Here is a 134,253-nt window from a genome sequence, read left to right as displayed (position 1 = left end):
CAGCGAACTTATTGCAATTTTATGATAAATTTGAAATAACTGCACAGTTTTGATAAAGCTCGTTTAAAAGCAAAGTGTACTCGAAGGTTGCCTCCTTTTGGTCGGCAGCTCAAATAATTTTACGCACAAGAGCGCAATAAGCAGTCCACTCTACAAGCCACTGCCCCCCTCACCCCCTCCAACCGCCAACCCCCTCAGCCCCTCCGACCACTCGCCAAGTACCATTCAGATATCGAGCAATGTTTGGACCAAACAGCAACGTCATGAATCAAGAGAGCTCCGCTTCCCGTGGTGGAAAGGAATCTAAAGACGAGGGCACAACACAGACCCAAAACATCACATTGCCACTAAGAAAAACATCGTGAGAAAAGCAAAAGGCAACGGAGTGGCATAGGAAAAAAAAGAAAAAGAAAAAGAAAAACAGAGTGCAGAAGCTGCGTTGGTAAGAAAATGTAGACGTAATGCTGGTAAAAAATTACTTATCTGCGCCCAAAATGATTTATTGGCCCAAATGGCAAGCAAATAGCATTAAAAGTGTGGTCGGGGCCTGGCCGAAGGGTTGCTGCATAAATAACCCAAAAACGAGGCGCGCTCCAAAAATGCGAAAATAAAAAGCTACAGGCGAACAAGGCGTGTGGGCGTGCCCAACTGCTGGGGCAGATCTCCGCAAGGTAAACTATGCAAACACGCAGCCAACTGGCTCTGGGCAGGCGATAAACTGAAATGCACAGAACAGCTGCAGGCTGAAGCGGCAACAGGCCAAGTGACGTGCCAAAAAAAAAATATATATATATACATATATATATATATATATATATATATATAAAAGAGTCTTGAGTAAAAATCATAATTATATTATTAGAACAATATTAGATTTATGCTATTTTTCGAATACACTTGTTTAAGCCACAATCATTTGTTCTTATGCAAAGCATCTTGGCCACATTTTTTGCCTTTGCATTATTGATTTGGGCAAACAATTTGTCAGAAACATGTTTGCACTATTAACTTATGATAAGTCAAATATATTTAAAGTATTCTCTGATATATTGCCCAGGGGTCTGTCTGCTGTCTGCTAGGCTAAACGAAATTTAATAAAAATAAAATTCGACTGCTTTGGCTCTAAAAAGTTGGACAGCTGTCGCTCAAAACTTGAAGAAAGTTGTTAAAAAGTTAGACTTAAAGTTCACATCAACAGAGAATGAGATTAGAGACGCCATCAAAAAGGACCGCAAATTTATTGCACGTACTGTATATACATATACATACATATATACACATATATATAATATAACGAAATTTAAATCGATTTCTGCAGAGTAATAAGCTCACTGCTTCTATGCAAATTATCTTTTATATAAATAATTTTATAATTAAACGAAAGCGTATTTTAAAGCACTGACAGGAATGTTTGTCTATTAGTTGAAAATTTCAACTTTCGCCAGGGTTTTCTGAGCTTTGGCCGAGAGCATGCCAACAGCCTGAATATATACCGAATGTATTTTCACCAGCAATTTATATACGTCTCAGCCAATCGGGCTTTAAGTATTTTTGAAACACTTATAAATTTGTACAAATTAAAATTTGACCGAAAACTTATGAATTTAAATGCAAATGCACTTATGCAAAAGATTGTAAAATACTGATTAAGTCGGAGTTGTAAAACTTAATCGACCCGGGCTAAGATCTAATGCTGGAAGGGCACAGAAGTGAGGTTAGTTCGCTGTAGTAATTGCGGGCGGGAATGTCTCAGATCTATCTCGTGATAGTCAGCGATACTCCTTGCTTCTCCTGTTATCAATAACATTTGACCTACATGTGGCATACTTCATATTATTAAGTTACAGCTGTTAATTCTCACGTTGCTGACTACTTAATGTTAGGTTTACATAGCACAAACATGTTAATGTTATGTTTACATAACACAATATTTTGTTTACTTATCATATCCATAGTCTCATTGTGAGCCCGAGACACAGGGTAGTTTCGTTATACAGCCACTAATTGGCTGAGAGTGTATCTGCAACAGTAACTTAATAATTTAAACTCAATTCTTAAAAGCATAAAATATTTACACATATCCATTTATGCTCCATAGAGACCCCAAAAAGTTGCTACTGCACTTCGTACCATTTGCGATTTGTCTGAAATCAAATTAATGTACTTTTTTCTTAAAAAATAAATGAATAAATATTTGAAGTTATCCGCAATGTCCACGTAACGTCGTTTGGATGGTCCCATAATCCATTTATATAGTAAATAAAAATATATATTTTTTACTTGTTGCGCATGTCATCGGCCAGTTTTACGCTTTGCTGGTGTCCAATCAACCGAATTCGTTAGTTCGTTAAAAAATAATAGTTTTCAGTTCAATAGCAAACGAAAACAGGTCCGAGTGCTGCAGCAGAATGATTCACTATGAAATACCTGCACCACAGATCAGCGGCATGTAATAGAAATAGTTGAAACGAATGTTTTTTTTTACATTGAGTAAAAGTCAGAAGTTTTGCTATCTCTAAGCCTTACCAAAACCTTGTACATAATATATAAAAATAAACATTTAAATATAGTTTCACAAACCTTTTCAGAAACTCTTCATACCGCATATACTTTGGCATATTGAACACTGCACAGAATAAAAGATAACCTCCCCTTAAATAAATACAACTATATTCTGCCAATCAATACACATTTTAAAAGCTACCAACCGTACAAGAAAATAAGAACAAAATATAAAATTCTAAATTGTCACGACTATTCGTAAACGAATAACAAAACGTAAGCTAAAAATAACTTTCTATAGCTGCATATGATATTTAAATAAGTACAAATAAACGCGATTGACTCTAAACAAGTGTCGACCCGTAAGATATCCCTTTTTTAATGTATACAAATGCAAAGTTTTTATTTAATAATGTTTAAGTTCTTGGGAATATTTTTGGTTGGCAATGGGTAAGCCGCAAAATGAATCTTTTTGCTCGATATTTCAATCGATTTGTATCTTTGGCCATAAAATTGTTCCCTTCATTTAGTCGTGTCCACGTATATTTCCCCAGAGTTGGCAAACTGAACTCTTTGAACAGAAATTTGTTAAATAAATTATATGATCTATCAAATAAAATTAGTTTTGACATGAAATGAGGATAATGACATTACTTGAAAATTCCATATGTGCTGAACATATACATATGAAATATTTTACTTATGCATTTTTATTACAAGCATAGCCCCATAAAAATGTTCACGCAAATATTCAGTATAAAAAATTAATTAAACGAAAGTTATATATGCTACGTTTTCAAAAAAAAAAAAAAGTGATGAAAATGCCAATTTAAAAACAAAAAAATACAAAGATCAAACCAACAACTGCGAGCAAAATGAACTAAACCAAAATTTTGGTTGCAAGCACGGCTCGACTAGCAGATACCCTCCTTTCAAATTTGTCAAAAAGTTCGTATTTAACTATTTGCTAATGTTAAAAAATGCGCGCCTATTGGAAAATGGTTTTATGCTATAAGTCAAGGCCTCATCATGAATAAGAAACTTGGCACAAGTCATTCTTATGCCCTTTGGCCAGTTTACAATGTGTGCAGGGTATACAAAAAAAATGTAACCAGCTTCACTTAAAATGTATTTTTGCAATTTTAATGAAATGAAATGCATGTGGGCTCAGGCTCAGCGGTGTAAATGTAAATGCGCCAACAGACACGCACGTCCAGCACCCGCTCTCTATCCCAACAGCCCGGCATGCCTTTAAGGGTTTTTTTTTTGCTGCCTTCTGTATGTGTGTGTGGGTGTGTGTGTGTGTGTCAGAGTGTGGGTGTGTGTTTAAATGCAAATTACATTTCATTTCATTATAGCATGCGGCATTTTCACGTTGGGCATGAAATAAGAATGCAAAAAGTGCTGCATGCGAAACGAGTTTAAAATGGCGGCCGTTACCGTTAGCAAGCGCTGTGAACGAAGCCTTGAGGCACGCATTAGACTCTGGCACAGTTAGAGCCGGAGTCAAAGCCGGTGTCGGAATCGGAGTCGGAGTCGGAGTCATAGTCCGAGTCGCCGTCGTAGTGGCTGCCAGTTGAATTCACCTACCCACACACACCAACACACACACACACACACACATTCTTGCACAGGACGACAGTTATGAACATTCACGCTAATGCGTTCTGAATGCTTGAGCATTTAATATGCCCTGTAAATGCCTTATATAAATGTGTATATAAGGATTTTGTTTAAAAAAACTACGTTATAATATAAACTGAAAAAGGTTTATATTGATATATTATATTTTATAATCTTAACGAGTTTGTTCCAAAACAATTTCTATTCGGTAAAAAAAAAACACCTGATTTGTTTGCTCCAGCAGATAGTTAATCGCGCGCAGGGTATTTAATAGTCTATACGCGTCCGTTGCAGCATGCCTGCTTGTTTGTATATATAAATAACTCTAAGCAAGTGTTGCACATTGGAATGGATAGAAAGAAGCTGTCCCTACTGCTAATATGCAGCCTCGTGTTTGCGTCTCCCTTCTATTTCCTGGAACCGCGCCCGTCTCCTCGAGGCATGTGTCCCCCCCCCCGCATTGCACAGGTGCGTTGTATTTTTCTGTATTCCCCCGACGTTGCTTTGCATTGGAAATTAAATTACGTTTAAGATTTAAAGTGCAGTGCACAAATTTCATTTATAGTGTGCTACTAAATATAATGAATCATAATCAAATTTGTTCCGAAGAAGAAGAAATTGCACCCAGTTGCTTAAGGAAGTGGCTATGGGCTCAAATTTAACTAGGCAAGAACTGTGCCTCAGTTTCCGTAAATGTGTTAGACATTTATTGAATTCATTTCAATTGCGAAATCAATGATTTACTTGAGACCAAATAAAAAAGATGTTTGCTGACCAAAGGCTGCTTTTCAGCCAATTGCAATTTAATGGTCTGCTTGAAAACTTGTTTTTGACTTGAATCATTTATGGCTGTACCCTGACCTAAATTGTCCGAAAATAAACCATGGATAGCTTTCAGTTAAATTACGTATACGCACTGTGTCGTACGGAGTGCAAGGGTAAATGTTGCTAATTTAGTAGCACACGCATCCCGCTCCAGCCCCGTCACCCACAGTTGTGCCATTCCGGTGGCAATCCCTCTTAAAAGTATGGGCCATAAAGTTTTGCAGCAACTGCTAACCCAACAGCACGCAGTGCATATTTCGTTAGGAAATCCTTGTAAGCCACAAAAGACTTGAAAATTTGTGCGGAGCCACAAATTTCATGGGAATAAAATTGCAACGAAACAAACTTGCACACACACACACACACTCAGACACACAAACACTGGCGAAATAATAATAAAAATAAAAATAAAACAACAACAAGTTCAGGAACAAGAAAACAACATCAAAAGAACACCGAAAATGCAATCGAAGTAGAAAGCACTCGAAAAAACAGCGGCAAATACCAAAAACGAACGGGCTCTCAATAGACTGGAGGCATGGTTTGGATGAATGGAACTGAATGCTGGAAGTGCATCAGCAGCACCAGCAGCAGCAGCAGCAGCAGCAGCAGCAGCAAACCAATCGATTTAGCATTGCGTACTAGTTTCCAATTAAAAGTTTACTAATTATTTCTAAACTTTTGTGCAGCGATCAATGAGCATTGAGCATGCAAGCCACAAACTACCAGCCAGAACTTAGTCGAGGACAGCCGGAAAATCCGGCCGCAAATTGGTTACGATTGCAAGAGTGTGCGTGTGTGTGCGTGGGTACGTCCTTTACGATAAGTGGGCCTGACCAGCCGATGCCCAGGCAGAGTCAGCCATTTGGTTGATGAGACACCATGTCCTCGGCATGGTCAACATCGCCTGCCAGTAATTGACTATGCGTTGACTTTTGTTAATTTCGCTGCGTTATGGTCCGAGTCATGTGTTTGCCAGTGCCGCCATTTTGTTGCCATACCACACACACACACACACCCATACACTCCCATACACACAGACACGCACTCATTAGAACGCTTGCATTGAGGAGTCAATCAAAGCGCAAATCGATTTCCGTGTCATCCATTTGGGACAATGACTCGCTGCAGCGGGTTTCTGGTATTAACAGCAATTGCATTTCGCCCGTGGCCATGTTGATTGTAATCATTGGCTTTGCCTCATGCCGTCTGCCCGACATGCCCATTATTTTTACAACCTAACGAGTTTGCCAGGAATCTGGAATCTGAAGTGCCAAGGAAGTTGAGCAACGGACAGGTAAAGCCTAATCCAGTCTACTTAAAAGCGCACTCTGCATATATAACTAGCTGTAAACAGTTTAGTAGATCGATCATATTTTGCCTGATAAGAGCGGACAAATCATTTTCAATTACTTTGTCAAGTAATGATCAAGCACTTCGGAATGCATTTCACTGGCTAAATAAACAGCAGGAAAGTCACATGACAAATAGTTCGAGTACAAATAATACAAGCACTGCTGCGAGTATCTGATAGATATCAACAAAAACCCCATATCGCAGCCCAATTGAAAATGCGCTAGCACTTTGCCAGCGACCAATATTTGTTATTGCAGTCCGCCCGTTGGCCCGGGGGCGAAACGGGCGGAGAATTGTGTAACTGCCAGCACATTTGTCGTCGATTTGTTGGTGTCATTATGCCACGGTTTGGTGTGAAGTATGGGGTTGGATAATGTTCGTGGCCGATGTTGACGCACTTAACATTGCAATTTGCAAGCCCTGCTTTATTTTCTGACGCAACACGCATCGTATACGTAATGTGCACCAAACAAACGTCCACCTAGCACATTTACACAACAATTCAGCCCAGCCACGCCCTCCACTCGATTTGTTCATTGTTTGCCAATGTTTGCTTATGTGCTGGTCGCTTAATTATATTTGTGAGCGGCGTTTTGTACACATTTTCTGGTCAGTTGCCGAGCCCGGCCTCAGACAGACATTTTTGTAAATTGTTGGGCAACATTTAATTGTGATTCATTAAAAAAGATTATTTAAATGTTGTGCAATCAATTTTCATATTTGCAGTTATTTGAATGTAATTAAACAAAACTTAACAAAATTGTTTGGCATCCATAAATTAAATAATTTGCAGAATTCTCAAATATTTTAATTAATCAATGTCAAATTGGCGCAAATATTGTATAAGCTTTTAATGCTGCCAAAGTCATCCAAATAAAGACAACAATCAGAGCTGCAAATCCAGAAATAATTTCCAGTAGTTCGAATCATGAACTTCCTTTATTAAAGCTTCATAAAGCTCGCCTTACACATCCTTTTACCAAGGTTTTGGATGAAGTGGTTAAGTATCTCGTGCATCATTGAAAATTTAAATGAAATTTAGGTTTTATATACAATATATTTGTAAATACAAAATGCGGGCTAAATTTGATATCAAGCCCAAATTGGCATCTACCCAATATGGTTAGATAGATCCAATGCCTGCGGCCAAAGTTATTTATACCTTTGGACTAGGTCAACCCAAAAATTTTTTATTTAGAACGCTATATTTGTTTTTAAATATATATATTTTGTATTGAATTGCGTTTCAGTTGTTTTTGAGTACCAGGTTTGGTTTGAAGTTCGGTTCACAGTACAAAATAAATTGAACAAACCGAGGTCCAATTCAGCCTTGATAAAAACACAGCACATATGAATATCATAGTCTGTTTGATATCAGTTTCACAGCACCTGTTCAAAGAGGGACTTGAAAGCAATTTCGTATGAGAGCTGAATGTATTTGCCAATAAAACTTACATCTGTTTTGTTTGAGGCCAATTGGTGTGCAAGTATTGTTAGCAAACATGATTGCAAATACTCTATATAAGTGAAAAATATATCTCTGGTAATTCTATATATCGAACCTTATAGTACATGCTCTATTTAACAAATGACTTGTATAAACTGCTTTGAAATGCATTTAACTCCAAAAAAAAGGGTGGTTGCTTCATGGTTGCTTCCATTGTTATTTTGTGCAGAGATATATAAATATATAGCTTTATATATATATGTATGTATGTATGTATGACTTGCACATTTATTGGCCCGTTCCTGTTGCTGTTGCTGTTGCCTTGCTCTGATTCTATTTGGTTTGTTTAGACATTTTTACAGTTGGAGCGCACTGCGTGTGCCGCATAAAGGGATTGGGTACTGTCGGCCCGACAAACTTTACAGCACGTGATCGCAACAACCATAAACAACAACACGCACACAGACACACACACACACACGCTCAGACAGACACACTGACTCACAAATGTAAACACACACGTTCCCGCGTTATGACATTTTATTGGCAGCATTTTATTTGAAACGCGTGAGTCGCAGGCAACGTTTTGCTTTTGTTTTAGTTTATTATGCATGGTATGAAGGAAGCCACCATAAAGTGGATTGATGAGTCGGTCAGAGAATAATAAAGTATAGAGCATACGTGAATTAGTTTATAGAGAAAACCTGTTTAGTTTGCCTTCAATGAGACAATATATATTCAACTGATGTGCGGATCATATTTAAAGTACAGCGCACATTTAGTTCACTGCAGGCTTGGGAGAAAATGTTCGCCAATCTTTAAAGCAAGGATTTAAATGCGAGTGCAGCTTTTTTCAAGCATGTCGAAAAGTTTTGTTGCCTGCTCTTGACGCTGTGTGGTTGTGTAAACAAACGACAATGCAACACGTCAACACGGCTGGCAGTTGCAGTTTTGCGCCTGTGCACTAAACATATTTTATTTGCTCACACATTGAGGAAAAGTTTTGCCATTGCCAGTGGCTATGGCCGCCATTGGGGTTAAGGAAAGGCAGCATGTTTGCGATTTTCATCTTGTACGAGTTTATTTAGTGCCTGCCCCGTGGCTCAGCACAGCTCTCAGCTCTCGCTTGGCAGCCCGTTTGCAACGTCATTTTGTATGGAAGTTGAACCGAATTGCGGAAATACCAAGCTTCTTCTTCTACTACTAGCTGCTGCTGTCTGCCGGCATCCGAGTTCGCTCAAGTCAAATAGTCAAACTGTCAAACTGCATGTCGATATATTCTTTAGCGTCTATTTTACTCTGCCTTACTATAATGATTTCAGTTGTCAGATGTTGTTGCCCGTTTGACGGGGCGTATGCGCAATTTTCCAGCCTGATTGAAATAAATCGTCTCAGTGCCTGCTAGCGTGTGAGTGCTTCTGTTTATGCTCGTATTTGTGTGTGTTTGTGGGTGTGTATGTGTGTGTGATTCGGTCACATTTGGCATGACCTGCTTTTTATTTATTTATGAAATTTTCCTGCTCTTTCGCAGGCGAGCCAATTGACATTTTTGTGCATTTATTGCAAAATTGTTCTGTTCACAAAAAAATATATATATATGTGTATTTGTTATATGCGAGAGCTAGTCAACCTCTGGTCCGATTGATTTACATAAAATCCCCACCTATCCCACTTTCTAGCTTTAATCGGTCAAACTGTCACTCAGAATAAGCGTGCAGTTGTCCTTGTTGTTGAATCCTTGTTCCTTACGCTGCTTGACTTTTAGTAACTTAATTCAACTTTGCTTGTTCCTTCGGCTTAATCCTTGACCATTACGCACAAGTGTAAGTCGGCCGGAAGGCGGTTTAAATGTCTTTAAGCTGCAACTTTATCTGCTCTTCTGTGGAAATCTCAGTGCTGATTAATTGGCGCCTCTTAACGCCGTGGCTTACCACTCAAGTGCCGTCGGCTCAGAGATTTTATTCACTTTACTCACAACAACAACAAGTAGAACGGCAACAACAGCTACATCTGTCGACTTACAGTTTTCCTATCCCCCTTGCACAAAGGTCAAATTAATAACGCGTTTTACTTTTTGCATCCCTCGACACAGTTCTTCAACCAGGGTCAACGCTGCTCTGGGCTTGGCAATTCTCAGGGCATACAACATGAATTGAGTTGCATTTTTAATTAATTGAAGCAAAACAGACGCACTTCGCCACGGGCTTCCCCTTTGAAGGCCATCGGTCCATCTTTTTGAATTGAGGTTAAAGAATTTATGAGCCAATTTGATTATGTTTACTTTCTTTAATAAAAAAAATATTACCTTTCTTTACAATTTAAGGCAAATTGTTTATTTCACAGCACTCGACCCACTCACCTTATACTCCCAAGTAAAACGAATCTCAAAAATAAAATTCCATATTATTTTTTCAGTCTGCTTTTGCCTTGCTCAACGCTTTCTAAATGCTTTTAAATTGCTTGATTGCGTTTAAATTTCGAACGACCTTAAAGTTCACAAGAATTTCTGATTTAATTTGACAAATGGTAATTTCTTACCAAATATTTTCCTCAAAAATTTCAATTTCAACACCCACAAATAAAATCTCCAATAAACATCATTTGGTTGTAAGCAAAATCTCAAAATTCATTTGTATCTTCCTTGTGGCTCCTGAACATATCTTGAATATTTGAAATAGCCACAAATGTTGATACGAAATAGTTGTGAAAATGCGATCGAGCCAACAAAATCTGTGGAAAATTGGCTAATGAGCTGAATTTAGAAGCAATGCTTACGATATTTTCTAGTTGCCAAAGGTTTTACGGTCTTTAGCACATTTACTTCAATTAGTAGAAAGGCTTTAAATGGCAACAAGGCTAAAATGCTACAAAGTACATGATATAGATACAATTGTGTTTGTTGTGTAATTACACAAATGCATTTATGTTGCACAGAGACCGAAACACATTCACACACGCACACACACACACACACACACACAGACATACACAAAGTTGCAGACGTTTTGTATTTGTGCAGCCATTCAGAACAGAACAAAACACAACAAAACACAAACACAAGCACACACAAAAGTAAGAGTACATAAAGCAAAGTGTAAACAAAATATGTATGCACATACATGTGTGCCAACATTTTAGATACACTCGGGCGCACACACACACACACACACACACACACACATGCACATAATCAGTGGCATTTTCATTTGGCTGCATCAGCACAAAAGCGAACCGACTCAGACTTAATTAAAATTTCATTGTATGTGGCTCACCTTTTACTCCTCTTTTGTTATTTGTGTTTTTTTTTTTTGCATTTACATTCTGATTTAACCCTTCGTCAGTTTAACAATTGTTTTTGTGTTAATGCGTTTGGCCCTTGTGTCATATATTGTTTGCCTGGACCCTTGAGACATAGACAATGGCCACTTGTTAGCCTTGTATTGTGGCCCGATTCTCTTTGCCAGTTTTAACTTTTGCAATTACTTTTTTCCCATTCGTAATTAGCGCCAACTGCAAAAAAGTGTGCTACGAAAATTTACACACACACACGCTCCCGTTTAGAGGAGATGGAGACACACCCTTGCTTGATAATTGGTCGCTTTTTGGGCAACTGAAATTGTCCGGGCCACTAATTTGCAAAATTGCTGAAATAATTGGCCAGTATGATGTATTTCATTTTAAATTAAACGCCGCTTCACTCCCGCTAACCGAAAGCCGCACTGCCGCAGCACCACAGCTCGACTGCAATTGGCAGCACTTTTAGCCACGGGCTTTACCCGCTTTTTTTCCACCAGAACGTCCACCAATATCTTTCCGCAAAGGGGTATTTAATATTTACAGCCAAGCCCTTAATATATTTTTGACTAACACTCAAAAAACAATAACTTCAAAATAAATATTTACAATTAAAATATTTATATTAAAATGTTTACAAACTCTTTTTAGAGAATAATTTTATTTGATTTTATATTGCGGTGTTCGCTTGCTTAGGGCATCTGCAATTCGTATATGTTGTGCATTCACTTTCTAGACACTTTTTGGCTGACTTTCTGCTGCATGCACAGTTTTTTGCCTGCACATAATTTAGCCAATTAAGCGCATTTATATATGTGCAAATATTAACAACGTTTGCAAAACCATTTTCGTGCATATTACGTATACGCCGCATGGAAAGTTGCTTTAAAGCCGCGCCGCCATTTTATCAAAGGAAACCAAATCTGAAGGCACGCACAATTTCCGTCGTAAAATCAATAATAAATTTCATAATGCATATAAGAAAATTAATGATGTTCAGGCCAACGCCTGCGTTGAATTTAATACGACCATGTTCTGGGTCCTTTGCCTGGGGGTCAGCACGCGCTCTGGCGACAACATAGGCGTATAGACATACATATTAAGCGAAAGCATATTTATCGGTCAGCTGATTTTTTCGAATTTGTTGTACTCTCTTTTGCATTAACGGCATCTCTGTCATCATTTATCATCGTTTGCCTGCATATGTTGGCCTTCAAGTGGATCTGGGCCATACCATTTACAGAGACGTGTCTGTGCTTAACGATGAAGTAGATAACTTCATGATGGAGCGTTGGGGCGTGCATCAATGTCGATTCATCTTACGCTCGCACGGCAATTAAATAAATATAATTCCTTAAGAACAAGTGATTGGTTTTATTGATTATCCGACAGAATATGTCAGAGACAACTTCTCCCCATCTCTCGCTCTAATGATAATCTTTGCCCAACAGTCTAACAAACTTAAAATGCTTTCTTCTTTTTAGCTTTTATTTTTGCATTTATTTCTTTAAAAACTAACTACAACGGAATATAGGTATGTGTGCATTGAACCTTTATTCCGCTTAATACCCTTTGATAGACTTACATGAAGTTTTGCCATTTTGGTGGCACACAAAATAGAAACTAATAACCACTGTACATCATTATCAAATCGTACGTTTGGGTATTTGTAACATTTTATGAGTGCTTTCATATGTGAGCTCGATTGCAGCTCATTTGCATCCATTCAACGAATTTTACAAACCATTGCACGATGTTGTGTCCCAAAGTGGATTTTCAAAATCAACTTCAAATTGGCAACCGACATGAGTCTGGTTTGTATGCCAACAACTTTAGTTCGTAGAGCCGCATCTATTAACAAATTAAGTGGAGTCTGAGTGTCTGTTTGTGTTCATGTTTGTGTTTGTGTTTGTGTGTATAAGCAATGTTTGTGTATTTGTATTTGTATTTGTATTTCCAGTTGTGCTCGCATTTGTGTTTGCGTTTGCGTTTGTGTTCACATGCAAATGAGAATATTTTACTGGCACTGCAGTTCATATAAAATGTCGACAAATTTACCGCGAAACTCGATGATTTGCTGGGTAATTGTGCATTGGTTCTTCAAACAGATCAAGCCCGTCATGCACTCTTTACTATTGCGTAATTTGCGCGAAATGCGCTTTTCCAATTCGCACTCAGCTGCTTGTCAGTGCCTGACGTTATTAGTTTGTTGCTCAAAATTGATATGTCAATCAATATTTTCGCTGATTGAACCCATTGTCAGTGACATGTAAAAGCTTCACTGTCGTACATAGCATTTTTATACCCTGAACCCATTAAAAATGGGTATAAGGGTATATTGTATTTGTGCAAAATCCAAATGTATGTAACAGGCAGAAGGAAGCTTCTCCGACCCCATAAGGTATATATATTCTTGATCAGCATCAATAGCCGAGTCGATCTAGCCATGTCCGTCTGTCTGTCTGTCCGTACGTATGAACACAAGGATCGCAGAGCCTATAAGAGCTAGAGAAATTAAATATGTGGGTGCTCCTAGTGCCTGCGCAGAATTTTGTTTCGGATAATCGATAACTTACTCCGTTTCCAAGCAATCGATAAAAATCGATATCGATATCTTGTATTTTGGGCAATTTTGGTAAATAATAAGAGCTAGAGTCACCAAACTTGACATATAGTTTCTAAAATAGAATATATATATGCATTTGATGTTGGAAGAAGAGGGTTCAGGGTATCCCCTAGTCGGGAGCTCCCGACTAGAACCTCTTACTTGTTTTGATTAATGTCCGCGTCAAGTATACTGCATGCATGCACATCAGGAATAATAACTAAACGTATCTGATTCAACACAAATTGGTCCAAAAATAGTCTAGATATTGACGTACTCAAATAAATGAAGTCAAACGTCAATTAGAGACCAATCATAATACTTATGTTTAGTTTATCTCAATCTCTTATTTTATTAGCATTGGTTTTCCTCAGATAAATTTGTCTAAAATATTTCAAGCTCGTTATTTTAAAAAGCCAACAAAGAAGGCAAATAATAATTTAATATATTTTGATCAAATAAAATGTATTAAAAACGGTCAACACAATACTTGTACAACTGTTTCCGTGTTATTGGGATTAATTTGTATGTTGCTGGCATTTCTTTATGCATTTTACTTTTGCTCAAAGTATTTGCCATCAATATGCAAATTGTCAGCTGAAAAATTCTTAAAATGCTTCACCTGCTATTTCGGCATACTTGACTTGTCTTAAATTGCCTTTTCAGCAATGGAATTTTTTCTCCTCTTTTTAGCCCGTATCCATTTCCGTTTCCATTTAAATTTTTTCCATGCGTGTGCATCCCAAAAGTGGGCAACTCTCAATTTTACGGCCGGCGCGTCGGAGCTGTCAAAGATAGAGAGGCAAGTCCCAAATTAGACATGCACCTTTTGAACTCACTTCAAAGTGTCGATAAAGTTAGTTGCGGCGCGCATGACACAAAAAAAAAACTATTGAGACTCGTGTAATTTGTGTGCTGGGGCAAAATTTTGCGAATTGAATTCTGTAGCGAACTTTTTGAGCTAAGCGAACTGAACCTGCTTTTAAAAAGGGAGCACACGACCTTTTTTGCAGCTCATGGCATTAGAGTGCCGGCTTTTGTGGTCAAATTGAGATGTAGGTGGCACGCACCCACATCAAAATTGGACATGTGCAGGCCAAGTGGGATACGGGCCACGCACACAATTCCCGCACAAGAAGTAATGCGATTACCAGACGCATTAGCAGCCACTTGCAGGCAAGCCAACATTATTTATTTATACCTTTATACACATTTCAGATACATACATACATTTTTTTTTTTGCGTTAGCTAATCAAAGGCGATTAGTGAAGCAATTAATTTACTTTTTTTTGGTAATGCGAGCTGGTCGCGCGACCCTTTTGATAGAACAGACCCAGACCCAAACAAAATGAGGCGCTCTAAGCCAAGGCCAAAGCTGGCTACAACAACAACAAGCGTAATAATTTGCTGTCATACTCGTCTAATTTAACGAACAATCTTTCTAGAATCTGTCCCAAAAAAACTTGCGGGCGGCCAAAAGTTTAAATTAAAGTGCTCAGCTTGGTGTCTGTTTGCGACTATGCGCAAACTTTTTGCATTACCCGCGCACCTCTCCAAATGGTTTTGAATGCCAAGCATTTTTGCTTTTTGTATTCACAGTCCAATCCAATTTTCATTTCATTCTTTCCAAAACTTGGCTGTTCAAAGTGAGAAAAATAAAATGTACAACAACAACTGACAAGGCGCCGAAAAGCGAACCGCTAAAAACAGAGGCCTCAACTTGCCAAAGATGACTTGCTTCACTTATTTAACAGTCTATTGGCTACAGATTTCTTCGGTTCAATTCAATTTGATTTCACCTTAAGAAATCTTGGCTAAAATATAAAAATAAATTCAAGAAATTGATTATATCGACTTGGAAAGTCTAGTAGACCACGCCCCATCCTTCAGATAATTTTCAGCACTTTTGAGCTATAACCAAAAAACGTTCAAAGTTCACATATTTGTATTTTTTTTTAAGGTATGATAATTAAATTAAATTCAAGCAGTCATCATGTCAAAAGATAAGAAAACGCAAAAGCAGATGCAAAAGGAAATTGAAATGAAAATGGAAAAGAAGTTGCAGGAAGCCAAAGACAACGAACAGAGAAATCTTGAACTGCAAGAAGCTGTACGACATCTGTCCCGGGTGCCCGGCAGCTGTCCCGTTGGCAGGTGCAACGAGATAGTATTCCCATCAAATATGATGATGCACATGCTGCACAAGCATGTATATACTCTGGGCACTACGAACTCTGAGATCTATGAGCACAAGCCGCTGGTCATGTGCTTTGATCCGACAGGCTACGAGCACGGCGTTAACAACTGCATGGCCACGCTCTTGTACGGAGGAGTGAAGGGCAAGCCGTCGACACAACCGGGCCTCAGCTATCTGAGCAATCCGAACTCAGCGCTTATTAACGATCATCACAGGTTTGACAATTATCTGCCCATAATGTTGATGGTCTGCCGTACCACCTGGTATGCCCAGCTCAAGGATAAGCAACTGGAGCGCCAGCTGGTCTCAATCAATGCCAACAAGGCCGGCATCTATGTCTTTTGGCTGGTCGCACCCAAGACAACTCGCAAGATCTACTACACATTGACTGTCTATGATCGTTACTATCTGAACTCGCGCAGTGTTATTCGCGTGGTGCGCGACTACACGCACTACCAGAATCCCAGCGAATTTCTGCCCAATGAGGACAACTATCTGTTGCTGCGCGACGCGGAAGTCAATGACTTTATGAGCATGAGCAAGACAGGCGCCAGCTCAGAGTCGAAGCTGTACAAGCTCGGCATACCCATAGAACTAATCATCTACGAAGATCCGAAAAATCCGCCTGTCCGACATAGCAGTCAAAGGGAGCTACAGAAAGCACTGGAGCAGGTACAAGAGCTATACATTAAAGACAGTATGCCACGCATTAAGGGATCTGTAAGACGCCACGCCGCGGGCACAGTGTCAAAAGCCAGAAAACCGCGATCAAATACAAGCTCCTCAACGGTATCTTCGATGAACCGCAGCTCGATGGTCTTCAAGTAAATCAAGTATATCTTAGTCTTTGTCCTACACTGCACATCTTCAAAATTTCAAGAGGCAGTAATTAGATGGTGTTTGAATATCCGTGTACATATCAGAAATGTTAAAATCCAATTGAAATTATGAAAACATAATAAATTCAAGGTCGATGAATCTGTGTCTGTATCTGTATCTATGTAGCTGTGTGTGTATATATATATATGCATTTATGTATCTGTTAATTTGTACAAGTATCTGTATCTGTGTTTCTAGGAATCTATGGATCTATTTATCTATGTATCTATATATCTATGTATCTATACATCTATGTTTCTATGTATTAACGTATCTTGGTATCTGTGTATCTATGTATCTGCATCTGTATCTGTGTAGCTGTGTGTCTGTATGTATCTGTATCTGTATGTGTAACTGTATCTAAATATCGTTGTATCTATGTAGCTCCGTATCTTTTACGTGTACCTGTACCTGTATCCGAATCTGTATTTTTATCTGTATCTGTATCTGTATTTATAACTGTATCTGTATGTATACCTGCATCTGTATATGTACCTGAACCTGTACCTGAACCTGTGTCTTTTACTGTAGTTGTATCCGTAACTGTATCTGTATCTGTGTATGTATCTGTATCTATGGTTGTATCTGTATGTCTGTGGTATGTGTCCACCTGCATCTGATGGGCTTTTCATTGTGTCGCTTATAATTAATTACAGTCATTAGCTGACTTCGCAGACTTATCACCTATTCCCCGTCGAACATCAATAATCGTACATTTAATGCTTGGGGCTAATTGTTATACAAGTTAATGAGCGGATCCACGAGGCATTCAACAGGCTGTCCACCAAACTAGCAACTAATGCCGCCATTTCAGTCATTTATCTGACTCTTATTTAATTTTCATTACAAATTTGAGGTCGCACGTGATGTGCATGCCAACCCATTTTCATTTTCATTTCCATTTCAGTAGTAGATGACCGCAGATAACGTCCTTCTATCCATCCTATCCGCTAACCTTTCGCATTTGTATGCGCCATTAGCACACGAAATACAATACAAAAATTAGTTGAAGGTCTGCCCACCACAGGCCGCAAGCGGGACCGAGAGAGAGAGAGGGAAGGGGATAGAGAGACTAAAATACAATCAGGATATTGTATTGCCTTCCACAGGCTGCTTCTGTTGTTGGCTATTTTCCTGGTCACCATTTAATTAAGCACTTAATTATTTAATGCGCTGATTGCGCAATATTTCAAACGTATCCTTCGCTCGTCTGCTTAATGACAACTCATCCAATTGCATTGGCTTATTGCCCTGTGTGTGTGTGTCGAGTGTGTGTCGAGTGTGGGTCAAGTGTGTTGAGGTGTCATAATTACCACTTGCAGCTAAAATTTAATCAAGCAACCGCAACGCTGGACTCTTGGCAAGTCAAACTAAGCTGCGCATTAGTAATTAATGAGGATTTTCCACAAGGCTGCATTAAGTCGTATTAACATAGCTTAAGGATTAGCATTGACTAATGATAACTTTAATTGTTTCTTATCAGTCAATCAATAAACTAAAATTCGGACACTGAATTTTATTTTATATAAATTAATATATCACTTTTCATTATTTTTTGCCCTATACCAGCTGCATATGCTCATGTCTATGTCGTTAACTGCACATGTTGCCACGCCTTCTTTATGCCACTTTCAACAAATTTAATTAAATTTTAATAGTGCTAGTCATTTTTCTAGACTGTTGCACTTCATTACCATATGCTGACATGCATTGAACCATATGCCAGCCTTTATTAACTAGCACGTCTCCTTTTCCTCTGCTCTGGATTTGCTGGTTGATTTTTATTAGTGGTCAGCTGCACGCCCTGCTCTGCATTTAATGGCTAATTTTCTAGTTCTCGTCAGAGGTAACTTTAATAGAAAACTGACTTACTGTATGCATTCCAATTGAGCTAGATACACTCTACTACTAGGTGCATTTTATTTGATCTTTAAGTCTAGAATTTCCTTGTCAGATATATGAAACTAATTTATCTTATCTGTATTAATTATATAAAATTTCAACTTTTCTCGCTATCAATTTTGATTATGTATTTGTATAATAATAAAGTAGTGTGTGGTACAAGTTGTGACTCATGATAACTTTCGGTCGAACTCCCTCGAATAGAGCACTTTAAAGCTTGTCATTTGTTAAATAAAATTGAACACCATTATAAATTAAAGGCAAGTAAATATTGATACGCTTAATATGCAAATACACGAATTAATAAAACAAAATATAAATGCATAGAGAATAAAATGTTGCACTCAAATTAAGAACACAAACAGTATGTGCCAAGTGTAAACACAGCGCACAACTCTATTAATTTGATTCGTATGCAACACAAAAAAAAAATAAATATGCACACAATTTTTACTTGCCGCTTATTGTGTTTGAATTTTACACACAAAGAAAAGCGATGGCAATGCGCGCGTGTCGTGCTTAATGACAATATTTTATACACATTCTGCAGCATTGTGTGTAAAGTCGGAAATCGATGCGATGCAACAAAACAACAAGCAAGAAACAAATCGAAGCGAAGAAATACTTGCTAGCTGTAATATATAGCTCAATAGGATTCATATCATACATTTCCAATAGAAAATGCCGCCGTGACGTGCCTGACTTTCGCATCTCTAGAAATCAGCAACAAATGACACACACTGCTATTTACTTGTATAGTCTGAATGCGCACACAACACGGGCACGGGCAGACGCATGTGGAACGTATCCGCATTATTCCTGTTTTGCAACAGAAAATTTGCGCTATTAATATTTGCATTGCAACTGCCATACTACCCGCTCTCGTTTCTGGTTCGTGCAACCAGCCAGCACTTGGAAATTTAAACACATTCGCCAGCGGCATTGTCAGTTGACAATGGCAACGAGCAGGAGGTGGTGGTGGGGGGACGAAGGACGAACCGTGAGCTGCCAAGCTGGTTGGCAATGATGCGTACGAGAATTTTTATGTGAGCTGCACTGAGCATCTATATTTAAAAAGGCTCAAGCGGCACTTAACTTCGACTCAGCCCATTTGACTCATTGCAGCACAGTGGGTAAAAACAATAAACTGACCTTAATTATTTTGAATATACCAAGTTGTGTAAGTTTATCTTTCTCGCAAAGTTTATCTTTCTCGCAATTATAATACCTCCGAATGCGTATTTATCAGCTTTTGATAACAAACGGTTTTTTCGAAAATCTCTGTTGACTGAAAATGTTCTGAAATTTCCTCTACTCAAGCCCACTGTTAAACTAGGTCAATATTCATAGCATACTTTTGCGCGTTGTTGCTGGTTGACAAAGTTTATACGCATTATCGCATAAATATAGCTTAAGGTTATTAAAAGCGACGCAGCAATGGATAAGCAACGCGTATAAAGAGTTGACGCCTTCTAATCAAGGCTTTTGAGTGCTCCATATAGAATCTCTGCCAGCCATCATAGTCACAATTTATGTTTTAATATATCTAAGTGCCGCAAAAATGTGTTTGCTGACTTAAATTTACAGCTGCAGCGAGCATTGCGTAATCCTTGTAACCTTTTAAGCGGCGTGAGCATAGGAATTAGCGGCCACCGTAAAAATAATAACAAGTTTTAAGCGCTTGATATAGTTTTGCCCTACAATGAGGGGCGAAAAGTTTAAAGTAGCGGACCTCAACCTAGAGCTCTCCGCGGGAACAACAAAAACAAACTAGAAAAGCACTTCAGTTGCCATTATAACTAAATATAGTTATCAAAAGTGCATAGCAACAATAACAATAGCAGCCCTTCAGGCATTAAATATGTACATTTATTTGCTAATTTTTACAATAAATATTCGCTCTGTCTGATAAAGTAGTCCGATGTTGATGAGACTTTGCACATATATAAGGAACACTATACTATACACTTGATCATGATATTTTAGTAAGAACTTTATTTTTGACTGATCAATTGAAGCTGTATTATCAAATGGTCCGATCCGGCATGAAAAGAGACAGACTATTAATTCTGGCTAAGAATTTATCTTCTATAGGGGCTCCGCAAGAAGAATAGCCATCAGTATTAATAAGGCTGCCCATGTGAAAAGAAGCCTGTAAAATTGTTAAAAATGTATGCGACAAAAAGGATTCCTACTTAAAATGAGTATATTCAAAGAATACAAATGAGTTTCAGTGAATTGGCCATTTTCGTATAGTCATTAAGTTCAGAGAGCTCGCGCAAGGATATAGCTGGAGCTTGGCGCAGCTGCTAAACTCGTTTGAGACAACAGACTCAAGTTTTGGGGCACGCTAAGTTGATTCAAGGCACATGTAGTTTATGATAAATGTGGTGGAAGGAGGCTGAAGGTCTGAAACGCGCTGTTCGGCGTTGAACTGATGTCAATTATCTCTGCATACATTGCTGCTCTGAAGCGTAGCGAAGTGGAAAACTGTGACGGTGCGTCATCGGCAAACAACAAGAAAATCCCTTTTGCCAACAAGCGCCGCACACTGTAATTAAAAGACACTCAACAGAGCTGCGTTCCATGGCAGGCCCACTCCAATGGTAGCGCCTGTGGCCAATGGGAATGCGCAAACAATGATGGACAAGCCCGGACCCAGACCTCAAAGCTGACCCAATTAGCAGACTCGCTGGGAAAAAAAGCCTGCGATGTTTCCATAGCTTTCGTTTTACTGTTGCTGCCATCGATGGTGTTGGCGATGAAGGTGATGATGATGATGATGATGCTTAGCACTAGCTCTGGCCACGTTTGGAGCCGCCGTTAATTAAATTATCACGTGTCAATTAATGCTGCTCCCAGGGCAACTGGCAACTGGCAACCGGCAACCGGCGACTGGCAACAAGAGCTGATGTTAGTCGCTTTTTCCCCAGCTCACGGTGCGTATGAGTGATTTTAATGCTGCACCACCACTGTCTGCCAACTATCAACTGCCATAATTTCTGGCTACCTTCCTGCCTTGCATCCCATGCTGCTAGCCATATTGTTGGCTCTCTTGATAACTTTGCTGGCAAGCGTCGCAAATTTATTTTCCAGCCAGCGACCAAAAACTGTCGCTCAAAAATTTCGTTTGACTTCGCGTCAAAGTTGCCGCTTGTGGCATTGTTAGATGCCAGTGAAATGCCTTTTACCGACCGCCAGCACCAAACACTTTCTGCTGGCATTTCAACTAAAAAGTGTCGTTTATATTCTGTTGGGACAACTCGCGTTTAAAGTTTTTCAATTAAGCGTTTAAATTTTGCGCTGCTCAGGTTTAATTAAACTCAGCCCGCGGCCCACGAAACACAAACTCTGCCACAGAGCCTAGAATTTTGTTTAGATTTATGCTCAATTTGATTGGCAAAATGCCAGCGGCACACACGAAATCATTTTGTGTGTTTAGGTTAATTACGGCCAGGCACGGCACCTGCTATAAAAGGTCTCACCGCTTACAAAATAAGCCAAAATGTAGGCCTGGAATCTAAGCAAATAATCGCAGAACTTATTTAGATTACACTTGCAGCTAGAAAAATGTAATACATTTGTAAGACTTAGCTTTACTTCGAAGTGCGTAACTCTTGTGCTTCAAGAGCTTTAGGTTCTCAAATAATCCGTCGTATAATTTTTAGCATATTTTTTAGATTTCAATAAATTGCAAATTTGATAAGCTTAACAGGAGCGCAATTCGCTTTATTTTCCTTTCATTTTCAATCAAATCTAATCATTTCTATAGCCTAGACCCAATTGTTATTTCGCTTATATGTAATTCAAATTTTGTTTTCCCTCCGCGCGCACACCCCCTCTTGTTTTATTTAGACCCGCAAAAGTAAAAAATCCCATTAATTCAAAGCCGTCAATTTGCCAGCCGCTTCGATGAGCAAAGCGCTGAATCGCATGTAAATTTATTTATTAAATACCCTCGGCGAATGGCATATTTCACGCCTAACAAGCTTAGCTGGCAACGCCCAGGTCCTGGTTGTTGTTGTTGGCACCTTAAAAGGATAACCACAAAACCCCAAAATTTGTGTTGCATTTGCCAGCTTGGCAACACTTCAACCTCTCAGCTTATGTCTGAACACATGCACATGTGTTTGTGTGTGTGTGTCTGTGGCGCAGTCGATTTTAATAGCACACTTTCGGGCGCTGCGCCAACCACCTGTTCAGTTTAGCTTGTGCGAGGGGCGTGGTGTGGTGTGGTGTGCTGGCAGGCGCACATTTCCCGAAAATGTGTCTCAGGTGTGAAACATCAACGGCACGTTATTGTCGCCATTGCAGTTGTCCATAATGGTCTGGCCGTAAGCTCCAAACAAAATGGCCGCGGCACCAGGCCCACCGCTGGGCAATTGTCCTGGGCAACGGGCGGCGCGGCATGCATACATACATTAACAGGCACTTTTTATCGCAGCGCAACATGCGGCGCCTGCAATATTTATTTATATTTATTTGGTTTTTTTAAATTTCGCTAGGCTCAGTTTTATTTTCACTTCAGGTTTTAGCTGCGGCCTCGTTATGCGCACAATTATGTGCAGCGGAAATTGTATAGCTCTCGGTAATTTTGCAGCCATAACTTTAATTGGCAGCCGAGCACTTAAAATATCGTGAACGCGCTGCCACGCCCACAAATGACGCAATGCCGCAATGCCACAAATCGGCAACAGGACACACACGCGCTGATCCTTTAAGCAACCAGTGCGTATACTCGATTTTTATTGTTTGTCATTTGTCTTGGTGTGTGTGTGTGCTTTTTTTTTTGTTTTTCATTTGTTTGTTTGTTTCTTTGGTTTCTGTTGGTTCTTTTGAAGTTACAAGCGGCTCCCCAGCTAGCAGTAAAATTCAGCCAACAAATATGAAAAAGAAAAGAAAAGCTGAGCATTGCGCACTGGCTGCTAGGGGGATTACTTCTCGAATTGGTCTGACACAATTTCTGCACAAAGTCTCAGCACTTCTTTTACCCACTTAGACGAAATTAGCTTCGCTCGCTGTAGCAACTACGCTTGCCTTTGCCTCTTCGTCTCTCTGTCTGTTTGTCTCTGTTATGTTTATGTTGCCTGAATCTTGCGTCCTTCGTTCGCGGTTCGGCAATTGTGCATTTTACGACTACCATAAGGTTTTTATAGCATTTGTATGTGTTGAAAGGTAAGCTCAATTAAATCTTTTTTACACGCTGAGATTGTGCTTGCGCTTGTCGGCAAACACACATATGTACTTGATCTGAATCGAAAATATACTTTCTTCAATGCTTTAATTTCAAACTCGAATAGCTTTTGAGCTGTCTTGGATATTAGCTAACTGTATAATCAAGTTAGCTCATTTAAGCATTGTTTTAGCTGCAATAGATACTTAAGAATTATTGTAGTTTTTCAGTTCTAATGCAAAGCTTTTGACTGCCCCATTCCTGGTGGCCATTTTGCGGCTTGCTGCAGAATTTCCGTAAATGGCAGCTTAAAAAATGCATAGCCCAACATATGCGTTTCAAATTTTGTACACATTTTGTGAGAGCTTGACAGGAATTTGGGCGAAGCTCAACAAAACTTGTGGGCTCGTACCGGGCCGGAATTTGATAAACGAAAACCATAAATGCCTGCAAAGTAGACTGCATACTAAAACACCAACACAAAGTGCACACACACATACACACACACACAGATACACACATACAGTCACTGGGGAATATTTGGCTGACTTTTCTATGCTGTTGAATGCTTGAAATGCTCAAATCATGAGATAGAAAAATTGAATCCAATTGCATAAGCATTTGCTACCCTCGAGTATATTTCAAATCATGACCGAGCAGGCCATCTAATCAAATGTTTGGCAGTGCAAACTTATGGCATTTCTGTCGGATCCTGCTTGTTTTGAGGGTAAGGTATGGGGATGGGGGAAGACTTTTAGCATTTTCTAAGCCGTTTAGCTCCCGAGGGCCATTGGTAGAGTCACTTTTGGGGCCAGCGGGCAGTGTTTCCATCAATGAACTTGAGCAATTGACTTTTGTTCATTGTTGGACAACTTAATATTTATAATTTATTTGCTTTTATGCTTTATATTGTTTGGAGGTCGTCAAGTGCTTGTCTCGGCACCATGCGCAACGCGCTGTTATACCATTTTAAATACATTAAATGCTCGTAAATATTCCACCTGCCTTCCGTGGCGCGTTGTTATTTTATTTGCTGTCAACGTTCCTTAAATAATTTATCATTAATCATTTTCGCGGCCAGGACATGACCAGGACACTGAACTCCACGCAGCGCTCTGTTTTTCGTTTTATTTTTTGTTTTCTTTCTTTGACATAATTCTTTCAATTTTTTAAGGCCACGCTCTGCTGTTGCTTTTTAATGCATTTTAAATCGTGAACATTGACCAATTGTCAAGATGTGAATTAATGAGCATCTTCTTGATTTATGAATTTTGCCTGCCGCTCTACAGATTTTCAACTTTCATTTGTTTTCCTTCCCATGCTGCCTAGTTTGGAAATCATTAATGGAACTGCGCTACATTCATCAACATTGCGTTGACAACCGAGCCATATGTGTAGACAAAAGTACAAAAAGTAATCACAATAAAAAGCAAAAATATACATTTGGTATGTTATTTGTTATTATTATTCGAATTATCCTTGTATAGTATATCTAACTCTATTTGTCCTCACTGATTGACTGACTAAATGATTGATTGATTGATCAATTCACATTCCAAGCTTTGTTAGTAGTTAGCTATTTCCGTGCTCTCTCATATGAAATGAATATAAGTTTTACTCTTCACTGCGCTGCATAATGAAAGAAATGTATTTTTCACTATTGCCCTTCTCTGCGATTCTAACGAATTCAAGGGCGACTTACACGTTTTCCTGTTTTTACAATAAATGTATTTTACTAGAAATGTATTTTTCACTATTGCCCTTCTCAGCGATTCTCATGAATTCAAGGGCGACTTACACGTTTTCATGCTTTTACTATAATTGTTATTTAGTCATTTTGTCTATTTTGTGTTAGCAAACTAATGAACTTAATCACTCTCTCTATGCATATATTAACTAATACATATATAAATTAGTTATTATTCACCTACATTTTATTATAAAACAAATAAAGTGTATATTAACTATTTTATGATAAAACAGTTGTTAGCTTTAGTTTACCTTGGAATTCGCATCTGCCCTGACACTCACCCAACTTATAATCAATCTTTTAATGCAAGTCATCAATCAAGCTGCAATCTGCTATTAAATATATTTAACCACAAGCCTTAAGGACACAAAACTAATTAACACAGCATTTGAATGCCCATAGCTATCATCAATTTTTGGAGCGACTACAGCTTCTTTTTGCGCCTGTAGCTCTGCTAATTCGTGTCTAATTTGCGATACACCTGTCACACATATAAATAGCCCCTAGCGTCTGGCGAATGTGGGCCAGTCTCCGTATAAGCAATTAAAAATCCTTTTGCTAACATAAAAATACCATTAAATCTTGGCCGATTATCCTTTTGGGCAACGCTTATGTGGATGTGTGTGCTCAAATATCCTGTCTGCGGTCGCCTAATGTGAGCACATAGATGTTTGGATAAACACTGGTGCTCGGGCCACTAATACACCCAAAGTGCTTGGCCAAGGATGTGAACATATTTCAGTTTTGTCCATTTTATGGCTGTTGTTTTTTGATAGCCCATTGCAGTTTTTACATAGCTTTGTGTCTGTTTACTCCACAGTCGACACGACCCCCTTATGGCCATAATGATTATTTTGAGGATTATTTCTCGGCACTTTTCGCAGTATGCCCTTTACTTATGTTTATTGGCATTGTTAATATTTGTTTTCTTGGCATTGTTTGTTTGCTGTGTTATTACACGCACACACACGCACACGCACACAAACAGACACGCACAACACACAAAACATGTACAATGCAAACGTTGCTTGTTCTATGCCTCTCACACACTCATTTAATTTTATTGAGAGGGGTTTTTCGGATTGTGGCCTTAAAGTTGTGGGCCAATAGTCTTAAAGCCATGTTTTGCGGCTACTCGTGTAGCAGATGTTTGGATTTTATTTAAGCCCCTGCATTTTCCTAAGGCGATGAAAAGTCTTTGCCAAATTGAAATATTGGCAATCGCTGCTTATTTGAGTTGTGCCTCCTCGTGTGCCTCCTCGTATGCCTCCTCGTGTGCCTCCTCGTATGCCTCCCCGTATGCCTTCTCGTTTGCCAATAAAGGTAGTGCAGACAATTTTCTTCTGACTGTTTTCAGATACAAATCAATGGCTTGTGTATTTTCCGGGAAAATTGTAAATAGAACACAATTTAATAAGAAAAACGCCCCGGGTTATAAATCAAACATTTGTATACTCTGTTAGCATAGAATTGTGTTAGAAAGGCTCTAATAAAGCAATTGTGCAATTGTATCCAGCAGGCAGAAATAAAAATTGCAAGCAAGTCGAGATTTTTACAGTTTCAGTAACCAGATTATTTAAAAGAATATCGAGAAATTTGAACAACCAGGCATATTAGGGTTTTCCATAGTTTGCTAAAATTCAGAGTTTTGTTTTTATTTCGTTCATCAAAGCTCACATATTTCAGATTTCATAAAATAATGAGGGAGAGATCATGCTGCCTGTTACGAAAAAAATAAAATTCAATAATATTACCGATGAGTTTTCATGCAATAAATTCTCGGAAAATCAAATTTTAATTCCATCAAAACACATAATGCCAAATACGAATGCAATTTTTGTTAATGCTTTTATAAAATATAATTTTTTAGCATTACAACAGATAAGTACATAATTTGTTATACGTTTGCAAATAGTTGAATGCATATGAGTGTGTGGCCCGTGCATATAAATTTGGAGTAAAAAAAAACTTGGCTAGAGTCATAAATATGCCTGGTATTGGAGCATGATATAATAAGTTTGAAACATTCCATTATTTATAGAAAGTGGGCTCTCGACTTTGGGTATACGCGGCGCGGCAATTATAAATCGGCTTGTGGCCATTTGAAATGCGGCTCTCGGTTGGCAGTCAGTGCGATTGCTGCATAATTACAATTTTAGTTCGTGTTGCAGCAATGCCATTTATGTAGCCGTGGCAACAGCCACAATTTTCTTTGCTATTTCATTAAACTGGTGCTCTTTGGCTAGCCCAACACACGCCACAATCGCACAACTCAACATGCGGCATCCCATGCATGCAGCATTCTATATGCCACACACTGCTACTGCTGCAGTTGCAGACAGCAAACTATTAAAGGCCACTTCAAAACGAAACCGCAGGCGGTCCAACCCACCAAAAACCCAACGTCTGTCCGGCTGTCTTCCTGTCGTCTGACTATCTGTCTGTCCCCGCTCTACCTGGCTGATTGCTTAAAATTTCAGCTACGTGCGCGGTCTACGTGTGCGCCACACCTGCCCAGTCGCTGTTGGAATCGCAGTCAGTCCCACAGACACAGACACACTCGCACTCGCACACACAGAGTCGGAGACACAGAAACAATGGCCAACTGGCGACCTACGTAATTTAATGTTTTATTTCTACACAGTTGGCCGCGCTGGCGTATACGTAATAACAGTCGGCACATGTCGAGCACGCGATGCCAACGTGCTGCGGCCTTCTAACCCGATGACGTTAACGGTAGTAACACTAGCCCCCAACAAGTTTTACGAACAGAGCTGAGCACGTGATTTGGCTAGTTCGTGATGCAGCGGCTCGTTTCACACATCCATTTAATATTGGCCAAGCACAGTCGAGTCAAGCAAACCAACAAGCGCTGTAAAACATAATTAGTTTATTTAAGTGATAAATGCTATTCAAAATTAATTGCGAATCAACTGTATTTGGTCTGAAATGTTGAATATTTTATCTAATACGAATTGTCTTTATATAGCGGATGCTGTCACGTGACCATCTCGGACATTGTTAGAAAACTTTGGCAGACAAAAGTCAAAGTCCAAATTGGAGTTTTGTCGTCATCGTTGCTCCAAGTGTTTCCACACCTCCCGTGCACAATTAGAGTAATTAGTGTAACGTGCTTTTTGCTCTTGTTGTTGTTGTTGTTGTTGTTGTTGCTCTCGGCACACATAACATGCAAAGCCATTTTCATGTTTCACATGCACAAGTATTAAACCACCAACACAATCAGTCGTTCATTTATTCTAGTACACCCTGTACCCATAAAATTAGTTAAACGGAGTGGAATAAAGTCAGTGTGTGCTGGCTAACAACAAGTAGAAGTGAGCACCTTTGAGTGGATTATTTAAGTATATATATATAAGTATATATATTTAGAATAAGTTCCAGTGGCAAGGTTAAACTCAAAGACCAATGCCAGGGTTACAAGGCAATATATTCTATTCAACTTCTTTTTTCTTCTTTCTTGCACATAATTAATCCAGCAATCGTCAGAATCGTATGCCAACGCTACAGGGTATCTCATGGTTGGATGCGCCCGTTCAAAGCATATTTGTTTTATATATTTTTGTTGTCATCGCGTGTTTATCATCATCACAGTTTTTGTTGTTGTTGTTGCTGTTGTTGCTGATGTTGCTTTTGCTCTGATGGTTGCTGTTGTCGCATGTTTTTGTTGATTTAACTTGTGACATCGAATCAGTGCCAAAGAGCTTGCCCTAATTTGACCCTAGCTAAGGCCTGGGCGATGTTATGCATTAAATTTGCAATAATCAAATACGTAGCTTGTCGCACAATCAGAATATTTAATTAGTTCATTTATTTCTAGAATTGCCAGACAGTTTGCGTTTTGCATTTACCCATGGGAAATTTCTGTCACATCCCCTAATATATGCATAAAGATTGGCATTAAATAGAATTTAAGAAGATGAAAAAAGCGAAACTTAAAGCAAGCCCCATTTTGAACTAATCAGTTCAGTGAATTGAAGTTGATATGAAAACTCCTAAAATAAATTGCCAGATAGATTTCCACTTCCATTTCAGCATTGCAATTTCAATTAAAATCATTTCATAGTCATTGCACACGCATACAAACCGACAATAAACTCCACTTATTTTCACACCTAATTTACTTAACAAACGCATTTAATGAAATTCGTCTATTGAAGGGCTCAATTTTCGAGGCCGAGCGTAACGAACAAACTGCAGCACTCAATGGTATCCGTTGGATCTAATTAGAAGCACAAAAGCGGCTTCTGTAATGCCAATGAGGCGATGCGATGAGCCTGGCCCGCATCTAAGCGCATTAAGTATGCGCCTCGTGCGCCAATTAAGTTGAGTCAGCGCCAACGTTGTCTGCCGCCGCGTGGTTAACTCCACATTTTTTCATCAAGCCGCTTACAATGCAATTAACCTTTTCGCTACGCAGCCGCTTAGCGTTTGTAAGTCTCTTAATCAGTGTGGATTTCAGGTATGGCTCGCAGAGTTGGACTTCAGGCACGTGAAAGAACAAAGTAGAAATTCAAAAAGATTGCAATATAACATCATTAGACATGATAATATAAATTACTTGCCTTGGGGCTAAATATAATAAAGCAAGAGTCTTTAAAACTAGCATATTATACTGTAAATCATAAAACTATGAATTCCCATTTTGTAAGGTCCACATCCCGATAATTACTTTTCATTTGTATGAATACCTACGAATACCTACGCAATAACCTTTTTTAAAATCCACTCCCATTTATATGTTAAATTACCTGTATGTGTATGAATTTATCTAACGAACTGCATTATTCTACTTTTTTCAGGTGTGTGCATATGTAAAAATTCAACTTTCTGCTATTTAATTGTATGTGGATTTATATTTTTGAGTAAGTACATATTAACTTTATTTTTTAACACATAAACATGATTATATAGTATGTCAATTCCGAACTGGACACTGTTTATGTCCTAGTCCTCAATTACTTGCTTTAAATTTGTCTTCTGTACATTTTAAAAATCCTAAAAAAATTATGCCTGCAAAGATTTAATATCCTTGTAGGCTTGCAGTTATCCAAGAATAGTAAAGCTCGCATATGCTGAGTTTGATTGAAATATCTAGGAAAACAGAATATTTTACCATATAAGAACCTGCTTTTGACCGGATCCGGCTGGTTCAGACATGCATATGACCAACAGAAAGACGAACCTATGCAGTTTCAAAACTGTAGGCAGACTGTAGACAGACTGTAGGCAGACTGTAGGCAGACTGTAGACAGACTGTAGGCAGACTGTAGACAGACTGTAGGCAGACTGTAGACAGACTGTAGATAGACTGTAGACAGACTGTAGATAGACTGTAAACCTACTGTAGACAGACTGAAACGCGGACATGGCTATGTATATAAACTTGGCTGTTAATGCTGACCAAGGATATATCTGTGGACCTAGAATATATTTGTGGAGTCAGAGATGTCTTTTTCTAAGCGTTACACATTTAATGACCAGATTATAACACCCTCTTTGACTATTAAATTGAAAAAAAGGAAACTGTTATCTATTTTACAACCAAATTTTAATTAGGTAACAATTAAGGTCGGCCTCTTAAATATTATTTGAAAAAAATGTTTTCTTTGACCATGGTCGTTTTGCTAGAAATGCCCATAAAAAGGTTACAACAAGCCGAATGTCTTGTCTTAAAAATCTTTTCAGTGTCTAAAATAAGATTAAAGAAAATAACATCTACAGATCATTTGACAATTTCACAATTGGCCATGGTTAAGGCCTAACGGGCAGCCGAATTAAATCCGCATCAGAAACCTAGCAACACTGGCAACAGCTGTCGTGTGGCTGTCCTCCGATTGCCGTCTGGCTGCCATGGCATTAAACTGCTAAGTATCATCCCAGATGATAGCTTGATGGACCAATTTGGGCGATGGCAAGGCTGGCTGTCGCTTTGCTGGTCGATGTAGTCGAAAGTCAATTGCAATTAGTAAATTCGAAAATTAAATCATATTGCAAAATCTATCTGAGTCCTCGACGAGATCGTCAATTGGCCGTATTGCAATGCCCGAAGCCATTGACCTGATTGAGAAAGTTTCCTTGCCTTAGCATCGATAGGCCATTTAACAAATTGGCTATTGGAAACTTGAGCTGCACATGTGTATGTATGTACATGAATGCACATGCGATAATGCTATGTTATACATATACATATGTACATCAAAATGAGATAAATATGTACTCGTATGTACATGAAGGCACATGCGATAATTCGATCATATATGTATATATGAACATCTACATAAGAATGACATACATATGTACATACATGCAACAATACACAAGTTTTTACCTATACGACACATGTACATACATATATGTATATGAACACATGTAAATGGTGTATGCTTATCGAAAATCGTTCTCACTGTGAACTTAACATAAGTTTGTTTTCTCATCACTAATTCTATATTCGCCAATTTCCCGTTTACCTTCTCATATGTTTTTAACTTTTTGTTTGTGTGTTTTACCGCTAATTTCACAAACACTATAAATGTGCGCAGGTTGCCAGTGTTTTGTATTGACTATGGTTCAGTTATTTTCCTTTGCATTTTGATTCGCAAAGCGATCACCCGCTAGCTGAAAAAGTGCTCAGGTTATTCGCGCAGCAATTATAACAGAGTTAAGTGTAAATTAAACACCAATTACTGTACTAGATACACGCATTTACCTTAATGTTGTCTGGCGTATTGTGTTTAAAAGAAAAACGTGTTTTCCTACAATATATTTGGAGATAAGCAGAACAAGAATTTTGTTCCTTACACCGGGATTTCTGGCAACGCTGAGCAGATTATTACAAAATTACATTAGTGTTTGTTTACAATTGAGCTGGTGATTATTATTGACGTGTTGCCACCATGTAAGGATTTTTGAAGTGTGTCATCTCTCTGCTGCTCGTATTGTAAATAAATCTTTGTTTTATTTATGCAGCTTTACTTAAAACGCAATAAAAAAAAAAAAAGAATAAGAAAATGAGCGATGACAATAGCAATTTTGAGGACATTGACAACAGCGACAATGACAGCGTAGAGTCTTTTGCTACAGCTGCTGCTTGGGAAAGAAAATCTATAAAAAGTGCGCCCCTTCTGCCACACGAACTGTTGTCCCTGCAGCAGAAACTGAAGCGCATTGTGGTTATTCAACAAACGGATCAGTCATACCATAGGGCGTTGAGCGACATACGCGACCAAGCCATCATCTCGGTGCTGGTGGAGCCAAGCTTTTATGGGCGGCATTGCATAACATCCGTCATGGTTATTGCCACCGCGAATAATACTTATGTGTTTGATCTGAAAGCACTGGGTGTCATTTTCCGGGAACTATCTGTGCTGCTGGAGGCGGAGTATCCTAGAAAGATAATGCACTACAGCCATCGAATATGTGATTTGCTGTTCCATCAGCACAAGCTAAGAATAAATGGAATTTGCGATACGTTCGTCGCGATGTGTGTGGCTCGACAGGATCGTTGTAATTGCACGTTGCAGGACGCCATTGCGCTAATTTTCGAGCTACCGCTGTCCGAGCTAACCTGCCACGAGATAACTAGTGTAAGAAAGACCATATTCTGTGTATAGCTCTGAAATGATATCTTACTATTACTGCAGGCCAGCGAATCGCTGCGTAACTTCACCGCACGCCCTTTATCCAGAGGTCAGATCCAGTACCTGGGAAAACTTGCCATATTACAACATAAGTTACACGATACGCTTATCTACGGAAATATTTGTAGCGACTTGCAACAAATGTCGGACAACTTCAGCTGCGAGTTTAACAAGCAAAAGAAATCGGACGAGGTGGCACTGAACATGAGACCTGGTAGCAAATCTGGCTTCGACTGCATAGATCCATACTACAAAATATCAACATCGATTGACTAACTACAATTCCTTAATATTAATGTTGAAATGAATTCAACACGCACATGCTGAACACATTCCTTACGTCTCCTTTTTGCAATTTCAATTCCCTTACAATCTTAAACATTGTACTCCATTTCTTTGTTGTATCGTTGCATTCTGGTGCATTCGACTTCGTAATACTCTGCTCTCAATGTAGATTTCTTCAATTATTGTTTTAATAGCTTTTCGACTGTAACCCAAAACAGTTGCTTTAAAGCTTTAGTTCACTAACCATACAACACATAGATATGACATCCACTACAATTGTATGTGGACATTCATATTTTTATAAATAAAAATAAAAATAATGGACAACTGGTCCAAAGTCGAATTTATTTATTTATTTTTCTGTGATTAGGGCGACAATAAATTCGGAATCCAAGCTTCATCTACGAATAACGTTCATGCGTATGAACAGTGCCAATATGCTTATCTTACTTTGTGACCAGTGTATAAATCCTATTCAACTCGTAAAAGTTTATTGCATTCCTCCTATGTGTCTAAATGTCAACGGGTTTCTTTCAAAACGTCGAGTAAATGCTTTTCCCGATAGTACGATACATCGTACATAGAGAATAGCATCGATACCAATTGTGCGGTGGTTGTGCATCACTATTACGAACAACTGCGACCGGCCCGCACGTGTAGTGAGACTTCACTTTCATTTATTAATTAAGATTTAGCTGTTCGAAGCGCTCCAGTTTGCATTTAATTACATAAAAATGGTAAGTACAGTGTTAAATTATTTAAAAATACTAAAATCGCATGTGGCGTTCAAAGAATTTCACTTGAGCTTCTCGAAGTTTCTGCATACGCTGATAACTCGCCGTGCCGGGCTGTTGTGTAACTCTGCCCCAGCACATAGGCGGGGGGAAATAATGTGTGAAATCAATTACAGTAAATTGCTTATTAAAATCGAATGATTTGCAATTGTATATAGGCTGCCGCTATTAAGAAGATCATCCCCATGCTTGACCGCATTTTGGTGCAACGCGCTGAAGCCCTTACCAAAACGAAAGGTGGCATTGTCTTGCCAGAAAAATCGGTGGGCAAAGTGCTGGAAGGCACTGTTGTGGCGGTGGGCCCCGGAACACGCAATGCTGTAAGTATTTTATAATTGCGCGCGACAATTACAACATATTCTTGAGCTTGTCACATAATACTGATCGGATCTATTTATTGTTTTAGACAACTGGCAGTCATATTCCAATTGGTGTGAAGGAGGGCGATCGCGTTCTGCTGCCTGAATTTGGCGGTACCAAGGTCCAATTGGATAGTGATGAAAAGAAAGAGCTGTTCCTTTTCCGCGAGTCGGATATCTTGGCCAAGTTAGAATAAATGGCTACCAATAATTCTATGAATTCTGTTTTCTATTAGTGCGTAACCCTCTACAATAAAAGTTTAGTGCAATGTTTTTGATTGCATTACCCAAAAATAAAACATGAATCTTCAGTTGATATATAAAACTATATTTAAACACTTAGCCTAATCTAGCTTTAGATTACTCAGTCCATACACCTGATTGAAGGCCGATCTAATCTTAATGTCCGGCAGACCCTCCACAGCAGCCCGTTCTCTAGAAATGTTTACCAAAGCCTCAAACGAGCGCGGCTCCCAAATAGCCAAATCTGAGAGCATTTTTCTATAAAGTAAATCTGTTAATATACAGTCAATAAGTGTACATGCCGCCAACTAACTTGTTCAGCAAAATATCCGAACGTGCAAGGCCCTCCTTGAATGTGTCCAAGGCGACTCCATACTGCTGGCAGCCGGCTTCAACGCGGGTTGTCCACAGCTGAGCCATGTCCAGTTTCTTGAGCTTGCGGCCCTTGGTGGCGTATGCGAGTGCACGATGAACGCTGCGTATGGCAAAAGAATAAACATTGCGCGTACGGCTGCGATAATGCTGAAAGAATTAATTAACCGGTCAAAATAATTTCATGAATTTCTGTTCTTGGTACATACCGCAGCGAGTTTGAAAATACGCCTTTTGCGCCAGAACTCGTCCGGGCCGCGGGCGCGCACCATCAGGGGGATACTTATAAACACCATAGCAAACTCTTTTTGTCAATATGTATAGCAATTGTTAAGGATTTAATTAACAATTTGTTAATTTACATAACCCTCACAGACCAACCTATCGAAGTTCATGCTGTGCACGCGCAGCTGACTATCGGTAAATTATACATCGTTCGACCAACTATCGATTACTTTGGAATAGCGAGGAGATTCATAAATCTGAGAAGGTAACGCCACACTTGCAAATGACTGACAACAATTTATGTCGAAGGTGACTAGTTTTCCTGTTTACACAAAATTCTGCGACTATAGGGCGGCTAACGTAAATGATAATAACAAATAATAAACTGCAAGCAACATATTACCCATTTACCGTCCATTGAATATATGGCGGCTCTGGTTTTATAATGTTGAACATTTTCTGACGTAGCTGCACAGAACAGTGCACTTTGAACTGTAACCTTATAAATTAAGAAACAATTGCTATTGACATACACAGCCGCTGCCGGTGTTGAGCTATTTATTTACATTTCTGCAAATGCTATACAAAATCCAAATTTTAATGTGTTTTATGCCAAGTACAACATAAAAAACCTTGTGATTTAGTTATAATGTGCGCAAATAATTCACGGCCCTCAGCATCGGCAGGCTCCCACGCCAAACTCTGCTCCGAGGGCCGGATCAGTTTGTATTGCTTTCTGGCCACGGCGGGTCTCGTGCTTGTGCCCTCAGTTCCTCAGATATACTATGGGATTGTGCCAAATGTCTGGGGCGCCATCCTGTGGGGACCGATGTTGTACTACGCCCTCATCAACATGATAATACGTTTTGTGCTCAGAAACATGGAATATCAGGTATGGGATGACTCATTCTATAAGTGCCCCAGTATCTCTAACTTTGTTATTGTTATCTATAAGGTTGCCATACGCGCCTCTTTTTTGGGCTTTACCATGGCGGCGAGCGTTCTAGTCATTTGTTTTGCGCCCACACCTTGGCAGCAGTTCGGCGTATATGGCTGCTTCATGTCCTTTTTTCATTACTCTGAGTTTCTGGTTATTGCGTTTGCAAATCCACGCACACTCTCACTGGACTCCTTCATGCTGAATCATTCGGTGCACTATGGCCTGGCGGCAGCAGCCAGTTGGATGGAGTTTGTCCTAGAGCTATATTTTTTGCCCGAATTCAAGCGTTGGTCCTACTTGTGGCTGCTAGGCGTGACGTTATGCACCTTTGGCGAAATTGTGCGAAAGGTGGCCATCATTACGGCAGGTCGCAGCTTTACGCATTTAGTAAATATATATTATCTTAATTGGTCGCAGTATATTTGTACATGACTATTAATTACAACAGGTGCAGGATGAAAAGCACACAGACCACAAGCTAATAACCCATGGACTGTACGCCTACAGTCGCCATCCGTCGTATGTGGGCTGGTTCTATTGGTCCATTGGCACCCAAGTCATACTGATGAATCCGCTGTGTATTTGCATTTATGCTCTAGTCAGCTGGCTATTCTTTCACGATCGCATTTACGTTGAGGAATACTCGCTGCTGTATTTCTTTCAATCGGACTATGCGCGCTATCAGAAGCAAGTGCCAACGGGCCTGCCCTTCATCAAAGGCTATCTGATTGAATAGCAGCCATATGGGGATCAAGTATGTCAGCCACACAAATGCAAATGTAAGCAAACAACAAATGTAGCCATAGTTTTCCCTCAGTCTCCTATACTTTTCTAAGGACGAACCATACAAAACTCAAGTTTGTGCACACAAGAACAATAGAAATAGTGAAGAACATTTTCTGTTATTATCTACACTATTCGTATTGTTTTCAGCTAGGTAATATACGATTTTTAAATGTTATATTATTAGTATTTCTCAACAACGAAATAAATTCAGAAGCGTCTCTATAAGTAAATGCAGTTTGTGAATCATTTCTCTGCTCCTTTGTCAGCTAAAAATAAGTCAACCGACAGCTTTAAAGTAATATTTGTAAATGAAATTTACTTTGTAGCTGGCATTTCGTAGCCTTATAATCCCTGCTATTATGATATGGTTAATCATTCATTGTTTCAATGCATCACAGATATGACACAAGCTTATCAACACAGATTGCAAAGATTGCTTAAGAGACATAAATCAACCTCAGATACGATGTGCTATATTACAGTAAAAATAAAAGAATGACGCCTGCGTGTAATCAAAGCACCTCAAGGGTCATTGCTGTAATATTTCCTAACTAATCAGATAGCTGACTCAAATATAAAGTAGCCCGAATCATAAAACGCACAAATGTGTTTGGAAGAAAGTTAGCGGAAGCAAATTCCTAAACTTTTATTGCAGCCGGATCTCAACACTTGGCTAAATGAATAAGTCATACACAATTGCTATCAATTAGTTTTCGAAGGGGCATTTCTAGGTCACATAAGAGTCAACAATAATAGCGCTTTTTAAAAATGTGATTGTTTTTGTGGGTTTTGTATTTTATTATCAATTTAAATTCGAATATTGCTCTAACATTGTATATAAACCACAAGGCCGTGCATAACACACATCTTCGTTGCCAACTGTGTGTGTATATATATGTGTGTGTGTGTGTGTGTGAGTGTAGATTATATGTACAAATAATTATTAGTGTTAACAAAATTGTCTTAGTCACTTTTCGAACTTATTTGCAGTAGTTGCAAAACTATTTGCGCAATGCTTATGCCTCTTACAGGTTTGTCGGTTCATTGTGTTGTGTGTGTAGTTTGTGTGTATGTGTGTGTATGGGTGGATATTTGCTCTGGATGATTATTCAACAAACTCCGGCGAACCGGAATACGTGCAGCCCGGATTCTTGATAATATGACCCGCCGCATAGTTGCCACAGCGTATGCACACATCCAAAGACTTGCCCTGCACAAACTGCGACAGAAAACCACCAACGAATGCATCCCCAGCGCCATTGGTATCTACAATTTCATCCACCGTCAAACGTGTCACTGGAAACTCCTGGACCGAATCGTGCTGTATGAGCAGCACGGGGTCACAGCCCTGCGTGAGTATGGCAATGCGTGGTCGCTCCGAATTCAGTTTATCTAGCGCGACCAGGCGCCTGCCAATCTCACGCAGGTCATTGTCGGCGGGCCAACCTTGCGCAGTGGCAAAGGCGTGCGCCTCCGCCTCGTTGCCAAAAATGATATCAACATAGGGCATAACTTCCAGCAGCGGTGTCATGAAATATTGCGATATGAATGGTGCGCTGAGGTTCATTAGGAACGGTCGCTGCTTGGCATGGGCGGTGGCGGCCACACGCATTATGCTGGGTGGATTAACGGTCAAAAAGAAGCCCTGCATGCAAAGATCACAAAATAGTTTAAAACCCCTTTATGCCAGCAGGAATGCAACAACATCCGCAATTCTTGTGTGTTCTACACTTACCGAAATATAATAGTATAAAGCATTCTCTATACGATGCCTGTTTTCCGGTACCTCCAGATGGTCGATGGTGAATTTGTTGGCTGCCGCCAGGTTAGCGCAGAGAGAGCGATGCGTGCCCGTGATGAGCACAGCACAGGTGCCCGTGGGCGTGTCTTCGCTCACCTGATAATGCGCATCAACACCGGCGGCGCGTGCCTTCTCCCTCAATATGTCCGCAAACTTATCCTTGCCCACACAGCCAAAGAAGACGGCGACATTGGGCTGTCCAATTATCCATTGGGCTATACGCAATGAATTTTGGACCGAGCCACCGGCCAGATATTCTGCCTGATAGTCCTCGGCCAGTTCACGATAGATGGGCATATGTCGTTCTTCGGCCAGTATGGCATCATCCTCTTTCATGCCATATCTTTCCAGGAAATGCATAGGCACGGTCGCCGATATATCCAGCAACGGATTACCGCATCCGACTAGGATGCCTTCTCTGCAAATGAAAAGAGAAGCGACAAGCGATTAGCCTCATGTTAATGAAGAAGTTCCCTTAAGCGGCTAAGCGATACGCAACCTCACGTTGCTTGAGTTGCTCTTAATGTCGCACATGCTTTCCAGTCGAGGGCTTGCCGCCTAATTAGCAATTGAAACCGAAATCCAACATCAACGAGTGCCGCGTCAAATTCTAATCAGTATTAGTTGTCGATGAACCTCAGCGATAGCCCCCAAAAAGGCGCTACAGTGCTGGCTAAAATGGTGTGCATACTGCTAGAGATGTTGAATAAATACCCAATAAAATTAGACTTTAAAAATTTTACATATATTTTTGTATAATATATACCGAAAACAATTCATTTCTTATTTATAAAAATACCAATTTATTAAACCCCTAAAGTACAGCCGGAATTTGATATTCCATGTATGAATACAAAGTATCGATATCGTCTTGAGCTCTACTAAATTTTTTGGTGGCCACTGTTGTTTACCGTGCGTTTTGTTGTATTTGTCAACAAGAATGTTTCTTATCAGCGCATCGCATTTTTATAGCAACAATTTTGGGAGCTCATTCATAGAACGACCCCCGCCAATTATATCCAAAGTGGAGACCCACAATTCAGCGTAGATAACGGAACAACACACAAATACACAAATACACAATAGCGTCGGTCAGAGCAGCAAGCACAGGCACACGATTTTCACATGTTGCTGTAAATTTCGGCAATTAGACGCACGAACCAATACGAGCACGTGGTGCCATTTGTAGACATTAATAAACTATAAGGTGTTGGCTAAGGGCAGTCGGGACTGTTTCACACAACTTACTGTAGCTTGCTTGTCATTTTTGATGGTGTTGTTGTTGTCTTGGATGTTGCCGATTGCTTATGTAAACATAAACACGTTATTGCACTGAGAAGCTGTAGCTTAAAATTGACTTTGTATCACTCTATGAACTATAACTTAGTTTAATTAGACTTATTACGGGCTATTTTTAGCGTATTTGACGAATTGCGGGAGCTGCTTGGCTCCAAAGATTTTGGGCGCAAAATGACACAGAGAACAGCCGCTAAAAATGTGCTAAAAAATACTTAATCATATGGTCTACGATAGTTCTTAGTTACATCGTTTCCACTGGTCATAAGCTATTGAAATTACATATTTAACAATTCTTAAGTACCTTTTTAAACATTTTTAGTGAAAAATAACATTTAAAAGAGGAATAGTTTAATGTAATAATCGAATTGCTTGTCACAATAATTAAAACTGAATATATAAAGAATTATAGAGCAACAAGCTTTTGTATGGCATTGGTGTGTACAGCTGATATCGAAGTTTCGAAGCATCACTGATTTAAAAACATGAAGTTGGCCGCAACATAGCTTGGCTCTCTTTCTTTCCGGTTGTCAAAAAGGTACGATAGCATATTAATTTTGTGCTGAAGCCGCCTCGACGAATTTAATTTACAATTATGTGCGACATCATTTCTGATAATAGTTTTATTTTAATCATTTACAGTGCAGTGCAGCCTCAACCTTTCAGATATGGCCGACGTTGATGTGTAAGTGCAAAATGCTTTGACTTTTAACTAAACAAGTGTACATTGATGAAATTAATTGGTCCGTGTTTATGAATTTATATTGATTTCAAACCTTCCAATTACTGAGTTAATAGTGCTAAAGTATTATTCAATACGTCATTCTGTGACAATAATTTGTAACTTCGACTAACAAGCCTTTTTCCCCCGGCAGAGATGTGCCCTCCGCAGCGCCCGTTCTTGGCGGCGCCATGGACATAAACACCGCGCTACAAGAAGTGCTGAAGAAGTCGCTGATCGCTGATGGACTCGTCCATGGCATCCACCAGGCCTGCAAGGCTTTGGACAAGTAAGCAGCAACATTAACTTATAATTATTTGGCTCTTGTTTTGGCACACGCTGATGAGATTAATTGGTCCGTGTTTATGAATTTTACATTGATCGCAAATTTCCAATTACTGAGAACCCCACAAAGCCAATTAATGTAAACATAAGCTTGGATAAAATTGATTCTAATCGGTATTTTTTGGTTTTTTTGAATAGGCGTCAAGCTGTCCTCTGCATTCTGGCCGAATCCTTTGATGAGCCCAACTACAAGAAACTGATCACAGCCTTGTGCAATGAGCATCAGATTCCGCTGATTCGTGTCGATTCGCACAAGAAACTGGGCGAATGGTCCGGTCTGTGCAAGATCGACAAGGAGGGCAAGCCACGCAAGGTGTGCGGCTGCTCTGTGGTTGTCATTAAGGATTACGGTGAGGAGACGCCCGCATTGGATGTAGTTAAGGACCATCTCAGACAGAACAGCTAAACATGTTGCCGTTGCCGTTCCCCCGTCTGCTGAATGAGAGACTACCTGGCAAGTTTTTTATTGCTAAATAAAGAAAAAACACCTACAAAAATTTTGTAAAAAAAAAAGGAGTGCAACGTCAATTTTTGGAATGTTCTTTAGTGTGATTAACATTAATACAAAGTAAACAGATAAAACAGTTATGCTAGACAGCCTTGCTCATGCACGTGTCCTTGTGCTGCGGCCAATCCTTAAGTTGGCACTCTCTGGAATTGGAAACAAGGAACTCATTTGTTAATTGTGAGAAGTTTTCGCGCGAAAATTGTGAAACCCACCGGGAACAATAATGAACCAGCTTGCAGTTGGCGCATTTCTTTTTTGCCGGCTCCTGGCAAGTGCCGCATTTGTGGACCGTTTCGTCGGCTGCAGGAGTGCCATTTGACTTGGTTTCATCCTTCTTCAGCTCCAAATCGGCCATGTGCTGCTCCAATTCACATAAAAGCTCTGTACCATAGGCGCTGCTCAGTTTGGTGGCCAGTGCGCAGATCTCTTCTCGATTGTTGTTGAGGAACACGCCATCCTGGTTCTGAGCTACCTGGTAAAAGCCGCCGTCGCGTTCCACCTCTTTGATGAGGTTATCCTGAATTTGTGGCATATCCTCTAAAATTAGATTCTGAGCCTTTTTGCCAGAATTCCCACTGAGTGTTAAGCGGCTGATGTACTGCTTCAGCTCGATCAGCACCGGCAGCTGATCCAACAGCGTTTCGTGTAGCATGCTCAGCAGCTGTGATGAAGAGAATTAGCCCGGATTCAATGCAGCTACATCTTTTTACCTTGGATAGCTGTTTGCAACGCGCCTCATTCAGCGGATAATTATCAACTATCTGCGGGCTGAGCAGTAGCTGGCGGACACAGAACCAGGCTTGGGCCTCTGGCTTTATAATTTTAGCTGCGTCCTCAACGGCGCCCCACTTCTCGTCGATAAACTTCTCCAAGCCCTTGCTGGTATTGCGTTGCCAGGGCCGAAAGCAGAGTACATCGACCATGAGCCAGGGTATATCGTGTGTAACTAGCATGCGACGAGCTGCGCCCAAATGGAACAGCGACACATTGTCAGCTAGGTAGCTGAGCAGGGAAACGCAGCGCAGGCCAATCTTATAGATGAGATCGCGCTTTTGGCGCTCCAGCTCGGTGAGCACGGCCTCGTCCACATCTACTTTGGTCTCGTTCTCGTGGTAGCCCATGCTAACCAAACCGATTACCTGTGCAACACCCTGGGCACAGTAATCGATCAAATCTAGCACCGAATCCTGAAGCGATTCGCAGCCACTGGGATGGTAAAGGCATAGATCGAGCAGCGCCACCACAGCAGCCTCATGGTACAGCACCGTGTAAATCAAGAATGTTGCCTGTGGATTCGGATCAATCTCCAGCAGATGGGGCAGCACACGTGATTTCCACAGATTGACACAATAGGCCTCATTTATGAGCACCGACAGCTTGTCCCGGGAAACGAGAAACTCCTTGACTTCCTCTTCACGCTGTTCGGCCACCTCAAGCGCCGCCTGCTGGCTCAGCTTGATTATCATCTCGTGGACCTCCAGCCATTTGCTGCTGCCCACATCGCGCACCTGAAAGGAACGAATGCTCTCCACGAACAGGTAAAGCTCCTCCGGGTACACAAAGTTTACCATTATATTGTTATTCTTTTTTGTTCAATTCAATTTTTGGAATTGATTTCACTAGCTTCTGCAGCTTGCGAGTAGAAAATTATGTGGACAGAATGCTACATAAATCAAATTTTGGTTGTCATAGAAATTGTTCGGTTGCTATGTTGCCTCCAGAGAGAAGTTATTAGGGGTTGCTGTAGTTACTTATCTTTCAGTTTCCTTTATCTCTTCAATGTTTGGGAAGAGAAATTCCACTTATCAATCTCTTAAAGGCCCCGTGCAGCCATTCGTAAAGGTTTTAGATTTTGTACATTCAGATTGTATTTTAAATAAATCATATATTTCCATGGGGACAAGAATATCAACGCACATTTATAAATATATGAAGGTCCTTTGGGCTAAGTTATCCCAAACACACTTCGTAATTAGTTAATACTTGAAGTAGAACATGCTTTCTCTATATCTTATATACATCATATATATATATAAAAGACACTTAAATACAGAATAAAATCTATTCGTCTTTGACTATAAATTGTAAATTAATGACACTCGTCTCTGCCTCTTCCCGGAACTCCGTGTTAAGCATTTAATATTAAGGCTCCAGCCTAAACCTTGCAATTCTAAGCAGATACAGAAGTTCCCCGAAATCCATGCACACAAAAGTGATAATCACACGCTCTGGTTGAAAATGTGTCTAACGATACAATTTAACTTGCTGCTTAAGCTCGCAATCGCTTATGCGATCCTTAAGATTCAGTTCATCCTCCTGTTTGCGCAGCAATTCAAAAATCGCCGCCAACTGTTCACGCTCGATCCGTCGTTCCTCCTCAATCTGGCTGGGTGATAGGTTCTTTTCCAGCTTGTGCTGGTATCGCTTGGCCTTGAACTTTCCCACCAGATTGCTGTAATTGGGCGCCTTTGGTCCTGGTCCTTGCTCTGCATCGCTCTCGCTTAACGGTTCCTGCTCTTCCTCGTAGGCCTCATCATCATCGATTTCCCTTTGCAGGCGCGCTTGCAACTGTGCTTTCATTACGGGATCATCCTCCAAACGCACCTCGTCATCGCCAAGGCCTTCATCCTCCAGCTCCTGTATTAAGTACATGCATTCGAGTGCATTTCGGGGTTGAGATTATTTCAATTGGCTACTCACAGAATCGTCCTTCAAAAAGTTGGCAAAATAAAGGGCTATTAAAATGCATAGCAGCAGAGTGCTCAAGGCAACCACATAGTATCCGGATGGATCAAACCACATGTCATTCAATACTGCAATCGTATGCTTCCAATATTTCCGTCTTTATTAGTGTTTGTGTTTGTTGCAATTTTTCTTTCGACTTTTGTTTTGATAACCAGCTCCAGTATTGGAATGTGGCCGATTTTCAGAGAGACCAAAATACGAAAAACTACAAAAATACTATTAAAATACTAGGCTTTATATTGGCTTACTTTATTAAACGACAGTTGGAATTCAAATTACACATAAATAACAAGCTTTTTCATACAGTATTTATTTGAACGATGGTATTTTTTTTTTGTACATCTAAAAATATTGTCCGTTGATTTTTGAATATTCACATTTATTTCTGCGGTTTCTATTTGGTATAACTTAGTGCCATACTTAAAATATGTCAAAATGAACAATTATTTAAAAAGCGACATTTGTATATTATTATATTCAATGTAAATAACTTAAGAACAACTTTAATTTTTAGTTAGAATGCAAACAAAAAAAAAAGAACAACAAAAAAGTCTTTAAAAGTATTGATTGGCAAACTGATTATAAATGTCATTTATATCTAATATAATTACTACATAACTTTGAATATCTTAATATTTTATGTATAAAACAAGTCCTATTGGTTATATTTCTGGCTCACCAAATCGTCCACAATAAAACTTTAATTATTGTGTTCGACGTTACGCCTTAGAAATTGATCGGGATTTTGCAGGAAGGCTTCCAAAAATGCGATACCCTTTGGTAAAAATTGAATTTTCTCATCGAATTGATACAAAGTTGGCTGCAGAATATCCTTAAACGAGATCTCCTGAACGTTACCGATTTCAATTTTAAAGTTGGTTTTCTCCATACGTGCAAATGCCTCATCTTCCTTCTTAATTAATCGACGCACAGTCTTTCTCAGAATAATGCGATTAGACTCTCTAATAATTGAAATATTAAAACAATTAAACAATCAAATTATTAAACTGATTTGGGGTTTCACCTTAAGATCCGTGCTCCTGCTGTAGTCAACACCATTTGCATATTTCTACATATGCTATATACTCTCAAGCAGACTCCATCTATGTGCTGTAAGAATTTGACAAAATCTACAACCTCGTTGCCATCCAACAGACGATCCAGGTTCAATGGTAGATTAAGCTTAAGCTGAAAATCCATCAGATGGTCGTAGACATTCCACAATGGAACTGAAAGTGAAATAGAACCAGTTATAAATTGAGTTAAGAGTCTAAAATATAGACACCTACACTTCGGAGGTATGTTCGATTTTCTCATTTTAATGCTGCTCACGCGTATCTTACTTTCCAGTAAGTCCAACGGCTCATAATCAACGACGAGTTGAAATGTGGTTATTTTACGATGTGAGAAGATATATTTACGATAATACTTAAGATTATCATGAAATATCCAATTGGGCAACAGGTCGCGCATTGAGTCTTCCAAGCACTTGACAAACCTTTCAACTGGTTTTGGTTTTGGACAGAATTGCTTGTACCTAAATAAAAAGGAGTTCATTTTAAGGATGAAATCGTTTTTGATATCAGTCTTTTACTCACTCTTCGCACTTGTTGTTGAACATCTCAAGCATTTGTGATAGACTTAAACTACTTGTATCGCTTATAGGGTTGTGCGTTTTCTCTTCATCTTCATCGTCGGGGTTAAGTTCCAGTTTTTTGAGCTCCCAATATTTGTGCACATCCTCAAGACGTGGCCGTTGTCGTAATCTATCCAAACGTTCAAACTGCTCATCTAGATCAGGGGAATCCGGCAATTCGAATGAATCCGCAGAGATGTTGCGCGTTGTCGCATTGTCCATTGAGCGCCTGCAATGTTTGCATTTTTTGCACGCATCCGCTGCCCCAGCCACTGCTGGTGGATTAAGTTGCTCAAGGCAAGCATCAGATTCGGCATTGGACTCTAATTCGATATTGTTGCTATGAGCTGTTTCTTTTTCTCTGTCGTCCTCCTCGTCCAGCAAGGTCGACACCAGACTGAGTCGTGTCTTATCAATTTCATAAACCTCCGACTCCTCGTCAAGAACTTCAGCGGCGGCAAGGATTACGGTATCGCCACTTAGATTTATAAACCTTTTATGGGTTGTCGCATAGCTTTTATTGCAATGCTCATTTGAGCTGCGACTTTCAATGGACGATTTCCTGGCCTGCTGCTCAGCTTTTTTGGCTTGTGAACGCTTGGCCAATTCGCGCTGCGCCGTAAAATGATTTGACACATCCGAAATGGTTATGGGGTTATCCTCATACAAATCTGGCTCCGTTTTCGCCTTATCTTGCGTCAAGTGAGTGATCTCCATTTTCTGGCAGCGTGTCTGTCCCATCATTACTGCCCTCACCATCTGCACGGTGCCGTCCAGCTGCTCCGTTTCACGCCAAGGTGAATTCAATGATTTGGCTAAGACAGGAATTCGTGATCTGTTTCTAGCGGGCGTTAATTGCTCCAATTTTTGTGCTGATGCTTCTAGTTCAATTGCTGAGCTACTGAAATTTATTAATACAAAATTAGGTACTGCCTTAAGTCTGGAGAGAACATTGACTTACACATTCTGGTCCTCCATTTTGACTGGCAAGTGCGTGTTGCGTTTTTTGGGCTGCGGCAAATTAGGTGTCAAGTGTATTGGCAAGCGCTTCACGGTAAACGAAGTCGGTTGCTTGGGAGTACCAAAGTTTGAAGTGTCCATGTCGAGCTCCATATCCATAGTGTTGTATATAGATTGGAGAGCAGGTTTTGCAGCTGGGCTCTCAACCTTGCACTCTTCCTCCAGGTCCTCATACTCAATCATTGAACGACCGGGCGTGATGGGAAAAAAATTTTGATGCCAATTCTGCTGCTTTTTAGTCATCTCAGGGGTTTCCACACTTGTACGGTTAATAAGTCGATTTAAGACGCTTTTTGTGTCTACAGCTTGATATTGTGGCTCTTTCTTAAGCCGATCTGGACTTGGAAATTCCTGCTTAACTGGCATTGACTTGGACAATGCTTCACGTGCTTTGAGCCTCTGGGCTAACCACTCTGCTGAATCTGAAGGACTGTCATCTAACGTTTTATTAATATCCTCGGAGGCGCTTTGGCTTAGCAATTCCAACTCTAGGGATTCCGACATCAGCAGTGTGGGTCTGGACTTGCTGAAGCGCTGCTCAGTTGGCGGAACTTTTGCCATTTCTACATCCATGGCTTCTTCTCTGTGTAATGTGTGGCTTGGCTTCCTTGGTGGTTGTAACTTGGGTGGGGTGGTCGGCTTTGATTGATTGCAACTGATGTCTTCCTCCATAGCTTCCTCCATGAAATATGTTTGACGTGCACTTTTCTTATATTGGTCGATGGAAGGATCTGCTTGTAGCTTTAACGATTTTGCTGCATTGCAAATGGCTTCCTCAATGGGCTCAGCTATGTTTAGTGTTTGCCTGGCCTTTGGTTTAGAGTTGGTTCCTTTGTGCGTGCTAGTTATATCTTCTTGAATGGATTCAGCCATGAGTAAAGTTTGTCTATGTTTGGTGCTTGGCTTTTCAGCTGGGTGCGCTGCTGATGTGGATTGTAAATGTGCATGAGATTTCATCTCATCGATATCAATGGCATCTGTCACGAGCAAAGTTTTTGCATTATTGCTGGACTGAGCTTCTACGGGAACGGGAGTTAGTTTTGAACAGAAGGAGTCTTCTTGAATGGGATCAGCCATGTGCAATGTTTGTCTACGCCTAGTGGACTGCAGGCCAACTGCAGGAGCTTCTGACTGTCGTCTATATTCTTCTTGCGGCTTTGGTCCATCTTCCGCGATTGGCGCATCCCTTTGCAATGTATGTCTATGCGAGTTGGTTGCTGTGGACATTGAACAAAAAGAGTCTTCTTCAATGGGATCAGACATGTGCAAAGTTTGTCTACGCCTATTGGACTGCAGGCCAACTGCAGGAGCTTCTGACTGTCGCCTATATTCTTCTTGCGGCTTTGGTCCATCTTCCGCGATTGGCGCATCCCTTTGCAATGTATGTCTATGCGAGTTGGTTGCTGTGGACATTGAACAAAAAGAGTCTTCTTCAATGGGATCAGACATGTGCAAAGTTTGTCTACGCCTATTGGACTGCAGGCCAACTGCAGGAGCTTCTGACTGTCGCGCCAATTCTTGCGGCTTTAAGCTATGTTCCGTAATTGGCTCATCCCTTTGCAATGTATGTCTATGCGATTTGGTTGCTGTGGACATTGAACAGAAAGAGTCTTCTTCAATGGGATCAGCCATGTGCAATGTTTGTCTACGCCTAGTGGACTGCAGCCCAACTGCAGGAGCTTCTGACTGCCGCCTTAATTCTTCTTGCGGCTTTACGGTTTTTTCTGTAATTGGCGCATCCCTTTGCAATGTATGTCTATGCGATTTGGTTGCTGTGGACATTGAACAGAAAGAGTCTTCTTCAATGGGATCGGCCATGTGCAATGTTTGTCTACGCCTATTGGACTGCAGGCCAACTGCAAGAGCTTCTGAATCTCGCCTACATTGTTCTTGCGGCTTTAAGCTATCTTCCACAATTGGCGGATCCTTTTGTAATGTATGTCTATGCGAGTTGGTTGCTGTGGGCATTGAACAGAAAGAGTCTTCTTCAATGGGATCAGACATGTGCAAAGTTTGTCTACGCCTATTGGACTGCAGGCCAACTGCAGGAGCTTCTGACTGTCGCCTATATTCTTCTTGCGGCTTTGGTCCATCTTCCGCGATTGGCGCATCCCTTTGCAATGTATGTCTATGCGATTTGGTTGCTGTGGACATTGAACAGAAAGAGTCTTCTTCAATGGGATCAGACATGTGCAAAGTTTGTCTACGCCTATTGGACTGCAGGCCAACTGCAGGAGCTTCTGACTGTCGCGTCAATTCGTCGTTAATTGGTTTATCCCCAGGGAATTTATCTTTATGCTGATTGGCAGCGTTGGGCATTGAACAGAACGAGTCTTCTTCAATGGGATCTGCCAGATGCAATGTTTGTCTGCGCCTGCTGTACTGTTGTTCCACTGCAGTAAACTTTGACTGGGGTTGAACGACAATTTCTTCAATGGATTCAACCAAGTGTAGTGTTTGTCTACGTCTAATATACTGCTCTTCCATCGTAGGAGCTGTCGGTTGAGCATGTAAGTCTTGTTGTGGTCTTACAAGATCCTCCTCAATGAATTCAGCCATGTGCATTGTGTGTCTGTTCTTTTTGTTATGCAGCTCTACTGGAGCAGCAGTCGCCGAATAAAACGAATCTTCTCTAATTGATTCGTCCAGATTAAGTGATTGTCTACGCCCGCTGATCTGCTGCTCCACTGGTTGCGGCATCGCTTCTTTTTGTGGCCCCATGACATCCTCCTGAATGGGTTCAGCCATGAGCAACGTTTGCCTGTACTTATTGTGCTTGGATTTCATGGAAGCAGTTGTCTTACGGCCTTTATTCGAGCAGAATGAGTCTTCTTCAACGGAATCAACCACGTGCAATGTTTGCCGGCGCCTGCTGCACTGCTTCTCCACTGTAGGAGCTAACGAATTTGAGGGTAATTCCTGGCAAGGCATTACGATATCTTCATCCATGGCTTCTGCTGCGTATATAGTTTGTCTGCGGGTATTGTTTTTCATTTGATGAGCTGCCGGTTCAATATGTGGTATAACCAGATCCTCTACAATGGGTTCAGTCATTTGCAATGTGTGCCCATGCCTCATGCGTTGCGATACTGTTGGAGCAGCAGGCCGAACTGACTTTAACTCATTGTGCGAGTCAAGGAAGGTTTCTTCAATGGGTTCAGACACGTGCAATGATTGCCTTAGATTGCTGAGCTGCTGAGATGGCTGTGCTTTATGGGGATTCAAATCTGCTTGACTGCATTGCTGAACTGCAGCTGGCTTATGCATTGTGTTGATTGCATTTTTGCAGGGACTTAATAAAGTTTCTTCTTCCATCGGTTCTGGGCGTTGCATAGTTTCCTTGTGCTTGGCGCTTTCCAGAGCAGCTCTCATTGCTGCTTCACATTTTTCCAGATCATCCAATTCCATAGCAGTATTATTGTAGGTCGTTTCCCGTCGCGATGAAGATTTGGAACTATTTCGTGACTGTGTTTCATCGCCTATTTTGGCATGGACAAGAAAATTTGTATTGTCTAGCATCAGCTCGTCCGCCTGGGAGAAGCGATAGTTGCGTCTAGGGTTATTTGAGCTTTTAGCCTTGACCGACTGCTCAAAATGGTCTGCTGTTGCCATTAGATTAGGTTCGGGCTTTTGCGGTATGGGCGACATCATCATGCTCTCATTAAAATTAAGCGTGCCGCGTGGCTTAATGACTTCTCTAAGGGGGGCATCCTGTTCCGCGGGCTGCTGCTCTAGACCATGCCAAAAACGCTGTTGCTTTGCTTTGCGATCAGTAGTTGGTGTTTTCGGACCGTTGGGAAACAACTGTATTTGGCCGGAGTTCAAGGCATCGTTCAGTTGCCGAAAATTCAATTTCTTGCTAATCCCATTCTCTGATATCACATCCAAGGGTATTAACGGCGAAGACAACGTCGAATCATCTGGCAAATAATTCATATAATCTTTTTCTACCACATCAATGGATTCATTTTCTTGCGTTGGTTTTGCCGTCGCACCCGCAGCCCAACAACTTTCTTTTGGCTCTGAAAAAAAGGATTTCAATATTTAGGCATTCGGCTTTTGGCTTTTTTCATTGTTATCCCTACCAATGTCGGTAAAATCACAAGATATGTCTTTGTTCTCGAATAGCACCGTCTTCTGGCTGACTTGTTGAGCCACACAACTAATATCCGCAGGTATTACAATAGTTTTATGTTCGTCTCTGTTTTCCAGATGCTTGGGCTCTAGCTGAAATGGTTAATAAATGTCATTAAAAAAGTGTCGTTTTAATCATAAAACATTTGATATTTTATGAATTATACTCAAATAACTGAGACAACTATGACGTTACAACCATTACAAAGTACATTTGCTTGACATCAGCAAGAAAATGGTGTTAGCCAGAATTCATTTAGATTCTTCTACATACCTCAGCAAAAGCAAGCGTTTCTGGAATCAGATCCATTGTTTTCTCAAAAACTGGCAGTCTATATACACTATTTTCACGCAGCTTTACACGTTCCGCTTCATACAAGGATAAACTGTCTCTTGACATTGACTCTAAAAGGGCCGAGGATTCCATTCGCCGATGGTGTTTGGCCATTTCATCTGGTAGCAGCGTCACATTAATGCTCGTCTGGAGTTTGAGTGTAGAATCGCTAAATCGAGAACTCTGATCGTACACTGAGCCTGGAGCTATTGCGATGGGCGATGTATTCTCCTTGTCCATCTCATTGGGCAATGTGGAGATGTGGGCTGTACTTTGCAGTACAGACGCTGCCACAGTGCCATGGGTTTGGCCGGAGCTATCGTCGCCGTTGGTATGGTCCGATATTTCATATGAGTTGTCGTAGTCGCGTGGTTTCTCCGTAGTATCAAATTCTCTGTATTTTTCAAACAAGAGCGATGCTTTAAATATATATGTATATATTATCAAATTTTGTTACCTTATAAACTTTTTGCCGCTAAAACTGATGCGACGCTTTATTGTTCGTACAGGATCAGGCTCCTCATCCGCCTGGGTTGGCCCTTTTTTTAGCTAACAGAATGGGTATTATATGTATTCCGTTTATGAGATATGATTTTTCACTCACCGAACTTCTTGATTTTTTATTGTTCATTTTTGTTCTGGTAAACAAATAATTCTGTTCTTATGTTTTAAAAAATAGACGCCATTAGATGGGAGTGTCAACTCGTTTAAAATGTTTACGTCAACGCCTCAGAGAATGTCATTATTGTATATCGAATTATCGATAACGATTAAGGCTGTTAAATTCAACTATCAGCAGTCGCGTAGAATTAATAAAATCACAGGAACTTTTTAGCAGTGGCATAGCATAATTTTTGTTAATTTATGCTTGTATGCTTATGCTTGTATTATTGTTGGCAGTGGAAAGGTCATTGAAGTGAGAAAAATTGGTCAAACTATTTGCCAGTAAAGAAGCATAATCTGTCAATGTTATCGATATTGATTGCGTGCTCAGAATATATAGACATCATAAGAAATTCGAGAAATCGATAATAGACTTGACTCATCGCTACCGCCAAGCACATTTTTCTGTGCTGTATCCACTTAAACCCGCTACCAAATTGGATCGTGAAATGTACGAGCTGAAGACTTTGTTGCCACAATTTGATATTACACTGCCCACCTGTATGTACGAATTAAGGAATGTCAGCCTCTCCGCCGGCGCTACACCAGGCCCCGCAGTAAGTGTTGTTCGCAGCTGCCGTGGCCCAAATTAGAGATGAGCGTTGCTGGAACAGAATGTCACAGTGACTAAAGTGCCAGTGAATTGCTTTTCAATTGGTTGCCAATGCTCCATCTAGGAGCTTACTTCTGTGCTGAGCCTGTGTGAAAACTCAAAAATCATTTAATTTTCATTCACTACATGATATCAAAATAAAAGGCCCATCAAATTCAATGCAGTGGCGCTGCGGAGATTGAGAGCAACAATACAAAAGCTGGCACCTGTGCACTTGATTTGGACATTTTAGGCAGACAAATACAACATTTGCTAAAGGTTAAAAGATGTATATGCTAAACACAAAATTATAAGTCTATTTATAAATTCCACTGACTAACAAAAATGCATAACACGCACCGTGCTTTTCAAGTTTGTGTTCGTGTGTTCACATTAGAAATGGGCGCATGATTTTTCGACCCGTGTGAAAATGTGCCCAAAAATAAGTCCAGGGTATTTAAAAACTTGGCTATTAACACTATGCATTGTTGCTAACAACAAATTTAATGAAAATGTAAACATTTTTTATCTATCTAACGAACGAGTATTTCCAGACGCGATAACCTAACTATTTCAAAGGATATGCAACGATATGATATTGTCACGCGCCCATCTCTAGTTTTTTTTAGCAGTCAGTTTTGGAAACTGAATTGTCCTTTATTGATGCAGTGCGTTGCCTTTTTGTTGTTTTTGTTTTAGAACCAAGACACAACAGCTGTGTTGGAGCGACAGGAAAAGGTGCTGAAACAACTCGAGGAGCTCAAAGCGCAGCTGGGAAAAATACGCGCCAGCTTGGGTGTGCGTGTGTGTGGCAAGACCGTCCAGCATACAACAGCTTACCAGAACGGTGGACTAAAAGAAGTAGGTTAGCTTTGGCCTTATAACCATATAAAATACTATGCAAATGTGTTGCGACAGGTGCCGCTGCATGATGTCGTCGTCAATGGACATCCCAACTTTATACCATATGCATTGTTGGCGTTGAAGAACGCTTGGCGCGACCTGTACACCATTGATGTGAAGACCTTTACTCACTCAACGATGGCGGATATTGGGCCAGCAGCGCGAGAGTTTGAGGCTAATCTGGCGAAGGTGTCTATGAATCCAGCGCTGCCCAAGATCAACGTGACGCTTATATGGAAGAACTGTACGCAAGGGCTTATGGTACTCAGTTATATCTAGATTAATCTTACAATTTGTCTGCTTAGGCGAACACACCGAAATGATAAGCTCGCCTACAATGTATGTGCCCATTTATGGTGAGGTGAATATCATAAGGTATTTGGGGCGAGTGGGCCCCACAGAATATCGCTATGAAAACTCGCCGCTCTGCAACGAAATCGATGCTGTGCTGGACATTTGCTATCAACTGTTGCGCTGCACCACACACAAGAGCCAAGTGGCTATGGTGCGGCTGCTGGACAAGCGGTTGCAGCAGCAACAATACTTTGGCGGCGACCAAATGTCCGTGGCGGACATTGGTGTCTATAGCTCCCTTATACGAATGCCTGCCATTACGGACAAGGACCTTACCCCGGCGCTTCTGGCATGGCGTAAGCGCGCCAAACTCATAACCCAAATTTAAAATATTCAAAAGTTGAGCAAATAAACGGATGGCAAAATAATCTCTGCGAGAAGCCCGTACTGTACGCAAACGATCGACTAACTTTCGATAAATACCTTATCACAATTAACAATGCCTTGATGATCTTGGTAATAGCATATTTCCGAGAATGTTCCTCAAATCAATGAATATATATTTTTGATCTTTTCCGTACACTTGGAATAAGAATGAACACGTGCCGTATCTTTGCTTATTCGAATTTTATGTGAACTGTTCACTTTTCAAGTAATCAACGTTGGAGTTTTTTTTTTGTCATTTTATTTGGCTTATGAATCTTTGCAATTTATCATACAATGCAGTTTTCCTTTTCAATATTGCAATTGGTGTTCTTTTGCACTTAAATATTCCTTAATTGCTACTTTTCATGTTTGCTTTCCGTTCTTGAAATCCGTTGATTGTATATTATGTTTTTCTTGTTAGTTTATCTTTTGTTAGGATGTCTCTCGCTTGTTAGGATAGTTCTCATTAAAAATTTGCATCTGTAGCGCCCCCTCTAATGATTTGTACATACAAGTACATGGATGTGTGTAATTGTATATATATTTTTTAAATAATAATAGCTAATACATATGTATATTGTATATATATATATCTTGTATAATCGTTTTCAGTTTTTGAGTGGTATTTAGTTGCTTTAAAAGGAATCGCAAGCTCTTGAAATTCTATGAACGGGTTTAAAACGTGCCTAGCCAGAGGCTAGCTGGGGGATATAAAGCGGGCCAGCTAAGAAATAATTCACGTTTCAGTTTTACAATTGTACATAATTTATGGTAAAAAAATAATAATTGTGTTGAGAGAAATGATAAACCAGCGATTGGCCTTAGGGGGCGTCTTCAAGCAGCTCGTTTCGTTTCTTTTCACACTTAGTACATCATTTAAATGCTACGCAGACGCCTAGGGCAGGAGCAGAGTGGAGATGGAGCGTGTTTATCTGCATTATGTAGTCTCTCCCTTACCGCTGTCATCAGCGGACTCGGCATCATCTGTTGCAGAAGCTGCAGCTGATTTTGCCGACAAACCATTGTTCGTGCACTTTGCATTGCCATTATTTTTGCTAATTGGTGCACTTTCCCCGTTGCCCTCTTCATCTTCATCTTCATCGTCCTCATCCTCATCATCCTCCTCATCCGAGTCTGTTGGCAAATCTTCGGTCTCCAAATCAAAATCATCATCATAGAAGTTTGCATCTAGGCCGGACTCTGTGCTTGGCTTGACCGTGGGCTTCAGGCAATAGTCCTCCAGTGTCATAGGCACCACAATGCCTTCGCGCTTGGCTTCCGCATTGGCGGCTAGTGCCTGTTTGCGTATTATGTTCGGATATTCGTTGTCCTTGCCCTGCGTGATATATTAGATCTTCATATGTTGCGATTGGATTAACACTTACCTGGGAGTCCCGCCATCGGCGATACATCACCGAAGCATCCACGTTGGCTGGCGAGTATGTATTGGGCTCGTTAAGGAGCGAAATAACCGAGAGAAGAATGGTACGCACATTCTGTGTAGGATTCCAGCGTTCGCAGGGAAGCTCGCCGCTTTGAGGATCATCAACAGGCGGATGCAGTATGGATATGCAGAGATCGCCGTTCTCGTACACATTCGGATGCCATACCTTGGTGAGGAAGCGTATGGATGGCGGCGAGTACGGGTAATCGTGTGGAAATTTCATGTGCGCCTTGAAATAGCCACCTTGATATAGTGTATCTGGCGGTCCAAAGATGGCCACCTCCCACTCAAACAGATTATCATCGTTCATTAGCTTAACGCGAAATCCTTCGACTGGTTCCTCCTGAAGCGACTTGTACTCCATGGCCAGGGCACGCACAGCCGAGCTGCTGGGTGTCGTCGTCAACGTTGTTGTTGTCGTGGAGCCCGCGCCACCGGCTCCACCAGCTGCCATCAACGTCGACGACGCATTTTGCGATGTGGAGGCGGCGGTGGTCATTTGTTCACCTGCCAATTGAAAAAAGTTTCTATGCAGCAACTTATTTAGGTATGTACGTCGATGTGCGTGTGTGTGTGTGTTGCATGTGCGTGTGTTTTAAATATGTATCAGGCGTACAGGGTCAATATCTTATATACGTAGACGCGTACGGAGGGGGAAACAGCCAACGACTACGGATTCAAGGTGAGCAGCGGCACTCACACATATAAAAATTGTTTTTGCAAATGGAACTTGAAAATTTTGGATAAGCGATTGAGCAAAATGCGCTGCGTTTCGTAGTCTTGCGTTAGTCGCCTTTTTTTTATTATTAACTTATATTTTTTTCGTAGAAAAAGATTAAAATTGTACGTGTTGTTGTTGCTGTTGTTTTGAAGCAGACAACAAAATAATTGAGACAAGCAAAAATAAATTAAATGAATGTATGTGTGTCAGATGCGCTATAAATACATTCATAGCCTACTATGCTTAATACGTACTTCTTTTGGTTAAAAACTTGTAATGAATAAGCGGCTTATTGGTAGCTTTGTATTATTGTTATTTCCTTTGCAACAATTTCACTTTACACATATTCGCCATAATTAGAGATTCGATACTACTCATTGTATGCAGGGTGACATTTTATTCATCGATATCGATACACTGTAATTAGCATAGCTTAAGGAGTGTCGATAGTTTATTCGTGCGATATATCGGTATGTGGCAGCCGCAATACATCTGTACATCCCTAGTAGAAAAAAGTGGCGCATCGCTAGTGTATACACAAGTGCTGAAGCTGCAAGTCGTGCGTGCAGAGACGCGAAAATTATTTTAAGAGCCACGAAAACTAACCCATTAATTAAATAAAAAAAAAAAAACAACAACCAGCCGCGTCGGTACACCTAAAACGTAGCTTGTGGATAATATGTCCTGCGCTCAATATGCTACAACGCGGCGCACTATCTACGCTTAAGCTGTGAAGGGACGGCAACAGTGAAAAAAAAGAAGCAGCAAAGCTAAAAAAGTGCATACTGGAGTGGCTGCTGCTGTGACTGCGCGAGCATAAAAAATTGAAATCGCCAAATCGAAGCAAGCGTATACACACACACACATATATAAAACAAAGATCTTGTAATATTCAATTAACATTTGAGAAATCTTAACGAAGAAAATAATTACTACGTTCGAAGAAAATTCAAACAACGCCCAAAACAACAAAAAATTAACAGATACAAGTACGAGGAGCTGAGTAACAACGACACAACGAAAGATTATGCATTTATCTTTCAGAGACAAAATAGCAACAACAACAACAACAACTACTACTAGTACTACAATAACAACGCAGTTACATTCCAGTGGAAAGTAAGGGAGAAATAGAGGAACATGTTTTTAACCAGCATAAAACAGCATAAAATTATGAACGAGCACATTTTTCTGTGAAAACCGAACGCCCGAAAGAAAAGTGTTGCCTACACAAACACACACACACGCAACACACACATACGAATTGATATACATAACGCGTACGCAGGCAAATAACCGCACACAAACAAACAGACGCTTACAAATATCTACACACATACACACACACACACATATATACACTCAGAATGTCCAGCTGGGCTGAGCGCGTGCATCGACGCGCCGCTGATTTGGGCAACGTTGTCACATCCTGCGGCCATCCAGCGACCGCTCCCGCCTATCCGTACCGCTTGGAGAAGGTGAAGTTCGGTGTACCCCTGGAGGAGGTATGCAAGCACAACAACAACATTCCTGGGCCGCTGCTTGTGCTCATATTGAAACTAAACAAGGAGTCGCCCAATCGACGCGATGTTTTTCGTGCGCCCGGCCATCAGGGCGCAATGAAGAAGCTCATACACTTCCTGCAGGCGGGCCGACTTGTTAACGTTGACAACTATTCGGTGTTCACCATTGCCAGCGTATTAAAGAAGTTCCTTCGCAAGATACCCAATGGCATCTTCGGACGCAATGGCGAGACGGAGCTCTTTGCCATTAACGAGCTGCAGAACGAAGCCGAGCAAACGGACCGTTTACACAGGTGAGTCGCCGACATTGTCAATTATGTATGCACACACACACATATATATATATACATATATATATATATATGCAAACTGTGTGTTGATGGCGTGACACGACTTCATGTACAATATTTGATATATTCAACATTAATTGATATTGCAAAATGTTAATAAACATTTTGGCGCCTTTTTGATATCCCATTTGCTGTTTATAAACAATAATTATGAGTATGTTAAGTTTAAGCCTTTCATTATATGCTGCTGCATAAAAATACTTATATATCGTGCTTACACGCACTCATCTCTAGTAACGTTGATGTACCCATCTCATGTCAGTGTGTGTGTATATGTGTATGTATGTATATTGTAACTAGCTTGCGGTAAACTTGCTGAACCGGATCTAGATTTGGTTGCAGCTCAAGAATCTTCGCTACATACACACATGCTGGCAGATGTTGGGTGGGTGTGCGGGGAATAGAGGGGGGTAGCGGGTGAAGAGGTCTACGAATTTAGTTGAAATTAAGTGAAAAGCGTTGACTACTATGCTGCGCTGTTCACTGTTGTTGTTATTGCTTTAGCTGCGTTTCATGCCCGTTTGACTAGGCACTTGTTGACACATTTGCCAGATTTTCACCAATTTTCACTTAAACGCTAAGCGCAGGCGACGAAAATTGGCTTTGAGAAGTGCAAGCGGGCGGGCGGGCGGTCGGTCGGGGTGTAATCCCCTAGGCCCACAGTAAGTACTTAGTTTGCAGCTGTAAATTGAATGTTTTTCTTGCTCGTTTGCTTTGCGCTGATTCGCGTTGCTTTGCTTTGTTGCTGCAATCGATTTCTAACCAAACTGAATTAGAGCATAAAGCGTGGGCAAACAGACGAAGAGACAGACAGACAGACAGACAGGCCCACGCATGCTCAATTAAAATAAATCAAATAATGTTGCAGTTTTGTAATTTGCGATTGTATTCATTTTTTTTTGCAACTGCAACAACAGCGCATATTGTGGGTGAAATAGAGAGTGGGAAGAGTGGTAAAGGGGGGGGGGGGGGGGGGGGGGTGGGGGGGGGTAAGGAGATTGCGAAGTGAGCGGCGCTGGCAATTAAGCATTAATAACAATCGCAATCGATATTATCTTTCGCTTTTATCGGCGCTGCAGCGACCTTGCCAGCTCGTAATGCTGTTGAATTGGCCATTGACAGCTGTTTGATTGCCGACGCTTTATTTTAACATTTGTCTATTTTGAGTTTCTGCCCGATATTTGATTTTGTTAATACGCGCTGCCACTTTGATAGATGACGATGAATGGCGGTGGATGCGGCAACTACGTCAGCAACAGCAGCGGCAGCGGTAGTGGCAACGCTGTTACATTAATGCTAATGTGCGTGTAAACAAATAACGTCAGCAATAAAACATAAATTTAAAATTGGGTATCGGTACATGCGTAAAAATCGACCGCCAAATAATTTGTTCATATCAGCAGCAGCAGCAGCAGCCGCTATTCAAACTCAAGCGTAAATTTCGATTTGGTTACTGTAAACTTTTCGTCCGTGGTCAGCATACAATTATATACACATTTATTGTTGTAATTGTTTATGTGTTGCTGCTGCCGCTGCTGCTGCTGTTGCTGCTGCGTTTGCTGTTACCTTTCTTTTGTTTATTTACATTTTAGGGCAGGCACAGGCCGCCAAACGGCAAACGGCAAGCGAACAGCGAAAACATCTACAAAACGAACACACATTCGCATTCACACGCACGCACACACACATACGCACACATGCACACGCACACATTAAGCAATCGCAATCAGATTCGTTGTCCGAATCAAACAAATGCGCGAAAATAGCGACTGCTGCCGCTGAAACTTTTATAAATAGATAAAGAGACGCACGTTTGAGACTTTGTATCAATTAACGTAAACGTAAAAACGTAAGAGCAAGCGCAACCCAGCAAACAGGTCTCTCACAAAACTATTGGCACTTAATTCAATCACTTGGCACATCGTTTGTTCTTGTTGTTCTTGTTGCTGTTGTTGTTGTTGTTGCTGTTGTAGTCGCTGCTGTTGTTAAGTGTTATTATTATTATTGCAGCAGACGGGCGACGGCAGCTACGACGTCATGGTTGCACGTTTTTGCAATAGACTCGCATATAAAACCCTATATATAAGACCATGTGTGTGTATTTTTTGTGTGTGCTTCTGTTTGTTAAATTACATTCTAGAAAAACAACACACAATCAAGGCGCTGACGTCGTTGATGTTTAAGAAAGTTTAACGGCAGGTGTGTTGCCCATGTATGTGTGTGTAACCTCTTTCCCTGACTGCCTCTCTCAAACACACACACACACACAAGCACACTCCATTGTTGTCTCTCTCAATTGTTGCTGTGTTCCTGTGGCTTCAACTTGTTGCCTAGCTGAAAGCTTTAACGGGCTTCCTTCTAAGCTTATTTTTGCGGACGCCTGTTGCGCTTATACGCTTGTAAGTTAGATAAAGCTTAAGAACGTCGGTTAAAGCGTTAGCAATGCAGAAAAGCTTTGGCGAGCTTTGTTAAGTCTAATCATAACTTAAAATATATGCACTGAATGTTAATATATGGGCTACTCGAATACCTTTATATATATCTATAGCATTGAAATTGGCTAATTGTGAGGCGCGACTAATTTGCATGCATTTTCTTAAGTACTTAGACATTGTCTCGTTCGAAGATTTATTTTCAAACATATCTTTTTTCGGGTTAGACCTTTTCGTATACTTACTAGCAGCTGCCTGTCATATCATGTATATTTTCAAAGCTAATAGGATATTTGCACAATTGCCTGGGCTGACTTGCTGCCTGCCTGGCTGGCTGGCTGCCTGTGACAATAGTTAGGCAGAGAAACCTTCCGTTTGTGAATATCAATAAGTGCAAAAATTGCCCGCTTTTGTTGGTCTAGACAGGCGAAATGGCAACTGAACAGACGGCTGGCAGAAAAAGAAAAAGAGAAAGAGAGAACAAAATAAAGGGCAGGGACAGGCTATAGAGACAGAGACGGAGACAGGGAAACAGTTTATAACAAAAGCCGCATTGTCCAATGCATTAACAAGAGGCGACGTCGCTGTCGACGTCGCTGTCGCTGTCTTGGACGTCTGTTTGGGTCTATTGCAATATCGACTGATGTTCACTTCCTGATTATTACATTATGTAGTCAGTCCCGGGACTGTAAAGAATTGTTTTGTTTTATTTTGTTTTCATTTCTGTTCTGTTCAATGTGCTAAACTCTCGTCATAGTTGTTTTCTTAAAGGGCTTCGCAAATCGCAACAACAAATTAATATACATACATTTATAACGAAAAGAATAAGAATAAACTGCTAACTCAGAGTTTTCATTGGCCACGGGCTGCATAAATAAACTTAAACTGCCGCCATAGTCAGACAGTCAGGCAGTCAGTCAGTCACACAATATAAACAACATATAATGCCCAATGCCCAAACAAAACCAATAAAAGTAAAATAAGCGAGTGCACAATATAAATATACATTCATATATAACGCATATAAACACTGATCTGTTCCACAGTACTAAATGTGCGTCAGTGGAGCTCATCATCGAGTGAGTCTCAGCCCTTCCCCTGCTGCTTCTACCTCTTCTTCTTCATATTCATGCTCATATTGTGCATCTGTCTCCATTTACCCCAACTCGGGATCTCTTCCTCTGCCTCTGGTATGACTTTTTCAGTGAATGCCCTGAACTTTTGGCGTGTAGTCGCATTCATAACTAAACCATATGCCGGACAAACACTATACAACAAAAACGATAGAGTAAACTTTAGACTATATCAAATTGATTCTAATAATAATATTATATGGTTTGAAAAAAAAAGTACTTTCAACTGAACTCTCTCGGGAATTATCTAAGTTGTTGCCGTAATTTGTCATATCATTAGCTTTTACTCTGTTCTCCATACATATATATTTTGCTCTATAGTGTTAACTGGGCATTGTCGTTGCTATACCCTGTATTTCGCTACAAAGGGGTATCTTAAGGCGAGGCGTATTTATGGAATACATGTAAAGCATATATATATAAATTCTCGATCGCTTTCTTTATTAATCTGTTTGGCAATATATGAAGCTATTTGAGCATGAAGATAAAAGTTATATCAATCAAGAGTTAAAGTAATATATCACTTGGACTTCTTGGTGTAAATGAATTATCCTAAAAATGGTAATGAGTAAAACAAGTACATGGTATCTGCTTGCCGAGTACTCGACTTCGATTCCTACTTGTGGCTGGGCCATGCAAGTATCGTGATGTCTGTACTAAGTACATGTATGTGTGTGTGTGTGTGTGTGTGTGCATATGTATGAGTATATGTTGAAACTGCTTCTTCTTTTTTTTGTCGTGCTTTGCGTTTGCTGTTTCACTTGGCTCATTATTATGACGTATTGTATTTTTTGTTGTTAACGCCAACAACAAATTCTGCTGCTGCTGATGCGGTTCGCTTTTCGCATCTGTTTGAATCTCTCATTTTTGCTAAATGAACACAAAGGCTTTTGGGGCGTGGCGCCGCGAAGCCGCAGACGTTGAGCCGCAAACGCAATCGAAGCCGCATTGATGAATATTGATGCAGCTGCAGCTGATGCAGACTCTAAAGATATACTTGAAAGATATGCCTATATATATATATATTTATAGTCGATCGACCACTGCTTAGTAAGCAGAGACTGTGTTGCACGATAAGCAACCAAGTCCTATTGACGTCAATACAGAAAACCATGGGCTTTTCATTGGTCTCGTATTCTCTTTGTTCTCTCGCAAGTGCGTTAACTGCGATTCCAGTGGATTGTGCATACTATATTCAGATAAAAACCAAGTAGGATCTTGGTATCCTGACTCACTATTTGCCTAAGCTGTGAGCTAGGGTTGTTAAGACTTAGTTTCTCGTGATCTCTCAAGTATACATATAGATTTTGACAGTAATTATGCTTGATACAAGTCATAGTATGGCTGGGTGTATATAAAAAGCGATTAAACCTCTTGAATGCTTCCGATTTCAACAATCTTGCTACTCTCTTCCTTCTCTCTCCCCCCTTTCCCCTTTTGCCGCCTGCACCGCACTTGCGACTCTTATCAGCCGGCAAAGCTCGCATCTGAAATCGTTCAAGTGGCACAAGAGTTGTGGGAATATCAAAACTGGTTTCTCTGTAGGGCACAAATACGTAACAATGCATATATAATACATGCATCCATATATGTGATAAATACAAAAAATTAACAACAAAAAATGAAAGAAATAAGACAGTTACAACAATAAGAAGAAATAAAAAGCAAATCAAATGCGGCACTTGAAAAGGCAGAAGAGTGCGAGAAAAAAAAAACAGTGTATGTGGCCGACATATTTATTTTTTTTTTTATGAATGAAAAACACAATAATAATAAATGATTCATCTATAATGTGACGCAGCGTTGGCCTTAACAGTAGCTCACACACACGCGCCCAACAAATATGCAGATACGCGTAAAACATACGAAAAACTATTTAGCATCCAATTCAGAGAAATGCCTTTAATATAGCCGGTTTCTAAAGTATTATGTAAATATCCACGCTGTCTGGCCACACGGCGCATGCGTAACGCGTCTCGATTGACTATTATATAAGGCGGCCAGCTGTATGCGCCCAAATGAGGCTCTCTAATGTATCCCATTAATATTACACATAAAATCATGTGTAGAAATAAGAAAGATTGGGCCCAGTTGAGCGTACTCGACTAGCAGATGCTCTATAACCATAATTTGTAAATGAATTCAAAAATATATATATGTATATAAAGGAAAAGTATAGAACATTTCGCCTTTCTATGCGATTTTCAAAGATTGAAGATATTCCTACAACTTTTGTTAAGGCCACAAAATCGAACTTGACTAGAAGATGCCCTATTAACAGGTTTTAGTTGACAAAATAATTTATGAATATTTGTATGAATAAATTACATATAATACGGAAGTAAAATATATAAGATTCAAGTAATTCCTTAAACTTTAAGGCACATCATAACCAGGTTTTAATTGCCCCAACAAGACAATCTTAGTTTATAAAAATATATGTATGAATAAAATACTTTTAAAATCTAAAAGTATACTTAATGCCGCCTTTCTATGCGATTTTCAAAGTTTCATCAGCTATCAAATCGAAATATTGTTATTAACGATGACATTGGCTTAAAGTAATGTCATTTTTTGGCTGAAAACTATCATTTAAATGAAGCAACAAGTTTTAATTAAATTGCTTGAGATTCAAATAAGTGAACAGCTGTTCGAAGCAACACACTTTAGATATTTTCTGCTTTGCAATAAAGTCTTGTAGTAGCAGCCATTTAATTGCAGTTTTACTGCTGTTCATTTACTTTCAAGCATTGCCCGTCAGCACTTAATATCTGTGAAAACAGCTTTCAAAGTTCATAAAAGCTTTCAGACAGATTAATGGTATAATATTCTTCAGCCGCAATTTTCTCGAAGCTTAAGCTAATGTCATCGTTATATAACTTGAACAAGCATCCAAATGAATAGCATAGTTATTGTACCTTAAAATTAATCAAATTGAAAAGCGCATTAATCATCCATTAGGGGTTTCATAGGAAACCCAAAACTGTCGTGCGGCTTATCGAATCGATATCAGACGACAACACACACTTGCTATGCTTAAGCAATCGTGTTCAATTGTATTATTTGTGTTATTTTGTTTTGTTTTTTTCCATTTTTTTTCTCTAACGCATTCCATGTAATTGATGCAATTAGTAAACGATTTGTACGCATTCCATTTGTGAGTGTCGCCGAGCAACATAAAAATAGTAAACAAAAGCCAAACAATGCTGATAGGTCTTAATAATAATTGATAATCGGAGCTATCAGCTTTATATTCAGTTTATATTCTATTGTTTTTATGGGTTCGAGTTCGAGTTCGAGGTATCCTCATTATCAGCTATGTCCTCCACATGTAGAAGTCTTCGTAAACTTTAAAAGAAAAGAGTTTAACACTTCGATAAGATTAGACAGTGGGCCATATAGAATATGTTATTACAGCGGCGGCACGTTTTCATTTTTTTGGGTTTTGTTTGCTTCACATCGGGTCGTTGATATCGATGGGGGCCAGACCCGAGAAGTTCAACCCATAGGCTAGGCGGCCATTGCTCGGGTTGCTGTATCGTATCTCTCTTTATTTGCTTGGCTTTTTTAATGAGGAAACAGGTGAACGCGCTGATAGTTAAAAGATGAAGTAACTTTATAAAGCCTTGACCCATGATACGAGCACTTTGCTCTTTAAAAACAATGTTTATCACTAATTCAGCGTTAACTGTCGACTAAAATTTAAAATAAATTAAAATCTGTGTGTGGAGCTAAAAAAGTTCAACTTGGTCAAGTTGTTGTCAATATGATTTTAAGACTTGCTGCTTAAAAATTGGTTTAGTTGAAATACATAAAGATATGGATTCTCTACTATTTTGTGGAATTTGCTTAAAAATAAAACTGTGGAAATATGAAGCTGCCTTCTTATTTTCTGAATCTAAATAAATCAGATGACACTTTAAATAAACTTTATGTTTCTATACCCTTGTGGAGAGTATTATAATTTTGTAACGCATAGAAGAAGATATCTCCGACCCCATTAAGTATATATGTATATAATAGATCAGCATCAACAGCCTAGTTGATATTGCGAACTAGTGTGTTCTTCATTCGTCTTTCTATTAGAGACAGAACATATATATGAACCGATCGAATCGGACCACTCTATCATGCTATAGGAACGATCGGTTGAAAAGTAGGCTATTGAATGAAATCCTTTTTTCGTTTATCTAGATATCTCTATAGTTTCACTATGCTCCTCATATATATGCTTAATCTTATCAACATCGCACTACTATATCATATAGCTTTCATAGGAGAGATCGATCTAACAGTAGCTATGGCAATTGTTCTGTTTTCCCCGATATTTTCATCATCATTTTGGAGCTCCACTATTTTCACATATCTGCAAACCATGAATGTCTACAAGAGTATTAAATAGTCGGTCTGCCGGAGATATCTCAACTTTCTCGTTTTTACGTTTATTGTTCTTGCTCTTGTTTATTTAAAAGCCTTAGCGATGTCATGATTTCTTCTCTTGTGTACAATTTCTTTGTTCTTCTAATCAGAAACGGTTTTATTTTTGTTCTTTAAACTATAATTGGAATTGCATTTAAAGGCCGCCCTTTATTGTTGCAGCTAATCAATGCATTTAACACCCTTACAGGTGTCTGCTGCTTTGTCTGCAGCTATATGATCGAAACTGTTCGTGTTTGCTTTGAGCCTCTTTGCTTATTGTATGTCAATTCACACCAGCAGCTAAATATAAAGGGAAACAGCGAGGGGGGGGGGGTCAGAGTCTTCTACTCCTTATATACCATGTATTATAGTATAATTCATTGTCAAGCGTCGTTTATGGCCTTCGACTATGTGTGGTTGTATCTTCAAGTTTTCACTTTTTTATGGGAGCTGCAGATGCGAAGAGCAAAGAGCATTAATTGATTGGATAGCTTTGATAGTTGCTTAGTTCGCTTCGCTGGCTCGCTAGTCTCTGCCAGTTGTGTAACGAGCAAGACAGAAAGAGAGAGATAGAGAGAGAGAGGGGGAGAGTGAGAGGCAGTGACAGGCAGAAAGAGCGACCAGTTTCGTAGTTTATTCGTTAGCCAGGTTTTCCAAGCCGCACATGCCAAAATGAAAGTGTGAACAATTCAAGCAGCTGCTGCCTCTGGCTCTTCCTCTAGCTCTAGCTCTAGCTCTAGCTCTGTAGGCCCACTCCCCCTCAACCCATCTCTGTGGCTTTCTTTGATGGCCCTGGCTAGACAATGAGTCAGTGCACTGCGGTGTAATGAAAATTAAAAAATATGAGTAACACTTGCTTCCACCTAAATCCATATAGATAAGACGATCTTTACACGGCTTCTGACTTGACATATATACAATTTTTTTGCGACATTTCTTAATATATGTATTCTTGCCCATTCTTTGCAGACTGTTTGCATCACTGCCCAAATATACGCAACATCTATTAGTTTTACTCTTTGGCACATTCCGCGTTATCGCCAGCAATGCGGCCCACGCATCCACGGGCATGACTAGTGAGGCTCTGGGCGTGTCTGTGGCGCCCAGTTTCTTTCAATCCTGCGTCAGCGACGGCAAGACGGCACGCATGGAGGATGTGCTCAAGTTTAAGGTAAGTCACACATCTAACTAGGCTCTGCTTCCTGATACTTGAATCGTTTCTGTTTTTCTGTCTTCCAGGTGGCCACGAAGATCATGCAGCACATAATCGATAAGTTTGCCACACACGATATCTTTGGACGCGAAAATTATGAATACTATGCGCGCGTCACGGGACGCATTCTGAAGGTGCAGGACGAATGGATCTGCAGTTTTCAATATCCGCCGCCGCCACGCGGCAAATTGGCACAACAGAAATATGCATGTGAGTGGATAAGTATTCTAGAGCGTGAGAAATGTAGACTTGAGTATTGCACCCATAACTTAAGCGAGGAGCAGGCATTAAGATGGGCTAACATGTAACATAATGATTGATAGAACTTTTGTACGTCTACACATAAGATACTTGATGAATCGAGCGTCAAACTATGTTTTGAAGCTTAAAACTGTATTCCAGAAAACATTCCCATAATAAGTACGTTTGTTTTTGAGCCAGAAAACTATTTTATATAGTAAGTGGTAGTCCGATGCATATTATGCAGAATATGCGGTATTTAATTGCATATATTTATAAATTCTTTGAATATGAACTGAAATGGAATTTATGCCAGTCGACCTGTTTCTGAGACGCAGTTAGTTATGACATAGTATATCAGAAAAACACCCACAACCACAGAAAAACAAACTATCTAGTATTAAAATCTCAATAAGGTATACAGATTTAAGTTACAAGGGTTGCTTCAGAATTTTCCAGCGGTATACTGTACAGAATCGATTAGTTGGATATGCATGGTATAGCAAAAGGGCCATAACTGTGCACTTATAGAGTATAGATAATGTATATGGTAATGTTTTCTTGATTTGAGCTTGTCTAATCAAATCTCTTCTTATTTGCAGTGCAACATTCTTTGGAGGCCGAAAAGACTTGGTTGCAGTGCCAATGCGAGCGTTGGGGCTTACGTGAGTACCAATCGCATTTTAAATTGTTTTTAAGAACTGTTTATGCCTACTTAACTATATATCTATATATATTTATCATCATCTGTATCTATATAATCTGTGCTATTCCGACTTGGGGTCTGTTCTGTGCTTAATTCTTAAGTGCATTGCTTGGGCAATATGTTTTTGGGTTTCTTCGCTTTGGGGCTTAACACACGTTATTCACACACATACAATCACAAGTTTTCGCTTCCCCCTCTCTCTGTCTATCTCTCTAATTATGCACTCTGCTTAAGGCACTTTCGCTCGAATCACAAAAAATGCTCTATGTCTACATATTTATATCTATTTCATTGCTCATACAAAACCTACCAACTACGTACGAACTACTCTTAAAACCGAAACGTGTTGCATGCAGTGGCCCAGGAGGAATCTCGCTCGACGCCCGCACTGCTGACCAGCTCCAGTTCGGCGCTGGAGAACAGCGTGCTCTCGCTGGGCGTATCGCCAGAGCACTCGTTCATCGAGAGCTGTGCCCGTCTCTCTGTGTCGCTGGAGGGACCCGGCATCTTTGCCATGACCAGTTCACCGCTGCCCGCCAAGCGCAATGGCAACGGCAATGGTAACGGCACCGACTATGACTATGATGATTATGTGGACGATGATGAGGATAACGATGAGCTGGCCCATGACTTTGCAGCCGAGCTGGAGCTGAGCAGCATTGCGCCTGCCACGCCAGCACATCAGCAGCAGCAGCAGCAGCTGCGCGGCTTTCAGCGTTTGAAGCAGCGACATCAGCACATGATGGGCGCGGCAAGCAACTCGCAGGAGGATGACGAGGACGAGGAAGATGATGAGGATGACGAACTGACAACCGTGAAGCGTCGCTATCGTCAGAACAAAAAGAAGCCGCTGCCCAGCGGCCATCACCAGCGACGCCTGCGCACCGGCACCAAAAGCCTCGACGGCGGCGGCGAGCGACGCGGAAGCAATGCCACAGCCGCGGGAACAGTTGCCACGGGAGCGGCCACAGCGACAACAAGTACAGCTCTCGCCGGCAGCAATGGCGGCAAATTGAAGCAGCAACAGAGGACCTGCAGCCGTTGCAATCGGGGCATACGTCACAGCAGCTCCTGCAGCTCGAATTCGGGCGGAGCCGCTGGCTCGAATGGCGGCGGCAATGGCAACACCGGAGCCAACTCTGGCGGCATGACCATGGAGGAGCTGCGCGCCGTCAATCGCTATGCGGAGAGCACCAAGAGTCTCTCGTATTTGCCACAGGTGAGGGATAAGTTCTGGCCTGGCTCTAGAATATCCGTTTAAAAGGAAGCCAACCACGCCCAAAAAAAACAAAAAAAAAAAGATAATCCCAATCCAACAACCTTCCCCTAGCTTTTAGCCAACTTGCTCGAATTTTAAGTTCTGTATTCTTTTTGCAGGTTTGAGCAAGCAAACTGCAAAAATATCTTTTGCGAATTATTTAATAGTTTATAAGAATTTTTCTTGATTTGATGAATTTTTTTCACTTTTGATTTGTATTATTATTATTATTTTTATTTCCTTATTTTGTAATCTCTAATATATTCACGCTGTGTATTTGTTTAGTTTTCAATTGATTATCATTTTGTTCAATTACATAATTTTTTCGTTTAATTTGTTTAATTTGATAAAAAAATAACTTTTGGACAGCCGATTCCTGCCACGCTATAAACCCACTTTCACTTTCTTACTGACCGCAATTTGAATTCTTAATTAATCTAAAAAAGGATTTTTCTAAAATTTTGAACGTTTTGCTGCGCCTTCTTTCTCTAGTTTTGTATTTTGTGCTATACTACTTATATATAAATATATATCTAACTAAAGCTGCGCCTGCAACAACAACAACAAGTACTACTTACAGACACACAACAAACACCCAAACACACACACACACACACACGCACACACACACAAATAATACAACACCTTTTTACATTTAAGTGTAGCTGTAAGCAAATCTGGCACTAAAAGCGCAGAAAAATACTCGAAAAAGTACAAAAACTACACAAACTGTACAAAAAAGTTAAAGACACAACAACAACAATAACAATTTTGTTTTGTTCATTATTTGTTTGTAATTATATTTATCAATTATAATTTTGCTTATTTTTTGTGTTTTTTTTTTTAATATAAATATGTAATCTTAACAAAAACTTAATTTCATCAAAAACATAATATGCAAAAAAGAACAGAATTTTACACAAATTTTGTTAAATTGATTTAAGGCTATATATTTTTTGCTACAATAAAAAACACGTGTATTCTAAGGAATAACAGATTGCGTATATAATTTATATAAATTTGATAATACACAAAAGAAAATACATTTAGAAAATATATATATGTGCATATATATTTATAGGACATATCGTTGTCGTATCAAGATTTAAGTCCAGACACATTAAAAGCAAACAATTGAAAAACAGTTCGCACATATATCTATAGTTAATATCTTATCAATAATAATATTATTTATCTTTTGAAAACCAAAGCAAACTAAAATACAAAACACCAAAAAAAAAAAAAAACAACAGAGCACAAATGATTTTGTTTTAGTTATTTAGTTAATAGCTTAAGTTATGTTTAAGCCGCGCAATTGTTAAATTTGCATTGTTAATTGTTAATTTGTAGTTTTGTTTGTTGTCGTCTTGTCGTAGCCTCAATTAACCGAACTCTTTGTTTGTTGCTTGTGCTCGTATCTTGTCTCCTGTCTCTTGTTTCCTTGTCTTGTTTTATGTCTTTTTTATTTAGTAGTTAGCCACAGAATTAACACAACAACTTAACTTTTAGTTTAAGCCACACACACACATACATACACACACCAGAAAGCGCCGCAACTGCATTTGCAAATTCCTTCATTGTTTCACAATTTTTAAATGTTTCATAAAGTGTGCTAAACAATTATCAAACGCTTTATTTATGCCAAATTGTTATTAGCTGCAATTTTGCTTACATTTTATTTTGTTTATAATAAAACGGAGGTATTCACGGACGGGGTTAAAAGAACTAAAGCATTGCAAATATCGATTTTTTTAAACTAATTCCATTCACAGTGAATACCTTTTTGTTTTTGTATAATTTTTTACCGCACTTTTTTCCTGCTGCGCTGTGCTATAAAACATATATGTAAATAATATAATATTTATAATTTTAAATGTTAACAACTTTTTTTTATTTATTAAAATTTCCGTTTGTATTTTATCATTTTTAATTTTTCTTTTAAGCTAAATCTACAAATGTCTTGAAAATTTTTTAAATTTTAAGCAAAACAAATTTAAAAATTGAGCCTAGCTAAATTTGAAAAGAACAAATTCTTTTTAATTATGAACAAAACCAAATATTCTTAATGCCAAAACTCTAATGCGAAATTTTTGAATCCCCGTCTTCCCCCCAAAAAAAAACCAACACATCACAACAACGACACATGAAAACAACAAAAAACAACACAAAAATCTCAATGCAAAAATCCAAAAATATAAATCACAAACACAATGTGTTAGGTTCATGAACGGCAAACCGCACGCATGCGCACCCGCTCCGAGTGGTTCTTGGGGCCTCGGGATGCGGTCGTCTCGCTGCAGCTGCCGGCGGATACATGCAGCAACTGCTGCCTGGCGGTGGCAGCCGCCGCTGCTGCTGGTTACCTGGGCGGCGGCAGCACACGCGACATGCGCCAGACTGTTGCCGGCGTCGGTGGAGCGGCTGACATCGATGCGGAGCGCAGCCAGGCGGCGCTGCTCTATCACTTCTATCGCAGGCAGCAGCGTGAACGGGAACAGCAGCCGCAGCTGGACGACATGATGGACACCGAGGATAGCTACAGCTACGGTCGTCATCAGCAGCAGCAGCAACAACAGCAGCAACAACCACAGCAACAACAGCAACACATACATTCCAAGGGTCTGCTGCGGCCGCCGCAGCAACAGCAACAGCGCCGCCTGCTGCTGGACGCCAATTCGGGTAGTTATAAAACGGAAGCCACACTAACCAACAATCACCACCAAATCACGAACGCACCAGCTGGCAAGCTAAAGCAGTCTAACAACATTCGCAACAACAGCAGCAGACACAGCAGCAACATGTTGCAGCGGCAACACTTGCAGCATGCTCAAAGCTTTTATCTACACGAAACACTCGACAATTCTTGTTACTACTCTACACAGAATCTACCTGTTGCTGCAGCTGCTTCCTCTGCTGCTGCTGCTGCTGCTGCTGCTGCTGTTGGTGTTGCTGTTGCCAGCCATATAACTGATTCTGACAGCGACTGCGATTCGCTGGATGGACGCGTGCTGCACACGTTGCAGGCACACGAGCTGCAGCAGCATGTGCAGCCAGCGTCGCTGCTGTTGCGCCATTCCACGCCGCTTATGTTGCATCGACAGCAGCAGCGACATCTGCGCCTGGCCAGCAATGCGTCCGCCTTATCGCTGTACCAGTCGTTCGAGACACAGCGCAGCAACAGCATCATCCATCGCAGCAGCAACATCAGCAGCAACAGCAACAGCAGCAGCAACAACAACAACAACCTGGTCACAGTCATATTTAATGTTTTGGATTTCCTGTTTTAAAACAGTTGTTTTTTATGTTATCATTTGTAAAATCATCCATTGACTAAAACAGTTTGCAAGTGGAATGTCCTGTGTTTTGTAGCCATGTCCATCTAAAACCGACATTTGCTCACATGTTGAGATATCTTTCAACATTGCAATAAACATTCACATACTTGTGTTTAACATGCATTGCAAATAGTTCTCTGAACTGTTTTTTCGAAATCGATTTTGTCTAAGCATCTCAACATGAATGTTATTAACTATTTGATTTTGTAACATTTGTGTATTTGTGTACATCATGCAACATATCTAAAATTGTAGATTCATTTGATGAACGAACCAATATGGAAATATGTCAAACAATTAGCAGTTTTTTCAGATATGATAGTGCTTGGAATAGACAAGTATATATTTTCCGTTAACTCAAGCGATTTATGGAAAAGTTATCAACAATCTTTGAGTTTTTGAAATTTGTTGACTTCGACTTTCTTGGCAATACTCCAAATCCGAAATATGATTATTCCGAGTATATAACTGTGGTTCTCTTAACTTCAACTATATATATATTATATATATATTCAGAGTGAAGTCGAATCGAAATATATCATTTGCATGCATAAAAGAGTTTTTCCGATCACGAAACTCGTCAGTTAGATATATTTTAATAGAAAATAACTTTTTGTTATCCAAATATTTGTACCGTAAATATTTATTTATAATTCTAATGTTATTCATGTATACTTATCTTATCAATATAATTATGTATGTATGTGCGTGCATGTGGAAAGCGAAACATTTATTTCGTATTTATTTTATTGCTTTTTATGTTTAAACAATTTGAATTCTGTTTGTATTCAAGACAAATATTTACATATATTTATTAAATTTGTGCTAAAAGAAATGTTAAGCTTTTGTTTGTTTATTTTATGTATAGGACATTTAGAAAATTATGTAAACACACACACACACACACACACACATACACAACTCACACACACGCATCACAGATTCACACATGCAAACATTTTAATGTATTTCCTGTAATTGTTGTCTATATTGTTGTGTACTAACTTATCCAAAAGAAAACCCACTGTGTTTTATGTGTAATCTGCTTGTTATTGTTGTTCACGTTTATTTTTGAGTAGTTTGTGTCTGTTAGCAACAAAACGCAACACGCCCACCGCAGCAGCAACAACTACAACAACCACAGCCACGATTAGCTGAGTCCAACAACCATCCATCCAACTAAAACCATAAATGACAACAACAAAATAATCTTTGCAAGCCGAGTCCTTTTTGAAGCCCTGTTTAATTGATGAACAAATTTTTGTTTTTCGTTTCTCTTCTTTCGCTCCCGGCCATCCGATGTATATACATACATATGCAATACGTAACCTGTGTATATAAAATCCACACGAAATTAGTTGGCAACATCCGTTTGAGTAACAGCGCCGAGTCCATACAGTACACAGCGCGTCGACCCAACAACATCATCAGCAATACCAACAGCAGCAGCAATCCCAGCAGCAACGCCCGCCGCCTGCTCATCAATGTGCCACGCCAGTATCCATTGCGTTCCTCGCTGCGACGCCACAAGGAGAAGCAAATCGGCGGCAGCCAAAGCAACAGCAGCAACAGCATCAGCAACGAGCAGTTGACGGGCGGCGCAACAACGGCAGCAACTGTTGCTGCTGGAGCAGCGTCGCTGAACAAGCCGCTGTTGCTGGTGGGTCTGTTGCCCGGCGCGGAGCAGCCGCCATCGGTGCGCAACTCCATCGCGGACTGCGGCAGCCTTGACTATGACAAAATGGACACCATGGAGCATCAGCTGAGCGTGGAGTGCAGCACAACGTTGAGCTTCAAGCCGCCGCGGCTGTAACAGTAGCGGGACCAGCCGGAGGCCAAGTTGGAGGCAAGCAACGCAGGCTCAAGCAACATATGAAAAACCAAGTTAATTAATTCAATATTTGACTAGCGTATAATTCAATTTTAAATGGAGTTTTATTACAAAACACACACATCTATATAGTATATATATATATATATATGTTTTGTATTTATGTGTATAGCAAGAAAAGGCTGATTTTCTTTAGTTTATAACGATACAAATTAACGGATATTGCAACAAATTGCCAAATTTTATTTGAGACAGAACAAACAGCAGGCAGCAAAAGCTGTACGAAATGAAATTGAATGCATTCTTTTGTTGTATCCATTCGAATATATATGTTTAAATTCAATTCAAGAATCTCTACGGTTAGTTTAAAAGGGAAAGAACAGAATTCAAAACACTCGGGAACATTGTCAATAGAAATCATAAGCTAGGTGCATTTCTTTTGTGAAACCTATGAACTGAGCATTAACAGAAATATCAAAAGCAACGACACACATAGAAGAAACCTAAACAAATTTCATTTTTGTACATACATTATTACAGATATCCAAGATTTCAAGCCCGTTTTTTTTCAAGCAAAGACTCATCCTACAATCAAAATCAAGAGTTCAATATTGTAAGATACGCAACTCAAACTCAATATTAATATATACGTAATAGTACAAAAATCAGGTCGAAAATTTAACAAAAAATAAAAGAGCAAGATGAAATATGCATATTATAAATACACAAAAACTTATAAAAACCCATGTATATACAATTACGTAGCATTTAATTAATAGATATTTAAAAGAAAGTTGTAAAATATTTATAGCTAATGTCTGTGTGTCCAAAAGATATATATGTTATATTTATCTAAACAAAAAAAAACCTAAACTAGGCTAGCACAGCTCGGGCAATACGATCGAGGCGAGCCAAAACAATCCACGGTAAAGGTGCGCAGAAGTGAAAACAATTTCGACTTCATTTAATACAAAACCATTCACATACTTTAAGAATTAGCCCAGTTTAAGCCAACCGACTAAAGCAATCCCAACTGAACAGTATGCCATTATCACATCTGCATAATGTATGCTCCAAACTCGTTCACTGCCCCGCACAACCTATTCGCAATGCCCAAACTTTACGCTGCTCCTCCTTAAGCCTTAGCCAACTAATAACTTGCTGATTTTTCGCGTTATTGTGCGAAAAATCCAACAATGTTAGAATTCACTCGCTGTGCTACAAAAAATTGTGTTTGTTCGAAAACAGAAAACAAAACAAAAACAACTTGAATTTATACTTACATATATGTAACTAGGCTTAGTTAAACCTTAAACAAATATTCTAAATTGGCCATTTCATACATAGTATGATGCCAATCTATAAAAACAAAAAACAAAAAAAAGTGAAGTGAAAACAAGCAACACCAATTTGTTGATTACCAAAACTTTTATTATCAACATCATTTTTATATTGCCCGTTCATGTTAGGCTATAAGCTATATAAATATATATATATTGTGTATTGTATATGTATAAATCTTACATAGTACGATTTCGAGTGAAGTACATTCATTAGCCCTTAAATATTAGAAATCTTATGTTTATTGTATATGATTGCTGATGAGAATCAAAGTTGGAATTTGCCGCATAAAGCAAGACGGTTCTATTTCCATATATGGATAAAGTACATTCATAATTTTTAATTCTGCTGCGATTGCATTTCGAATATATTTTTCAGATATATTTTTAAATTGGCTTCTTTTGTATATATAAATATAAAGCATAATAAATTGACATTCTTTTTCTATTTTCATTTACAAAACAAAAAAATAAAAAAAAAAGTTACATATAAATTGTATACAAGATTTCAAGAATCAAACATATAATGTAACACAACAAATTATTGAATGCGAAAAATAAATAACTAAATTCAAACAAACTTAGCTTAAAATTTAAGTGCGATTAGCTTAAATGCGAAACTTTCGAACACATCATTTGGTCAGCTCTCTCTAGCTTAATCTAAGTATATAATTCACGATCTCAGATTTTAGTTGTACAAGGCTTTATCTACTATAATGCCGTGCTCGATGAGAAAGCTTTCCACATCGGAGGCGAAGAAGTCGTCGCTCAAATCGTCAGTTAAACGCACAAAGTTGCCAATTAGCGCCTGCGCCTTGTATACCAATAGGGCGGGCAATCCTTTGGTGCGAAAGTCCCGGCTCATGCCCGCCACAGAGCTGCAGATCTTGGCAAACTTAATGGACGGATACTCGCTGGCCAGCGTGTCCAGGCAGTTGTTGAGCGTGCTGCAGGCTGATTGGGTGCGCTCATAAATGTGTATAATGATGGTTGTGTGCTTGTTTTCCTGTTCCACGCAAGACAGAAATTCCTCGTGCGTGGCCAGCTGGAGCACCTTGCCGAATTGCTGATGATGCCCTGTTTGGCGCAGCATTTCGGCCATACGCTGCTTTTGATATTGCTGCAGAAAATCCTCGCTCATCAATTCCGCAAACTCAGCATCCAGTTCCTCTTGCCGCTTGCGCTCCTCATCCTCGGCGGCTGTGGCAGTCGTCATGCTAAGCTTTTTGGCCAGCGCCAAGCGTTGGCGTTCCGTTTCTTCGCGCCGCTCTGCTTCGAGTTGTTTGAAACGCTGCCAGTCCTGCACAACGCCCTTGGGACCTGTATTGGTTGAGCCTTGCTGGCGAAAACCACCCGGGGGCGCTGCATCAGGATCTGTGTTGATTGTCAGTCCGGAGCCAGCTGCAGCTCCTCTGCCAGAGCCACGAGCACCTTGCTCGTCGTCGCCATCGTCTCCATTGTCCTCGCCCTCGCTGCTGCTGCAGTAGTACTCCAGTTTTTCACCCAGTAATTTATCCTCTAATGTGGCCATGATGTTGAATTTTTTCTTTTTTAATTTAATTATAGAAAATTAAGCAACTGCAAGCAAACTCGCAAAGAGGTCTACAAAAGTATCGATACCTTTGCAGCAACAGCTGTTTTTGTCGACGTTTTTGTTGAATGGCAAATATTTAGAAACCTATCGAAAATTTCAGTGTTAAAATCTCGTGTGCTTGTGCGAACTATTTAAACGTGTTTAATACTTTAATTTGTGTGTTATGCGTATAATTTTGAATATTTCGCGTAGTTTTTTGGGCACTTCAAACTGATCAACAATCTGCTCCATGCTATTAAAGTCAGCCTTCTCCAGCTCATCGCAGGAGTCATCGTCGCTGCACGCGGGATTCGACAAAGCCAATCGCTCGGCAAATGAGACAATTCCGCACCAGGCGCGAAAATCCAAATTTCCAACGCCATCCGGCTGGTAGCCCAAATGCTTAAGTGTATTTTTCACATTCTTCTCAGTGCCATGAAACTCTAAAACATCCTCCAAAGCCTGCGGCAGACTGCGCCATACCATTATGCGCTCCTTGTACTCAATAAGAGGCGCCTCATCATTGCTCAATGCTAGCTCCGTTTCCGGCTCCTCGCAACGGCTGAGATACTTGAGAAAGACACGTTTGTACAGCTGTTTGCGCTGCTGCGAAACCCACACATAATTGCTGAGGTAATGCAAAGGTGTCATGGCTAAAAACAACGGAGAAGTTGCCGGAAGAAGCTTTTACAAACTTGAATCGAATACAAACTCTTGAGCATGGACAGATCCATGGGCACATCGAAACGCGTCGCGGATTTGGAGAACTTGCGTGGCATTTTGGAGCTCGCATTAACAGCTGTCTTGTCCACTTCCTCTGCCGGCTTGTGCACTGCCTTGGGTAAGTACTTGATGGCCTCTCGCAGCGCTCGGTTGAGCTGTAGAAATTTGCATATATAAAAGAATTTCATATACCCTGATTATACTCACATATCTGCCAAAGGTGTTCTCTATTAAATCCACTGTAAGATCCGTCTTGAGCGCCTGAAAGGCCTCGTCGGTTAGGAAACTGCCTTTGAGCAAAATGGGTTCCCGGTCAAGCTCGTGTTTATCCTTGACCAGCAGACCTGCTGAGTTGGGTATCAGGCTGGGTCTGGTGCTGGCATTCAGGGAATCGGGTCCCAGGGTGCCCACCTGAGTCTCCGGATCCTCGCTCAGATGAAATGTGGTGGTGGCTAGGGGGATTGAAATGTTACTTACGTATATTCCCATGAATATTTCCCTTACGCACCCTGCGTGGGCTTCAGCTTCTTCCGCTTTTTGCCTCGTCGGGCATCCTCATCGCTTATGTCGTGCTCGTTGATGCAAGTCTTGTGCGGCTTTGGCTCCACTTCAGCGTGTTGTTCCTCGCCAGGCGCCAGAGTGGCTGTGGCCAGCGAGGATTTGGGTCGTTGCTCATTGGACTGTTGTCGCCGCGCCTTCTTATCCTCGTTGGCGCCCGCACTCTTTGGTTTCTTACCCTCCTCGATGCCGCTTTGGGTCAGCTCCGAGCTGGGCTTCCAGTAGAGCGTCTCCTGCGAATGCGTTCGCCGCAGATCCAATATAATCTTCTTACGCTGAATGTTCTCATGCTTGCCCCATTCCGGCGTAATGCAGCGCCGATAGAAGGAACCCGCACTGGTGCGCGTATGGATGCTGGTCACAGTTGGCGTGGGCGTCATGGGCCTGGAATCGGTTTCCGCATAGCGTCGAAACAGATCCTCCGGTATGTTGTCCGCCTCGTGCGGCTGCAGCTGCTCCTCCAGCGGCTTCTCCTTGGCCGCTTTCAGTTGACCCTTGCCCTCAACGGCCAGCGATGTTTTCAGCTGGTTGATGACATCCTTCACGGCCGGCGGCGCTGGATGATTGCACAGCACCGAACAGCCTTTGGCAAAGGGATTGAATAGCCCGCCAAAGGGACGCAGCGAAAGAGGCATCGGCTGCGCCTCAAATTTCAACGGCATGCGCGAATCTGCATGGTAACTTTTGCGCTGTGAGCGCCCACGCGGATTAGCTTGAACGTCTACGAACTAAATGGGGTTTCCTTTACCTTTTTGACAAATTTGATCTGCCGCTTGGGCGTAGGCACCAGGCCGCTGCGCGTTGTGCCGCTCATCCTTGATGGGTTACAACTGCGAGAAGTCAGCAGAGCCGCCGGCGTTCATAAACAACGAAACACGTTGCCATGACAAACGGACTGTTTGAAGGCTTCTTCCCTGAATGCGTTGCCATACGAAATTGTTTAGCTAGAGGCCAATTCCATCAAATAAGCTTGAGCAAAAGGCAAAACCGAAATTGAATTCTCGGCCCCTTTTATAAAGATTTAATAGCTTTGCATATATCTCAAACTTCTGCTTTCCCTCTCAGCTTTCGAGCATTTGGAGACTCTGAACATTTATTTGTTTTGAATTAAGTGACTCGAAATCGTTCACATTTTAGGCTACATTTTTCTAAACACTTTATTAGTTTATAGATCAGTTTTGTTTGTTTGTTGTTGTCGCTTAAGACTAAGAGTTAAGTAATTGAATTTTGAGCGCTTCGCATTTGCATTTTGCTCCTCAGTACAAGGAGCCACGATGATGCAAATGCCTCAAGCGCTGATCCAGCAGCTGGCGCTCGCTGGACAGCGACACCGTCGACGAGGATCGATGTATGGACGGCAGCACTTGGCTATCTCTGGGCCGGGCAGCTGCTGTGCTGCTGGCGGCTGCTGGAGCAGCCGTTGCTGTCTCAATCGGACCCAGGCCGGCGGTGTTCCCCACGGCACGCGAGCGCAGCAAATGATTGTGCAGCGTGGTGCGGGAGCGGCGGCGCAGCGAGTTGTTGAATGAGATCTGCAGCGAGAGGCGCTTCTGGGAGAGCGAGGCCAGATGATCTGGCGATAGCTCTATGGTCTGCGGGCTGAGCAGTGCGCCGTTGGCCATAGCCGCTGCCGTGGCAGCACTGTAACTGGGCAGCGAGCCGGTGGGCGAGGAGCCACCACAACTGCAGGTGATGGAGTTCAGTGAAATCGTGTCGGCATTGGCATCGATGGCAGCGCTGGGCGAGGTCTCCACCAGGGTATACGCCACCGCTGGCTCCTTGGCGCCGCCCGCTTCGTTGTTTAGACTCTCAAATATCTTAATGACAGGCACCATGGCGGGCGTCAGTATAATGCCCGCTTTGCGGAACTCCTCGAGTGCATCGTCATAGGTGGGCAGACCCGAGACAATTGTGTAGGAGGGCAGTGATTCGACCTCATATTCAGGCGGGCAGTGGCGGCAGACTTCAATGGTGGTATCGCCATGATTGGCACGATCTGAAAGCAGCGCAAAACATTCCAGAATTAAATCAATGTTAACCATTCTGCATTGGCCCACACCCGTGTGGGTGGCGGGCAACAGAATACCTCCACAGCATGTCACCGCTTGTCGTACGAGGCGACTAACAGAGACACCTAGATCTTGCACCCTTCCCAGGTTTGGCTCTGGCCAAAACTGAGTTTCTTTTCCCGTTGCCCTAAATCCGAGTTCGTCGGTTCTAAAATTGGGAACCCGCCCGAGTCGTATAGTCCTGTACCACCTGCTCATTGAGGCAGGCTCCTTTGTGGGATTGTTTGAGTTGTTTCGCTGATAGTTTCAGCCCTTGCAAATTGAATTCACCAATTATATATATGCCATGCTTCTTTCAACTGTTCACTAGCTGCCGGAAGTTATACAACATCCGCACGGCAACAAAAGGAAAAGGCAAAAACAATCCAAATTGCCAAATCAATTCTGTTGTGCCCTTGGGACGATCCGCTTTTATGCAGCTACCTTTAGTTTTTTGTGTGTGCTTGTGGGGATTGCCTCCTAGGGGGAGGGGAGGGAAGGGGGGGGGGGTTGTTCTCGTATGCTGTGTACATTAATGAAATTTTTATGTTTAAATGTCGCAGCATTCTGTTAAAAGCTACTAAAACGCCCGCCGGCGGAAATGTGCAAGTTGCGTCCAACCCTTAAAAGTAGGCAACAACAAATGTTTATTGCAATTGCCTTGTCGTTCAGCGGGAGGGGGATACCCAATGTCCCCCCTTCAGCGAGGTGAGTCAGCAGCAAGCTGCCCCCCATCAAGCAACATAGAGAAAACTGTTGATGCGGCAAGCGTTTAGAGACGTGCTACACGATTTTGAAGATTAGCCGCATGCTGCGTGGCTTTAAAAAACACACGAAAATGGCGCATGCTTCGTTTCACACCCTTTTGTGTGTGGGCTAGAATTCAAAAGCTGGCGCTCGGGGTGGTACCGGAAAACCGGGAGCGTTTTCACACCCACATGAACGGACGTTCATTTTTTATGCAACGCTTTGTAAGCTTACGAAATTAAATTGATGATGCACACAGGACACAGCCGAGCAGCAGACAAAATGGAAACTCATTGTCATTTGTGTGTAGAGGCATTGGCTGGGGGTCGGGTAAGGGTAGTTTAGCCATATGGTAAACCCATCCTGACTCCGTTAAGCTACTTCGTTGTGCAAACAGCTCAGCGAGCTTAAGGCTTTTTGTAATTTTCAATTGACTTTTGTTAATTGCGGTGAAAAGACTTGATTTAGTGACATATCGATGCTGCAAATCTATCGACCTGATCTGTTGCTTGCAGAGTATCGATAGAAACAGGACTGCCCAGGCTTGATTCCAAACAGAGTGGCTGCATTTTATTTCATTTGATCTAGCATCGATGCTTAAAGCGGCGGCAAGTCTCTCAGTATTAAAGCAGCATCGAATATTAAATTATGAGCTGGTGGGGGCGCCACTTAAAAGCTTCATTTGATGAACTGTCTGTCGCCATAAGCCCCCAGGATATACGCATTTCAATTCCCCGAGCGTAGCTTAGCGCCACAATAAAATGAAGTGCAGCAGTAAAAAGAACGAAACGGTATCTATATACATATATAAAAAGAGAAAGGCACAAAGTGTAAGTGCGTTGTGCATAAAGTATGCGCCGCAAGTTATAAGCCAAAAGCAAAATGGACACCAAAAACCACACTAGTCAATATGCTAAAGGTCATGCCGAGCCCAAGCGCCAACAACTACAAGCAATGGCAGCAGCGGGAGCTAACAACAAGAAGCAAAAGCAAAAAGCATAACCTAAGGCAGGCCAAAGATATTTGGGCGTTCACGAAAAAGTTAAACACACTTTATGTTGGGGGCTGTGCTGGCAATGCGTTTGTATGCCCTTCCAGAGGGTATATTGGTTTTCTTATGAGATATGCGATGCCTACAAGAAGAAGCTTTAAAATAGTTCCTGTGTGTCGTCCTTAAAATTTAGCGTAGGTTTTTCTTTCGACTGGTCGATAATCAAATTATTTTGTGTGCTTTCAGAATGTCCTTGCAACAATTTATAATAGCCGGGCTTCTTTTTCAAAGGGTTTCTGGGAACCCTTTCTTTTCTGTCAATCCAGATATCTTCATGAAATTCCAAGCTTCAATATCGCCCCACTTATCCTGGCCATATATTTCTTAAACTAAAGGGTATTTGGTGTTCGGCATGCCGAAAACAGTCTTCGTTTTTGTTTTTTGCGGATTTGGGCGCCAAAACCGAAGGAAAAAAGAAAACAAACGACGCAGCTCAAGCAGCCAAAAATGACGTGCCCAGTCGGATGTGGGATGCGGGATGTAGGATGTAGGATGTTGGCGAATGGCGACATGGCTGTGGCCCATGCCTGCCAGGCGTAAGCAAGAATAACAACAGCCACATTGGGGGCCGAGCTCTCCTTGGTCTCTGTGTGATGCTTGCCAGGCACGTAAGCAGTTGATGCCCCATGCCCCTCTACCCCTCTATACTGCCCTTCACATGAAGACGCCCAAAAAAAGCGACAAACCACAGTTTTTGGATGCTGCTGTCGTTCGCTTGTGCCGTGTCCTTTGTCCTTGGGGTTGGTAAACACGGCACCAAATTGCCGTTTAAATTTCTCCCCAATGTGTGCGACCGACTGGGGCCACGGGCGGCCTTGAAGCATTATTATGACTATTGTTAGTTGCCAGCCGGGGAGCGGCATCTGCCGAAATACCTTGACCACCCGCCCTCCCCCTTCAAACCACGGGCGGGATCTGCTGCAGGTTTATATTTGAAGTTGTGGCTGTCAGACAATGTCTGGCTGATTATCCTGTAGGCGTTAACTGCAACCTATGCCTCCCAGTGGAGTCTGATTCATGTCAAACACTTGAGACTCTCCGGTTTATGCGTCTACAAGGACAACAGAAGGGGGGGGGGGGGCGAGAGGGGCTTTCGCTTAACTAATTAAACTTGTGCCAGGTATGTGCATGCAAATATTTTTTGTTGCCCATGTTTTTTTTTTTGTTTTTTTTTTGGAGTCGACTCAACGCGTTGTTCTGAGAAAATTGCAATGTTTTCCTTCGGCTGCGGCATTGTGGAAACAAGAAAAATGATTATGAACATGTTGGCATGACTGCGAGCACGTGGATGTTCTTTGGTTCGATCTCCAGGACTTTCGTATGAGCTGCAAATGGCAAATGTCAACAAAACCTGCGAGCTGCCATATATATTTAGTTGTATAGTTGTATATATATTAAGGGAATTCCAAAAAACGTCACCTTTTGTTTTTGTCTTATATCCTTTTCTTCTCTGTGTTTTCTTAGTTGGCGTAGCGCATTAAAACTAGCTGCTAAATTATTAGCAAAGTAACCCATCCATCTCAGGGATCTTGGGGGTTGTGCCACGGGGCGAACAAAAAAAGAAAAAAATGAAGAAAAATTGCGGCATGTCAGTTAAAGGCACAACAACAATAAAAAGGACCAAACAGACAACATGAAGACATTGCCGGAGCAGGGAACACGCGCCAAAAGCATTCAACAACAACATTAACAACAGGAGGAGCAGTAGCAGCAGCAGCAGGAGCAGAAGGAGTCGCCAGGACGAAAATGTAATAAGTGTGTCTATTTGTTCGCAAATATTTCATTTCCCGTGCCTTTATTTCAGTTTTGGCCAAGTCGCCCGCACAACGAGGATATCCCCAAAATGAGACCAAAAACTTAATTTAACTTTACGATAACAAGGATCAACAATTTAGCGAGCAGATGTCCTCGCTGCATCATATTTGTAAAGGTAAGCCAAACCATCTAAACCTGATCTAGTAGCTAATTAATTATGTCTATATTAAGTCTTAAGAACAGAAGTTGTTCTTTGATTATTTATTTGTTGCTTAGTTTTCGTTGAGCTCTTGTTTGGCTGCATATACTATTTATTTCTTTTGCCGTTTGTTGTTTATTGCTTTTATTAATTTAACTTTAAAGTGTTTGACTTATAAGGCCGCATAGGCAGTTAGAGTTATTTATGCAGTGCACAGCGCACATGTTGCCGCGGCGTTAAATGTTATTAAAAACAATATAAACAACTTGCCAATGGGTGGGCGCGGGGTTAGAGGGGGCCCCGGCCGGCGTCGTAGCATGTTGTTTATGTGCGTCGGCGTCGGCGTCGGCGTCAATGGCGACTGCGACTGCGACTGCGGACCACAAAGTACCAGTTGCCAGGCAGGCAGCAGCCTGTTTAGTCGTGAGTCGTGGGGTGGGCCGAGGGCTGAGGGCGGAACTCGGCACTGCTGCGGCTGGCTGTGCCGCAATTTTCAAATTGACTTTTGCACATGTTGCCCGGCGTAACAAAATGCGGCCAAACAATGTACACTCGCTTCGAGCTTGATAAAAAAAAATGTGCACAATAGGCCTGCTCTGCTATTTATATAGTATATTTGTGTGTGCTTGTGTGTGTGTGGCATAACGGTTAACCACGAAGTTGCGCAAAAAGACCAAGTCGAACGAACAAGCATAAAACGAAGAAAAGTAACGGCAAAAGATGCACTGGAGGCAGCACTTAAAACGTGCCAATTGAGCGCGTGAGCCGCATAGACAAAATTTGTTGGCCCGAGTGCCAAATATGGTTGCGCAAAAGTCAAATATCTATGAAAAGAACATTAGCCATGATAGCAGCAGCTGCTTTTAGCTTAAATGTGCTTAAACTTCGATTATATTATCACCAACATCGCTATTATCGATTATGCATCGAAATCGATTGATCATATTATTAGCATCGATACCCCTGTGAATTTGCTTATGCTTGTGCTCTCGCGTCATGTTACAGTACAAGAGCAACAACACGGTATTATGTTAGTAACATTTCAATTACAGTGATAGGCTTGCCACACGTTTTCAAGTTCGCAAGATCTTAACAGGGTGGCAATAATGATCTCCTTTGTTATTGTCTGGCAGCACGAATCAGTGAACCAAGTTCACTCAACCGACATCTGGCAATACTGCGCGCTCAAAGAACAAAAGAGACGCAGTGAGAGGGAGAGAGTGACGAAAAGAGAGCAAGAGCGTTAAAAAATCTGCCAGCGGCGTCAGTGGATTTAGTTTTGTTGTAGTGGCCTCAGTGGTGCGCGTTGCTGTGCTCCCAAAGCAATAATAATTATAATAATTTAAAAGAAAAAAGGTGGAATTAATTAATATAAAACGCAAACAAATCATTTTCGGTATTGTGACATGTTAAAAATGACAAATGTGCCGATGCCGACCACGCTCAAGCTGGGCAGCAGCGGCAACAACAGCGCAGCAGCGACAACAAAAAAGACACAGCATAATGGAGTAGCAGCCGTCGCAGCTGCGTCGCTGCGCTGCGCAACAGACGACACGGACGAATCGGATGAGGACTCTGAGTCGGATTTGGATATTGAAGAGGAAGACATATTGCTGGACGATGCCGATGATGTTGTGCTGCAAATCGATAGCGAAGACGAGGCTGAGCTGGAGGCGCAGCGCATACGCTTGGACGATTTGAAGGCAGCGGCCGCAGCAAAGTCGCAGGTCAGTAACGGTAAAGTGACAACTGCAGAGCAGCAGCAGCAGCCGCAGTCGCAGTCGCAGCAGCAGCCGCTACCAGCGTCGCGCAAGCCGCGTGGGCGTCCACCGGGCAGCACAAATAAAAATAACAACAAAAACCAGAAAAACAAAAACAAACGCAAAAGCTCAAAAAGCCCCTGCGCCAGCGCCAGCGTCAGCGTTAGCGCAAGCGTCGCAGTTGATGTAGCCGTCTCCGTCCCCGCCTCCTCACCCGTTGTGGCTGCCAAAATACACGCGGATGAGAAGGCGCATCGTTTCATTTACAATTGCGTTAGCTGCTCTCTGTTGTACGGGGATGCGTCGGGGCTCTCTCAACACTGGCACAAAGAGCACCTGCAGCAGGTGGAGCGGGAGAGCAAACGCGTTAGAACCAAAGTGCCGGCTGATGAGCAAGTTAAGCTCGAGCCGCCACTGGAGCTGAGCGACGGGCTCCAACTGAGCGACTTAAAGTGTTGCGCGCAGCTGCTCTTGCTGGAGCGCGAGGATGACATATCCAAGCAGCAGCTTGTTTGTTCTGCCTGTAATGATGCATTTGAGCAGCAAAGGGAACTGCATTTGCATTTGAGCGAGAAACATGGCATCTTCAAGCTTTTGGTGCCCAAGGAGGAGCCCAGCGAGCCCATGGTCAGCATACCATCTGATTTGGCCCATGGCAAGTCCAATTCCGCTTCCACTCAGGCGCAGGCGCAGGTGCAGCTGCAGGTGCAGGTGCAGGCACTGGAGTTGCCAGAGACGCCGCCGCCGGAGAAGGAAACAACTGATAAAGATGATCTCGCAATGATAAGCGCTATGGTGGCGGAAATTGCTGCCGAGCGCAGTCCCAAGGTCAACAAGATGATTATAAAACTGCCCGTAGGTAAGCGAGCAGGACGCAAGCGCAAAAAGGAGGAAAAACCAAAGCAGGAAAACGAGCAACAAGAGAGTCAAGCCACAGTCAGCAATGGCAAACGCAAGCGAGGCCGCAAGGCACAAAAGCAGGCACAGCCCGTGGAGCAGCCGAAGAAGGAAGAAGAGGAGCAGGAGCAGCGGGAGAAGGAGCAAATAAATCAGGAGGGGAAACGAAAGAAGGAGCCGCAACAAAAAGAGGAAAAGGTTCAGGTGCAACGTGAAAAGGAGGAGAAGGAGCAGCAGCTGCAAAAGCGACCAAAGGAGCAGAAGGAACACAAGGGAGACAAGGAGCACGAGCAGCAGGAGACGAGAGAAAAAGGACTGCAGCCGATGGAAGACAAGGAGCACGTGCAGCAGGAGATCAAAGAGGAAGTGGAACCAAGACGCGCGCGCAAATCACGCAGCTATGTGGACTACGTGGTCGATATTAAGGATGAAGATGACGATTTGGAGGAGGAAGACAAGGACACCGACTCAGACGCTGAGAGCGTAACGCCACACAATACCTCCACGGATGATAGCCATGCCGCGGCCTCCATCAAGCGTGAATCATCTGAGGAATCGCAGCGTAACGGCACCATTCACACCTGTAACTTTTGCAGCAAAACCTTTCAGCGTTTCTCACGGCTGCAGGATCATCTGCGGCTGCATACCGGCGAGAAGCCACATGTTTGTGGCCAATGCGGACGTGCGTTCCGCTTGAAAATGCGGCTGGCCGAGCATCAGTTGCGACATCGCACCGAGAAGGCATTCAAGTGCGAGCTATGTGGTCTGCCGCTGGCCACCAAACAGGACATGGCGCTGCATATGCGCCATCACAAGAACGATCGACGTTACAAGTGCGAGCGCTGCGGCAAGGGATTCGTGCGCAGCTCCGATCTGGCCATACACGTGCGCGTTCACACCGGCGAGAAGCCCTACAGCTGTGACCTGTGCGGCAAGGCGTTCCGTGCCCGCCAAAATCTCATTGTGCATCGGCGCACGCATTTGGGCGACAAGCCCATCCAATGCGAGATGTGCGACAAGCGCTTCTCCCGCAAAATCGACATGCGCGTCCACATGCGCAGGCACACAGGTAAGTGAATGGCTATCATCTCTGGTGACTGACTGGATCAAACGTTATGCGTTCTCTTTTAGGCGAGAAACCGTTTAGTTGCACCTCTTGCCAGCGTGGCTACTCCTCGCGCGTCAATCTGCAGCGCCACCAGCAGCGCGAACACGGCGGACAAGCGGCCAACGAATCGCAGGAGCAGCAGGCATCTCCGGATAACAGCAAGTCGAAGCCCGTTACGCGTCGTCCGCGGCGCGAAAAGCTGCAGGAGAAGATTGCCGCACAGGAGAAGCTGCTCAATGAGCTGAAGCGCAGCCTGAGCACACTCAACGACATTGTGGAGGAGCCGCCGGCAAACCCCGTGGTTGAGGGCGGCAAACACAACATGGCTGAGCTGGCAGCTGATGCAGGCGCTGGCACGGCTGCCGGAAGCTGCGCTCAGGTTTCGGTCACAGTTTCGATGCAAGTGGAGCCGGCCAAAGGGGATGACGATGAGGAGATCACGCCGGAGAAGGAGAATGCGCTGTCCAGCGGCTCAACAACGGACGCCGTGTCCAGCAATGGCAAGACAAAGACTAATCGCAAGATTACAAGCTACTTTACTGTAGTTGGACAGCAGGCGGAAATCTAAAGACTTATCAGACTCCAATCCACAATTCTTACTCATTAGCTTAAGATGCAACTGTACTTGAAATTCTGTAGCATAGTGTAAACCTCGCAGACTTGGAGATGATTTCACTTTCTTTATAAGATTTTCAATTTTGCAGGGATTAAGTATTCTCTATGTATACAGACTTATTATCATTATGAAGTCAACCTATTGAAGAAGAATCATCTAACGATAACATTTTTTTCGCATTTAATTAACCTTAACGAACAGAAGACTACGTTTTAAAAGCATTAATTATATGAAGAAAAAAAAGAAAAAAAAAAGAACTAAAAAAAAATAAGAGACTGCAAAGAGTTTATATATACATCATATATGTTTTTATATGCACAGTCAAACTATATAAATTGTAAATAATTTTAAGATTCAATATGAATTGTTAATTTCTAAAAAAGCAAAAGCAAAGAACAAATCGAGTTGCATTTAACTGGAATTGTTGTGGATTTCTTCAGATGTTTTTTCTGTAAAAAATCCATGACATTTCGACTTGAATGATTATATATATATCTGAACCTCTTTCCACAAAGAAAAAAAAACAAGAACAACAAAATTAATTTACAGAGTTGTTGATATATGCAAATATTATGTAATTTGATAAATTATCATGAAGCGAGTGAATTGCCAGTCACGAATTATGCAATTTATGCTATGTGTAAACTCTATAATATTACACATGCTCATATTCCAAATTATGTCTAGTTATATAGTTATATATGTGCATATATGACAACTGCAGCATACCCAACTCACAGGAAGAAATGCTTTTTATACATATATATATATATATATACATATATGTATATATATATTTATTTAATAGTTTGATTTAAGCTACTCATTTTTAAGAGATACATTCTCATTTATTTTTTCTCGAATCTTAAGCTAAGCGAAAAGACAAACGCACGCAAAAAGTCGGCGAAGTATAATTTTGTAATTTAAGACAACGAGCATTTATACACATAAATATAAGCAGATATATGAGTCCAATGAAAATACATTTATTACGATTACTTTATGCAATTGTTGCTGCTGCCCACCAATGCAACACGCAAGCCGCAACCCTTACTGCAATTATCTCAATGTCAGTGTGCCAATTCGGGGTGTGTATCTAGTATCTTGTACCTTTAACGTGCTTGCGATGGCCTTCAGTTTTATGTTTATGGCCAAACAGCAGCTGCAGCCCCTTTGTCAACTTCGATTTGGGATCAGCCAGGGGGGGTGGGTGAACACATATTTATTGCGAGAGCAAATGTTAGAGAGCAAAACTCAAGATAGTTTGTCATTTCACAAATGGGGTAGTCTTCGGTGGTTTTGCGGGCATGCGATAAAAAGGGGTGGCAAATGGAGAGAGAGAGAGAGAGAGAGAGAGAGAGAAAGAGAGAGAATAAAGGATCTAGTTCGAAATGTACAAACGAACTGGAATCAGAGCTACCAGCATAAGATTTGATCTATTTAGATAAAAAGAACTTAATGTTATCATAATGTTAAAATTTAGCCTGGAGAGTAAATTTGAACTGCGACTGTTTTAATTCGGTTAGACGTATATTTCATTTCAACTGCTTTTGTTTTTGCTTTATTATCGTGTTAAGTTCCCTATTTTCAATCAGTGAAAAAATTTACATGAATATATAATTGAGCTTAAAAATGTATTGAATGTATTCGTCGCAATTGATCATTTATTAGTTTTTTTTTTTTTTATTGCTCAATTTGATGCGAACAATATTTATTTTCATTTGTGCTGAGAAAAGTTTTCTTTCATTTAATTTGCGCATATTCTTTTTTGTGTTGAGTATTATTGTTTGAAATTTTGTTCTTTATTATTCTACTCTTATCATCAGACAATGACTATTTATTTTGCCACATACACCTCTAGGAATATATATGTATATATATGACAGTCTGACGGAACAGCATATCGTTTGGGAAACAAAAGCGGGCGACAAACAAAAGCATGAAATCTACTTTTTGGTATCAAAAATCAGCGAAAAGCTAAAAAAACGTTGCTAAGCACAAATAGCTAGAAAAACAACAAAGAAAAAATAGAGCAACAGCAGAACAACAAAAAATTCGTTGCTGCATGCGCTTTCAATGCAATATTACGCATACGACGTGGTGCTGCTGCACTACATGTCTCAGTCTGTGTGAGTGTGTGTGTGTGTGTGCAGCACAATAGCCAAAAAGATAGTCAACGTGACAGCTAACATGCAGACAAGCGCACACACAAACTATTTTTGTTGTGCAAAAATATGCAAATTAAGTGTGGCGAGCTTTGTTGTAGTTGTTGTTGTTGTTGTTATCGTGGTTGTCGGTGGTGTAGAAAGCGTAAAAAGCGCGCAGCAAACACAAGAATAACAACAAATATGATTAAAAAAAAATCTACAAACGTATACACATTATTTGGCTGACGGCTGTAGAAAGCACGCAAGCCGAAAAAAACGAGTATACGCCCCGTTGTACAGTCAACAAAGACAACGCCAGCAGCGACGCCGCCTTGCATATATGTGTGACTGAGTATGAGTGTGAGTGTGAGTGTGCCTGTGTCTGTGTCTGTGTCTGTGCTGATCGCTGCCCAAAGCCACAGTCTCGGCCGCAAGCTCAGCCACAGTCGCAGCCCTTTTTGGCTGTGTCAGCATTTTCACACTTTTACGCTGTTGCCTTTTAATTGAATTTCGTTTCAGTCTGCGACTTTGTCTGCCTCGTCTTTGATTTTTTTTTGTTGTTTTTGCAGCTGTGGTTAATTTTAAAACTAGCCATAAAAGCCACACGCAGCGACGACGGCAACAGCAACAGCGACGCTTGGCTTTTGTCGCCAATACAATTTACCAGCCAGCCAGTTCTTCTGCTCTCTCTCGCTCTCTCACTCTCTATCGCTCTTTGTGTGCTGCAGCTCTTTGGTTCTCTCGCGTTGTTGTCTCCTGTCTTGGTCTGTCTACTTACTTGATTTGCCTGCCAAGTCGCGCTGCTCTTTGGCGCGCTCTGCTCGACGTTCTGCCTGCTGCATTCTTTGCGCGGTCGTTAACATGCGGCGCCGCCAAACTGTGGAACGTGTTTGCTCATTGCTGTTGTTGTTGTTGTTGTTGTTCTCTGGTAGCGTCTGTTATTAGTTCTGTGTGCGTGCGCGTGTGTGCGCTAATTGCGCGTCGCATTTTGTTTTGTTTTGTGCGCTCTCTGGTTGCGTTATTAATGTGAGCCGCTTGGGCAGCTGTGTGAGAGCGTCTTAGCTGTTGATCGTTTTACAACACTGTTCAGCGCGCGCTTTGTGCTTTTTCAAAGCATTTGAATTGGTAACGGTGCGTATGCTTTATGTAAAAAACGATCATCCGCAGAAGGTTAAAATAGCATTTAATCAACATAATCTTAATTATAAATCAAATATAGTTTTGTAGTATAAAAACTGTCCATTTTAGCAAATTATATATTAACTTTTTTAGCTGGCAATTAATTGATTTTATTTGCTGCGGTTCAAAAAAGCCTCTGTTATGTATACTCTCTTGCTTTCTTTTCTGAGCCTCTGTGCTGCACGTAATTTAAAACCGCTGCTGACAGCTCATCCACGTAGTAAAAGGGCATTACAATTATTTATCCATAAATCATGCAGCGATTAATAAATAAAAATCGCAGTTCATTTCCGGCGACAGCGAAAAGACAAACAAATAAACAGGCGAACAAACAAATAGAATGGTAAAAAAAAAATGCCAAAATACATAAATAAATCATAACTGAAAGACCATCATTCCAGCACGACTGTCTGTTGAACAAACATTCATAAATTATACAAAAATAAACTCCAAAGTCAGCGGCAAACCAAAAAAAAATAAATAAAAAATAAAAAAATAGGGAGACAACTGCAAAGGCCAGTAAATAATTTGAAAAAAAAAGAAAAAACGCAGAGCTTGCAACTAACCGCTGCATGTGCATAATTTATAAAGCTAATTAAACGCGCATTTAACTAATTAAAAATATAGCGCGCTTCAATTATTGAAATATGCTGCAGCAGCAGCAGCGGCGGTTGCAGCTGCCCCTTGGCCAATTATGATGATATGCTGCACTCCAGTAAATTTACAAATTTGCAATTAAAATGGAACAATTTTTCGCAATGCATTTCAAATATCAAATGTCGAACGTTGCGTATGCACAATGCTAATCAAAATGTATATTACGTATACGACAGCGTGACATGTGCTGGAACGCGGAACGAGGAGTGCGTTTAGGTGTGGCGTGATATGTGTGTGCGTGTGCGAGTGTGTCAAGCGAAGAGCTAATTTGGTCTATTGTCGATTTTTTGGCTTTTAGCAGGCAAATACTAATTGACATTTTGCTATGAAAGGTAGAACAGGCGCGGGCTGGGTGGGCGCTGTCGCGGCGGGGCGTTAGCTAACAGTAAATGCAATGGAAAAACAGTTTCAATTAAGCAATTAGCGCCATTGAAACAAATCCAACACGTTTTGCGGCTTATAAACTGAAGCATCATCATATCGACTCGGCCAAACCCAACGCCCGTTAAACCCTGTTGGCTGTTTTGCGGGTTATACTCTGTTTAGTTATTGGCCTGTTACCGGCATTAGCATTGGCTTCTGCATTGCCAAACTCGATTTTAGTTACTGCTACTAATTTGGCATTTACAAAGCTTTGTATTTTTTGTTGTTGTTGTTTCAGTTTGGGTTTGGGTTTTATTCATTTAGCATATTTTTGTGAAATTCGCGTTAGATTCAATAAAGCAAAAATAACAAACAATATTAGCATGCATATATGTAGAGATCTGTGTATACATATACAAATCTATACATATTTATCTGCTTATAAGTAAGCCGCTTAAAATGGATGCTTGCTGTGAAAAACATTTGATACACAACTGGAAAATGTATTGACGTCAAAGCTGCTTAAAGCTGGAGCCGGCCTGGAACGGGCTGAAAGTCACATTTAATTCCCTTATAACAATTATAATGATGATGTTCATGATGTTGATGATGTTGCCATTTCCATTTGCAAATTTACGATTTATAAATTATTTGCAAATTTAATCAATGCCTAATTTAATTAACAATTCGCTGCTTTATTTGCCAGCCACTCGCATTGAATTGAAGTGCGAGAGGAGCAACAGCGCAAAAGTTTAACGACTTTGTTCGAGGGTTTCCATTTTCCGAATGTGTCAAAAAGAGTGCTCGAAAAACACCTACAACAAGTGCACTCAGCAAGATATTCCATATAGCTGCGCATTTAAGCTATATACAAAATATTGATGCGAGCATTTATTTTAAACTGAGCAAACCAATGCATATCTGCAGCATATTATGCATATATATATGTATATAGATTAAATTTCATTGATTTCTCTTTCATTAATTGCTCAAGCAGCAAAAACAGTTTCGAAAAGCTGCAGGTTAATTACCATTTTATATTAAAAAAAACTTAATTTGCAAGTGTCCGAAAGGCTTACGTTAATTATATAAATAAATGCAACTACCAAAAAGAGAAGATTCCGCCAAATCAGTTGAAAAAACAAACAAGTGCCGCCCGCAACAATGACAGCTGCAACAACAACAGCAACAACAACAATGTCATTGACAACAACAACAACGAAAAGATGAAGGAGACGAAGAAGAGCAGGCACAGAGATAAACAACTCATTAAAAGGAAATTAAACAGCCGTGAACCGAAAAACGTCACTCATACGCACCGTAATACCGGAGACAATGCGTACAACGTTGCGTATGCGTGACGTCGAGCTGTTTGATAATTATGCACGCATGTACTTAAATTGAATATGTATATTACGGCTGTCACATTGTTTGTTAAAGCCAACTTAAATAGCTTTCCGCCAGTGCTCGCTGCCTTTTGTTTAACTTGTGTGCAAGTGTATTTGTTATTCGGCTTTGCTCAGCCAAGAGTATGCGTTCTTCTTTTATAATTATTTACAGTAAGATCGAGGCACACTTAATAAGCAATAATAAACGAAATCATTTTTAAATATTTGCATAACAATGCCGCATTCATATTCAACAAACTTGGAATTCTAGATGGTTTCAAGACTTCATTTCAAATTTATGTATATTCTGCGCGGCCTAGAAGTGTTTATAAATATCGCTAGAAACAAAAATAAGCCAAACCCGAGACAATGCTAAGTGGGGGCTGTGTTTTTTTAATGTTTGTCCGCATGCCAATTTTGACGTTAACGTTTTGTTTTTATACCCATTTAAAATGGGTGAAAAGGGGTATACTGTTTGTATGCACGTCAATGTAGGGAAAAGGAAGCATCTCCGATATTCTTTATAATTTTCTCAGCATCAATAGCCGAGTCGATCAAGTCATGTCTGTGCGACTGTTCGTCTGTTCTGTCTGTCCGTCTTTCCAGTCGTCCGGCTCAGAACCTTTAAGAGCTAGAGTCTTGAAAATCTTGTTTTTTGAGCAGATCTCTTAGGTTTTAAGAACTCTAGCCACATTTGACAAGTAGCTTCTAGAAAAGTATACACATATCTATTATCTTTCCTCTACTAGGGCAAGCTGCCAAGAAGCTTCAGGGTATACCCTAGTCGGGCAACCCTGACTAGAGCACTCTTACTTGTTTTGTGCCAAATGCTGGGCTAGCCATGTTTCAAGTAGTCAGATTCCAGCAGAACAGCCAATGTTTTTGATTGATTGTTTGCTGAAGAGGGGCCAAAGTGCATTCCCTAGAGATGAAACAACTAATTTCACACTTGGAAATGCATACGAAATATTCTCGAAACTTTTAGGCGAGTTTCAGATGGATGCAAAAAGGAATTTCACATATTTGATTGAGAACGAGTCACTTTCTTTGTTTATAGAACGCAATGCGAACTCTGTGGTATAAGACAGTATAAACAAATGCGCATGGGGTAATGTGCTGTGTAGTAATACCTTGGACTTGACTCTCTTATTGCCTATATCGTTATCTTGCCCCATTGAAATGGATATCGTTCGTTCACCACTTGATTGGCCTCTTTCGGGTACTTGAGCACTTGGTCTTGCCTGCATTTGATGCCGCCCATTGTTATTGGTTGCACCTCTGTCAGAGCAATTGGCTGGCTAATCAAAACGAAAGTGGCCCAGTGACTCGGTATTTGGCCATTGGCAGGCAATGAAGACGATTCTTTTGTTTTGGTGTGCTGCCTTAGTACAAGGCAATTTAAATTAATTAACACAAATTTGCAGTGTAATCGAGCCTCGAACTGGGCAAACAGCACTTGAGTCGTCTCCGTCTTTTGGTCTTCTAGCCCGAAATGGGCCACTTGACTGCAGCTTTAATTAACTGAAAATGTTATGTTTGTTTTTGGCTGGCAAACAAAAGACGACCCAAAGGGGCAAACAACGATACAGAGATAAGAGCCAAATGCATTTGTGTGCCATGTTCAGTGTGCGTGTGCGTATGCGTGTGTGTGCGTGCTTAATCATTGTAACTGGGAATTTATTAGCTAATTGCCTTATAATTTATAATTAGAACAAAGCCAGATACAAATTATGATAGCAGACCAATTGGCCGGCAACAGAAGTTCTGTTTCTGGTTTCAAGACCACAATTATTTGGCAATTGGCAAACAAGCGGCTAAGATGGAATATAAATAGTTAGTCAAACAGCAAGACAGTCATTTGTTTATTTATCATTCGGCGAATTATTTCTGAAATGCTTTTGTCTAAGCTCTTAAAATATATTCACAACTCACCAAGTCACAAGACTTCTCTGGCTTCACACGCTAAGCAAATAAATAGCGCTAAAATTTCAATTTATTTGAATTCGTTTTGCTGCCGTGTCTAATTGTGAGTCATTTCATCATAATAACATTCCCCACCATCATCATTATCATCATCGTCATCAGCTTTCTCATCGACAGTCACATTCGAGCTTCAGTTTTTGTTTTTGCTGCATTTGCTGCGTAACTTCTTTGTCCACAGACTTTGCTTTGGCACTTTGTTTATTTGTTTGAGCTTTTAATTGTCCAAATGCCTTGCAATTCTTGGCCACACACACACACTGACTGATTTTAAATGGGCTATTTTAAGAGCTATTGTTCATTTTAACTGAGATTTGGCAAAATGCGTATAAGACCTTATAAATGGTACCTTTAAGCCTTGACGCGTTTATGATTCAACAACTTTGAATCACCAACTTTCTGAGTGGAAATAATCATTTCGGCAATTGCATTTTTGCATCAACAAAAATCAACTGCAAACGTTATGATCAAGTGGCCCTGGAAGAATCGATAACGCCTATCGATAAATTCAAACTTAAGACAATTACGATAAATATCAACATGTAATCAATTGTTGCTAACATACTCTCTCTTTTATGATTTGCTGTCATTTTCGATAGCTTGTTAAATCGATATCGATAGCAATGTTAAAACTTCGATAGCTTGCATATTCCGATAAATTTCGCTGCCCACAAACTGATATTAACTAAATTTAGACTTAAAACGAAAATGAAATTTTTGCAAAAGTTCATCTTTGCGTATACGCAATGTTTTGGGAATAGCTTATCAAGTATACGCCATGTGGCGCGCGGCAAAGATTCAAAAACTCACATGAATTCTTCCACTGTTGAAACTTGTGATATAGAAAGCAAGCACATATGAAGAATATCACAAAGACAATAAGCAGCGTCAGAATGACACCTATCCAAATATCGCTGACCACATGCGCAAAGTCCTCCTCCTCGCCCGTGTAAATGCGCGAGCCGTGCGCTATATGTGTTGTCGGAGCATGTGCAGCGGGTATCACATCGCTGAAGAGCAGATCATCGGCAACGTCGGCCACATCGTTGGCAGAGGCGCCATTTAAATTGATTTCCACCTCCTGGCGATCGATAGTGAAGTTGCCCAGCGCCGAGTCCAGGCCCAGCGCCAATTGTTCGAGCTTGTTAATCAGTATGGAATAATTGCCGGGCAGATCGAAGCCGTCCATTTGTAGTTTCTCGGCGCTGTTCGTGGCATTGGCCAGCGTTGTTGTTGTGCTTGTGGTAGTCACATTCATGGCCGTGGCATTGAGACCGGGCTCCGCGGCGGCAATCAGTGCAATGGGATTCGGGGCATTCTCGAGGCTGTTGTCTTCAAGGCCTGCCAGCAAATTGCCCGTCAAATTGAGCGCCTTGAGTAACTCGACCATGTTTGCAGTTGATGTTTTTTTTTCTTCTAGTTGTTGTTAATATTTCTCTTCTATGTGGGGGCACACGCGTTCTGTGGTTCAGCTCTGAGGCTGTGGCTTCATTTCGCGACTGAAAACCGCCGACGAGTGTAAAGTTGCAAATTTGTTGTGGCGCTTTTTGTCGACAGCCTCGCTGCGTATTTCTTTATTGTTTTTATTATTTAGTTAACAGTTTCTTTTTTTTTTTTGGTTTTGCTGATTCGTATATTTATATGTATATATATTTATATACGAGATTTTTCACTTTTAAACTAATTGTATTAACGCGCTTGTGTTAATTCGCCATACGCATCTGCGACTGCTGCTGCTGTTGCTGCTGTTGCTTCTGTTGCTGCGATTGCGGTTGTATCTTGTAGATACTACATTATACACCGTCTCGCATTGTGCCCGGTCGCTCTCGTTGCTTATTTGTTGTACAAATATTGATAGTGGCTATTAAACTCCTTACTGAATTTATCTTAGCAATAAACGTATCTAAATAATGTATTGGACACGGGATATTCGTATCTCAAGCTTCGTCTTTCTATCTATCTGCCAGTTGCTTTGGCTGATAGCATATGGCTTTTATTTTATTTGCCAAGTCGATATTTTTTTTTCAGGCTGTAAAAATGTAGGCAACTGTTACTTAGCTTTGGTCGTGCTGGTGCTTTGCTCTGTTTCATTTACTGTTGCCCCCTTTGATGCCATAAAAAGTTCATCTGTTTGAGTTTCAAATTGTCAGCTACACGTCAAGAATCACTAAGGACAAGGTGCAGCAATTCGATTATAGACAGCATTTGTGGGACTACTCCAGACCTGAATGCCAAAGTTCAGTTTGTTGCAAGTTGCAAAATTTAATAACAATTTAATAAGTAAATTATTTCTACTGATAGCAAATGGTATTAGCTCAAATTCTAGAAATTAAAAGTAACTTCTGCAGCAGTTCAATAAAAAATTGACAAAACAAAACTAAAAAAAAATATTTACGAAAATATATATGAAAATATAAATAAATTGTTGTTACAATACAATTTATGAAGGTTTTTTTTTTTAGAAAAATATAAATAAATTGCTGTAAACTATTTCATTTAAAAAAAATGCTGATAATTGCGGCGATTGTAAACGCAGCCTCAAGACATGTCGCCAAGCGATCTTTTGTTATCAGTTGTCGGAGAAACATCTACAAGCAGATCCAATTAGATTCAATTGTAATTGCAGCTCATAAAAAATGAATGAGTTGCCGCTCGTTAAGCGACTTGCAATTTGAATTATCGTAGGCCTCGGCTCGAAATATAGTTGCAGTGTTTATAGTCAACCATATAATGCAATGCTGGCATAAAGGGCGTAATTAATGAATTAATCAAGTGGAAAATTTCGCTAAGCAAAAACAAGCTACAACTGAATCAGAACAGTTGCCGCTGCAGTTGGCAACCATTCAAATTGACAGGCCCTAGATAATGCCGTCTCGGCTATATTATCATAAATTCAGAACAGAGCGCGTGCCTCAGCTAGCTTGTTTTGATGCAAATCTGTATAGATATCAAATGATATACTACTTGACTTCCAGTTTTCACTGCGTTGCACGACATGAATGCCTTCTCACGAAATCTTTTGTGAGTGTCCAACTATAAATCTCTGCTTCTCAGCCCAAGCTTTCTTATCAATTCAACTTGATAACAGCTTAGATACTAAAATTGGCAGTTCATTAATTGAATTGCACTTTACAGTGTGTTTGTTTTTGTTTTTGTTAAAATATCAGAAACATTTGATAAGATGAGAATTTGAGCTTTTTTAGAAAGCGATTCAATTTCAATTGAAGCAGCTCTTGGTTTAATTGGCGCGCATATTCTCAGCATTATTACTATGAAAGCACAACAACAATGGACTATGGCATTAGTTATAAACAATAAAAGAAAACAAAACAAATCAATGGAAGACAGCGCAAAGACGCAGCACAACACGCGAATTGGAAATGCAGGAAACGATTTTTTTTTATTTTTTATTATATTTATGGAATTACTATAATACGATAGTTTATATAGTATTTTGTCTAGAGTCTTAATGACGACTGCGCTTACATTTTGTTTACTTTGACGGCAACACAAATCGAAAAAAAATAGAAAACAACAAATTCCGTAGTTTTTGGCGCCTATTCCATTGCTCGGCCGGCATCAATTGATTTGCATAAATGCTTTTTATTTCGGCGGCAAAACGAAATTCACGAACATTTCATATGACCTCCAACAACATATGCGTCTTTGAATGTGAAACAACTCGCGGCTGATTTGGTTTTTCTTTATTAATTATATATATTATGTATATAGATATTTTTTTATAAGTTGTGTGTTTTGAACCGAACGCGCGCGCTTGTTTACAACAATTAAAAACTGTTCCGTAGCGGCAAGCAATTACAGCCAAGTTAACTGCGAAATGTTTATGTTAACTTTAACGTTAACTTGTCGCGACAGTGACGCCGACTGCGCTGCCGGCGACGCAGCTGCTTCTGACGCTGCTGCTGCTGCTGTTGCTGCTGTACCTAAGTACCAGTAAATATATCTGTATCTGGGCAGCGACTGGCAGCACAAAACGCAAACAAGCACCGCCAAGCAAAGAGCCCGAACACAGCTGACTACTGACTACGGACTGAGCTGCCGGCACTGACTGTATCTGTATCTCTTTCTGTGTGTGTGTATCTGTATCTGTATCTGACGTGAAGACGCCGCAAAAAATTAAATAAACTGAAACGACGCAACGGAACGTCCAGACGCAGGCCCCACCAACTGGGAATCGGGCAGAACGTCAATGTTTTCACTATCGGAAATAAATTAGAAACAATAACAACAACTAATGCACAGTTCTATGTTTGACAAGCCGAAGCTTGAATACACTTTTCAGGTGTTTGGATGTATTACGGCCAAAAAAGAGCAGCCCTCAAGCATGTTGGGATTAAAAAATTACATTTCGATATAAATATCGGAAAATCCTTGCAACCAAAAGTTAAATTCTGGAAATTTGTTGATTGGGATAGTGTGCATATATGTATATCTATTGCCAGATTGCAAAATGACATTTAGGCCAGGCATAATACTCTTTGCAAAATGTCATAGGGTTAGAAGCATGTAAGCTCTACCAAATTCTTGTCCACAACTTGACTGGAAGCCAAGCGACAGCTATATATTTTGTTGTTTCGTAAAGCTTTAAGGCCTACAGGTTACATAATGTTGTGACTATGCTCTATTCTTATAGTCTATTCGCTTGGTAGAGATCAGAAGCTACTGATCCATTCCGAAAGAGATCACAAAGTAACTCGAACGACAAAAAGGTCAAAGAAAAGCTGCTTTGCTGTTTTGAGCAGACTTTCGTAAATGTCTCCCTTTACGACATGTTACATGTTTAGTCAGCAAAGCAAAATACCCTCTGCGAGGGCATCAAAAGAGTGCAAATTGTGCCGATAGCAGCGACTAAGCGAGGCAACGTTTCTTGTTGGCCATATTTGTAATTTTCTTTGACAGCAAACACTTCTTAACTATTTCTTTTAAATGCATTTTTAAATATTACTTTACCTTTAATTATTTAATTAGTTCACCTTTTATATACCCTGTATTCTCTTTGTCTAGTGACAACAATGTGTGGCCCATTCAGATCTTACTGGAATCTAGCGCTCGATTTGTGGGGAATGTGTGTCAGAATCCCTCAGGCGGAATCTTAAATTGTGCATATCATTTGCAATTAATTGCATTTATATGAAGTTGCAAATTTCACGGATAATTTTCTACAGCCGAACGCCATTGAACCGTAAAGAAATTCTTGTGCTAATACCCTGCATTGGCTGAAAGGGTAAGTAAAACAATTTTTCTATTCAAGCCTAATTGATTTTCTATGGCCATGACTTTTATTTGTCTACTTCCATATTTTCTCAAATTTATGAATTTGTTCAATTAATATTAGCTCAAATAATTTTCCGTCTCTCTACTTGCAAATATTTCTATCTCTTGCTTGGCTTTTTTTTTCATTTATCTTTTGGGTATCTCGCAGTTGCGCATACCCACCTTGGCCATGTTTATTAAAATTTGCATTTAATTATTTTGTTGAAATTTATATTCAAAATTCCATTTGATTATTTGCACAATTTGTGGCTGCAACGTTGATAATGCGAGCAATGCGGCATGTTGCATAGTTGCGTGAACGCGTTGCATGCAAATTGTGGCATTGCATAATAATGTCAACAAAGGCGTGCCCATAACGATTATCAAAATCACAATCACAATCACAATAACATAGCATTCATGCTTGATACTCACAATTACACTCAATGCACACTCGAAGCACTCATTTCGCGTATTCGCAATTGTTCGCGCAACTCTTTGTGCAGCTTTTTTCGTTGTTGTTGTTTGTTGCCAACTTTATGCCGAAGAGTTAAATGTTTGTTGTTTTCATTATGGCCAGCATAAATCGAAAATAGACTCCACTCAGTTAGTTGGCTATAAATTAAGTTCTTGTAATACCCTGTAAAAACAATGGATTGTACAGGGTATACTCAAGTCTTACCAGGTTAATGAATGTCTAGAGTCTAGGCTTCCAACTCGCAACTGCAGCCCAGCATGTGTTCTTCTTATCAGCACGTTTACAGGGTATATGTTTATCGTTCACTCTCGACTGTTTTGTGGCCCAAATCAATTAAACTTCAACACAGCTTAGTTACACATGATTTGAGTTATTAGCTTGTCGCTCGATTGATTATAGTACTTTAAACTGAACATCATTTGCACGTGGCATAAATACATATGTAATCGATTGCTTTCCCATCCTCTGGGCACATCTATGCGACTCCATCCACGCAGAGGCTTGTCCCCTTTATAGATATGGAAGGCATGAAAGGATTATGGGCAGCTCATTTGCCTATAACAGGCGTGTCAGAAGTCTATATAGCTGTATCTGTATCTATTGCTATAGGAACTAGGTTTTTTGTTTTGCGAACGTCCTATTCAAATTTAACATTTAAGAGCTAGCCTCATCTTTTGCTTGGAAATTGCATTCATATGAGCAAATTGTGTGGATGGGCATATGCCGCCCATTTGCTATATTTCTACAAGGGTATTGAACTGTTCTTCATCCTAAAATATCGATATCTGGTTCTTAAATTTTGTTTGTAATATAAATAATAATAAATGCCACTCTTTGCATGCAATGTGGAGTGCATGTAAATTAGTTTACATTACACTAAAAACACAATGAACGTGTTTTGAGAGCGTACTCAGAGCTAATTAATAAACGTACACTTGATGGGCTTTAGAACAAATGCGGAATATAAAACTTGTTGTAAATAGTAAGGGAATATATTTATGGTAAATTCAGGTATCTCGTTTTTATGCTAAGCATATTCATTGCGCAATCTATCTTAGTCGTTGGAATATAAAACTATCTTTCTATTTGTCATTTAACTTTTATATGAGCTATGAATTTTATTGCCAGGCATTAGTACTGTACAGTGGGCTCTTAACCCACATATTGTGCCTAGTCTTGGGTGCCCAGATAAGGCGACTGAAACTGATTCTGTGTGAAATTCGCATGATTTACGAGTGGGCTGCATTCTATGGCGATGGACGCTTATCTGAAGTGCCGTTTATTATCTTGACAACTAAAATGCCGCGCTGCCATTTGGCGTATATCAAATGGAGCACAGCATTATAAATATGTGCTAAGTAGCACTCGTAATATATGTATGTTATATTTATGGGCCGCATCACCCGGCATTGATTGCATTTTGTTTGCCAGTATTTGACTTTTGCGATTGTGTAAACATGTACACGAAAATGTAAAATGTGAGAATTAAACGAACCGCAAAATTGCTGTAAGTATCAGCATCGCTCGGCTATAACTGGTTTTAGTTAAAGCAATTAGCTGGCAAATAAATAAAGTGTTTTGATTCCGAGATTAGAGCTTGGCATAAAAGGTTCTAATTTAAATTATCTACAGTTGAATCTTCGCATAATTCCACGTATGTTCTAAATGGCTGTTGTTCAACACGAGGATAGTGTGTCCACGCTATGAGTTCACCAAAAGGAGATCAGGAGGGGTTCGTGTCCTAAATACGCATAATTCCGCGAATGTTCTAAATGACAGTTGTTCAACATGAGGATAGTGTGTTCACGCTATAAATTCACCAAAATGAGATCAGGGGGGGTTCGTGTCTTAAATACGCAGAATTCCACCTATGTTCTAAATGACAGTTATTCAACACTAGGATAGTGTGTCCATGCCATAAATTCACCATAAGGAGATCAGGAGCGGTTCGTGTCTTAAATACGCCTAATTCCACCTATGTTCTAAATGGCAGTTGTTCAACACTAGGATAGTGCGTCCACGATATAAGTTCACCAAAAGGAGATCAGAAGGGGTGTGTGACCTAAATACGCATAATTCCACGGATGTTCTAAATGACAGTTGTTCAACATTAGGATAGTTTGTCCACGCTATGATTTCACCAAATGGAGATCAGGAGAGGTTCGTGTCTTAAGTGCAACCATTTCACCTACACTGCATGTCGCGTGTAACATATTCACCATTGAGCGTTTTTCGGGTTTGTGTCTGCGCTGTATGTACTCAATTCCAGTTGGATTCGTCAATTAGACTCTTGAACTCTGAACAGACGCATTAATCAACTTGGAAACAATAACAAATACAAAAACAACAACAACAATAACAACAGAAGCAACCCCGGTAGAAACAGTTGTAGCGCAAGTCATGGCCATAACAAAAAAAGGGGGCCAAAATATGTATTTTGAATACATTCTGAAAAGTGGCTTTTGTTATTTTTTTGACGGTGCCAGTTTAAAATAATCAACAGGTGCAAACTGGTAACTGGTTGCGCATGCGTTAAATAATCTGGCTTAAAAAAAACATTTAAAACTGGCACAGAGCAACACTCAGCAAACTTAGTCATGGGATTCACACGCAGCTCACATGATGTCTCGCCCACCGAGTTACAGTGAAGTCTGTTCAAAGTGATTCGAGCGCCGGCAAGTCTGGCCAAAAGACATGGTAGAGCACTTAATGATACACACATAACACAATTGTGATAAAATGCCGCCAGTCTGGCATGTAAATCTATCAGTTAACTATGCGCTGTGCTGTGTAATTTGCCTATCTCTGGAATTTCCACAAAATCAACGTGGATTATATTATATTGTACTTTGTATTCGGCTGCGAGTCATGCTGATTAGCCCGGTTGTGTTATTAACCTTTTGGACAGTTCTTAAGTCAACGATTTTACAACGATTCATGCAGTTGAACACGCTTTAATACAACGTCATCATTGTTTGCACTGTAGCCAAGCCGGTAAACACAGACACCGGCCAGAGTCTATATATAAAGGTATACGTTGAGGTCTATAACTTATTGGCTTGCTTGGAAACATACAAGTCTCTGTCTCCACTTCTCTAGGCAGAATTTATTGACTATGCAGAAAAGTTTGCTGAAATGTTGTATACTATATACATCAATTGTATACTATATAAATTCTTTTACCATATAACTTGGGCAAGGGTATAACGTAGTCGCGCATAGCACACTTTTGTTATTACTTCCTTTGTGCATTTAATTATAGCATATGAATAAGTTCTTTGGACTTTTGTACGCCTGTTTGGCTCTATGAACGAATTATCTCCGAAGGTCTAGAACTTGAGTAAGCGGAAACTATATAAACATATTTTATCAAGCAGAATGCTTGTGTGATGAGCTAGGAGAAGAATATAGAAAATAAAGCAAGGGTGCTCTAGTCGGGAGTTTTCGACTAGGGTATACCCTAAACCATCTGCTACCAACACTCGCTTGCTGCGCTTTGAGCTTGCAGCTTGAAAATTAATCTTGATAACATTTTCAGCAGAAGATCTTCTTGTGCGATAGAATATTAGTATATTCTCAAAAGAGACAATACAATTAAAATAGTGACTTAATTTGGGGGGGTAGTTCTCAGTTATTTTATTCAAAACTACAGACAGCATGGCTAAATCGATTTGGCTATTGATTCTGATCAAGAATATGTATATTTTATGGGGTTGGAGATGCTTTCTTCTCCCTGTTTGCCAAATATATGTGATTTGCACGAAGTCATTAGACCCTTCTTACCCATTTTCAGTTTTCATGCACTAAAATATAAAAATCTAGAAAGTTTCTCTTATTTTTGAATATTTTTTACATAAATAAATCCAAGGGCTTCCCTGAATTCTTAGCCCCGCGTACGCTTCCTGAACCAAACCCCCTCAGCTCTGTTGTTTTGAGCTGAAATCATAATAAAGTAAGATATATGGCTCGCTGTCTCGACTAATGACAGTAATACGATTTGTATGTTCAAATCCTGCGGCGCATTTAAATTTATTCGATATTGAACGGAAATGATCAAACGCCTCATTACGCCCCAGTTCCCGTTCCCGTTCCAGTTCCAGTTTCAATTTGGTTTCCTTCTTTTCAATATATTAAAAAGAAAAATACAAAGTCGTTTTCTGGACTCTATTGTGGACATTGTTGACAAACAGCTCGTAAATTACTCGCTCATTTTTTAGGCATTTAATGAGTGAGAGGGAATGAGGAGGGTTTTTACCTTATGCGTCCGGACTGATTGGCCACGGTACGTCTCGGTCTGGCCCGGTCAATTCATGTTTCGGTTGAATGCACCGCAACGGAAGTCGCTGCCGAGTTGAATATGAGGTCAAAGAATGGAAGGCAAAGTTGGTGACAATCTGCTTTATGGGATCGATAATTGAATACCGTTTGCATAACTCGCCTGAGCCACTGAAGTTGTCTGCCCTCTCTGGCCCTCTCTGGCCCTCTCTGGCCGGCCCCTTTTCAATTTCCTCTGCTCACACAAACACAAAGTATAGCCAAAAGGCAAACAAATCAATATGAATAAGCCAGGCGAGAGATGAAAAAGAAGCGCCAAACGAATGCTGGCAATACGTACACAAATACGCATATACATATGTCAATGAATCCTCGCATACCTGTGCTCGGTCTGAGGTGCAAAAGCATTTACCACAGACAGAGAAAAAAAAATGGAAAATAAAGAATACAACAGAGTCGCAAAGGATGCGCTTACCGAGCCGTGCACTGAGTGCCTTTTGCGAGGGGTGCCTAACCGTTTCCGTTTAGCAAAGAAAACAATAACAATGAGAGATTTTTTAACTGATACCGAGGGGCCCGCCGTGCACCATCGACATAGACCGGAAAAGCGCATTTAACGCGATTTGATGGTTTACAAATTGGCTTAAACAGCTATCTCCGGCAGCGGCTGCGGCATCAGCATCAGCAGCGGCAACAACTGACGGCATTTCGTTGTATCCTTTTTCTTTTTTGGGTTAACATGTGTTGTTATAAAGGATATGCTGGAGATGCGGCGTGTTTGGCTTGATAAAGATTGTAGCAATAGGAATAGGGTTTGGGCTTAAAGGAGTTGCGTGTCGAGTAAGACAAAGGCAACAGCATTGAATGGAGCTCGATTCGATGAGCTATGCCAGCTGTTTGGGCTTATCGGCTCGGAAATCAGTTCACTAAATGCATCTCTCTCTTTCTAACAGTGTTGTTAAATATCTTTTGAACTTCAAGTCAAGTAAAATTGGCTACTTTCATTCATTTTACCCAGTTAACTTATTCAATAATTCTAACGAATAATAATAATTCCTGACATAGAACACTAAATACATCAATCTATTGAATTTGCGCAATAACTATAAAAAGCAGTGTTGTTAAATATATTTTGAAGTTCATGTCAAGGTCAAAGTAGCTTATTAAATTCATTTTATCCAGTTTACTTACTTCCTTACATACAAGTTTTTTATTTTTGGCAGGATATCATGTTTAACTTCAACACCAAATGCATCTCACTCTCTTCCTTTATCGTGTTTGCATAATTACTTTCAAAAACAGTGTTGTTAAGTCTAAGTTATCTTTTGAAGTTTTCTTAGCTTACTTTAGGATCTAGCTTCTAAACAGTGGCCTGACGAGCTATGCAGACAATTTGAAGTTAGGTGGCACAAGTTTTGCCGGCTATCTGGCAAGTACTGCGAGACACACCGTTCATGCCGGCAATCTTTCGCCAGTGTTGAACAATCAATCATAATTGTTTTTCAGTTTGTCAACAAACTTGCCGCGTGAAGCGCTTCACTTGTTGAAGTTGCCATACACAATTTTATCGCAATGCAGCCAGACGGTGGGGCCACGCCCACGCCCACGCCCACAGCTACGCGCGGCAGGCGCCCTAAGTCCTAACAAAAGCCGTTGACTTTGCCACCGTTAGAAGTGGCACGTTGCACGTTGCACGTTGCACGTTGCGCATTGCTCGTTTGCCGTTGCATAAACTTGCTGCAAAAAGCCCGCGCCAAGGGAGCCGCCAACAACAAACGCGAAGCGACAACTGATAAGCGCTGAAACGGAAGTGTCCCCCTCTCTCCCACACACACAGACAGACACACGCCTGTCTGTGTATTGACAATATGGCGCCGTCAAACGTGTGACAAATAAAAACGCAGCCAAGAGACAGTTGTGGATGTTCGGCTGAAGGGGCTGAAGGTAACGCAACAGTTTGTTAGGGACACATTGATGGACGGAGCTGGGCCGAGCTGAGTTGCTATCAATGCCGCCGCTGGAATTCCCCAGGCGAGCTTCTCTGTGGCACTGAAAACCGATTACGTTAGCTGGCGACTAAAGGCTGATGATATGCAAGGACTTGCCATCCAAATGCACCCCTCCGAGCGTGTGTGTGTGCTTGAGTGTGTTTGTATTCGTGTATATCTGTGCAAACACAGAAGGCGCCCGGACGCGTTAACATATGATTGTCGTGTGTCTCGTTTGTGTGCGTATGCATATGTGTGTGTGTGTGTGCGAGCTGCACATAAAAAGGATAAAGGATAACGAAGCGCAAATTTCAAATAATCATGAATATTACATGAGCTGCAAAGTAGACAAACGTTACACACAGGACAACACACACACACAATCAGACACACACACACACAGGAACACAGTAACGACTCCTGGACGGGGATTTATATGAAAATCATTCACACAAACCAAATTATTTATTAATGTTCTATGCAAAATGTTCCGCTAAGCTGGAAGCTCGTACCTCGAAACCCTTAAGCAGTCGACGCTTTGACAGCTTTTTTCGTACATTTTCCGACTGGTTTGGACTTTCGAATTGACTTTGCAATGCTAAAAAAAGACCATCAAGAAATCGATTATAAATTTGTTTGCCTGACTGCTTTAAACGGCTTCTGGGAAAAGCTGCTTTTCAAGGAATCACGAGAATTATTCAGGGCCCTTCTATTTATAATAACAAAGAAAGTGTGCTCAAGAATATAACTTAAAGCCTAAGCAAATTGAGACTACTCAGTTATCTTATAGTTCTTATTAAAGTAAATTATAAGCAGCTCTATGAATGATATGGCAAAGCATGGCACAAATGCAACAGAGACGCTCTGCCGTGACGTCACAAAGGAAAAGCCAAAGTCAACTTGACTGATAGCAATAGCAGAAAAAAAGGGAATCAAAAGAGAAGCCGGCAATGAGCTTGCAATAATGTGATAAGCGCAGCGGAAATGAAAACAAGCACAAGTGAGCGTTCACGATGGATGGATGGGCATGACAACAGGCAACAACTACAACAACAACAACTACAACAAGCAGGCAACAACAACAATTGGGCCAATAAGCAGCGCCCACAACAAAGAGCCAGCCACTTAAAAGGCGGCAGCAACGTCAAGCGGCAGGCAATAAAAGAAAAATTGCCATTGGAGTCTTATTGGCGCCTCATTGGAGTCGAACTACCACCGCCCCCGCTGACGTCTCCGCCGTGCTAGCTCATGTGCCGCGCATTTTGCTTCAATTATTTTTATTGGCACGGCGCAAAAATTTATGTTGCATACTTTGCAGCGCAGCAGACGTGGCGTTAATTTCGTTATGGCAAAATGCAGCAACTTCACGTGTGTGTGTGTGTGTGCATGTCAAAAGGAAAGCCCGTAAGGGCTGTGGGTAGGGGTAGGGGGGCGTGTGTGGGCAAAGAAAATGGGCGCCAATGCGGCGCCGTTGCATACAGTGGCGCTGAATATTGAAAAGTTTCGAGTATCTTAATTAAAGGTTAAGTGTGCGCCTTTTGAAAGCGCGAATTATGGTAATTTACGTTGAAAGGCTGCCAAGTGAGCGTCGCGGAGAGGGTTTTCCCAAGGTGGGCGTGGCGTTTGAGTGGTGGTTGGGGGGGGGGGCAGTTTAATAAGTGAGTAGTGCGAGGGAAATCACTTTAGGGTATAAAATATACTCAAACGATAGTCGTACACAACCTATGAAGCTGGCAAGCCCGCTTTAAACAGGCTTCACAACTGTTTCAGAGTAAAGATACGCATGTATATATATATATATATATATATTAAAGATATTAAATGCAACTTTAGTGCGTGCATGGCTTGATATAAAAAGCAAATGTGGGGCCAGAGAAGAATACTTAATGAAAAGCCAGAGCACTTTTATGACAGATGCTCATTCATAGTGTTATATAGTCTATGAAGAAAGGAGACTTTTTCAAAGATTTTATAGGGTAGCACTATTACCCGAAATGGTATGCCATTAAAGACTTTTGTGAATGTTTTGTATATAGGCGTGTGCGTTGCCTCGTTATAAGCTGACACAATTGGTCAAGACATTTCACAAACTTCACTTCTCTTAAGCATTTAACATTCTTTTTTTACTATTGCTTTCCTTTTAATTACTTTGAAAATATAATTCTTGTATTTATGAGCTACAAAACATATAAAAACTTGTTTCGGCTCGTAAAACCACTCTCTGCTTCACATCTGGATTTTTCATTTATTTTAAAAATATTCAATTTAAAGCTTTATTCAACAATTGCCCGTTGTACTGAAAATATTGTAAGCCGTAAATATTCTCACACACAAAATGTGGGCTACAAAAATTGGCATCTACCAAAAAGGGTCAGATTGTTTGAATGCTTGTATACAAAGTTATTTGTACTTTGGTTTTTAGGCCCTTGTAGAGGGTATTATAATTTTTGTATTAAATGTGTAACGCATAGTAGGAGTGTATATATTCTAGATCAACTATATAAATATCAACAGTATATATATGTTATAGCCATAGCTGTCTGCCTGTTTCTATGCTAACTAGTCTCTTAATTTTAAAGCTTTCGCTTGGAAGTTTTAATGATATTTTCATCAAGCTTTGTATTTACAACCTTCACAAGTCACATATTTACAAAATGCAAATGTCTACAAAACCGAAGATATTCTTACATTCAGGTTTTTTTCAAATTTGGAATCAAACCATATTTTTCGGTCCAATTTAAAAGCGGTTGCAGCTTTGCTGTAATGTGTTTTCTATCAAGGAAACATTAGATATTTTTGCATAAATTAGTTATCTATTTGGCTCTCATAAACAAATTTAGAGAGTTAGAATATTAAATTTGCAATTTTAAGCTTTTCGATAACAAATTGGGTTTGTTTATAACAAAGCCCCAGCGCTAATAAGGGCCTGCAACTAAAATTGTTGCAGGCAATTAAAATTCAATATTGGAAGAAAAATGCATTCATTGTTCATTTGAAATGACAAATTTCATTCAAACAGCCAGAGAACCATCAATACGCAAATTTAACATTATTAATTAATATAAATGACACTACAAAACCAAAGCAATTTGCATTTATTTATAATTGTACAACAAAAGCAATTAAATGCAACTTAATCAAATTGCATAATGTCAACTCCAAATGCAGCTGCCCAACTGCCCGACTGTCCGACTGCCCGACTGACTGTTAGCTGGCCAGCTTTTAACCACACAAATCGAATTGACCTCAATACCAACATATATATAATACTACGGATAACAACATATAGCTCTGCGTGTATCTGCCATGTTCGTAGATGCGAACAATCAATAAAAATTACCCACAATCAGCGGGCGAACGTGTGAATTGTCCGGGAGCTGGGCGGCTTTTGTTATTGGCTCTTCTTCGGAGTGGCCGGCGCTAATAAAAGATGTAAATTTTATGCACATTTTGAAAAAAAAAAAAGAAGTTGTTGCACAATAAATACAAATTAGATGAAATGTCAAAGCACAAGCACACTGAGATGTCGCATGCGTGAATTAGAGTGAACCAAAACTGACAACAAGGAGAATATATCGAAACGTAAGGATTCAAAAATAAATTCAAATGCAAATCAAGCTGGAATAAGAAGAAGAAAGTATTGGCATTAGTGCTTAGTATGTATATTTCTATAAAATAAGACAAACTAATTTCGAGTCAATTTAAATATGCTTCAAAAAATGCAATGCAATGCAAATGAAAGGGTATAAAGACATATATTAAAATATATATTTATAAAGTATTTCAAAATAAGAGTATAAAGAAGAAGAGAACTTTTATCGATAAAATATAGGCTATACTCTAACTTGCTTTCTGCTTCAATATCTTTGCCACAATTCGCATCCACTTTGGTTCATCCAAAAAGCAGAATAAGCAGGCTTCCAGTGTATATTGCCTAGCTAAACCAGCCAGCAAATCCAATATTATGCGAGTTCAGACTCTCTGCCCCGCGAGACGCTGGCCCGGGACAAGTTGCAAACTCACGTACAGCTGCTGTCTGATAGCTGTGAGCGATATTTTCAATGCGCTGTCGGTAAAAATTACGCACATTTAGTTAGTGCCCGGTCCGATGATGTTTTCAGCGAGTTTCTTGGCCAACGATGCCAGCGGCAGGACATGAATATTTTAAAAATTCGCAGCGCTCTCAACGCAGTCCTGTACGTGGGCAGCAGCAGCAGCAGCAGCAGCATAAGATTGAAGATGCTGCAGGCGCCGCGGATGGGGCAGGACGGGGCACGCACAATGAATAATTTAAGGCTGGCGGAGGCGGAAGCGTAGGCGGCAGCGTGTCTTGGCTGTCCTGGCGTCGTCAAATAAATGCCAAATGAGCAATCAAAGTGCCATGAAGGACTAACTAAGCAGCGCAATTCAATGCTCCTAACCTTGCGCTGATGAGGGGCCGTAAAAAATGATGTACACGCATAAACAGCGGGTGGAGGGGCAAACATCAATGGAGCGCGTAAACAGCAAATAAAACGCGGACAATTTCGCCCAGCATTAATAAAAGAAAACCAAATTTTAAAGTGTCTACGAATCGAAGAGGAAAACTGAATTATATATTAAATAGATTGTAGGAAGCGAACTGCAAGAAACTTGGCAAGCGATGCTCAATTCTCTATGTGCGAATTGCTCGTATTGTGTGCCAGAGACAAAAACTTATTATAAGCCAAAGCGGCATCAGCTGTGCCACGGGGTGGGGCATAGTCTAGGGGGGAAGGGGGGGGGGGGTATGCTCTCAGTTATTGTCTCAGCCACATCGTCGATATGTAAGTAATTGGTATGTACAACTGCGCCTGCTGCTCGGTTTGCCAGGAGCCGAGAGAAATGCGGTTATGAATTTCTGAACAGAAAAGCGGAGTGTGGCTAGAGGTATATATAGCTAGATACTGGCATCGGTTTGAGGGGGGGGGGGGGGGGGGGGGGGGGGTATTGCAATAGCTGCACACAGAACTTTTATTAAAAACTTGTGCAGTTGCCGAGTTGTGTCGAGTCGATGCACAGGGCGCTGATATAATATAAAAGGCTAAATAAAATGAGAAACTTTCATAAAACATTTGTGACTTTCGCAATTTTTTATGGCTGCAACTTAAAGTTATCTCACTTGCTGCTTCAGCCGTCTCCCGACCTCCGGATCGCCCGCTCTCGTTCACTTTGTACGTATTAACTTGGTCCACATTGATGGGGATTCGGGGTTCGGTAAGTGCAAGAATTTATCGCATGACACACTAAGGCGAGTCCTGTGTAGTTATCGAAATGGGCCAATGTGCTCAAGTGCATATATTGAATGGAGGCCATCAAATCGATTACTTACGAGCTTCAGCACAACGTCTCGCTCCGTGCAGCTTAGTACTTACGGTTTACGGTTCATATCGCTAACGAAATGGGTGCATCAAAGACGTTTCATTGGCAAAACAATGTTTCCTGATTTGAAAGCAGTGCTGCCATTGCTGCGGCTCTTGATGTGTTATCGATATGAGTGGCATCGATTTTGTTATCGTTAAATAATACTCGAATTTAAGCTTGTATTATGTATACTACCGTAATTGGTACTTTTGGGTGGGTTTTATTTCATATTTTACCTAAGTTCAAAATAAATTGAGCCACTCTTTTCATTTAAATTATTCTGTTATCGATAAAGGTGTCATTGATTACTGTTATCGATAAAGTGTATACTTGATTGTACTATATTTAGAATACAAGTAGTTATCGATTAATGTGCCTTCATCGACTACAAGCTTGTATAATGTCCTGCTAATACGGTTTAGATCTTGATTCTATTTTATCTCATTTTTTATCATAGCTTAATTAAATCTATTTATTTTTCATCGGTTATTGTTATCGCTTAGTGCATATTTGGTTGCACCATGTTCAGAAGAAAATACTTTTTGATAAATGTATATATTTCGACTTCAAGCTTTCATAAAGTCTTTTAAATACCGTGATTAGTACTTCTACCTAAGCTTAAAATAAAGCGATGCACTCTATTCATTCCAATTGAAATTGTGAACGAATTCCTTGAATCTGCTCACATTTTATTTACTTCTAGCAGACTTATAAACACTTAAGTCTTCTAAGTTTTTGTTTGAATAACTTGTTAGAAATTTACATTCTAATGAAAACTTATCGATTAGTTCAAAAAAATGACAAACTTGCAATTTGCAACATTGCACCAAGGAATGCAGCAACTGAAAGGCCACAATCCAGAAATCCCAGCAGCCCAATACTCATACTATTTGTGGGCCAAATAAATTTGCAAACAAATTTCGTGCTATCGATACGAACATCTAATGACCCACTGACTGCTGATGCTGGCCAGTTCGGCCTCCTCTACATATACAAATATTGGCTTAATGAAACCCAATATCTTTGAGAATTTAGGAGGCATTGCACAATGCACAAGTTGCAAGCGATAACTGCACGGGAGGGGGTTGCTATGATAGGCAGAGTCAGAGGCTCATAAACTCAAAATGATGCCAGAAATATGGGCAATTTGTGTCTGTAGTCGTACGTGTGTATCTGCCGCTCGTTTACTTGGCCAAAAGCCAATTTTGGCCAAAACGCATGCCAAATTTGCCAATAACAAAACGAAACGAGATACGAAAAATAGCTAAATATTTTATGTTATCGATGAGGCAGGCGCCTATTGCCGCCTACCCCACACAGAGAAAGAAAAAAACTGCATGCACTGCACTCAAAACGGAAAATACATTTTTGCATGGGTAACACTGGCGCTTCAGGAACTCGTTGTTGCCTCTGCTGTATTGAAAGTAGTTCAGCAGTGGCAGTTGAGCGCATTGACAGCTCATACAAATGCGTTTCCATACCCTAACCCCCAGAGAAATTCACTTTGTTTAGCACTCGGATATGCGCAAGCATTTCCCAATGGGGCATAAAGTTTCGACTCGTTCAATGCAAACTGATGACTCTTAAGCAAAAACTTTCTACCAAATATGCTCTGCTAATAACAAAAGGCGTAGGTTTTCTAGACACAAAGGCAGCTATTTTAACTTCGATACTCATTGAATCATATCTAAAAGGCGTTAAAGTTGCCTTTAGCTCAAAAATGCATTAAATATAATCATTTTTAAAAATGGGAAAGAGTTTTCATTAGTTTTAAAAACAACTTAACCAATTTTTTCTTCATTCATTTATATGTTAGATTAATAGTTGAAATACCAAATATCCCCTTTACGCGCTTTAGCGAGGGTATTTCTAATTCCTTGTGGCTCTGTTGCGCTTGCATTTTTCGGTTATTGTTGCCATTTTGTATTTTCAAACTATGCTGCAGAGCGGGTGGGGGGGGGGGGGGGGGGGGGGGCGGTGTGCGCTGCTCTGGCCAACGCGAAACAAATAAGGTAAAGTTTCATTCACGTTGTTGTTGCTGTTGCTTTAGCTGTCATTTCTCAGCTGCGCCAAAAAGTATGCCGCTTCTTTGGCATTTTCCCCACTAAAGCTCGTAAGCTAAGAAACTCACCTGCATGGAGGTCGCTCAGCTCGTTGCCAGTGGCGCTGGCAGCGCCGCTCTCAGCGCCACTCAACGTGATGCTGGCCCGCTTCTTGCCCCGCCAGACGCTAACGCCAAAGCACTCGGCACAACAGCAAAAGACAAAGCCCAATATCAGCAGTATCCAGGCGGCGACCATTAGCACAATGGTCGATGTGGAACGGTAACTGTAATTCTCTTCCTCGTAGAGAACCAAAATGTTGTCGCTACTGTGATTGCTGTTGTTGTTGCCAATGCTCTCACTGATATTGTTGTTGTAGTTGCTATTGTGAATGCTTTGCAAGTCTGGTGAATATACATCGTCGGCATTCGCCAGCGCTGCGTAACTGCTGCCCACCATATGGAGAAGCGGTTGCAATTTGGTCAGACGCAAATATGTGATATTTGACATTTTGGCAGCATGGGCAACGGCTGCACTCACTCGTTAACACACACGAATCACTTAATCAATCAGTTGGTCAGTCGATCAATATTGCAATTTTTAATAAATTCGCTGCAGGAACAATAACGTAATGCGGCTGGCTTTTGTGTTGCTCACGCGACACTCACGACAACTGTCAACTAGGCGACTGCGACTGGACGTGCAACTGGCTTATTATCTAGAGCGTTGGCTACGCCGAAACGCTGGCTCCTACGTTGTTTGGTTTGTTTGTGTGCGTGAAAAATTAACAATAACAAAAACAACAACAACAGTAACAACAACAAGAGCAGCCAGGTAAATGATGACTGCGACTAACGCCGCACAAAAATTTTGTTTTCGGCCGCAATCTTTATTATCACCATGTGTATTTTAGCAGATAGATCGACAGACAAACAGACAGACGGATAGACAGAGAGACAGGCATTTTGTACGTGTGCCCGGCGTCTGGTCTCCTCTCCGCATCGCCCCGAGTTTTGTTTACATGCGAGAGTGCTGAGCCCATTGTTTGCACTGCGATATACAGAGCGCGAAATCAGCTGAGCTATGGTGAAAATACATTCAAAATACATATGTAAGCTGAGCTGCGGGCATATGGGGAGCAGAATAGAGCAGAGAGGCACTTGTGAGAGAGCGTATGCAAAAAAGAGTGGTGGGTTTCTTGAGCGAGCTTAACAGATCTTTGTGGCGAGGCACTTGACTGATAAGCATCTGTGTTGGATATTGCATGCGAATTGGTGGGTTATAAATGCGCGGGAAAATTCCACAATTTGATTATAATAATTTGAGTCAACAAAGTGGGAACTCGGCCCATGAGCATCTAAAAATAAAATGCCAGCTATTGATAAGTGGACGAATTAAGGCTCAAACCTGTTTATCATTTAAGACTTTTACGATTTAGTTAGGGCCACAAGATTAGGCTTGTATTGATTTATTGTATCAATTAATATGCAAAAGAATCCTCTGTGTCAATCATTTTTGTTTGATATCAAAATATGAAATATCATATGTGTGCTACTTGTCTCATTGCATTTGGTAATTTATCCCCGGAGTGCATTGACCACATTAACACAGCTCAGACGATCGCATTTGACCAAAGTTACTGGAAATAGTCAATTTAAAGAATATTTTACTTAAGACGTGCTAGATACTTATCAATTGCTTGGACTTACATAGGCAGGCGGCACGCTCCAGCTGGCAGCGTGTAATATTTTTCCAATTGCGAATTTGTCTGCGGCATTGGAAATTGTACAAGTTTGTCACATCATCCTCGGGTCCTGTTAAACGCTGGGCTTTCACACAGATTGCAGACACCTCGTCGCATGTCTTCCGATTCGCCTGAACTTGCAGCAGGCACATGCAACAAATAGCTATAAAGGAGAAAACACTTTCGGCATTATCCTTGAGCCTTAGGCCTGAACTGTGGCTATCTTACCCAACAACAGCACAAATTTCGACATGTTTACTAAGCAATGCAATTCGAGTTGTATTCTAGCTTATCTGTGCTAAGGTACAAGGTATTTATAGTGAAAGCCCAACTTAAGGAAGTCATTTTTGGGCTTTGTTCGCGGCCCAGCTGTCAGTCAGATGCTTTGTTGTTGAACTATGAGACATTGTGTCTTCTTTTGGGCGCATAATATAGTTATTTGATTAATTAATTGAATTGAAAAACTTTGGGGAAACAGATATATTGTGGCATTGTGCGATATATCTAAAGAACAGGTGTTTCTGATTGACCCGCTTCAATAGTATTTTCTGCCTATATAAGCCAGCTTTAAAATCCAATTGAGTATCAGTAATCGGCTATAGATCGCAAAATGCATATCCAAAGCGTACTCGTCCTTCTCTTGGTGCTCTGCTGCGTGGGCATCGGTAGTGCCCGGAGGCCTAATTGTACTAGGATCTATAAAAGCTGTGTGGCCTGTTCAAGAAATGTTGGCAACACAATTGATTTAAATTCTCTGTGTCGCTCGAAGACCAAGGATCGCTGGACCTGGAGAGATCAATCACAGTGTGATATTCTGCGCATTTCCTGCGAAAGTAAGTCCACAGGGAAAAGGGTTTGTTGCAAAGATTCTGATTAATTATATTTCCAACTAGATCCTAACCAGAAACTCAACTGTGACAACATTGCCAAGTTGGCCAAAATGACGCCCAGACTCGGCTAATTCTGCTTCCATTTTCATTACATAAAGAAAACATCTTAAATAAAATGAAGATTACGTAACAGGCATAACATACCATTTGCTGTTGAAATAATCAAAATAAACAATGCAATACATTTCAATATGCTTTTAATACATTTATGCGAGTCCTCACTCTGAAGTGCTTTTTAAATACTTGTAACGGTTTAAGCTTTTATAGCACAGACACCACAGAGCCAGCAGAGTCCAGCCCAAACTCAAACTCAAACTCAAGCCCAAACCCAAGTCCGAGTCCACTTCAGCTCACGTCATGAACATGATTATGTACTTTATGAATGTGCAGCAAGATAAGTGGAAGAGAGAGAGAGAGAGAGAGAGAGTGGGCGGGAGGGAGAGAGAAAGAAACATATTTCATGATATATACAAATATTTAATGCCCTAATTTTCACTTAAGATTGAAGAGATTATAATTACAGATCTTGAGAAAATTTATTTAAAAAAGTTGGGAGGTTGAAATATATTCTATGAGATATCCCAAAATTTGATGATTGAAGAGATTCTCAGCTCTTCAGAGAATTTATTTAACAAAATTATTGTAATTTTTAAACTAATATTCAAAAATATATTTTTCAAAGTCTGTCAACATCTTAAATGTTAATTGAACATAAGCTTACATTGGGAATATCATACATTTTATAAAATCTTATAATGCTCGAGGATGCTTGGAAGAGAGAGAGATGGAGAATTATATTCTATGAGATATCCAAAATTGATGTCCTGTTTTTCACTTAAGATTATTGTGATTATAGTTTTAGAGAATTTAATATAATATATATACATATATTTATATATCTCAATAGCTCAGAATCTGAACGCACTTAAGTTTTGATTATAAATATCGTAAAACATATGTCTTAAATTGATCAAATATCTCAAAGTCTAGCCGCACGTAAGCTTACTTTAGTGATATCTTATATCTTTTACTGCAAAATCACATTAAATGATTGGAGTACTGCCAACTTGATGGCATAGCTATTGTGCCCATTGTGTAGAGCATAATGAACTGGCTTAAAGTCGTTGCGGGAAGGTGTGGAAATGGTTTTCACAGGCTGCGACTGCCGGCCAACTGCTTATATAATACATGCTCGTATTTGAAATTGAAAATCTTTTGGCGCTGCACTTGAAAAATGCTTAGGATCAGGCCATGGATGATGAACTTTATAAAACTCTTGACCACATTTGCCGCAGCGTCTCCCCCCGCAATCGCGCCCGTCTTCGGGCCACACTTTGACCATGTCTGACCAGCTGACGGCAGCTGCTTTATGTGGTCAGAGAGGGGCGGGGGGGATGGGGAAGCATTGCACTTGACTTTAGCGCCACTTGTAAGTGTAAATTTTATTTGAGCCAACCAACTGTTATAGTTGTAGATACATACTTACAGATACACACACAGACGGCCATGCCCTTTGTGATGTGTTCAAGTGGCATCGCTGGTTATTGGCATTGGACTCGGACTCGGATTCGGACTCGGACACTGAGGACTGCGCCCAGCTGGGCTCTCTTGTAGTTGGCGTCGTGTCGTTGACAGCTAAGTGGTGATAATCGCTTTTGAATTGAATTTGGAGCAAGTAAATTTTATGCGCAGCAGACAAAGTTGAAAATTCAAAAGTGCAACACACTCCAATGTGCCCCAGACCCAGTCCCAGTCTCAGTCTCAGTCCCAGTCCCAGTCTCAGGCTCCAGACAAAAGGCTTTAGTAGCTCTCCCACAGCTCAGCCCCAGCTCCATGCCTGTCATTTAAGGGCGTTGTTTTTTTTTTCGGGGTGTGGCTTTGTGGCTTGGCAGAGGCGAAAACTGATTTTCAAGCTAATGTTGTTGTTGCTTTTGCAGTTGATGTAGCTGCGGTTTGTATTGTTGTTGTTGTTGTTGTTGGCTTTGTGGTTTCTAATTTGTTAACTAGATTTGGGGCTTGTTTCAGCACCCAGTCTGGTCTGTAAGTCATTTAAACAAATCGTCTTGAATTCGTGCACAACAGATTTATAAAGTAATATACCTTATTTCGAGAACTTAATCTTTAGTTTCAGCTACATATGTGCTACTCTATATTAAGTAGAACTTAGACCATAATATAAAACTAATAAAATATATGTCAAATTGGCAGAAGTCTCGCTGCAGCCAAGCTCACTTAGCAACTGGCAGAGAAAAGTATCTTTAACAACGTAATTTATATGATGGCCATAAGCTTGTTGTAAATTTTATATTCGACTTTATTCGGCTGCATTGCTCTGGCGGCAGATACATTTGGTGGCTTGGCAAATGTAAGTATAAGAGCGCATTGTGCCGGGCAGTAAACAAGTGTCTTCGACTTATTTCGATAAATCTTGTCTGGCGCACAAATATCCCCCACCGCTGCTGCTGCTGCTGCTGGCATCTATTCTAGGAATGAGCAGCCAAGTTTGATGCATCTTTCACGTACTTGGCATTACCATAAAACCCAGACGCGGACCCAAACCCAGACACTGGCACAGGCACAGATCCAGCAGCTTCGTCATCTTCTTCCAGCCAGCACGCACGGCATCCTCATCAGCGTAGCCACATTATCGTCATGCTGGTCGTCCACTTGATGCAGCCTCCTCCATCTGAGAAGTTCTTCAAAATTTTTGACATGCGCTAGCCCCACGTTCTTCACTCTCTCTCTCTCTCTGTGTGTGCGGTTGCTTTGATACATTTTTCAAAAACATAATTTTTCACATGAAATTGTTTTGATTTTTCTTGATGCCATAAAAAATTGAAATTTATCACTTTGAAGCGTAGCTGAAGGAAACACAAAAAGGACTTAGTCTCAGACAAAGTTTTAAGAATTTTAAACTGTATTAAAGTCTTTTCTTCTTATTATTCTTATGTTTTCGTGGCATTCGGTTTAAAAGCAGCTGAAACTTTCAATAAATATTGCTTGCTTTTTGTCAAGCTTCAGCCAAAATAAATACGCCTTGGGTCCTTGTCAAGAGTTTAACGACGGCAGGAAATGTTTATGAGCTAATCATTTTTAATTATTTCACAACTCCCTGTTCAAAAATAATTACATACAAGCCGCGGGAGGCAAGTTGAATAACAACATAACTAAAATCTAAATCAATTTCATGCCATTTCCTCCCATTGTCCCCCTCTCCCCCCCACCACCACCTGCACGTAGCAACTGCCGCATGCCACGTGCCAAACAACAACACTAACAATCCTAGAGTTGGCCCTGCATACATTTATAGCACTCGAAGCCAAAAAATTTCATTACAGTGCTGCAGGGCATCCGAGGGGGCGGAGAATGGGGCGGGGCGGTATCGACGTGGAGGTCTGGCCCTTGGCGTTGAGTCAATTACAGAAAGGAAGCTGTTTTGGCGCTCCCGAAACAAACAGGCGATGACGTCGTTCCATGGAGACAAACCAAACGAATGGAGGGAATAAGGGGCAAGGGGCAAGGGGCATGGGGAAGTTGTTATATAGTTGCTTAATATTTATCTAGCGACGGTAATCAGCAAACGCAGCGCTGACATGTGTCGTGGATCTTGATAAGGAGGCAACCCCAAAAGCCGAGAACCAAATCTGAATCCAAGTCGGGCCCAGTTTGGATGAGTTTTTAATAAACTGTCAGTTAATAAAATGTTCAGTAAATTAGATTATGCCTGACAAAAGGGTAGCTGCTGCTGCTGCTGTGCTGGAGCTCCTCGGGGGTTAGTTCGATTGCAGCTCAAGAATTCTCCATATCGCTGACACATTTCAAGCGCCACGCGCTGAAAGTTTTAGTTAGGTGCTCGGCTATTGAATTTTCCCGCAGCAGAGCTGAGTGTGAAATTTGGCAGCTTGTTATGGGCAGACAGCGCCCAGTTGGCGAGGGTCGGCAGTGTGTGGAGGGGGGCTGGTAGGAACTATGTCCGGACAAGACCCCAATCATGTAGCAGCTTGTAAAATTGCAAGCGTGAAAAGCAAATTGAAAAGTTGTTCGTTTCTGAGTTTGGAAAGGCTGTTGATTTGAGAATTCTCAAAAAGTTGCACCAACTTGTTAAGAAAAAGGTTTGGGCTAGGCACACTTTAAGGCAGGATTCACGCGGTAAACTGTGAGAAAAAGGAGGGTGTTCCATTTTTAGAGATATGAGAAAAAATACTAAAAACTAGCAACTGAGCAAAAAAGAAATAGTCTAATAATTGAGCTACAAGTTGTAAAGTTCAACAAATTGAATATAAAGATATTTTTGTAAGAAATAAATAAGAAAAGTGAAGTGAAATAATAAGAACCAATGCAATTATGCTCTCTTTTTCAAAGCTTTAAGGATTTAATTTCATTAAGATGTGGACAAAAGGTGCGCAAGCTAAGATTTGAATAAAGCATTAATAATAAAAAGCGATTATAGTAGAAAACTAAAAAATTAAGATTCAATTTAATACCAAATGCACTTTAATCTTTTCTATGGAATTTTGGGGTTATTTAGAGCTCTTCTTGAATGTGTTCTAATTTAGTTGATTTCGTCAATTTATTGTCTTTGTCTTTCTTATGGATATGGATGAATTTCTACCTTCGTGCTCTATTTATCTTTTTTGTTAATTTCGTAACCCTTCAATGAGCTATCAGCTTTAAGTTTAGATACAATGAAACACCTCCCATTGTCTGAACTCAAACCCAGCCATTAGTCCGCCCAGCCGCCCGCATGCAAGCCACCCCCTTTGTGCGCCACCCACCCAACGCCCCGAACTCCAGGCATAACGATGGCACGTTTTTGCTGCAATCCCAATGAGGAAATGCTAATCCGCATGTAATATTCGAAAATGATATGAAAATGCCAAACCAAACAACCACCCAACGCAAGTTGTGCCCAAAATCCGAACCCGGGGCTCGGCGTATGGGCCCAATGCCAACATTACTCAATGTCAACATCAAAATTGCTTTGGAATTCATGCATTCATTCATTCATTCGTTCACTTGCCCATTCCCTCATTCATTTGCCGCTAAAAAACTAACGCAAGGCCCGCAGTATAGAAATTTTCATTTTGTATTTCAGTGAATTTTAATGCCGCTGCAGAAAGCGGCCAAGTGCCAGGGGAATCCGGCGGGTTGGTCCTGCTCTGGTCCCTTAAATAGCTGCGCAGGGCGCTGATTAAAAGTGGCAATGCCTGGGCCGGCCATGGGGTTGAGTTGGTATTTCTTTCCTTTTCCTGTTTTTTTTTTTTTTTGGTTGGTTTCGTGTTGCAACCTTTCCCTTTGGCTCTGCGGTCCATGGGGGTTGTCATCCGCCGGCTGCTGCACTTGTTCTATGCCACGACCCCAACGACCGAACACGCTGGCAAATTTCGTCACAGACGTTGGCGTGAAATTTCGAAACGAATTCTCTAAACAACAAAACACACGAAACTCGTGGCGAATGTGTCTCATTGTAATTTTTGTAATGTTTCAGAATTCGCTGCATGGGCGCAAGTTTGTTTTTGTTTCAAAATTATTAGAATTCAGTTGGTTGTTTCCGAGAGTGTGGGTTGTCTGGGCTGTGGGGAGGGCGTTGCTTTTGCGGTGGTTGCACAACAGCTGGTGCCCCGAATGTGACCGGCATTTGGCCGCAATGTGGTCGCCGTTAAAGGACTTGTCTACGACGCGCTTTCTCAAAAGTCTGTCGGAGGGGTGGGTGTGCACGGGGCCACTCCAAATGTGTTTGCCGAATCATGTGCTTGGGGTTTTAATATTTTTTCAGAGGGCCGCAAAGTGCAAATGCTAATCGATTTGTTTACACGGCAGGGCTGAGTGTTATTTTCCGATTTATTAAACTATTTTTGAGAACCAGAAAGTTGTGGGCAATGCAATGTGAACTAAAACTTGACTTTTGGACAGAATATTTAAAGATCTTGACAGTGAGTGGGGCTGCTTTTGGGCTTGTGTTTCATTTTCATGGAATTTAAAGTGAATTTCAAATTAGCTACCATTTTCTACTCGAACTAAATCGGAAGTCTTTAAACAAATGCTTTAAGAAAGGTGCTGTCATATGTGAGAACTCTTATGAGCCGTGCAATTGCCTCAAAAGTGTTTCCATGATTTATTCGCCTCGAATGTAATGCTTAAAACAATAAAAAACTTTGATTCTTATATGTGGGTAAATCATAAGGCAGCCACTGGCACTCGAGCTTTTCATTACAAGGACTTAAAACACAATTCAAACAAAACATTTGTCCGCCTGCAAAAGCAAACAGAAGTTGAGCTTTTCGGATACTTAAACAATTCAATGGACTGCAGTTGCCTGCCAGCCCGAAAACCAAAACCCGCCAGCAAGCATTTGTTGGCCATAAGCTGCAAAAGCAAGCTAAAATATTTATAATGCTGTCCAACACTTGGCTGACCACAACAACGACAGCAACAACAACAACAAGGAGAAAAAAAGAGGACAGAACGTTGACCGCAGCACAAAAACAATAAATTGATTTTGTATCTTTGAGTACAAGTGCAGGATATAGGATACCAAAAGGAGGGACAGTGGCAGCCAGGAGGGAACGTTTGCCTGACGCAGACTGAAATTGTATGCAGAATGTTGCAATACACGCCCCGATAATTATGAAATTTGAAGCGCAAAGTGTACGATAAACCCAATAAACGAACCCCACGAATTCCAAAGAAAGCAAAACAATTTATGGTGCAACACGCCCCGAAAACTTTAGAAACGCGACTCTTGGCAGTAAAACGAAAGAAATGAAATAGTACAAAACGAAAACAAAAGATGAGGGCGTGGCAGTTAGGCGGGCCAGGCAAACAGGCAGACGTTTGAGAGCCGAGCATACCAAAGAGGACAACAACATATGCGAAAGGGATAATAATTCACAATTCACAACAAACAATGCAACTGGCCATATAATAATAAATTTAGGCGCGCCAGATGAACCAAAGCTGACCGCATTATGGTCATAGTTTTTGTCCAATCTCTCTCTTTCTCACACTGCATGCACTTGTCCGGCACAAAGGACTCAGGACTCTGGACGCTGGTTAGCTAACGATGCGACACGCGCGCAGCAGGAGAACGTTTGATGTGAGGCGACGCGACTCGGCAATGTCCTGTGCGAGCCAAAAATTGACATTTAATGAGCCCGAGAATGCGACCCTGCTCCACACACACACACACACACACACACAGCCAGCTCGTCCATGTCTCGTATCTGGTTTATGTAATCGCATAAATCCTGTTGCCAGCAGGAGCTGCATGCCGTCAGCCCTTCAGGTTTGTGCAACACCTTTTGTTATCATTCAAAGCACTTGTTTTCCCTCCGGCCAGGTAGGGCCAGCAGCGTCTCTGCTCATCTCTCGCTCCCTCTTTCTGGCTCCCCTTCTTTTGTTTGTTGCTGTTCAGCCATTTGGCAAATATTACAGGTTTACCTGCATTGTATGCATGCATGTGTGTGTGTGCGTGTGTGTGTGTGTGTCCGGATTTTCGATTAGCTCACATATCAAAATGTTACGTTAATTGTTTTCAAGTTCGTGGCATGTCAACAGCACACGTAGCCGAAGCAACGATTTTCGAGTCAATTTATCTGTCTAGCCGGCGATTTAATGAGTTTGTTTTAGATACATTCCCGATAGAGGCAGATATGAGCAAGCCAATTTCTGTGTGTCTAATCGATTGGACGTCTGTGCTGAGCCACTTTAGTAAATATACTTGAGATAGAACACATAGAAAACAATTTCATAAACCTATAGATAACCATAACATAGATGTACACCGAACTGCAGCTGGAACAATATTAATGAGATATATGTATAAGTTAACAGCAGGGTTGTATATTATTTATACGGGATAATTCGAACTATTTTAATACCCTGAACCCATTTAAAATGGGTAAAAAAAATCGTACCTGTTAAAATCAATATTTATCAGTAATTTACTAATTTGAGTGTTTTGTATTTCTAGCGGCTGCGTGGCTGTAGAGAACGCTAGCGCATTACGAAACCCAAGTGGATGCAAAATGCTGCTTTCGTCCTTTGTCTGGAGAACCACATCAGGCTGCTTGCTGTGATACTAGGTAAAAGCATAAACTTAAGGTCCTTCTGTTCATATTACATTATTCGTTGTGCAGGACTGTTTGCTTCTTCTTGCCCGCCTGCCATAGCCAATGGGCCCGAGGGTATTGGCAGCTTTTGGCGTAGATGAGGCCTAGGACTGTGGGCTAGGTTGGCTAGCCTTTGCGGATGACTCGGCTTCTCCAGCTTCACAAGTAAGTATGTTATATCTAAGTCTCAATATTTAGTTAGCTCATTGTCAAGGACATAATTATTAGTTAGTCACATTCCTGCTGTTCTTAAACTTAAACAAACAGGCCAAAGGACATCTTTATTGTCCGCGTATAAAAATTGGATTGAAATCACAAAATCGGCTCATGGCAGACCAATTCGTAAACACAAGGGGTACCAACTTTGCAAAGGATATCAAAGTCGTCCTTGGTGTTTTCGCTATATGCCTATAATCTGTCCAAAGCACATAAATATCGTGCTTATAATTTCCGAGAAATTTATATTTTTTAAAGGACATTAATAACCAAAATGGCCATATTTTGGCAACCTTACGGACCATCGTGATGTCCTTTGGCCAACATGCAATCCTTATCCTACCAACTTAGAATGTGTAAAAAGGACGAAAGTCCTTCAAGGAGCTGACGAAAGGAGATTTTTGTCTGTAAGGAAAGAAGGCTGTAGATCGGCCGTATCCTTGCGGATCATGATGTCTTTTGACCGACCAATACTCCTTATCCTCCCGATGCAGAATATACAATGCAAAGGACGAAGGTCCTTCAGACAGCCTAGATTTGCGTACATTTCTTTCGTTAATGAACAAAGCCATAACTCGGCTGTATCCTTGCGGATCCTGACAATTATTATGTCAAACAAATCGTATGAACAAGGACCATAAACTGGCCAAAGGACATCAAAATCGAACTTGTCGTTTCCGAATTATGTGCAATTTTCTAAAAAGGACATTTTTTAAATGTCCATTACTCGGCCAAATCCTTAAGGATATAGGAAGGATATGCCTTTTTGAACTCGTAGGAAGCGAGACTATCGATTGGCATTCAAGGATTTTAAGAATTCGACAAAAAATTTCATCAAAATTTATCCTAGGGGGTAAGTCACAAAATTGGCCAAAATCGAAAATATCGGGGCTAACTACGCCATTTGAAGGACTATCGGGATGTCCTTTGGCCATAGTTCTCACCTTCGCATTAAAGAATTTACAACCCAAAGGACGAAAGTCCTTCAGACAACAAAGTTTTAAGGACAATTTTGTAAACAAAAAATAGGTCATAACTCGGCCGTATCCTGTCGAGTCATGTGTCAAAATAATTGTATTAAATAGGACTACCGCCTGGCCAAATTTCATTAAGAACGTCCTTTTAGTTTGGGAGATATTCAAAGATATGTGTTTTCAGCCCATTTTCATGCGCTCCGCGACTGAAATTTTACAAGTGAAAATACAAGTCCTATGATTCTTAGATGACCCCATATTTTGTTGATGCAGATCGATGCAGTGGGTCTATACGATCCTAACGGACCATGTCCTTTGAAAATCTGCAAGGATATGACGGAGTTATGTCCTTTTTTCTCTTTATATATTTTTTGCCTTGTTTAATTTAAATGTGTTTTTATCTTTTCAGATTGACAAATTAAGGACCACAATTAATTCCAAGGACCTCTACGAGTAACAAAGCAAATTTGGTCAAGATCGGACTTTAATTATGCCAGATATGGATATTTTAAGTTAAAATAGGCGAAATTTATAATTTATGCATGTTTTGTATAATTTTAAGAGACATAATTAAGAAAATTAGCATAAAAAACATAAGTTTTATAAATTCAAACATAAATAAATCAATTATTTTAAATAAAAAGAGAAACTCCTGGCTTTTTATTTAAAAATTCAAAAATCAACGGTTTTTAGAAATCCATTGCATACCGCTGGCGCTGGAGTTATGTCGTTTTGGAACGTCATATCTCCATTTGCAACCGCTGGCGCTGGAGTTATGTCGTTTTGGAACGTCATATCTCCATTGGCAACAGCTGGCGCTGGAGTTATGTCGTTTTGGAACGTCATATCTCCATTGGCAACCGCTGGCGCTGGAGTTCTGTCGTTTTGGAACGTCTTAGCCAGATATAGTTATTTTAAGTTTAAATAAGCAATAATTATAATTTATGCTCGATTTGTATAATTTTAAGAGAAATAATTTGGAAAATTTTCATAAAAACAACAATTTTATAAATTTAAGCATAAATAAATCAATTATTTAAAATAAAAAGGACAAATTCCTGTTTTTTTATTTGAAAATTGAAAATTTAACGGTTTTTGGAAGTCCATTGCATACCCGTAAGGGGCGCCCGGTTGGCAACCGCTGGCTGCCGAGATTTTTCGTAAAAATCTGCCAAAATACCAGGCGAACAGAAATGCCCAGAAGGTCGACAAAACAAATTTTTAGCTGCCGAAAAATTTCATTGCATACCCAAAAGGGGCGCCCTCGTCACCGGCCGGGTCCCAAATTTTAGTTAAAATTTCCCAAAAATACCAGGCGAACAGAAATGCCCAGAAGGTCGACAGCAATTATTTTGCGGCCGAAAAATGACGTAGTAGAAAGGGGCACCCTCGTCGCCGGGCCAAATTTGCACTAAAATTCCACTGAAATACCAGGCGAACAGAAATGCACAGAAGGTCGACGAGTGCTTCGAATAAAAAATTTCATTGCATAGCCTTAAGGGGCAAAAATGTAACTCATTTAAAATGAGTAATGTTAAGTAGCAGCTCATGTAAAAGGAGTGCTGTAAGGCGGCTGTAAAACAGCAGCTAATGTAAAAGGGCGGCTGAAAGAAAAAGCATACATGTTTTTGGATCATTTCAATGCACATTTTGCAGGGATCTGATCCTTTAGGTTCTCAAGGACTATATCGATGGCATGGTATAACCAAGGATATGATAGTCAAATAGGAACCATCCAGGAGGCGGGGCTGTTGCTAGGGGAAGCTGTAAAAAGAAAGCATACATATTTTTGGACCATCTGCTTGCGCATTTTTCAAGAACTTGGTCCTTTAGGTTCGCTAGGACTATATCCATGGTATGGAATAACCAACGATATATAGGGCAACTAGGTACCAACATTGCGAATCTTTGCTGATTGTAACCAAATTTAGAATACAAATTCTTAAATGCTTTTCCATGGAAATAACTCCGCGACGACTTTGTTCGATCGCTTTAAAACTACGTACAAACGTACATCCGCTGATGTACAAACGACATAATTATTTGTTTATAATTGTTGTCCATGGGCGTGGCAGATATGGCTGAAAAATACATAATGGGAAATGTATTAGTTTTTATTAAATTAAATAAATCGGTTAAAATACGATTGATTTTGAGGACATACCGTTTAGGATTTGTGATAGCCTGAAAAATCGATAGATTACCAAACATTTTATTTTAGAACCAATCCATAAATGCCATTTAGGTACCAAAGAAACTGGCAGATTTGGCTGAAAGATAGAATACAAAATTAATAAGTTTTTGTAAACTAAATATCCGATTTTGCAAAGACGAACCTTGCAGAATCCGTGAGTCCTTACAATGTAAACATTGGCAGTTTGGTCAAAATTTATATGAAAAACCAAGGTTATCCAGGTACCGACGATATTGAATGTTTTCCATCTGATGACAGATTTGGCTGAAAAATACAAAATGAAAAATTTATTAGTATTTTGAACGGCTCTACTATTTCGGGAGGATATACCTTACCTATTGAGGTTTGTAAAAGTTGTTCAAGTCCATGGAAATCTACAAATTTAGAATTTGTCAAACAATTTAGGGTTTAACCTTAGTCATTTTGATACTTCCAATCCGTACTAGGCTGAAAGCAGCTGCTCGACAATTAACTACAGGAGAATTCTGTTGAGTGGACACAAAGTGCTCAAAGATTGGCGAACAGCAAATTGAGCAGGCAGCAAATAAGCTCGAGTGAGCTTCATTCAAAGGTAGATAACGCATAAGCAACCACACACAAGCATAGGTAGATATCACTCAAAAAAACACACATTCAAACATATGTATGCGGAGATAATCGCGAAATATGCGAGTAAGCGCTATTCAACGGTAGATAACTTACAGACAATCACACATGCACAAATAGACAACATGCAGAGGGGATCGCCAAAAATGTACAGATGTATGTATGTCGGTGCATTGTGAACTTGTACGTCGCTCTCTCCCGAATTTTTGTGAGCAGCTCCACTTTCTGTGTGCTCTTTCTTAGTCCGCTCGCATAATTTTGTTGTTTTGCCCACACACGCACACACACACACACATTTATTAATTGATACGTACAACTGGACAGCAGACAAAAATGTACATGCTTTGGGCATTGAAGAAACATAGGTATGTATGTATATATATGCACATGCGTTTATCGCTTTTAATAAGCTTTGCGACAGCTTAACATAGTTTTTTTGTTCATTTGACCACAGTAGTTCATTCCACATTAGCACAGGTTTTTAATTGTCGGTAGCTGGTTACTTAAAATTAATTTAAAACCGTAAAAACATTAATATATTTTTATATAATTAGAGTTTTAGTCTGTGCGATTCCAAAGAGGTATATTACTCGAAAATAGGACGATACTTGCCCTTATTAAAATAATAATAGCTCCACGCAGCTTAACATCATGCCATATTGACTTAATGGGCTACACTAAAACAGAAAAAGTTGTGCAGATCAAAAGCGGACCAAAAAAACCGGCGCTCAGCAAATAGAGCAGGCAAACGACCAGAAGAGAACTTTAATGTAAGCAATTATTGATTGGACCAATCAGCGATAAGCACCAAAAAAAAACGTGAGTGCATGAGCATATGTAGATAATGGCAGCGAACACACACACACACACAGGTGAGTGCTTAGTTATCTCTGGCCTTGGCGTTTCTCAGCGCATACACTTGTTTGTGTGGGTGTGTATGCTAATCAATGTGATGCATCGCTCCCACTCGAATTTTGATCGGTTGCTAAATTGCTGTGCGCCGGTTTTTTCGTCCGCTAAAGGCACTCAGAACTTAACACTCTGTTTATTTGTCAGGCTGACGATTCTGTAATGTAATGTAACCAACTGCCTTTTTCTTAAAATTAAATGTTGTCAAATATTAGAAGTTCCTCACGCGGAGGAGTATGGAATGGTATATTTTAGAAGCGGCCTTTAAGTAGAAACTATTTTTTTAAATAAAAATGTAGCCAGCTCGAAAGAAAGCTTGTGTTGATGAATGTTCAATGGAATAACGGCAAAAGGAGAGTTTCAGTTTTTATGCTCAGGCACCATTGCACATATAAATATGTACATATTTTGATTTTCGCTTAATACATACATACATATATGCACAATATTGCATCGGCGCTCAGAAATTAGAGCAAGAAAATGATTACAAGATATATTCTGGTTTTGAGCGATAAGGAACAACAAAAATTCGTGTGAGCGCCATTCAAAGTTGATAACATATGAGCAACCACACACAAGCATATTTAGATATCACCTCTAAGAACAGACACCCAAACATATGTACGCAGAGAGAATCGCCAAATATGTATGTGTATTTATGTGCTTTTGCATTATCTTCTTATGCATCACATCCACACGAATTTTATCTGCTTATAGCTCTAGACTCTTACTTACTCTATTTTCTGTGCGCCGAATTTGTTGTCCCTTTGGGCTCGCGCAAATTAGTTGTGTGACATTTTGAACCCACTAGTCAATATGATTTTACTTTCAGCAGGCTGAAGATTCTATGCAGCCGCAATATTTTAATTGCTGGTTGTGGGAGCATATAATCTATGCTAAATATGCAAGCTTATATCTATTTAACAAATTCAACTGAACATTTCTCGGTTCAATAAATCTCGATCGACAAATGTCTTACCCTTTAAAAAAGTTGATTTATATATAATCAATTAGAATAAAATATGCAATATACCATTTGTTTTTTATCATATTTCATCATATTTGGTCAAAAAGATATATTTTACAAATGGCCTTTGATATTAAGCAAACTTAATAGTTTCCTTCTGAGGAATGTGCTTAAACAAAAATTTTGTAAAGTCAAAAGTGTTTTAATTATGACGATATGTATTAACGTAGAGTGCCATCTCTACAACAAGCGGTCAATATGTGTTGACATATGTCAACATTTGTGCAGACATCAAAAGAAAAGGAGAGTTATACTTATTATGCCCAACAACCATTGCGCATATACATACGCTCATACATATTTTGATACTCGTTTTGACTAATACATACATATATTTTCAATGGTGCCTCGGCGCACAGAAATTAGAGCAAGCGAATGATCTCAAGATAAGCTCTTTGGAGCGCTAAGCAACAACAAAAATGCACGTGAGCGCCACTCAAAGGTAGATAACTCATAAGCAGCTACACACAAACATAAGTAGATATCACTGCAGAAAACACACACCCAAACATATGTATTCAGAGATAATCGCCTAATATGTACATACATACATATGTATGTATGTGTATTTGAGTGCTTGTGCATTACGGTTTTTGCTTATTTTATTATGTTTATGTTTATTTAACCCCAGTTGTCAATATGATTCGACGATTTTTAGACTTGTGAAACTCCATAGAAAATATGGGAATCAATAATTGAGTATAGCTAAATGTTGAAAAGGGTTAAGACTTCTTAAAGTCAATATTTATCATAAACATTTTTGTAAAAATTGTGGTTATGACTTCATGACTTTTAAGTTTTTGATTTGACAACCG

At 40.5% G+C, this 134,253-nt stretch overlaps 19 protein-coding genes and 2 non-coding genes across 31 annotated transcripts; 11 read left to right on the top strand and 10 right to left on the bottom strand.

Annotated features, from left to right (window-relative positions):
• Nucleotides 1-15,556: 15,556 nt before the first annotated feature.
• On the top strand, nucleotides 15,557-16,821 carry LOC115769666. The gene has a single exon (XM_030714582.1). It carries the CDS (start codon nucleotides 15,647-15,649, stop codon nucleotides 16,676-16,678), a length of 1,032 nt encoding a protein of 343 aa, XP_030570442.1. The 5' UTR covers nucleotides 15,557-15,646; the 3' UTR covers nucleotides 16,679-16,821.
• Nucleotides 16,822-32,038: 15,217 nt separating this feature from the next.
• LOC115767561 (protein Exd1 homolog) lies at nucleotides 32,039-33,778 on the top strand. Of its 2 annotated transcripts, XM_030711846.1 has the most exons (3): nucleotides 32,039-32,470; nucleotides 32,542-33,158; nucleotides 33,216-33,778. In XM_030711846.1, exons 2-3 carry the CDS (start codon nucleotides 32,583-32,585, stop codon nucleotides 33,486-33,488), a joined length of 849 nt encoding a protein of 282 aa, XP_030567706.1. In that variant the 5' UTR covers nucleotides 32,039-32,470; nucleotides 32,542-32,582; the 3' UTR covers nucleotides 33,489-33,778. The 2 variants fall into 2 exon arrangements, with proteins under 2 accessions (XP_030567706.1, XP_030567715.1); XM_030711855.1 differs by having other exon boundaries at nucleotides 32,039-33,158.
• A 348-nt stretch (nucleotides 33,779-34,126) lies between these two features.
• Nucleotides 34,127-34,949, top strand: LOC115767968 (10 kDa heat shock protein, mitochondrial). The gene is made up of 3 exons (XM_030712370.1): nucleotides 34,127-34,234; nucleotides 34,450-34,611; nucleotides 34,698-34,949. The coding sequence occupies exons 1-3, from the start codon at nucleotides 34,232-34,234 to the stop codon at nucleotides 34,845-34,847; spliced, it is 315 nt and encodes a 104-aa protein (XP_030568230.1). The 5' UTR covers nucleotides 34,127-34,231; the 3' UTR covers nucleotides 34,848-34,949.
• An 8-nt stretch (nucleotides 34,950-34,957) lies between these two features.
• LOC115767960 (39S ribosomal protein L20, mitochondrial) lies at nucleotides 34,958-35,668 on the bottom strand. Its single transcript, XM_030712359.1, has 3 exons — nucleotides 35,475-35,668; nucleotides 35,207-35,415; nucleotides 34,958-35,151 (listed from the first exon to the last, which is right to left on the bottom strand). The coding sequence occupies exons 1-3, from the start codon at nucleotides 35,559-35,561 to the stop codon at nucleotides 34,995-34,997; spliced, it is 453 nt and encodes a 150-aa protein (XP_030568219.1). The 5' UTR covers nucleotides 35,562-35,668; the 3' UTR covers nucleotides 34,958-34,994.
• A 151-nt stretch (nucleotides 35,669-35,819) lies between these two features.
• On the top strand, nucleotides 35,820-37,443 carry LOC115767956 (protein-S-isoprenylcysteine O-methyltransferase). Its single transcript, XM_030712349.1, has 3 exons — nucleotides 35,820-36,382; nucleotides 36,446-36,817; nucleotides 36,879-37,443. The coding sequence occupies exons 1-3, from the start codon at nucleotides 36,140-36,142 to the stop codon at nucleotides 37,164-37,166; spliced, it is 903 nt and encodes a 300-aa protein (XP_030568209.1). The 5' UTR covers nucleotides 35,820-36,139; the 3' UTR covers nucleotides 37,167-37,443.
• Nucleotides 37,444-37,985: 542 nt separating this feature from the next.
• LOC115769381 (adenosine kinase) lies at nucleotides 37,986-40,485 on the bottom strand. Of its 2 annotated transcripts, none has more exons than XM_030714187.1 (3): nucleotides 40,266-40,485; nucleotides 38,952-39,435; nucleotides 37,986-38,861 (listed from the first exon to the last, which is right to left on the bottom strand). In XM_030714187.1, the coding sequence occupies exons 1-3, from the start codon at nucleotides 40,280-40,282 to the stop codon at nucleotides 38,322-38,324; spliced, it is 1,041 nt and encodes a 346-aa protein (XP_030570047.1). In that variant the 5' UTR covers nucleotides 40,283-40,485; the 3' UTR covers nucleotides 37,986-38,321. The 2 variants fall into 2 exon arrangements, with proteins under 2 accessions (XP_030570047.1, XP_030570040.1); XM_030714180.1 differs by lacking the exon at nucleotides 40,266-40,485 and adding an exon at nucleotides 39,517-39,576.
• Nucleotides 40,486-40,898: 413 nt separating this feature from the next.
• LOC115766871 (40S ribosomal protein S12) lies at nucleotides 40,899-41,892 on the top strand. Its single transcript, XM_030710935.1, has 3 exons — nucleotides 40,899-40,998; nucleotides 41,189-41,323; nucleotides 41,518-41,892. The coding sequence occupies exons 1-3, from the start codon at nucleotides 40,982-40,984 to the stop codon at nucleotides 41,783-41,785; spliced, it is 420 nt and encodes a 139-aa protein (XP_030566795.1). The 5' UTR covers nucleotides 40,899-40,981; the 3' UTR covers nucleotides 41,786-41,892.
• On the top strand, nucleotides 41,038-41,108 carry LOC115770718. Its single transcript, XR_004018883.1, has one exon. It is a non-coding gene; the product is annotated as a small nucleolar RNA U18 (small nucleolar RNA).
• LOC115770726 lies at nucleotides 41,371-41,441 on the top strand. Its single transcript, XR_004018884.1, has one exon. It is a non-coding gene; the product is annotated as a small nucleolar RNA U18 (small nucleolar RNA).
• Nucleotides 41,893-41,949: 57 nt separating the features above from the next.
• LOC115766853 (zinc finger MYND domain-containing protein 10 homolog) lies at nucleotides 41,950-43,659 on the bottom strand. The gene is made up of 3 exons (XM_030710912.1): nucleotides 42,598-43,659; nucleotides 42,100-42,548; nucleotides 41,950-42,030 (listed from the first exon to the last, which is right to left on the bottom strand). Exons 1-3 carry the CDS (start codon nucleotides 43,456-43,458, stop codon nucleotides 41,970-41,972), a joined length of 1,371 nt encoding a protein of 456 aa, XP_030566772.1. The 5' UTR covers nucleotides 43,459-43,659; the 3' UTR covers nucleotides 41,950-41,969.
• Nucleotides 43,660-43,773: 114 nt separating this feature from the next.
• Nucleotides 43,774-44,793, bottom strand: LOC115766861 (matrix-remodeling-associated protein 7). The gene is made up of 2 exons (XM_030710924.1): nucleotides 44,588-44,793; nucleotides 43,774-44,524 (listed from the first exon to the last, which is right to left on the bottom strand). The coding sequence occupies exons 1-2, from the start codon at nucleotides 44,687-44,689 to the stop codon at nucleotides 44,132-44,134; spliced, it is 495 nt and encodes a 164-aa protein (XP_030566784.1). The 5' UTR covers nucleotides 44,690-44,793; the 3' UTR covers nucleotides 43,774-44,131.
• Nucleotides 44,794-45,215: 422 nt separating this feature from the next.
• Nucleotides 45,216-52,704, bottom strand: LOC115770138. Of its 2 annotated transcripts, none has more exons than XM_030715287.1 (9): nucleotides 52,361-52,704; nucleotides 52,214-52,305; nucleotides 51,697-52,150; nucleotides 51,374-51,515; nucleotides 47,230-51,310; nucleotides 46,231-47,169; nucleotides 45,922-46,169; nucleotides 45,657-45,861; nucleotides 45,216-45,594 (listed from the first exon to the last, which is right to left on the bottom strand). In XM_030715287.1, exons 1-9 carry the CDS (start codon nucleotides 52,385-52,387, stop codon nucleotides 45,333-45,335), a joined length of 6,450 nt encoding a protein of 2,149 aa, XP_030571147.1. In that variant the 5' UTR covers nucleotides 52,388-52,704; the 3' UTR covers nucleotides 45,216-45,332. The 2 variants fall into 2 exon arrangements, with proteins under 2 accessions (XP_030571147.1, XP_030571155.1); XM_030715295.1 differs by having other exon boundaries at nucleotides 46,231-47,166.
• Nucleotides 52,705-52,789: 85 nt separating this feature from the next.
• Nucleotides 52,790-54,667, top strand: LOC115770151 (probable aminoacyl tRNA synthase complex-interacting multifunctional protein 2). 2 transcript variants are annotated; one of them, XM_030715306.1, is made up of 5 exons: nucleotides 52,790-52,976; nucleotides 53,177-53,290; nucleotides 53,711-53,872; nucleotides 53,930-54,158; nucleotides 54,220-54,667. In XM_030715306.1, exons 1-5 carry the CDS (start codon nucleotides 52,869-52,871, stop codon nucleotides 54,594-54,596), a joined length of 990 nt encoding a protein of 329 aa, XP_030571166.1. In that variant the 5' UTR covers nucleotides 52,790-52,868; the 3' UTR covers nucleotides 54,597-54,667. The 2 variants fall into 2 exon arrangements, with proteins under 2 accessions (XP_030571166.1, XP_030571172.1); XM_030715312.1 differs by lacking the exon at nucleotides 53,177-53,290.
• Nucleotides 54,668-55,381: 714 nt separating this feature from the next.
• Nucleotides 55,382-57,135, bottom strand: LOC115770163 (ubiquitin-conjugating enzyme E2 R2). 3 transcript variants are annotated; one of them, XM_030715339.1, is made up of 3 exons: nucleotides 57,054-57,135; nucleotides 56,020-56,585; nucleotides 55,382-55,970 (listed from the first exon to the last, which is right to left on the bottom strand). In XM_030715339.1, exons 2-3 carry the CDS (start codon nucleotides 56,575-56,577, stop codon nucleotides 55,572-55,574), a joined length of 957 nt encoding a protein of 318 aa, XP_030571199.1. In that variant the 5' UTR covers nucleotides 56,578-56,585; nucleotides 57,054-57,135; the 3' UTR covers nucleotides 55,382-55,571. The 3 variants fall into 3 exon arrangements, with proteins under 3 accessions (XP_030571199.1, XP_030571185.1, XP_030571191.1); XM_030715325.1 differs by lacking the exon at nucleotides 57,054-57,135 and adding an exon at nucleotides 56,779-56,958; XM_030715331.1 differs by lacking the exon at nucleotides 57,054-57,135 and adding an exon at nucleotides 56,695-56,794.
• Nucleotides 57,136-57,397: 262 nt separating this feature from the next.
• On the top strand, nucleotides 57,398-75,969 carry LOC115766784. Of its 4 annotated transcripts, none has more exons than XM_030710802.1 (7): nucleotides 57,404-57,788; nucleotides 57,844-58,615; nucleotides 67,626-67,827; nucleotides 67,896-68,079; nucleotides 68,712-68,774; nucleotides 69,172-70,034; nucleotides 72,293-73,986. In XM_030710802.1, the coding sequence occupies exons 2-7, from the start codon at nucleotides 58,167-58,169 to the stop codon at nucleotides 73,358-73,360; spliced, it is 2,829 nt and encodes a 942-aa protein (XP_030566662.1). In that variant the 5' UTR covers nucleotides 57,404-57,788; nucleotides 57,844-58,166; the 3' UTR covers nucleotides 73,361-73,986. The 4 variants fall into 4 exon arrangements, with proteins under 4 accessions (XP_030566683.1, XP_030566662.1, XP_030566667.1 ...); XM_030710807.1 differs by adding an exon at nucleotides 74,767-75,969 and having other exon boundaries at nucleotides 57,405-58,615; nucleotides 72,293-72,752; XM_030710814.1 differs by lacking the exon at nucleotides 72,293-73,986 and adding an exon at nucleotides 70,193-70,274 and having other exon boundaries at nucleotides 57,412-58,615.
• Nucleotides 75,970-77,075: 1,106 nt separating this feature from the next.
• Nucleotides 77,076-78,183, bottom strand: LOC115769982 (phosducin-like protein). Its single transcript, XM_030715047.1, has one exon. It carries the CDS (start codon nucleotides 78,108-78,110, stop codon nucleotides 77,268-77,270), a length of 843 nt encoding a protein of 280 aa, XP_030570907.1. The 5' UTR covers nucleotides 78,111-78,183; the 3' UTR covers nucleotides 77,076-77,267.
• Nucleotides 78,184-78,202: 19 nt separating this feature from the next.
• Nucleotides 78,203-80,506, bottom strand: LOC115769963. Its single transcript, XM_030715013.1, has 5 exons — nucleotides 80,182-80,506; nucleotides 79,384-80,122; nucleotides 79,083-79,327; nucleotides 78,865-79,030; nucleotides 78,203-78,805 (listed from the first exon to the last, which is right to left on the bottom strand). The coding sequence occupies exons 1-5, from the start codon at nucleotides 80,245-80,247 to the stop codon at nucleotides 78,315-78,317; spliced, it is 1,707 nt and encodes a 568-aa protein (XP_030570873.1). The 5' UTR covers nucleotides 80,248-80,506; the 3' UTR covers nucleotides 78,203-78,314.
• Nucleotides 80,507-80,545: 39 nt separating this feature from the next.
• LOC115769969 lies at nucleotides 80,546-117,442 on the bottom strand. Of its 2 annotated transcripts, none has more exons than XM_030715035.1 (2): nucleotides 116,857-117,442; nucleotides 80,546-81,429 (listed from the first exon to the last, which is right to left on the bottom strand). In XM_030715035.1, the coding sequence occupies exons 1-2, from the start codon at nucleotides 117,275-117,277 to the stop codon at nucleotides 80,690-80,692; spliced, it is 1,161 nt and encodes a 386-aa protein (XP_030570895.1). In that variant the 5' UTR covers nucleotides 117,278-117,442; the 3' UTR covers nucleotides 80,546-80,689. The 2 variants fall into 2 exon arrangements, with proteins under 2 accessions (XP_030570895.1, XP_030570885.1); XM_030715025.1 differs by lacking the exon at nucleotides 116,857-117,442 and adding an exon at nucleotides 98,139-98,954 and having other exon boundaries at nucleotides 80,548-81,429.
• Nucleotides 86,160-89,861, top strand: LOC115769952 (zinc finger protein 37). The gene is made up of 2 exons (XM_030715001.1): nucleotides 86,160-88,959; nucleotides 89,022-89,861. Exons 1-2 carry the CDS (start codon nucleotides 86,640-86,642, stop codon nucleotides 89,564-89,566), a joined length of 2,865 nt encoding a protein of 954 aa, XP_030570861.1. The 5' UTR covers nucleotides 86,160-86,639; the 3' UTR covers nucleotides 89,567-89,861.
• A 136-nt stretch (nucleotides 117,443-117,578) lies between the features above and the next one.
• Nucleotides 117,579-119,539, top strand: LOC115770004 (the record flags this gene model as incomplete). Its single annotated transcript, XM_030715058.1, has 3 exons — nucleotides 117,579-117,601; nucleotides 119,136-119,344; nucleotides 119,405-119,539. Coding segments are annotated over 3 exons (300 nt in total), but the record flags the coding sequence as incomplete, so codon positions are not given.
• On the bottom strand, nucleotides 118,282-119,119 carry LOC115769988. Its single transcript, XM_030715057.1, has 3 exons — nucleotides 118,740-119,119; nucleotides 118,477-118,674; nucleotides 118,282-118,406 (listed from the first exon to the last, which is right to left on the bottom strand). Exons 1-3 carry the CDS (start codon nucleotides 118,762-118,764, stop codon nucleotides 118,345-118,347), a joined length of 285 nt encoding a protein of 94 aa, XP_030570917.1. The 5' UTR covers nucleotides 118,765-119,119; the 3' UTR covers nucleotides 118,282-118,344.
• Nucleotides 119,540-134,253: the final 14,714 nt, after the last annotated feature.

The sequence above is a fragment of the Drosophila novamexicana genome, unplaced genomic scaffold (assembly GCF_003285875.2).
Source record: "Drosophila novamexicana strain 15010-1031.04,08,12 unplaced genomic scaffold, DnovRS2.1 tig00000009-arrow-pilon, whole genome shotgun sequence".
NCBI classification, from domain to species: domain Eukaryota; kingdom Metazoa; phylum Arthropoda; class Insecta; order Diptera; family Drosophilidae; genus Drosophila; species Drosophila novamexicana.
Note: the sequence above shows the minus strand (reverse complement) of the source record. Positions and strands in the feature narration are given on the sequence as shown.

What these genes read in the sequence shown, in the direction of transcription:
- LOC115769963 (XM_030715013.1), bottom strand. Translation starts at nt 80,247, where the DNA reads ATGAGCGGCACAACGCGCAGCGGCCTGGTGCCTACGCCCAAGCGGCAG. An exon ending in GAAGCTGAAGCCCACGCAGG is followed by an intron (nt 79,328 to 79,383) that starts GTGCGTAAGGGA and finishes CAATCCCCCTAG; the next exon opens with CCACCACCACATTTCATCTG. An exon ending in GGATCTGTCCATGCTCAAGA is followed by an intron (nt 78,806 to 78,864) that starts GTTTGTATTCGA and finishes CGTTGTTTTTAG; the next exon opens with CCATGACACCTTTGCATTAC.
- LOC115767968 (XM_030712370.1), top strand. An exon ending in GCCCCGGAACACGCAATGCT is followed by an intron (nt 34,612 to 34,697) that starts GTAAGTATTTTA and finishes TTATTGTTTTAG; the next exon opens with ACAACTGGCAGTCATATTCC.
- LOC115767561 (XM_030711846.1), top strand. Translation starts at nt 32,583, where the DNA reads ATGAGCGATGACAATAGCAATTTTGAGGACATTGACAACAGCGACAAT. An exon ending in CCTGCCACGAGATAACTAGT is followed by an intron (nt 33,159 to 33,215) that starts GTAAGAAAGACC and finishes CTATTACTGCAG; the next exon opens with GCCAGCGAATCGCTGCGTAA.
- LOC115766871 (XM_030710935.1), top strand. An exon ending in GCCTGCAAGGCTTTGGACAA is followed by an intron (nt 41,324 to 41,517) that starts GTAAGCAGCAAC and finishes TTTTTTGAATAG; the next exon opens with GCGTCAAGCTGTCCTCTGCA.
- LOC115769952 (XM_030715001.1), top strand. Translation starts at nt 86,640, where the DNA reads ATGTTAAAAATGACAAATGTGCCGATGCCGACCACGCTCAAGCTGGGC. An exon ending in CCACATGCGCAGGCACACAG is followed by an intron (nt 88,960 to 89,021) that starts GTAAGTGAATGG and finishes GTTCTCTTTTAG; the next exon opens with GCGAGAAACCGTTTAGTTGC.
- LOC115766861 (XM_030710924.1), bottom strand. Translation starts at nt 44,689, where the DNA reads ATGTGGTTTGATCCATCCGGATACTATGTGGTTGCCTTGAGCACTCTG. An exon ending in ACTTTTTGAAGGACGATTCT is followed by an intron (nt 44,525 to 44,587) that starts GTGAGTAGCCAA and finishes TACTTAATACAG; the next exon opens with GAGCTGGAGGATGAAGGCCT.
- LOC115769969 (XM_030715025.1), bottom strand. Translation starts at nt 98,718, where the DNA reads ATGGTCGAGTTACTCAAGGCGCTCAATTTGACGGGCAATTTGCTGGCA. An exon ending in TCAACAGTGGAAGAATTCAT is followed by an intron (nt 81,430 to 98,138) that starts GTGAGTTTTTGA and finishes CGCTGCTTTCAG; the next exon opens with ATCGTGCCAATCATGGCGAT.
- LOC115769666 (XM_030714582.1), top strand. Translation starts at nt 15,647, where the DNA reads ATGTCAAAAGATAAGAAAACGCAAAAGCAGATGCAAAAGGAAATTGAA.
- LOC115770163 (XM_030715325.1), bottom strand. An exon ending in GCCGATGGCGGGACTCCCAG is followed by an intron (nt 55,971 to 56,019) that starts GTAAGTGTTAAT and finishes TATATCACGCAG; the next exon opens with GGCAAGGACAACGAATATCC.
- LOC115769381 (XM_030714180.1), bottom strand. Translation starts at nt 39,551, where the DNA reads ATGTGCGACATTAAGAGCAACTCAAGCAACGTGAG. An exon ending in AGCAACTCAAGCAACGTGAG is followed by an intron (nt 39,436 to 39,516) that starts GTTGCGTATCGC and finishes TTTCATTTGCAG; the next exon opens with AGAAGGCATCCTAGTCGGAT. An exon ending in CTTTATACTATTATATTTCG is followed by an intron (nt 38,862 to 38,951) that starts GTAAGTGTAGAA and finishes CTTTGCATGCAG; the next exon opens with GGCTTCTTTTTGACCGTTAA.
- LOC115769988 (XM_030715057.1), bottom strand. Translation starts at nt 118,764, where the DNA reads ATGTCGAAATTTGTGCTGTTGTTGG. An exon ending in GAAATTTGTGCTGTTGTTGG is followed by an intron (nt 118,675 to 118,739) that starts GTAAGATAGCCA and finishes TCTCCTTTATAG; the next exon opens with CTATTTGTTGCATGTGCCTG. An exon ending in GGAGCGTGCCGCCTGCCTAT is followed by an intron (nt 118,407 to 118,476) that starts GTAAGTCCAAGC and finishes GACTATTTCCAG; the next exon opens with TAACTTTGGTCAAATGCGAT.
- LOC115769982 (XM_030715047.1), bottom strand. Translation starts at nt 78,110, where the DNA reads ATGGCCACATTAGAGGATAAATTACTGGGTGAAAAACTGGAGTACTAC.
- LOC115766853 (XM_030710912.1), bottom strand. Translation starts at nt 43,458, where the DNA reads ATGGTAAACTTTGTGTACCCGGAGGAGCTTTACCTGTTCGTGGAGAGC. An exon ending in GTTGCAAACAGCTATCCAAG is followed by an intron (nt 42,549 to 42,597) that starts GTAAAAAGATGT and finishes TCTTCATCACAG; the next exon opens with CTGCTGAGCATGCTACACGA. An exon ending in CTGGTTCATTATTGTTCCCG is followed by an intron (nt 42,031 to 42,099) that starts GTGGGTTTCACA and finishes TTCCAATTCCAG; the next exon opens with AGAGTGCCAACTTAAGGATT.
- LOC115770151 (XM_030715306.1), top strand. Translation starts at nt 52,869, where the DNA reads ATGTACGAGCTGAAGACTTTGTTGCCACAATTTGATATTACACTGCCC. An exon ending in AAATACAACATTTGCTAAAG is followed by an intron (nt 53,291 to 53,710) that starts GTTAAAAGATGT and finishes TTTTTGTTTTAG; the next exon opens with AACCAAGACACAACAGCTGT. An exon ending in AGAACGGTGGACTAAAAGAA is followed by an intron (nt 53,873 to 53,929) that starts GTAGGTTAGCTT and finishes GTGTTGCGACAG; the next exon opens with GTGCCGCTGCATGATGTCGT.
- LOC115766784 (XM_030710802.1), top strand. Translation starts at nt 58,167, where the DNA reads ATGTCCAGCTGGGCTGAGCGCGTGCATCGACGCGCCGCTGATTTGGGC. An exon ending in GGCACAACAGAAATATGCAT is followed by an intron (nt 68,080 to 68,711) that starts GTGAGTGGATAA and finishes TCTTATTTGCAG; the next exon opens with TGCAACATTCTTTGGAGGCC. An exon ending in GTCTCTCGTATTTGCCACAG is followed by an intron (nt 70,035 to 72,292) that starts GTGAGGGATAAG and finishes ACAATGTGTTAG; the next exon opens with GTTCATGAACGGCAAACCGC.
- LOC115770138 (XM_030715287.1), bottom strand. Translation starts at nt 52,387, where the DNA reads ATGAACAATAAAAAATCAAGAAGTTCG. An exon ending in TTGTGATTTTACCGACATTG is followed by an intron (nt 51,311 to 51,373) that starts GTAGGGATAACA and finishes CCTTTTTTTCAG; the next exon opens with AGCCAAAAGAAAGTTGTTGG. An exon ending in GCAGGAGCACGGATCTTAAG is followed by an intron (nt 45,595 to 45,656) that starts GTGAAACCCCAA and finishes TTCAATTATTAG; the next exon opens with AGAGTCTAATCGCATTATTC.
- LOC115767960 (XM_030712359.1), bottom strand. Translation starts at nt 35,561, where the DNA reads ATGGTGTTTATAAGTATCCCCCTGATGGTGCGCGCCCGCGGCCCGGAC. An exon ending in GTATTTTCAAACTCGCTGCG is followed by an intron (nt 35,416 to 35,474) that starts GTATGTACCAAG and finishes TAATTCTTTCAG; the next exon opens with CATTATCGCAGCCGTACGCG. An exon ending in TCGGATATTTTGCTGAACAA is followed by an intron (nt 35,152 to 35,206) that starts GTTAGTTGGCGG and finishes TTTACTTTATAG; the next exon opens with AAAAATGCTCTCAGATTTGG.
- LOC115767956 (XM_030712349.1), top strand. Translation starts at nt 36,140, where the DNA reads ATGTGCGCAAATAATTCACGGCCCTCAGCATCGGCAGGCTCCCACGCC. An exon ending in TCAGAAACATGGAATATCAG is followed by an intron (nt 36,383 to 36,445) that starts GTATGGGATGAC and finishes GTTATCTATAAG; the next exon opens with GTTGCCATACGCGCCTCTTT. An exon ending in GTCGCAGCTTTACGCATTTA is followed by an intron (nt 36,818 to 36,878) that starts GTAAATATATAT and finishes TAATTACAACAG; the next exon opens with GTGCAGGATGAAAAGCACAC.